This window comes from Cuculus canorus, chromosome 5, assembly GCF_017976375.1.
Source record: "Cuculus canorus isolate bCucCan1 chromosome 5, bCucCan1.pri, whole genome shotgun sequence".
NCBI classification, from domain to species: domain Eukaryota; kingdom Metazoa; phylum Chordata; class Aves; order Cuculiformes; family Cuculidae; genus Cuculus; species Cuculus canorus.
This window is the reverse complement of record NC_071405.1, coordinates 28,943,112-29,087,290: the sequence shown is the minus strand read 5'-3', so window position 1 is coordinate 29,087,290 and position 144,179 is coordinate 28,943,112. Positions and strand designations below refer to the sequence as shown.

The window sequence follows — 144,179 nt, the reverse complement described above, 5'->3', positions numbered from 1 at the left end:
CTGATGATTTCCTTTGTTTCTTACTCATATTTTTTCTCTTTGTAATCTGTGTTCTCTTTATTATTGTGGATCTCATAAGATTAACCTCTGCTGTCATCTTCATATACCACATACTGAGCAGTAACACAAACCTCCACATTTCTTAAGAAAAATGGCTTTAGATTGAGAGAACCGTAACAGAGTTGAAGCCTTGTGGCATGTCCCTAGATGACTACATTTAAGGCGTTTGGTGGTATTAACTTTTAAAGGCTGCGAGGGGTGGAGAAAGTGGGAGTGAGCCCTGATGGCTGACAGGTATCAAGACCTGAGTTAACCATGCTACACCAACGTTCTTCTCAGCATTGCTGCCATTGTTCCATTCACTGGAACAGGCTGCCCAGGGAGGTGGTCGAGTCGCCTTCCCTGGAGGTGTTTAAGAAACGGGTGGATGAAGTGCTTAGGGACATGGTTTAGGGAGTGTTAGGAATGGTTGGACTCGATGATCCAGTGGGTCCTTTCCAACCTGGTGATTCTGTGATTCTGTGATTGACTTCTCTCTGGCTTCTTTGTGGAGCAGAATCTCAACACCACATCAGGGAGGCACTTCCTGTGGGAATAAACTTGCTGCAAGATGCCTTTATGCTCTAGCACTATGCTGGCAGTAATGTGGTGTTCAGCAGGTGAAGAGGAGATGCTGTTACAAAGGTGTTTGGCTAGGGGCCGTGGGAGTCAGGTGCAAGGCTGCTGAGCTATTTCCAGTTTTTTTCACTCTCTTTAACCCTGGGTGATTCGTTGATATCTGGGTAGAATGCTTTTGCAGACTGATTCTTTGTTGCAATGTCTATATTTATGAAGCCCCATTTCCCTGAACACCATAAAAAGTAAATATTAGAGTCTCATTACTTTAATATTCTCCTCAGACAATGATCTACCCTAAAGTTCTCTTTGTTGCTTAATTTCTTTATCAAAATCATCGTATGTGCGCTCTAGTTTTCTCTGGGACTTTCCTGCCGCCTGCTGTATGTGTTCCTGTATTTTTGCCCTTTCTCATCTTTTGTGTATAGCTCCTCTGAAAAATGATCATTACCCTGAATCTGCACTTATTCCCCAAGGAAAATTGCAGTGGTTAGTTCTTTTTCTAGGCCTCTGTTTTGGGTGATGACATCCAGTGTTTCTTCTATTCCATGGGAGTGTTGTAACCAGTTTTTTACATTTAGCCTACTATTATACACTCAAAATACGACTCCTAAATTCAACCCTACTATCAGATAGCTTTGCTATTCCTGTTTATAGATGGCAGTGGTATTTGTTGTATTTATCAAGCTGCAGTTCTCCTTTTCCTCACATAAAGCTTTGCTTGTTTTTACATAGACTCTACGTTTCAGAACAGAAAATAATTGCCTGTTAAGGTCACACAGGAAAGATATTTAGTTTTGCCAGGTTTCTGGGCGAGGCTCTTGAGCCAATCACATTTAGTAATTTTAAGAAGACCCTTCAGACACTTGACCTTGACTGTTCTTTCTGCCAGTAACACCTGGCAAGAGAGCTAAATAAGTAAAATCGCAGATATATTCAAGATTTATTTTAGCTAAAGCATGTTCATAAGATGTTTGTGTGCCAAGTTCTATCTGGAGTAAACTTTTACAGGCAAACACGAAATTAGGCCAAGGAGTATGGGAAGAAGTGTAAAGGGGAGTAAAATAGAAAGGTTGACAGACTCTTAATGACAATGAAAATAGTTACAGAGAACCCTATGATATTAACTTAGATAACTGCCAGAGTCGTAAAATCCAGATTTTTGTGTCTGCAAGGCTCATGAGAGCTGCTGGAGATGAAGAAATTAAATATAATGGTTCATATATATTTCAGAATTTTGTTTCTTTACCTCATTCTCAAAAGAGTAAAAGTGACCTACTTTCTGTATATTGTAGTTTAGTGGGCTATTCCCCCAACTCCCAGTGTTAGTGTGCTTGTTCTTTTCTTAAACAGGTGCTAACTCCCATCTCTGCTTTACTACTGCTGGCATAGTGTGTACTAAATGTGTTGCAATATTCTTCTCAGTTTACAGTGAAGATGGTTGTGATCCTTCCCAGATTCCAGTTTTGTTAAGCTTCTGGGATTAATGTAGGATCTAAATTAATTTTCTGCATGTTAGTTTTCAACTACAGTAGAAGTAGTTAAATAAGAAGCACTTCTCTAAGCTTTGTGCTTTTATAGTTAAGAAAATAATAATGTTTTAAAAGAGAGAAAAAAAGGAAAAAACGTAAAGATGCCTATATAAGAATCACCATTTCTTCTTGGTTATTTATCACCATGCATGTTTGGCATGAAATGGGAAAGAATCATTAGAAATGAACCTGAAACTCAGAGGAGAGCCAGTACCAGCTCCATTGTAAGGCCAGATTTGAATGGGAAATAATTCAATCCAGAAGACTTCTTCCAACCCGTCTTTACGAAACCCAGAGAGAAGATTCTAAAAAACCTGTGACAGGAAAATGAGGAAATCGGACTTAAGGTTACAAGTTAAGCTTGTCTCCATTTACTCTATATCACTACAGAAATGCTAGAGACATTATGGAACCAGTTCTAGTTTTGATCCTCCTTTCCAAGAAAAGTCAATGTTTAGTTTGCTAGATCTTGTTCTATACAGAGAAAAAAGACAGAAATTTATTGAGTTTATGTTATTCCATTGTGGGTACTGAACTCATTGTTCTTTAAGTGGATTCTTCAAACTTTTTGGTTCTTTCACCAGTATATTTTTTCCAGAATGGATGGAGACAGATAGGAATGTGTTAATCCTCTTATTCAAATAGAAACTGCACTGACTAAAAAGAGGTGCTGTGTCTTCCAGTTACTTTTCCTAAGACGAATCACTACACAATTAGACAGTAGATGGATAAAATAAGCAAAATAAAATCATATTTCTGACTAAATAAAATATGTGCTTTAGAACTGTTTGCGGGGAAAGATTTGAAAAATAAGCATGATTCTGTTTACCAAGGTTTTATTTATTTATTTATTTATTTATTTATTTAGTTAGTTAGTTAGTTAGTTAGTTAGTTATTGAAGTAAGCAGGTACTTCCACCTATAGACAATTGACTAGCTAGCAACAGGACTTGTTCATATATTTTTGGCTTGCTTTTGTGATCCAAGTGCTGGGAGTCAGGAGTTTGAATTCAAAGGAAATGTATTTATGTATGCAGGACACGTTGTTCAAGGACCTAATACTTACAGTAAACAGAGGTTGCTTAACTGTTGAGTAATGCTACAACAGTTATTTCCAATATTTTGCAAGAAACAATGTTCATGCAATATTTTACCACTAGCAATTTGTTAGTGGTTTTAATTTAATGCCAAACAAATCTCTAAGGGCTGTAATTTCAAAAACATGGAGTACCACACATTGGGAACTATACCCTCTTTCTACTTTTGTAAGGTAAGACACATATGAAAAAGACACAATTTCTTTTCTCCCATTAATAGTACTTTAAATTCTAAATAGTGTAAAGAGAGTCTTGTGACATCACCAACAGCAAATTACACCCATCGAAGAGAGATGCATGTGTGTGCATGAAAAAGTCTTTAAATAAATGCTTAAAGGAAGTCCTTCCACAATGAGTTACTTGAGGAAGGCTGATATAGTCTGAAGGGACTTTATTTGCCTTCTGGTTGTTTTGAACAGTGATGTGCTTACATTATAATAAGGTCAAATCTGGCAGTACTACATGTCTATACCTAATTGAGAAGTACTTTTTATCTTAATCCTTTGGACAATATATTTAATTTATTGTGATGGATATATGAATGGAAACAATTTTAAAATGACTGAAAATAAATTATTTGTGAAGCATACCTGGATTTAACTCCAGCTGGATTTAACTCCATTCACCACCACACTTTTAGCCCAGCCATCGACCCAGTTTTTAACCCAGCAGAGGGTGCATCTCTCCAGGCCGATGGCAGCCAGTTTCTCAAGTAAGATACTGAGAGATACGGTGTTAAGGCTTTACTGAAATCCAGGTATACTACATCCACAGCCTTTCCCTCATCCATCAAATAGGTCACCTTGTCATAGAAGTCAATCAGGTTGGTTTTGCAGGACCTGCCACTCATAAACCCATGCTGAGTGGGTCTGATCACCCATTTTTCTTGTGTCTTCTATAAGCTAGCACTCAAGAAGATCTGCTTCCCTAGCACTGAGGTCAGACCGACAGGCCTGTAGTTTCCTGGATCCTCCTTCAGGCCCTTCTTGTAAATGGGTGTAACATCTGCCAGCCTCCAGTCATGTGGAACTTCCCTAGTCAGCCAGGACTGCTGGAAGAGGAGGAAAAGATCTATATATGGTTATAGAACATGTTCTAACTTGTCACAGTGTTACAAGGGTCAAGTCAATCACTTCACTCAGTACAAGTGGATGCATGTTCAAATAGAAATGGTGTGTGCCAGCCCACAATGCTTTGTCTGTGAAGCAGTTTTTAGCTAATAAAAACATCGTAGTGCTTGAGCGCCCATCCTATTTGCCAGACCTGGCTCTCTGCAATTTTTGCCTCTTCCCAAATATCAGGTTGGTGCTCAAAGGAACCCATTTTTTTTTTGTTGGTAGAAGTTAGGAAAGCAAAAATGATGGAGATCCTCAACATTTCAGAAAATGATCTGTAGAATTTTTTGGAATGCTGGCAATATCATATGTAGCTGCGCGTCAGCTCAGAAGGGAACTATTTTGAAGGTGATCATAGTTGATTTTCTTAATTTGTTAAGTAAAAAGTGTTACAGGCACAGTCTCATTTTTTGTGTGTGTAAAGGATCTTTGAATCGAATCTTTGAATTGAAGAGAAGTACAGACTTGAAACAGATTTAACTAAACTCCACTTTTCTTTAATCAGACTTTTGAGTCTAAAATAGTGGAAACTAAGCTTTAATGTTTTGAAAGGAAAGCAGGACTTTTCCAACTTTTCTGACATCAATTCCAGAACAGTTTCTTTGCTGGTACAATCCCATCACTATCACTTTCTTGAAAAACAACATAATTTGTGTGTATATATTTATGTGATACAATGCTGTGCTTACCTAAATACATACATAATTATTTTCATGAGCACATCTGTATTCCATTAGCTGTCATAAGTTTTTGTGCAGTTCCAAAGTGTCTGGTCTTTGCTTCATTTTGTTAAGGCAGTTTGAATAAAACTTCAGGTGGCCCTTGGGAATGTTTGCCTACAATTCAGATTTCCTATTTAAGATATGAGGCATATCAACCTGTTTATTATTTACATCAGACATACCTGATTGGTATTGCTTTGTGAAATCAACTATAGAAGTAGATCTCATCATAATTTTCGTTGTGTTCTCTAACCCTTAAAGTCATTGTTAATTAGCAGCAAAAACTGTACCAGACAGTCTCCATGGCTGCATTTGTACATTTTAATGCAAAAGCCCCAGGAACTATTTAGGTATTTGTGCTAATGTCTCTTGCTTTGTCAACTGTATGTGCCTTTAAAATACTACATGTCTAATGTTTCTTGGCGAGACTTCCATGGAAGATGGACTATCCGTGCACTTATTGAGATACATATGGTGGTATGTGGAAAAACACCAAGAATGGTTTGCCAGACTCTCCATGAAATTTTTGATGGGATGGTAGCTTGTTAGCTTAAAGGCAAAGTACGTAGCCATGTCTCACTATGTGGAGTAAGAGCACTATACGAATACAATCATATGAAGTAAAGTCTGTTCTGGAAACTTATCCTTTATCTCTAGCAAGAGAGGCAGGTAAGCTGTGATGAAGTTATCAGCAAAGACTATGCTTTGGAGTGCAAAACTGAATTTATTTAGCAAATGTTTATGAGTAGTGGATGCAGACTAGCCAAGCAGAACAGATTCTATCTACATAAGTACACATCAGGGGTGTGAGTGCTTGGAAGGATATCTCCAGCAATGCAAACCATGATTTACTCAAAGTAGATGCAGAGTGGAATATCTGTTCCTAGATGTGAAGACTGGTCCAACATCTTTCCTTTGGTTTTGTAAAAAGAGAGGCTAACTAGAAAGTAAAGAAAGATACAAAAGAAAAGAAGCTGAAATTAGTGTAAAAAGGAAAAGTGATGAAGACAGGCAGAGGAGCTGGTGAAGTTGATTGAAAGGATTAACTGATAGTGTGGAAGTGAAAGTAATACTTCTCTAGAGATGATATGTGAGAATAAAGGGAGTGTATTGAGAATACTAGAATGTAATTCCGTTACTGTGGAACTAAATAGCATGCAAGGAAACATGAGGGAAAAGCCCAGGGGATAGCATATGAGAGAAAGGTAGAATTAGGGTGACTTGTCACTGGACAATGATTTTCACACTGATTCACACACATTTTTTTCCAATGTTTCACTATCTGTTACTCTTCAGAACTGATAAGTTTCCAATGATAGGAAGTTAGACTATTTTGTTCCATAAGGGAAAAATTTGCTGATGGGATTTCATGGGACTTTGTGTGCCATTATTTGCCAATACCCATCTGTTTTTCCTGCTGCCTTTAAGAGCTAAAGTAATGCTGGTTTATACAGTACCTCCTAAAGGGACATCAATGTAAGCAAGCTACAGAAATGTTATACAAAGTTCACTAACATCAGAGGGCAGGAGCACTCAGACAGTTTTGAATGCTTGCTTCTAATTTAGGACCAACTGGAACGTGAGCCAGCAGAGTGCCCAGGTAGCCAGGAAGCCCAGTAGAATCTTAGCCTGTATCAGAAATGGCCAGCAGGAGTAGAGAAATGATTCTGCCTCTGTACTCAGCATTGGTGAGGCTGCACGTCAAATACTGTGGTCAGTTTTGGGACACTCACTACAAGAAAGACATTGAGGTCCTGGAGCGTGTCTAGAGAAGAGCGATGAAGCTGGTGAAAGGGCTGGAGAACAAGTCTTATGAAGAGTGGCTGGGGAACTGGGTTGTTAAGCCTACAGAAAAGGAGGCTGAGAGGAGACCTTATCACTCTTTACAACTACCTGAAAAAGGTTGTAGTGAGGTGGGTGTTGATCTCTTCTCCCAAGTGATAAGTGATAGGATGAGAGGGAATGGCCTCAAGATGCACCAGGGGAGATTCAGATTAGACATTGGGAAAAATTTCTTCCCTGAAATGCTTATGAGGCACTGCAACAGGCTGCCCAACAGGTTAAGTCACCATCCCTGAAGGTACTGAAGAGGTGGATGGATGAAGTGCTTAGGGATATGATTCAGTAGAGGACAGGTACGGTTGGAGTTGATCTCAAAGGTCTTTTCTAACCTAGCAATTCTATGACTCTATACCTTATCTCCACAGTTGCATTTTCTTTAGAAAAGAACATTGGTTTCTGATATAAAAAACAAACGATGATCATTAAGAGTCATCTGTGGTCCTCTCCAACCAACAGGAGCGTGAGATAATTCTCACTCAGCATTACATTAAACTTCACATCAGCTTTGCAATGCTTGGAGATTTTTTGAATGTAACAAAACAGAAATGATTCCAAGTAAAAATCATATTCTTCACTCCAGCACACGTTATCAATAGTTTTGTTGATACTGCATTCCTAGAATCCATGAACAGTAGCAATAAAGTGTCCATATCTGCATTTCTGAACACTTATGAATAACTTCTCCCTTTTGAAGAGTGGAGATGCCTTCTGTATAAGCAATAAAGCTTTTTCAATATCCACTTTGGAGATATACCCGTTATTTTTCAACAACGAACACTGCTTGGACCAGTACAGCTGGCAATATACAGAGAAAAGCTGGCTGGGAAAGAGAAAAAACTACTGAGCAGAAGTAAAAATTTTGAGGTCCAAATTCTCAAAGAGCTGCTAGGAAGTTATTTTGATTTGGATTTAGCTGCACAAGAGCTGATTAAAATTCAAATTTGGATACTGAGGATAAATATAAACACCCTACCATATGATGATAAAGCAGATTGAATTGGCATATAGACAATGGTTAGTGGTAAAAATACTTTTAAAAGAGCTAGTTTTCATGTGTCTATCTGGAAGGGAAGTACTTGATGAGCATTGCTGGTTGGATGGTTTTCCTGAGTTGTAAGTAAGGTTAAAAAAAAGTCTAACATTGCACCATTTCGATGATGAAGATGGTAAGTATCCTTTTTCTATGAATGAGATAAGCTAGAATGTCAACTTGCAGTATGTCAACTATGGCATGATGGTTGTCCGTATGTGGGCTGTTACCTAGCGGGAAATAAAAACTAAATGAAAAGTAACTTCTCCATTAAAGGTGGAAGAAGATACCTTGCATTCACAGCAGGAGAAGCCCATGTCTTATAAACTTACTGCTGTATGCAGCCCTTGCTCTCTGGAATACTATAAGAATGAAGAAAGTATGGAGAACCTTGACATTTGGAGATAATTATTCTTCCTAAGTTTTTTATGGTTTGCAGCATGGTGAGTAATGGGTTGCTGTTCTGCACAGCAGCACAGCTGTACAGCTACTGGATTTGCTTCAACAAAACATCAGCTTTTCAGAGAAAACTGGCTGCAGGAAGATAACAGATGCATAAAAGAAAATAAGAAAAGGATAACTCTTAGCATTTTTATATTTTGCTTACTAGAAATTTTTAAAGGGAGAAAAATTTTAACTGTATGGTAAATTGATATTTTTGCCCTTATAAACTAGTTTTGTCATACTCAGCTGTTCATGCTTTGGACCACAGATAAGACTGGCTAGTTCATATTCAGCCTTCCTCTTCCAAACACTTTGGCCTTGGTACTATTTAAATGGCAACAGAAGTAGGCAAGAATCTATGGCTACACCTCTTGTTCTTTTAAAGAAGGAAAAATCTCTGGTTAACTCTTCTCTTTGTTTAGTCTGTTGTTTCAATTTCTTTGCAATGACAATTGCAGACAATTTGCTGGAGAGAATTATGGTTCAGTCTCTCTGAAGCTTATTCCTGTTTGCTAACAAACTACTTTTTTTTTGGGGTTTTTTGTATTTATTGTATTATGGTAGCAGTCATGGACACTAATACCCTAACATGGGCTTGTAATTCCTTCTTAGGGTTATAGTCACAGAAACATAAAGGAAGAGGAACTAGGAGTTTTGACATGATCCCAGAACTGTTAGAGAAAAAGAGGTCATGACGCCCTTTTAAGTGAAGGTGTGACTGGAAATGTTTGGGAATTAATGTCCAAGTAAACCTCCTGTCCTCATTACTGGACCTCTTCGTGGGCACATACAACACATAACGAAAAGTTGTCTCCTGTGCTGGAAAGCTTATTGTCTAATTTACAGCTTCTTTTAGCAGCAACTATCCACAATAAATCTTAAAAAGTTGCTTTCTGTCAGCAGTGCATTACAGCTTTCACTGAAGCAAATACTGAACACCAGCAGCACTGACCTACACATAATCTCAAATGTTTACTGTAGGAGTGGCTGTGTTGCTAGCGCTACATCCTGTCTCTGACAGTGTCATAAAAGTTTGTGTCTACAGAGGCATGCAGGGAAGGAGGCAGTGATACTTCCTGAGAATATTTTCCCAGTCTTTGCAGGTCTGTGACTTCTGGAACCAGAGATAATGATGTGGTCTTGATGTGCCTTTGCCTCAGTAGATTTCTCTTCCATAAACTTGTCAAGTTTTCTGTTGTACCCATGTCAACTGCACTTGGGGCACAGTTTTTCACTGCACAATTTCATATTATAGTAAAACTGCCTCATTTTGTGTGTTTTGAGGCTGGCACCTGCTAGTTTCAAGGGTAACTCCCTGTGTTAGGACAAACAGTAATGTCTTGGGGTGGCTCCAGGTAACCTAGAAGCCCCAGTGTATGTAACGATAGGCTTCTTGTTCACAGCCTTAGGAGACAAGGCAGAAAGGAAGCAGAAAAGTTTGTTTGTTTGTGCATCACTGGACTTTTGACATCCCATATTTCAGGAATTACATCACAATGTGTTTTTGCCTTTTTTATAATGATTCACTTTTAGATAGTGTATGTCTACAACATGGTTAAAAAATAAATTACTTAAATTAACCTCCCCAGAACTGCATGATGCTTCAGCTAAACTACACAACTGAACTCTTAGTTTTTAGCAAGCAGCAGTCTATCCTCTCCACTGAGGTCTGCCAGGTAAACATATTAACTTGCAACAATAACCACAGTAGTCTTCATTTGCTACATCTTTTTTTTTTTTTTTTTTTTTGACTACTTAACAATTTGAATGAGCAATAGATCAGGAACAGAATGTGTACTTAAACATTCACATATCTTGCAAAAAAATTTTGCATGGTTTACAAACAGAAATGTGCTCTATAATTTCAAATGAATGCTTAAAATAATTATTAAACAAGTCTTTGTTTTCATGCTGGGCTGAGGTTTCCTTCCACATCTGTAGCAAATTGTCCTATGGAACATTGACTCAAAAGAACTGAATTGTCTTTTAGTAGCATGGTTAGGGTCAGCTGATGAGTCGTGAAAAAGATTACTGTTTCATTTGATCACAGGAAAAAAGCGGTTTTATGTATTATATTTCAGCAAGTGAAATACATGAATTTCTTTAACAAGATCTTCTGTTTTCGATCTTCTGGTCTTCTGCCACCATGTCAGCAAGCTATCTTCTGTGGATGAAGGGATCCTGTGAATATATAGAGTGGTATGAAATAGAGAAACAGTAGAAATATATGTGCCAAAAGAGTACCACAATTTTTCAGCAAGTGATTTGTTGTTCGAAGTATCTTTATGATGCATGTTTATGCTAGGTAATTTTTGCAGCCTGCATTTAAGTTTAATATTATCCAATATAATTTAATGAGAAAATTTGCCTTTTTCTGAATACTGGATCATGTGGGAACAGGTTTTGAAGACTTCTTTCTCCAAGTTGCGTCAGCAGTTCTTCTTCTGAATTACTGCTTTAGCTTTCTTTGAGTAGTAGAGGCTACAGTTAGCTTCCTGGGGCTTGTGAATAGCTGTGTTATACCAACAGAAATCAGGAAAACCTACATTACAGAAGAATGCTTTTTCATCAACTGTCTTGGAAGTGTGTATGGGTGGCAGGACAGTAACTTTTCTTTCTTTATCTCAAGGAAGATTGTATATATAATGAAAGTCCAGTGACAGCCCAATTTGAACAGGTAGATTGTACACTAGGATTTGAAGGAACTAGGGCTTATTAGCATAATTGAAACAGTAACCCATATGAAATAGCCTTCTTAAAAAGGGAGAAAAATACCTATTAATCTGGCATAATACTTTGTGAAAGAGAGAGGGAAATGAACCAAAAAACTGAATTAATCTTGAATTTATTCTAAAGAATAATGATAATTTAAAGAAAAATAGCTAAATATTTATGAGAGTTGTATTCTGCTTTGGTATTTTTTTACTTCCCTGATATTTCTGCACATGACCACATATAACTATGGGCAGTGAAATCAGCTCTTTGGAACCATCTGTGAAAAGAAAATGTTATGGTTCCGGCAGCATAGGTCAATTCTCATGCTAGTTCTGTGTTTCTAAATTCTGTCTTGCATAGTAAATAGACAGTATCGAATAAACACAGAGAAATAGCATAAACCTGACTTTCAGTTTTGAGTTAGACTCATAAGGAAGAAACATTTGATCTGTAATATATAGTAGTTTGAAAATCCAAGCTATAGTTATGCACATCTGATTTGGTTTTTATTGACAATCTGAGTCTGGTGTGAACTGTTTTTCTGTGAAAAACTGCTCACTTTTCTTCAAGTATTAATCTTTGTGCTATTTTACCATCTGTTGACGAATATAAATAAATATTACTATTGTAAAGATGCTCTCTAGTCTGACCTCTAACATGTGATCCAAATTAAATCTTGGCTTTCTGGTGATCTGGTGATTTTTAGTGGTTCTGAGCATGTGTGACTGAGAGTATGTCTAAAAAACACAAAACTCCAAGGTAATTTTCATTTATTTATTTATTTGTTTGCTTTGGAGATTCTACTTCTACGTTAGGAGGGAGTGCTAGGAATCTGGGTGCATGAGGTAACTACCTCTGCTTAAATGTGGAGTGAATTAGGAAAAGCTGAGAGAAAAATACTACTTTTTCCAGTGTCTACCATTATGGAAGTGGAATAAGTGTTAAGCAGCTGCCAACTTTTCATGCTGAGCAGAATATTGACAGTAAGTGTGTCATCTTTAAGTTCTTCATTTTACCAATATGTTTCTGTTTGTTCTTGATGTGGGGAAAAACTTAAGCAATCTCAAATATATTAAGAATTGAAGCACACCAAGTTAGAATTGTTTAAATGGAAAATTTAGCCACATTAATAATGCATCATCTTTTTCCTATTAAGGAAAAAATAGTGGCAAAGGTTACAGCACAAAATTTAAATACAATCAAGTTAAATAAAGACAGAGTTATCCCATGATAGGAAAAGAATTAGCCCAAGATATCTTGAGAGGAAACAAACCCATGGTAGATCTATTTTCCTGTGAATAAATTGAGAAAGAACAACTGAAAATTGACCTGAGAGGCTCTCCTTGGTTTTGGAGGAGAGAATTCACTGAAATATCAGAATAGCAACTGGGATATGTCAGGTGTAAGTGGAGAAAAAAAACCTGAATTCTTAATTTGTAATCAGAAAAATAATAAATCAGTAGTGTGCGGAAAGATGTTCTTTTGAGTTATATATAGTTGCCTACATGATATAATTCTCAATCAGTAAGGGAAAACAATAGAAGATCTTACATTTCTGTATTATTTTACAATGTGAAATTAGATAATTTTTCCAACTGTCTGTTATGTATCCAGTTTAGCAAGCCAAAAGGGTATTCTGCTGTTTCATTGAAGAGACTTATTAATATCATGTGTTTTCACTTGTGCTAAGAAATATTTTCTTCACTGAAATATGAAATGTTAGTGTGAACTGAAATAAAATCTTAAGAATATGGCAAAATCTAGGACTTAATTTTCAGTTGTAGAAAGCAAAATGAGTGCAAAACATAATCTGTGAATCACTCATAAAACTCCAATATGAATAATGAAACAAATTTCAATTATATTACTAGAGGGTGAATGAAGCAGTTCCCAGCTGCTGAAAATGAATTTGCACGATTTGAAGCATCGCTGAAGAAGGAATCAGATTTGAAACCTTGTGATCAGAGAAATATTCAGACGTTCTGATTGAGGATATTGTAATTACAGGCCTTAATCTTATCCAAACTACCCCAGAATTCTGAGGTATGTACCTTTCCTCTTGTTATGTACCATTCGGATAACTTCCCTGATTCATATTGCTGCATAATGAATACTCCTGGCTTTTATTAGGAACTCTCTCCCCTCTCCTGGATAGCAGAAACAATTTCAGCTTTATATCCTGTATACTGGCCTAAAGGTAATACTTTAATTTACTCTCTCAGTTCCAAAGTTTAACTCAAAGTGCTGAAATATAAATGTTTCTACTAAATATAAACCAGTGGTTTTCACTATTTCTTTCATGTTTTTTTATTTATTAATATTAATGAGTATTTCTCTTGACTTGGCAGGTAAGCCTGTTTATATAGGACCTGAGGATGGTTACCTTCCTTTGGTTTTGGTTTTGCAGGAGGTGATCAGAAGTTTGTAGCATCATTTTTTTTTTTTAATTCCCAGAGTTCTTTTAATTAAAGGAGAGGTGAAGAGAAACAGAAGGACCGTATTCTTGATTGAAGCTTCTTTGACAAAAACACTCTTGTCCTGATCTTCAAAAGTCCTTCCATAAAATGCATCACTCTTAAGTTCCAGTAATCTAAAATGTTAATATAAAATAGTTCTAGTTTAGAAATACAAAGCTGATGAGATTCAGTCTGGGGTTGTTTCCTGAATCATTGCTGTGATTTACAAAATAGCTAGCATTTAATGTTCCTAGTTTCAACTTTATCTGAAGCATTTTGGTGTAAGTATTATATGGGAAAAGTTCTGTTCTAGTAACACAAAACTTGACAGAACTGCTTTTGATCAACAGTAAGCAAAAATTGCTGTGGACTGAAATGCAATATGGAAAGTATTAGCACAAGCACAGTTTGTTTTAGTACTACAATTAGAACAAGTCTGCAGCCTTCATATACCCAAGCTGACATCAGACTGGAATGACTTTTCCAGAAAGAATAGTATGGCATAGAAAAGAGTAACATGTGTAGGCATCCTCAGCAGAGGCATGCTGAACAATGAAACATGTGGTTTAGTTGTTCAGTGTCTAAAAAAGAAACCGCTACAGACATGGGCGTACTTCCCTACATTCATCCAGGAGGTGGGACACTATGCAAAATTTGATAGTTTAAATATGTGGCTGGGGTCCATATTTAAGACAGTTCTGTCTTACGCCATGATGTGAAATGATCTCATGATTTGTAAGTAATTTGCCCTGATTAATTATAATCATGAAAGTCAGGAATATTTTAAATCACACTGATTATATAGATAGATTCTAGTCTTTGCGTGTATACACATGATATACATAATTAGAGAAATGAGCTTCATTCAGACCGACTGCAATCATGAAATTATTCTTGCCCATTAAACTGTACAGGAGGCTGTGATTACATCCTTTTTATTTTTAATACGAGTTCCCTGCATTTCCCAAGCTCTCAAATGTTTCAAACCAGCTGTAGCAGTAGGACTTTTAATTATACTGTTGTTTAGTGAGTGACATATAGCTGCTTCTCAGTTTGAATTAGCCCTGGACAAACACGTAGGAGTAATGTGAACTAAAAAAATAAATGCAGAACAGCTGTGAACAGAAATGAAAGCCTTGATTCAAAACACTGTTCTGGTAGGTTTTTTGTGTGCTGCTATAGTATGGTTTTATTACAGGTTTTCTAAAGTGACAGGTGTCACTTTAGTAGCTTTCCTGTGCTTTTACTTTTAATTTTGAAAACCGGGTTGTTCACTTGTAATTTGTAATTGGTGAGGCACTAGAACAGGTTGCCAGGGAAGTTGTGGATGCCCCATATCTGGAAGTGTTCAAGGCAAGGCTGGATGGGGGCCTTGAGAAGCCAATCTAGTGGCCTTGAGAAGCTAATCTAGTCTCTGGCCATGCAATTGAATGATCTTTAAGGTCCTTTCCAACTGAAACGATTCTATGACTGTATGATTCTATGGTTCTAATTTACTTCTATACAGTGAAAAAGGCAGCACACTGTTGTTCCTACAGTAACTACTCCTCATTCATGACAAAAATGCACCTGGACGTAACATTTTCTGGGAAATGGTCTGGAGTATGTTTGTTATAAATTGTGATGAGTTAGAGGTCATTAAGCAGCTTCCTGTTGTTGAAAAAATAAACATAAAATTATTTAACTAGCTGAGGCATTAATGAAGAGTGTATAGTTGATAAATTGCATTTCTCTTTTCTTTTGAATTTTAATTTGGGGAACATACAATTTTAATTTTAAGATAAATTGTGCCATTACTAACATGCCAGTTCTCTTAATTCTACATTAACCAGTTTATATACTTTTACTTAGTGTAGACAGTGTTATTGGTTGTTAGTCTTATACAAATAGATAACATGAGCCTTATTTCCATCATGGTGTAAGTTCTTCAGTGCTGTGGGAATTTTTAGAAAGTAAACAGGAAAAGTAGAACACAATTGCCAAAGCACGACTGTCTTAAAGATTGACCTTTTCAAATTACATTTTTAACTGAGCAGGTTTATCTAGCTAGTTAACTACGTGTCATCAATAGCTCAGAATTCAGCAGATCCTGGGTTTGGTGCTTCTCAGCTCAGTAGGACTTCATGTAACTATACAGCTTCTTTGAAACAAAAAACAACTCAGACAAGAATCCAAGACTGTTGCAAAAGCACTGATATTTTTTTGGTCTTGAAGTAGTCGTGTTGTTGCTGAAAATGACTTTTCATAACCGGCTCTGTTTCTAAATTCACATTCTATCTGATGTCTTTGTCAGTCTGTTATATTCAGGATCTAACTAATTGTTTAAATAAACCTTGCAAATCTCTGTCGACCTCCATAGTAAACCACTGAACATACGCTGCAATTCAAAGATTTGATATTTCTCAGGAGATATCTTTTTACCATTTAGTCAAAGCTCCTATACAATAGAAGTTACATTACTTATACCTAATAAACTCATAAACTGACCCAAATAAATTATATTTGATTAAATTTTATATTTCAGAAAGGCATCCAGTCTTGACTTAAGAATGTGAAGAGGTGAGGAATGCACGACTGAGTAGTTTGCTTTTGCAGTCAATGTCCTCTATGTCTCCATAGGCATTGCCTGAACCACTTTCTGCTTGTGCTAAGCATTCCAACACTTACTCCAGACTTGATATGATTAGTGACTTGCCTCTGCAGAGTCAGCTAACAGAAACTGTGACAGCATCAGACAGAAAACCTCAAGTTCCTTTGAATGGCAATATTTTGAATAAGGTAGATCACTTGTTTCAAATCAAATGAAGCTTGGGAGTATGTACCAAACTCTCACTGAATAGCGGAGGGTGAGAGGTACCTCCCAGAACAGTTCAGTCTAAAAATCTAATCAAGATGCATTGAGTCTGTCTTGTGCTGGAGGAACCTGTCTCTCTTAGCCACTTACAGGAGGTGTGAGAAGTAGTAGTTAACTTAGATACTTGAGTTGGGAATATATGTAAAATACCCAGAGCAGTGGATCTAAAACATTCTGAATGGTGTCTTTTTTGTCTGTGTCACAGCACACAAAATCGGAAGTACCTACACCAAGCTTATTTTCAAAGCTCTGACTTTGACTTAATACTCGAATGTGTAACACTGCTAGTGCTGATTGTATAATGCAATCTTTACACAGAGATTACCGTAAGCCTATATAGTTCACTTAGATCAAATGATATCACTACTCAGGGTTTCAAATATAGATTCTTTGGCCAGGAAAAGTTAGTGGAGTTTTCCAGCTGGCATTAATTAGTAAATGCTATATTTCACATTAGAAGAAAATGTTGTTAGTTGTCTGAAAATTCCAGTCCACACAGCATGAATTGTTCATATGAAATGTCCTGTCACCTGCAACTTCTTAGAGGTTGATATGTTTGGAGGTTTTTTTACACTGCAATACAAACATCAGGAGGCTGAACTAAGGAAAAAATGGAGAGAAGAAGGGAAACGCAGATTTAGAAATTGCATCTTAGCATAAATTGATTTGCTTCAGATTGCTTTCCTATTTTCTTCTATCCTCTCTAAGGATAAATTATTTTGGATTAAAACTAGATTGTGTAACTAAAAAAGGAAATTGTATTGTTCTTTGATTTTTGTACTGTAATTAAAGTGATGGAGTTTTCTCAAAAATCAGATGTTCAACCTGGCTACTTAGGATCTTTCAATTAAATGTACAACAGCTAATCTCTCACCACTGAGATTTAATCTTTATGTAATACTCGTGCCCAGTGCATCCAAGTGTGAGATGGGCATCTTTACAAGCTTCTAAAAGTAGGCTACGTAAATGTTGATTTGCTACCTCCGTCTGATAAAAAATGATTCCTGCATAGTACTTTCACAGTATCCCTCACCAAAGGTAGCTTTGTTCTGAAATCTGACAGCCATTTGCTTTTTTAACTGAAGCAAACCAAAGTAAATAGTGCAGAATTGTCCTGAAATTGAATGCCAACCAATAAAACCCAGCTGCTGTAAGAAGAAGGAATTGGTACTTGCTGCACCTAATGGTATAAGGTCAAATTAGAAGCTCTGAAGGGCTTTCTTAGGAGACATCCATAGAGGAGTAGGAGGATGCTAACTGCATTCCCTTAATTAGCCAGAATGACAAGGACAGCACAGCCAGATCTTGGACATGACATTTCCTCCCACTGATAAGAACTGACCTATTTTTATATCACTCAGACTGTTTTGTTAGCTATAATAGCAATAATAAAGAAGTTATTAATATAACTTCACTCTGTCTAGACAGATCTATATCTAGCTAAAAACAAAGAAAGCAAAGAGAGAAGAAACAGATTTCTTTCTGAATTCAAACATCTCTAAGTTCCCAAAGTCTCACTGAGTTCTTACCACCTGTCCTGCTGACACGACTGTGTTGACAGAACATGAAGCTTACAGTAAGTGCGCATCGTTATTTTTTGGGGTTGCACCAAACCCTCCCTGTCATATTTAGCATGCAGGGGTCAAAGGATGCTGTGGTTGGCCAGAGTTGATACTGAAAGCCAGGATGGTTCAGCTACAGAAACTGAACTGAAATTTGGTGTGAACCAAATAGTTGTCGCCCTGAACTTCTGTAGATCAGCAGAGTGCTTCTGTCCTGTCTTACGTAGAAACCCATGTCTCTGTACCTTTGCACTACAGACTGAGAATCCTCTCACATCTTTGTTTTTCTAGTGCAAACAACTGCTCAGTTCCTCCTGCAGCAGTCACAATCCCTCAACTGCTTGAGTACCACCCACTCTTCAGCACAAGCTGCAGATGCTCTTTCATAAACATGTGCCATACATGCCCTTCCACCTGCAGAGGACTCACCCCTATCCCTCCTCAGGGACAATGCAAATCTATGGAAATATTTAGTGGGTTTTACATGCTTCTGGGTGTTCTAAACTCTGCTTAGGACCATAACTTAGAACTGTTGTATTTCCATCAGTGAAGAAAAGGACCTTCAAAAAATGTGCCCACAGATATCCTTGTTGGGGTGGGAAGGAAGGATTACATTACTGGGTATCAGTGGGTGTGAGAATGTCTTACTGTGGTAAAAGCGCTATGCTATGATTGTATCCTTATTGTCAAACTGATCCCCTGCTTCCTGAACCCTAGTTCCCAGGCCCTAAAATCCCCCAAACCTGTATTCCACCAGGTATCACCTGGCCCACAATCCCTTCTCCTCTGGCCTCTTTGTTTTGGAGTGTTCCCACCCCTGAACAGTCTAGTCCAGTACTACTGCGTTTTTGCCTTGCCAAGACACACCAAGTCTTGCCAGGTTATGTCTTCAAGCTTCTCCTCCACTGTGTCGTGGATACTCATCTGTTCAAGTTGCCCATTTCTGTCTACATTGAAATACTTTCCCACCTGCACATTTATCCCATCTACATCTCTCCTCACTTCAAGTCTACACATCTGTAGGAACAATTACTGACAAGTCAATTTCTGTTTCTCAAGCTATGGATTTAGGACTCCCCCTTATGTTCACTTTCATGCCATTGAATGCTAGCACCTCCTAGCTGTCTGAACTTATCCCTTTCTTGGATCTGCCCTCAGAAGTAAACATGCTTCAGCTCTTGTTTCTGGCAGAACTCTAAGAAAAACTGGACATAGGCTGCAGTAATTAAAAATCTGCTCAGATGGCAAAGAAAAACAAGAGAATTTTGTATAGAGTCTATATAGAGCCCTCTTTTAGCTGTTGTTCTTCAGTTCTTGATTTATTTTACCCTGGTATACTTTGTTCTCGGTTCTGTAATCACTCAGGGGCAAGAAGGTCATCTCCTAAAAGCCCACTTAATTCAACATCTGTGGTTGAACTGATCAGCATTACGTAAGATGAACTTCAGCATAACATAACCAGTCCCAACTGAAAGGTATATTACTGCACAACATATGCAAAACACATGATCATATAAAGGATTAACAAATTGCTTGGCGGAGTTCTCCATTTCTATAATCTCTTCCATGTGGGAACATCCCCACACCCAGAGAGAGCCCCTGTCCCCTCCATGCAGTTCTCCGCTCTCCTGTCATGGCTCTTTCAGTGAAGCAGCAGCATTAGGGGCTGTCTTTGACATGATTTTTTCCAAAGCATTTGTTTCCGTAGGCAGTTTTGTGGTGCTTTAATGAAGTTGAGGGAGAAGAATCCTCAAGAGAAAGAGAATGGACCTGTTTTTATTTCAGAACTTGAGGTCGATAGTAGTAGTCCAGTTTCTCTAATGGAGGTGTTGCAGCCAATGAGCTCAGTATTCCTCATACTGATGAATTTTAAAGTTGGCAAGAGGCTTCTTAGAAAAAAATGAGATTGTATCTTGGAAGGGTAAGAAATATTATGTTAATATTTTTCTACTCCCCATATTTATATGTATACAGAAACCCCTCTGTTTCTTTAACTCTACTCAGATTAAATAGTGAAATCATAAATAGCTTTATGTGACCAGTTCACAAATTCTATATCCAGGGAAAATTTTATGCAGTGAGTTATGTGTGGCACATTGGAAGTTAATAATTTAGGCCATGAAAGAAAAAATAAGATAAAAAGGGATTTCTTGTTGTCAATCAGCCACATGTGTTTCAGAACACATTGTGTTTTAGAATCATTGGATGTGGGTTTTGTTATTGGGACTTGCTGGGAAGACAGAAAAATGGCAGCACAAACGACTTGTATAAAAATTTTAATTCTGTTGATATTGTCCAGAGTGGCAATTTTTTTTCATCAAGGTACTGGCATAAAGATCTATTTTGATTTTATTTGAATACAAGCCTGGAGGGGGAGATGCTTTAAGGTTCAGGTTTCTTAAACCAAAAAAAGAGTTGATACTATCTTACTTTCCCAGCTTAAGTTTGCAAAGTCTATTGAAAGAAGGCAGTATTTGTTTATTGTAGACTCCTCTTCAAATTTTTGAAAACTTTCATTAGAACTACTGAAGGAAGATAAAATGTTTTGTACATTTAACATTGTGTATTCTGTTGTAGCTCCATATTCAACCCCAATATATTTGCTTTGCATTTGTGCTTTGAGTTGGTTTTGCTGATGAAGACATAATAAATTATACATAAAAGAGCGTGATCTTCTAAGATGATGTTCATTACGGGGTTCTAATTTGTGATGCATCAGAAACCATATGGTTTGTGCATTGGTTTACAGCTGCAAAACAGACTTGAAATTACCAAATGAAGGCTTGGTGCCAGTTCCCAGTGAAGTCAGTGGCAAGACTCCATTTGTTTCAGTGGTTTTCATGAAGCATGTAACAATCACAACTACAAATTAAGAGTTTTTGATTTAGAGCAAAAACACCCTTTTTGCTCTAGACGTTTGCAATGCTCATTATGAAGGTGAAGCCCCCTCCCCCCGTTTATTAATGTTTGAAGATATAAAAAAATGTACTCTGTTTTTGAGTCATTCTTGTCCTTTCTGTTTTCACAAAGCTTATTAACCCTGGGAAATCAGGTTATAAGGAAAAAGGATGCTGGAGAGTCCAGTGTTTCTGGTCACCCCACAAATGATCTAGAGAGTAGCATGGCTTTGTGAGTGCCTTTAACCTCTTACTGAACTGGAGGGACAGGTCCTGTCCATTGGCACCCATAATGTTGCCATTGATACTGAACTACTGCTGATTCTGTTCATAGACTGATGCTGAGCTCAGGTAGCAAAAGGGTAGACCAATTTTGCTTGTTGGAAGAAGCCTGTCTGAGCTGCAAAGGAGGCATTTTGGGAAATGTGCCCACTCTTTGTTAAAAATCTAAGTAATTTATTATTATTATTGTTCAACATTATATGGTGATGTCTATACTCTGCACAAAACTAAAATATGTAACATGCCTCCAAATCAATGATGGAAGACTTCCGAACTATTGAAGGCATCTCAGAATATACATTGCCTTGAAAGAACAATGGTTGAGTGGAGTCCCTTTCACGCTTCTCTTATTTGCTTCTTGAAGTGTTTTTCCATCTTTTAAAAGATTTCTGCCCCTTTTATCTTGGTAAAAGAAACTAGACTTGTAGCTTGTAGACTGAAAGCATTGACTGTGTAAGCAAGCCTGAGCCTCTTAGCAGGGAGTCCGTAGTGGACTTAAAGCAAAAAACCTTTCCCTAATCTTGGAACCTTCATGGAGAGGAGAATGTTAGAGTCATTAACAGCTGCCTGGCATTGTTGCTGAGGGACAAATTGGATTCGCTGGTCTGCCAGGCTTGTCAACACCTTCGAAAACTGCTGCCTATCCTGGTTCCCAAAAGGACTCCTTGGAGAGAGTGATGGAGCCAAACTGACAGCCAAAGACAGTCCACTTATGTGCCCTGTTTTCTTCCTTTGTCTTTATTTCTTTTCTGTTTTTATAATTGCTTTTCTTTTTGCTTGTTTTTATCCCAGCACTAATGCTGTAATATTGGTAAGTGGTTTAATTAGAAGATTTATTAACTTGTGTTTTCAATCTTTTTCCTGAGAAAAAGTACCAAAAACTTAACATCAAAATAAAAGCTATTACCCAATCCACTAGTTGGGTGCAGCCTGTACCCTTTGAATTCCATGGCTAAACTCCCATTGGCGTTCATGGGAGCTGATTAAGGAACAGGCTTTTGTTATTTTGTAATATGCATGCCACATGAGGTCTCAATTTAATCACTTAAGTAAAGGCACCTAAACAAGTGGCCTATTTCTTTGGTGATTTGAATGACTCAAGTGGATAAATGGGACTACGTGTACATCTACGCTGAATGTGGTAACCATAGTCCAGTATCATAACTTTATTTACACGGATTGGCATTTATCAGTCACTCTGGGAATAGCTTGTCTATGTGGGTATCAAAAACACTTCTGTTGGGTGTATCCCATAAATCCAAAATAAAAACAGATAAGAAAGGAGCCAAGTAAATATGAGACACAAATCTGGGATTAGATTGACAACAGTAATTAATGCCTTTCTGAGGCTTTGCTTCATTATAATAATTAATCACCTCTTTTCAATTTATTTCTAATATTACAGATTAATGCTTTGAAAATATAAAGCAGTTTAAACTGTCATCAGAGCTGGAATAGTGTTTTTCTGGAGCAGCACTCTGCACAGAGTTTGGTGAAGATCCAAGAACTGGTAAATTTAGAGCAGAAAGTGTTTAATGCACTTTGTTATTAAACACCAAACTATAAACAAGTGCTTCAATATTTGGAAGACCATGACCTCCAGCATAGTATCATTTAAAAAAATGTGGTTTACAAGTTTCAGTAATGAAAACTAAGACTCTTAGGATTTTCAAAGCTATTGTTTGCTCTTTTCATAGGATGAATATTAGAATTTGTTTTGTCAGTTTAAGGATTAAGGCCAGATCTGATTTTTGCTTACATCATTGTCAGAAGAATTGCAAGTTCCATCAGTAGAGATTTTTCTTTTTTATTTTGAAATATGTTCAGAAAGTGTGGTCTATGTAAGAAAAGATGGACAAGATTGTATCCTGGCTTTAAGTGATAATCAACCTATACCTATGCATTCATACAGGGGGCATATATAAACCCTATCACTCAGGACCAAGTATTTTATTACTTCAGCACCTGTAATGTGAGAGCTCTGTTTCGCACAGGTATATACAATGTGATGTGCCTCATATTATTCCCTTTCTCAATGACACAATTGCACTGGAGTTATTTACTTTGTAACATCTCTCAACAGTGTTGTACCTTGAGCTAGACTTCCTTTGATAAACCCTGAACAGTTATTTCTTTCATTGCCTTTGGGGAGTTTTGTATAGCTTCTACGTGTTTGTCTCAATTCTCTGTTTTTCATTTGAGCCGTCCCAAGAAGGTGACTGGATTCCTTCTAGCTTCCACTTACTGGTGGGCAAGATGCTTTTATTGTTTAGAAGAAAGGCATATTCTAAACTATTCTAAATTGTCCACATTTAAAGCTTCATGCTTACAGGAGGGGAGAACCTAAACTTCTGAAATTTCCTCTCCAGTGACCCTGCTTTGACTTTGTTTGGGTTTTCAGAAGCCACATGTGCTAGGTCAGATTGTACCATTCTACTTCAGCAATAATGAAGATCTCATGCACCAAAATTTGCAAGTACTTTAGAAGATGTTCCTGTGCCCTGAAAATCTTTCTTACACTCTTCCTTGTTTTTGGGGGCTATTAAACCTAGAATCCGGGTGCCCCTTAAATCTGCCAGAAAAAGAAGTCCAAATAAAAATTGATATTTCTGTCTTCTATGCCTTTATTCCAGCAGATCTCCAGCTTCCAAAGGGGGTAGCTCTGTCATTCTTGTCATAGTAGCAAGTCTACTGTAACATGATCTTCATCCATAGTGCTAAGTGGTTGGAAGCAGTCTGTGAAAGTCTTGTTGATTACCATTCTTGTCGGGATCTCTTGGGTGTCATGGTTGCTGGGACATGACATAAACCCAGAACCCTTCACCCTCAGCCCTTCTGGCATCTATCTCCAGGACTAGCTTTGTGAAGCTGAGGTGTTGGAAGCACATTTCCCTCATTAGCTGTGAGATCCAAAGCAAGATTTCAGTACCAGAAGTTTCTTTGTTTCTCTTCTTTGAATAAAATATACATTTTATGAGAGGGAATAAATGCAAATAACCATAGGCAGGCAGAAAGTCTGTTGGAAGATCCTGCTTCTGTTGGAAGATCCTGCTTCTGTTGGAAGATCCTGCTTCAAATCTGCTCATTCTTCAGCAGAGACAACACTTTTCTGGGTTGCTGCTGGGCCTTTTTATAAGCTTCAGAGAGAGCACAATGAAAGGAGTCCTCAGTCTTTAGTGATAGCTGTCTAGTATCCATTTCTAGAAGTGTGTAGAGACTCTCAGAATAAGATACTCCTTCCGTATATCAGTGTTGGCTTGTTCTGCTTCTGTGGCTGCTTTGTTATCATGCTCAAGGAACAGAGCAAACCCCAAATGTTACTGAAAACACTAGTGGGCCGTTTAATATTTGATCAATTGAGTCGCTGTATTTATTTTTTTTTTTAATCTGTTGGGCTATGGTAAGGAGGAATCTGTTTATAAAATGAGCAATGTCCTATTTCTTGCAGGTGGACTTCTGGATTCTGGTCCTCAAATTTCTGAAAGGGTTGATAATTTTTTCCATTTGTGAAGGACTCTTCTGCTCTATGAGACTTGAAACTGGTGCTAATGATCCTTACTTGCATCCTTCCTGGGAATCTGCAGTAACTTCATCACTAGTATATCTGCCAAAGAAGACGTGTTTCTTATCAAATATTGCCTTCTCCTGGAGGGTAAAACAGTCTTTTTCTCAATATTATACCCATTCTTCATGGGGTGTTTCTTTTGAGACACATTTTTCTGGCTCAATTCCATCTCAGTGATAAACTTAAATTTTAAATTTTATCCTGTCTTCATGTCTTTCCTCCACACTCTGAATGCCAGTAAGGCTCTACCTTATTTTTTATTTCCCTTACTTCTGATTTCTGACAGGATCAGGAACTCCAGGTATTTTCTGAGGCTCTTTCTGTCAACAGTTGACTCATCTGGTGATATTGTTATCTTTGTGTGCAGACTGTTCATGTAGACAAGAGGCTGTCATGGCCTGTTTTGAGACTGTAGTCAAGACTCCATCCGTGACTGAATGCCACTAGCTCTTCAGCTAAGTTGGTGATAATGCTGAGAAATTTCACCTTTCCTGTCATCTGCTGAGCATTCACATGGAGCTTTTTTCAATTTCATAAGACTGTGGGCGATCTCAGAAGTATCCAGGAATGATGCTGCACTTGGCAGTGTTCTTACAACCTTTATTGGTATGAAGAATTTCCATTACTTCTCTGTGGTAAATATGCAGCTTCCTCTGTGCTCATGTTGTGTCAATATGCATGTGGGAAATCACTGTAGGATAGAATAGCTTATTTAAAAGTAAGAAAGGTTCTTAAAAATATACATACAGATTTTCTTCCTTGTGGTGGACGTTAAGGAAGATAGAGAACAATTTTTTCCTAGAGAAAGGAAGGGAAACTATTGCAGAAGGAAAAATTAATGGTCAGGAAGCAGATATTTCCCCTTGCCTTCTTCCATTTCATGAATGTATTTGTGCACTACATATATGAAAACAGCCCCATTTGCTGGTAAGTCATGTCTCTTCCTTTCCAAAATCTGCACATGGATAATCCTAATAGAATTGAGTATTAGCACACTGAATGGGCGCATTGTATTGCTTTCGAAAAAGCATTAACCATGGATACTAAACTCAATTTTCTTGCTTTGTGAGTCTGCAACATGAATAAATATCAGCAATCATCACTGTTTGTCATTAGCAAGTAACCAGTTGCAACTACTGGGGTCTAGAGGCAATTTTTTTTTCTTAATTTCTTTCATCCTGTCATTACCTTAATTGGTGGCAATACGGCAGCTATGTTTGCTACTGGGGTGAGAAAAATCTGACACCTGCTCCACATGGATATAAATATTCCATAAAGATCCTATCTACACAACTGGTACCCAGAAGATCAGGATTTGACTCATAGAGTGAGGAAGTTATTGTGGCCTGCTGTGCTAATTGCCCTGCTGTTGCATTCTAATGCCCTTGGGAGACTTACTTCACTTTACTCCAGCTATGGGGCTAGCTCCCTTTTTTCAGCATGGATAAGAAAGGTTTTATGATGCTTTTCTGTGCTGTGTTCAGGAGATTAAGTTCAGGACTTGGAATTTCTCAGCTAAATTCAAAGTTACTCAGGACATCCCAGTATCTGTCCCCCAGTAAGAACAGAAAAAGGAAGCCATTGCAGTGGTTGGAGGGCAGAGTTATACAAAAACATACTAAACATTATTGCTTGTGCTTGTTGACTTCCAGCTGCCCTGCCACCCACTTTCTTGCTCAGCCAGAAGCAAATTTAAAAAAGAAACCGCTGTGCATCACTTCCCTAGCAGAACATGTTGCAGACAAAAGGAATCGAAACCACAAGTAGAGAATTGGATTTCCCTTTCTTTCTCCAAAATAAATATTTGTTTGTGAGAAAAGTAGCCGGAAGAATGAGGCATGTACCCCTGACACTAAAGGTTTGTGTATCTGTGCCAGCTGCGGTAGAGATATGATAGTCCAAAGAGTTTTACCTAAGGTCAGGCTGAGTTCCATCATCCTAGCTTTTGAAGTGATGTCTCCCAGTATTTGCACAAAGCAGAGAGTGAAGAAAGGCTCAGGGAGTCCAGCAAGGATCTGTAGCAAATGAAACCTGCCTGTGGGATCTGCACTCTACACTGGTCTTTCTGAACAGTAGCATCATTTTTCATGAAGCCATTGCGGAGAAGAGGAGGAAATGCCACACAAAGACCTCTGGGTAGCATCATTTGCTGATTGTCTGCAGGGATGAGCTCCAAAGAGGTGACTTCAGTACAAAGGTATCTGCACCTAAAACAGGTGCCCAAGCTCAGCAGAGACCTCACAGCCAGTGTCTGGGGAGGAGATAAACACCTCCAGAAGGTGGTTTACATAAAGGGTAAGGGAATTAAGGTGAACTCCCATTGCTCCCTGTAGTACAGGGGCTGTGTTCTCTCTGGATGCTGGCCTTTTGAGGATCCATGCCTTGCTGAGCATCTTTAAATAAAACAGCACTACAGATCTGTGCTTTGTATAGTAGCTAAGCAATTAGAAGCGTTGACTAGAAAGTAGATGGTATTGGTTACAGCCTTCTTCTACTCACAGTTTGTGTGGGTTTACACTCTAGTTTTCCATTTTCTGGAAGGTGGCCCAAAAGAGTATATTCCTTTTCTGAGTGGCTTGGAAGGCAACAGATAGGGAGTGAAGGAAATAAGAGCACTGTTGCTAGCTCTGGTGGTCAGCTGGGAAAACCTTTTCTGATCCTTTTTTCCTAGACTCCCAAGTGAGTGCTGTTCAGCAGGCAGGCGAGCAGACTTATGGTGAGGTTCTGGATGTGGCAGATATGCTTGCTCTTTGGAAATCAAGTGCACCATCACTTGTTTTTATCTTTTTTCTTCCACCATCTGCTTCACTTAACTGTGTTCTGTTTTCCTGCAGAAGAGCAATAAAAGATAATATAATCTGTACTAGGCCACCAGGCACAGAGATTGTCTTTAAAGAGTCAATTTTTATAAGCAGTTACCACATGAAATTATCTGGAGCACCACAATTATGGCCTTTCGCAAGCTTAGGGAAATGTTGTGGTGTCTCATATGGCACCATTTGGTAGCACTTAGCCAGCAGAGATTTTTATGGTCAGCATGCACTCTAAATTCATAACCTTTAACTTCAATTTTTTTTGCTCTCACCCACTGTTCTAGTCTTCATTTTCAGCTATTACCTGGCACAAATTTGCATAAAACCACCTCCCCTGTCATCAGAAAGCCAGAAAAATCCATTGAGATTAGGAGATGGAAGGAGATTTAGAAAGAGAGTCTCTTTTGGATCATGCTTGTGCCTTCACAAAAGCTGTATTTTTATTATGCCCTTACATAACCTATCCGCTGTTTCAAATACAGCTTGAAAAAAAACCCTTCCTTCGTACGAGAACATGACCAGCTGAGTAAATAGAAAAAACGTTGAACTTGTGGATAGTACTTACTGAGGCCCTAACTATTTTCATACATGTGCCTGCATAGCAATACATTTTGGAGAGAAATAGTGTTATTGAGACACATGAAAATAGTTAGTAAAAGCTACAAGTTAAGCTGAAAGCATATTCCTGGTAACAGAGTTAAAGGGGAGGGAGAGGTGCTCAAAGGTAAATTCAGGTCAGCTGGCGTCTTAAAAAACAAGACTTAGGCAAATTATAAAACAAAGTCATGCACAAAGAAGGATCAAGTCACAGAAACACCAAATTTGCCAGTGTCATGAGAGGGGAAAGGAAAAAAAATGACAAAAAGAACCCAGCAGTAAAATGAATATATTCATGTAGTGTCAGTCTCTCCAGACGAGAAATGGTGCCAAGCAGAACCGCACCAGCGTGTGGCCATTTCTTGCACTGACACTAAAAACATCTGTTGAGGTACAGTGTTTATACCAACTGCCAAATAAGAATCTTTTAATCTTAAAACATATGTTGGAAATAGGAAAATCTGTAGACAACAAAAAGAAAATAGAGGGGTGGGTGGCCAATAAATTAAAAGTGCGAAATGGGGGAGGACGGATTGGAGACTATGTTTTCCAAATAGTGCATCAGACTTAATTCAGGTCATTTCAGGTCACCAAAGGAAGGGAAGCTCATGAAGGAATTCACAGCTCATTCTAAGAAGCTAAAGAAAACCAAAGGATATTCTTCATGCCAGAGACTTCATCATTCAGTCACTGGATTTTGAATGGTTAATCATAAAACTCAGCATTCAGCAAGAGTTTGGGGATACATCTAGTACACAAGAACCGATGCTCATGCTGACAGCAATACTCCTATTTTTACAGACAGGCATTTTTTTACATTTTTGCGGGAAAGGATACAGTTAAGCACTTGTGTGGGCCAGGGCACAATATTGGTTCTGCAGAATTGATGCCTCCATGCTACTTCGCTAAACACTTATTCAAATATTTTTTTAAAGATATACAGTGAGTAATTTATTTAAAGATTCCCCACCTTCACATTTAGTCCTCTGGTTAAAGTAACTACAATATAGAATTCACAAACAATTAACAGATCTGACCAAATAAATTATTCGACTATTCCAAGGATATTTTTTCAGTAAAGTACCTAAGTGTTCCCTAAAATAAAATCCTCCTAGAGAGGGTAAACTAATTTCATTTCTGAAATAAAATATCGTGTGCAAGGACATTATTCAGTGAAGTCATCTATGTGATCAGTTTCCTGTATATCATGAACATGTATAGATTTTGTATCAATGACTCTTTGAAGTAAAAAAAGTCTTTCACTCAAATCAGTCTCTCTTTGCTACCCTCTCAGGTCTACAGCATGCAATGTGTGTTTAAAGACAGAAACAGAAAACAAACGCACTTTAATGTAATTTGTCTATTCAATTGATTCCATGTGAATTGTGCTTTCAGAAGAGAAAATGTGCCTAGAGTAAAATCCAGGCCCCTAAATATCAAAGAGGAAGCACCCACTCTGTTCAACAAAGTTGAGATTTCACCTCTATTATACTTGACTTTCATGTGCAAAATATTTATGCTTAGTGAATACTGGCTGGGATGTGGTCAATTGCACGTGTATTGTCAAAAGCTGGATCACATTAATTGTGTGAAATCCTTCAAGGTTTGCTTCAATTTAATTCTGTTCCATTTATTAAATGTTATATTTTAAAAATCAACAGTTGAAATGAGCTAAAGGATGGATTATAAGCACCATAGCTAACAGGAGTTTTTGGTGCTTCTTTTGTGTCCAGTGGGAAAACTTCAAACTTTGGATTCTGGTAGAGTGCATCGGCTGGGGACAACTTATTTGTAGAGTATATAAAAATGCTGAGCAACCTGAAAATCAGATTCTGGAATGAGGCAATGGGGCCAAATGGGAGATGTTTCCGAAGGACATCACTCACAGCTACATAATTTTATGCCTTCTGTAATGGAGTTCTGTAGGTATGTAGCTGAGTTTTATTGGACATTTTTGTAAAATAACAGATCTTCTGTGCACACATAACAGTATTTCCAATGGATTTTGTTTCTTCCTGATTCCTAAGAGAACATTTTTGTGTGATCATCAAAAAACAAAAGGCAATCTAAGCCTTTGCATGTCACTCCTTTGGCTTCAATGCACCACAGCTGGAAGAGGTGGAATTAGCAAATTTTCAAATCAGATAATTTCTATTAAAGTTTGAGATCATTTTGGGGTTTCACAGCTTCTTCACTACCACCCAGTGGGACACTCTGCAGTGATCTGCAAAAAGTGGCAATGCAGATCATGTAGAAATAAACTTGCTTCCTGCGATATCCTTCTTCCAATGAATGTTAAGTTTGGTGTGACACCCAAGTTTTGGCTGAATCTTTGGTGATTTTGAACATGTCCTCACTTTCAGGACTGTGAACTAAATTTGCAAATTATTTCCCCTTTGATTTGCATTCTTACTTCTCAAAGAAAGCTGACTAACCCTTCCTTCCCTGCTCAACACATTTATTTTCTTCAGTGAGAATCTACAGACTGTTATTGCAATATGGAAGCCTGAGTTGTAAGTGAAATTTTGGTAGCTAGTAACCTATTTCTTGACTTCCATGTTCAGAACAATTTTGTTTGAAGTGAATGCAAAACATACATATATTAGTGTGATAGTGTGATAAAGAAATTAATCCACTGTTACTTGTCTGGGCTTAATTGACCATAATTAATAACTAATTTCGATCTTTGAACCTTTAAAGAATAATAACAAAAAACCTGGTAGCATTTAGAGTTTTTCAAAACTTTAGACAACATAAAGAAAAACAGTTTAAAGTTTCACAAAACTGTTGAGTTTTGCAAAACATTTCCCCCCTTAATTTGAACCATCATTTTCTCAAAGAAAATTAAATTAAAAACCAACAAACATGTTTTTGGAATTAAACAGAATACTGAGCTATGCAAACAATAAAGATCCTTGTTTGAAATTAATTCTTGTCCTGCTTCTGAGGATTACCAGGGGAATAAAATTATAGCAAAACAAAACAGAAAAACCTGCTACAGCCTAGAACTTGCGTTTTACCAGAAGCAAAAGGAAATTTAGGCTCAATAGTTTGGAGTTCTATTCTGCCTCAAAAAACCCATGATTTTAGAGTTTGTTCTAAATTTGACAAAATGAAAAATCTCATCACTCCTGTCATCTGAAGCGAAAGTTGTACCTCTGGTATTTTTTTTCCTTTATGGCTTACTAATTTACTTTTTCCTCTTCTGTACCTAAGGGTCATTTTGAAATTGTTCTCAAGAATGTGAGAACAAGAACAGCACATTAGTCAATATATGTTCATTGTCTAAACTTTAGAAGAAAAGATCCCTCCTAGGGCAGGAAGCCTGCTTGGAGGTGGGAAAATCCCACAGAAGGAACTGAACACTTTTAGGTTTACTGTCTGCTTCTTTTATATTTATGTGAAAATAATAATACCCCCTGCCCCCAAGACAACATCTGGCCTGTGAAACTATTTTTTAGAAACACAGAAACTGGGCTTTTAGAAACAGGTCAGATACCTTTTAAGAAAACTACTTGTCCATTTATATACTGAGACATTCAAATTGGCCACAGAAATTTGTCTCGTAGGATGTCATGGTATTAAACATATCAGTTTGGGGGTCTCTGTCTTCTGAGGGTGCTTGCCTGAGTGTGCCTGCCTGCTTTAACTGCCCATCAGTCTTTTGCTCTGTTGAAATCTTACCATCTGTTTTGTGTTGAGCCATTTGAATAAATTATTGCTCCCCTTATTCTCTGTGTACAGAGCTGCCTTCTGGAACACAATGTTTAGTCAAGCTCCTTGGCCCACAAATTTCTTCTTCTTATCCAGTTGTCCTGCCCCAAGTGCCCCAGTTGTGCTTGGGTTCTCAGAGGTCCAAAGTCAACATTGTAGAGGCACGGGCATGCTGAGTTTGTGGTTGAGGGCACATCCAAATATTGCTACATCCCAGATTTGGTTCAAATACTTAGACTAGCCCATTTATTCTAATTAAATAAATGACATTTCTGCAATGGAAAGAAGAATGGGGAGTGAAAAGGAGCAGAGATCAACTGCTGAAGTCTTCCCTGTGTTCAAAAAACATGAGCATTCTTGTAACATTACACTAACTCTGTCACCAGGGACCCAGAGGCCCAGTTTCAAGTTTTTGCACAGTGCTCCAAGAGTCCCAAGCCACAGAGCTATGCCCATGACTTAATATTGCCAGCATTAAACAGATTTTCCGGGGAATTTTTTTTTCAAGTGCTTTTTTATTTTTTTTATATCTTGTTTTCTTCAAGTTGAACAGTCCTATTGCCTCCCTGAGGGCCAGAGGCTAACACGTGGAATAGATACCAATGAATTGTTTTCATCTTGCAAGCTAATGATCATGTCAAAATTCCTTCAGTCTCTTCCTTCTCTCTGTAGGACTTCCAAAAATATCACTTTCTTTGCTATGCAACCTATCAGCTAAATATTTTGTTGCACATTTTGACACCGTTTATGTAAATATATTATGCACATTAAAAATGCTAAAAAAATTGACCTAAAATATGAAAAATGATGCACTTACCCCTGTTTCTTATAAAGATTTTTTATGGCAAAAGGAACTATTTTTGAAAATGTTAATTTATCTTGTACGTTTTTAATAGCTTATTCCAACTTCCATTGCTTCAGTCTGGCATTCAATGGTATAAAGCCTCAGTGAATGTGTAAGCCTATTTTATATCCTTTTCAGATAGGGTATTTTGCTGTATCACTCACTACATAATAAAATAAGTGGAGGAAAACTTCACAGAGTGCAGACTGCCAATTTATCCTAGAATGTCTTGGCTTGTACTGGCGCACAGCCTGACCACTGTAGCAACACGGTGTGCTCCTGGCCGTACATAGGCCAGCAGCTCCCCAGCTCCTGTGCTGCTCTGTCACTGACTTGCTGGGTGGCCATATACAAATGAACCAAACATTTTACAGCTCTGTTTTCCTTGTTTGTAGGGATGGCAGTGCTCATCTCCAGCTCTTGGAGACTGTGAAGACTGAATCCAATGGCAGCAAGGTACCAAAGCTTTGATCTTTCAGCTGAGGATGGGGCAGGCTGCTGGCTTCCCAGCCAAGGTGTCTGTGCAAGCAAGGTCCAAGGCAGGATGGGCACCACAGGATTTACTCCAGGAAACCTCTTGCCAAAGCCTAGGACTGGGTTCCCTGACTCCATTGAGCTGTTCCTTAGTGCTTCATAAGCTAAATGAGCCCCTGTAAATTAACTTTTCATGATACTGTGAATGTATAACGTGGTCTAAAAATACAATAGGAAAGCTCCCTCTGTGATTATTGTTAATGATTTAGTTTGCATCAATGGTTTCCACTGATTCTAGTATTTAACACTACTTTCAAATAGATATACAGAATATCCAAAATGATTATATCTATGTTATAATATTAACAATATTAGGATCCAAAACATAGTCCAATCCCTCTTATTGCTTTTGCAAAATGCAAACATACATTTGCCCCATGTTGTACATTTAAGATCAAAAGCATTGCTCTTTTTTTAATGGAGGAAAGGATTTTTCTCCTCTCCTCTCCTCTCCTCTCCTCTCCTCTCCTCTCCTCTCCTCTCCTCTCCTCTCCTCTCCTCTCCTCTCCTCTCCTCTCCTCTCCTCTCCTCTCCTCTCCTCTCTTTTCCCTTTCCCTTTCCCTTTCCCTTTCCCTTTCCCTTTCCCTTTCCCTTTCCCTTTCCCTTTCCCTTCTTTTTGTTCCTAATTTTTTCTTCCTTTTTCTTCTTATTTTTTAGTTTTTCTTCTTACTTATCCTTTTTTTTCCAGAAATTATTATTTTATGAACGGAGGGAAAGAAGTTTCTTAAATCAATGGTTTGCTTGCTCATTAAAAAAAGATAAACCAATAATGCTTTTGCCTTTTTCCACCCCAAGAAAAAAATAATGTTATAGCTGAGCATCTGCTGCAATAGGTTTTATGTTTTAAAATATTTTGTCTGTAGTGATGAGTTAATATTTCCAGGGATGGGTATCACAATACTAGCTAAAATGTATCTTTCTTATAAATATGAGTTCAGATTGTTGAAAATTAAGTTTGAATACTAAGGCAGATAATTAATTTGGCTCTCAAAGGCACTAAGTAACAGTTCCTTCTAAACAATCTCCGTTAAGTGGATGAGAATCTTGGAAATAATCTGACATACATCATAATAGCTCATTGCAAACATGGATCTGGAGATTTGCTCCTGCCAGTAACTGAAGATGCTCATGGCTTATTCTTTGTTGGTTAAAAAAGTGGCTGGATGGCCAAGCCCAGAGAGTTATGGTGAATGGAGTTAAATCCAGTTGCTGGCCACAAATGTTGTCCTATAGGACATTATTTTGTGTCCAGTCTTGTTCAATATCTTTTTCAACGATCTGGATGAAGGCATTGAGTGCTCCCTCAGTCAGTTTGCAAATGACACCAAATTGGGTGAGAGTGTTGATCGGCCTGAGGGTAGGCAACACTCACATCACAGTGGCTGTAAAGCTGTCTGGCAGTAAAGGACCTTGGGGTGTTGGTTGACAGCCGGCTGACCAAGAGCCAGCAGTGTGCCCAGGTGGCCAAGAAGGCCAACAGCATCCTGGCTTGTATCAGAAATGGTGTGGCCACCAGGAGTAGGGAAGTGATTGCCCCCCTATACTTGGTGTTGGTGTTCACCTTGAACTCTATGTTCACTTTTAGGCCCCTCAGTACAAGAAGGAAGTTAAGGTGTGGGAGTGTGTCCACAGAAGGGCAACAAAGCTGGTGAAGGGACTGGAGCACCAGTCTTATGAGGAGCAGCTGAGGGAACTGAGGCTCTTTAGTCTGGAGAAGAGGAGGCTGAGGGAAGACTTTATTGCTCTCTGCAACTACCTGAAAGGAGGCTGTAGTGAGGCTGGTTTTGGTCTCTTCTCCTAAGTAATTAGAGACAGGACAAGAGGAAATGACCTCAAGTTGTGCCAGGAGAGGTTTAGATTGGACATTTGGAAAAAAATTCTTTACTGAACAAGTGGTCAGCACTGGAACAGATTTCTCAGGGAATTAGTGAATTCACCATCCCCAGATGTATTTAAAAGATGGTAGATGTGGCACTTCAGGATATGGTTTAGCAGGCATGGTGGTGTTCAGCAGACAGTTGGACTTGATTCTCTCGAAGGTCTTTTCATACCTTAATGATTCAATGATTCTATGAACGTATTAATTTACACAGTCTTTGCTTAGACGGTCTTGCCTAATTTACTCGATAAAGAACACATATCTGAGTGTGTTGGTAAGATTAACTCTTTACTGTTGCTTGACTTCAATATCAGAGTAAAACGACTTCAGTATCACTGATGGGCAAAGGAGCAGAATAGAGAAGGAGCCATTGGAGAGACCTGAGGTGCAACCAAGTTCTAGAGGAAATATGCACTATTATGGTTAATTGTAATTTAGATTAATACAAGAGAAGCCCAAGAAAGAAGTATATTTGGAATCACATCCACAGCAGTCATTTGTATTTGAGCAGGATGGAAAGTTTTTTACTAACATTGCCCTCTTGTTATAATTATTATCTCAAATAGCTGTTGCAGCAATACTGAAATTTCTGAAAAAAACCCAACCTTCATGTATGGGTTCTATGGAGAACTGTCAAAGATCAGTAACACCTGTTAAAAATGTTAAGTATCATCACAGATTATTATATTTTTTAATGGCAACCTGGGGAAATTCAAAGAGAAATCTTACATTGTGTGTGCAAAGGGCACACACAAGGTCCTACCCTCTTTTTTTTTTTTGTTTGCATGTCTGCTATTTTAATATGTCTAATGCAACTTTTGGAATGGTTTTTATGACAAAATAAAAAAATGTGGATTCTTAAGTGTCAAGGAACTATGAGCTAATTTGTAAACTCATGGATATTTTTTTTCCTCAAATACTGCCTGCAATTCCTTTGTGTTTAGGAAAAGAATTGGACCCATATGCTGTTACCAGTAGAAGGAAGACAAATGGAGCAGTTTTCCAACTATTGAAAACCATCTCTAGATATACAGATCAGGATAGACTAGAACTAAAACTACAACAGCGATATCAGCATTAACATCACCGTCATTTGTTGGGCAACAAACAGGAGGAGTTGGAAACTTTCGTGCTGCTAGAGAGCTATGACCTCATTGCTATTACTGATACTTGGTGGGACAAATACCATGACGGGAGTGTGGCTATCGGTGGTTACAGGCTGTTCAGAAGAGACACGCTGGGAAGGAGGGGTGGAGGCCTTGCTCTCTCTATCAGGAGAAGAGTTGCCCCTGAAGAATAGCCACAAACAGGTCAAAAGCTTATGGGTGAGAATAAAAGACTGAGGCAACAGAGGGCAACTTGTAGCTGGTGTCTACTATAGGCAACCTGATCAAGGGGAGCCTACTGATTAAGTCTTCTTCCTGCAGCTACAGGAGGCTTCACACTCACAAGCTCTCATCCTACTGGGGGAATTCAACCACCCTGACATATGCTTGAAAAGTAGCACAGCAAGGTGTAGGCAATCCAGAGACTCCTAGAGTGCATAAAAAATAACTTCTTAGGTCAGGTAATAGACTCCCCTACCCAAGGGGCTGCAGTGCTGGACCTGATTGTCAACAGTGCAGGTAACCTCATCAGTGATGTCAAGATTGAAGGCAGCCTGGGCTGCAGTGATCACGCTCTGGTGGAATTCAAGCACCTGAGGGATATGGGACAGGATAAGATTGTAGTCAGAATCCCAAATTTTAGGAAAGCAAAATTCCATCTCTTCAAGGAGTTAGTCAGTAGGAGACCCTAGGATATGGTCTTCATGGATGAGGGAGCAGAACAGAGCTGGCAAATATTTAAGGATGATTTCCATAAAGTGCAAGAGCGCTCAGTCCCCATATGGTGGAAATCATTCAGGGAAGGGAAGAGATCAATGTGGCTGAGTCTAGACCCGCTGGTCTAACTGAAGAGAAAGAGGAAACTACACAGGCAGTGCAAGCAGGGACAGAGAACCTGAGAAGAGTATAGGGATGCCGCCTGGTTATGTAGGAATGGGATCAGGAAGTCCAAGGTGCAGCTGGAGCTGAACTAGGCAAGGGAAGCAAAGAATAACAAGAAGGGCTTCTATAGGTATGTTAACCAGAAAAGGAAAGTTAAAGAAAGTATATCCCAACTGATGAACAAAAAAGGTGACCTTCTATCAGCAGATGAGGAGAAGACTGAAGTAGTCAACTTTTTTTGCCTCAGTCTTCACTGGCAACCACTTTCCTTACGCCTCCTAGGTCAAAAGACAAGAAGATGGACACCCGGGGGGTAAAACCCTTCCCACTGTAGGGGAATATCATGTTCTATGATTCTGTGATCACAGTCTTCCAATCCTTTGACTGGTACTTATCTGACCAATAATGGCCAAAAGCCATCTATCATTGCTTAAAGTACATGATGAAAAAAACAGAGTCTGGAAAATGTCGTTACTTGATCTACTTGGTAAACTTTCAAATATTTCTTTCAGAAGATTTGCCAGACAAACAGCATAGTATAAAATTTAGTTTTATTTAATTTGTGTTTTATTGCTTTTGAATTTAACTTACAAAAAAAAAAAAAAAGACATGATTAAAGAGCTACAGCTGAGTGAAGTTACAAAGCTTCTGTTGTAGAAAGCTGAGTAAGTCTGAGTCTGTCAATCATGGACTTGTAGGTGCATTTTAGTCCAGAAAATTGTGCTACAAGGGTGCTCAGTGGGTTTAGACCTGTGTCTGAAAAGAGCTGGACAGGATAAATGCAATATCACACTTGACTGTTTTGACTTGACTCACACTTGACTGCTGTTGCTTGTGTCAAGGCCAAAATATAGTACGTCCAGATAGGTAGACTATCTTTTCCTTATTTCAAAGGGATATCAAATTATTCATTCTTCAGTGGCCAAAATAAAAGAAAAGGTTGAACCACCAAAACAGTAGTTTGCAGAAACACCAAATAACTAAATTTTTAATTGAGCTTTTTTTTCCCCACGATTGAATTCAACCAAAAGAAATCCAGTCTTTAAGTGCAACCTATCCACAAAGCTCCTGCTCTCAAAGAAACAGCACCTTCTCTTGGATCATCTTGCAAATCTGAAATAGGAAATAATCCATTTGTCTTCATTTTAGATTTCTTCTGTTCAAAAAGAGGTAAAAAGAAAAAGTTTATTAACCCAGATCTTTAATTTTGTATGCATGAGTCGGGTAAAGAACATGTCTGGACACTTTTCATTAATGGCTTTGTAAACAGCACATGTTTGCTACTGCTGAATGTTGCTCTGTTTATTGCAGAGTTTTGATGAATAGTATGCAGGTTTGGGATGTGCAAGTTGCCAGTGCTGTCTGATCTGCTAATGGAGCTGCAGCAGATGAAGCTTCCTGACTGAACGGGAGGTACTGCAAAGAAGATTTTCTCTGAGCTTTAGGCAGGACAAGGTGAGGCTTTGAAGAAGGAGGAAAAAAAAACTGGAGTGGAAACCCATCAGCTCCAATACAGAGATAACTACTTGAAAATTGTATTTCTTTCATATTTGGTAAAATAGAGGGAAAAAACCAAGTACTGGCAGTGATTAATGCAAATATGACAGCATTTGCTTCTTAAGGGGAGATTTGATAAGTGACTGAAGCTACAGCCTCTTTGCTAAAGGTGTGTATACTGGATAAAGAGCGTGTGATAATAGGCAAGTATCGGGGCATATATTCACAACATACATAGCATATAGAGCAGAAAAGCTTTTCAGAATAAGCAAAAACTGAAACATGAATATGTACTTCTCTCTTTTATTTGCTCAAGAAGTTATTTTTTAAGTACCAGGAGAAAGCACAATAATTGTCACAAAATTTACTGTAGCTAAAATAAAAAAGTTTTTGAATCACTCGAAATGAAATTTTAACAGGAATTCCAGCATAGCTGCTAAGAAAAAAGCAGTTAGAAATTTCTTTCTAAGAAATGGGAAAACATAGAAAAATATGACTGTTATAAAAGCAGAAATGCATACATCTTGTCATTTCAACATTTCAACTTAAAACAGTTTTGTTTTCTGAAATTCTCTCACAGAAAAAGAATACATCTTTGTAAGAGAAAAGCTGCATGTAGTCAACAATGTAATAACTTTTTTCAAACATAAAGACAATGACTAAGTGGAAAAGGCATGTTATTCTCTGTGCTCACTAATGCCTCAACCCGCATAAATATAAAAATATGCCAATGATTGTTATTAGACAGTTGAAAGAGGAAGAATCAGTTGTCTGGATAATAAGTTTCAAGATGAAAAAGAAACTACAGGAGAATTATGGTAGTACAAAAAGGGTGCTGCAGTCAATTGTTAGAACTCTGACAACACAAGCTTTTGCATAAAGGTAGAATATCAGTCTTGGATACAATAAAGTGTAGGACAGTGCAATAATTGAAGGTTAACTTAATGACAAATTCTTTGCCCACAAATATAAATGTAAAGTACAGGAGTGTCATGGTAAACTAGAAAGGGATTTCATCCAGTAGCATATCCAAGTTCACAAGTATTTGACTTCATGTTTTGATTCTCACCACTGTCTCTAGGAGAAAAAAAAGGACCTCTCTGGAAATCATAAGGATAACTGAAAAACTGAAACATCAAAAAATTTGAACACAGCTTATCTGTATGACGAACGGTGTGTAGAAACATTCACTAGCACATTTGGATGCTTCTAGAGTATTACAATGTAAGTATTTGAACGTTCTACTTTCCAGTTGTAGTGTTTCCAGTTATTAAAACTGTTGGAGTTCTTAATCCCCCTTCTTACCTCAACGCTGTAATCAAAAGGATATTCTTCAGTGGACAGACATGCCAGCAGAAGTTATTTGATATTGATTCTGATGTGGCTTAGCTACAGATTAAAATTAATTTAAGCCATACACAACACAGAGTTTAATGAATTGATTTAAAACAATTGTGTACGGAAATTATAAAAACCCATAAGCATAATTTCAGAAGTAAATTCAAGTTTCTAGTAATTTAATTATGTTTGAAGGTGTTTGAAACAAATGATAGAAGAAAAAGTTATCTACTAACAAAACCAGTGCATCCTCTAAAGTACTGCCTTCTGGTTTTTTGCATGGTTGTTACGTATTCCCATTCGAGGAAGACAGCCATGCTGTTTCAGTAATACTCTGTAGTTAGAAGGGACTTGTATCCATACAGATCCTTTCCAAGATGGGACTTTATTTCATAACTGTAACAAAAGAGTAAAGACATGAAACAGGCACAGTTAGTGAAACAACAACATTGACAATACACAGAAGCGATTAAAGCCTCTGCAGATGCATTTAGAGATTGATAAATAGCTCAGAAAGCAAAGATATTTAATGCAGAACAATGGGTAATAAACCACTCTGGGCATTAGAAATAAAATATCAGCTCACAGAGTGGCCAGGCAGAGCACTAGGAACTTGGATAACTATCACTAAAGTGTCTTCCAGCAAGTTGATTGAGAAACAACTTCTGAACTGTCAAGCAACATGAAAATGGACAAAAGTGATTTGCAGAATGAAAAAGTAGTAGAAGTAGCTCCAAAGTAGTGGCAGCTATGAATCACCTTTGGTTTACACTGTTGCCTCTAGTAAGGATTTTTAGATTCTGTTAATTTCTTTTAATGAGCTAAAGTATTTTAAAAAATGCTTTGGGAAAACACGAGGATACAGTAACTATTTCTCACTTATTTCCCACTGAAGTCAATGGAAAAAATCTGATTGATTTCAACAGGTTAGACCAACTTTATGCCTAAAGCAAACAAAATATTTGATAAGTTTTCATGTGTCATGAGATAAAAATTTTCCATGTGTATTTGATCTAGTGTTTGCACCTCTCTGTATGTGACAAAAGGGGTTTTTTTTGCCTCAAAATACCAGTACTAGACTCTTATATTAAACCTGGAACAGTTCACACAAGTTGCTGTAAATGTCCCTCTTCTCTCCTCTGCATGTTGGCCAGCATTTGGCACACTGAAAATTATTTGTGGAGAAGAGAAGCATGCCCTGACAGTCTCCCACGCTCACTGAGAACACAAAGCTCCACTGAAACATCCTTTTGTGTTTGTTCTCAGAATTAAAGAAATATTAATCAAAGTTATCTTCTCTAATAATAAAAGAACACATCATTTGGCTAAAAATAAACACTGGAAACAAAACATAAAAACTGCAGGTTTTAATTAGAAACACAGAAGACTGAACATGTCTGATTCAAACCTTTGGCTTGGATTCCTGCCTTGAAAATAGTGGAGCAAATCTTGGCTAAATGCTGGGTTTGTTCTGGGCAAGCATCAGGAGTACCCAGGCTCCTCAGTACTGCTCAGCCCCCAGCCTGGGGCAGCGCGGAGGAACCCTTTGCCCAGGCTCTCCTCTTCCACACGCAGGAGGCAAAGCTGCTTGTTTGGGTCAATCCACCCCAGACATGAAACCGAGGTTCCTGTCTCCTCTGTCAGCTAGAAAGGAAGATTACAAGATTTGCCTACTCTTAAGTTGGCTCTTTTAAGGTACTTTTGAAGTAAGGAGACTGGCTCTCATCCTTTCTTCAACCAGTTTTTTGTGTGCTTGAGGAGAGCAAGTGAGGCAAAAACCTGCTATAATTAGGAAGCTACTGACCTTTTTAATCAGAATTCCAGGAATTTTATCTCAGCAGTCGTTGCAGGGCAATCTTTAAAATACCCCTGTAGTGACAGAGATCAGAACTTCCTGTTCTAGGAGGCAAAACTTAATAAATCTTTCCCTCTGACTGTACCTTGCTGAAGATCAGACAGGTGATATGTCTTTCCAAGATATTTGAAATTCCTATGCATTTAATTGCACTAGAGTATTAGAAGTGATAGAGACACACTGCTATCAAAATGCAAATTTTGTGGGGCTGGGTCTGCCTTGTGCTTTTTGTGTAGTTCCAAACATGAGACACTGATCACTGAACACAGGGGCTGCTAAAGCACTACCATAATAGAAATCAACTGTAATTGAAAAATCATCCTTTCCTTTCCATTTATATTTTTTCCCTTTATCATGGGCATCTAGTTACATTGCAATACAAAGAAATGTAGACAAAACCCCATGGCAATTTAAAATGATAAAATATCTGTATTAGATTCTTTTTCTAAGTTCTTTTGATATCTTTAGAATTAATTTGATTTTTTTTCCCTTACGGCCTTGATTTACCAAGCATTTTAAAGGCAGTGCTCTTGTACTTATTTGTTGTTAGGATTGGAATCTAAATCACTTCTTCTTTGAAGTGTCTTGCATCTCTTATACATATATAGAAGGATAGTACATAGAATTGATAAGCATGTACCTTTTATGTAACCTTCATAAACAATAATCTTTTCATAGAATGCCATTGAATTGGTAAAAAGGGATGCAGTTATTTTCCAAAGTACTTATGAACAATTGTGTGCTATAAACTTTTGTGGAGCCACATAATGGTTGGCATCTGCTAACACTCAAACTATTATGTTATTAAATTCTATTTTAAATTTATGTCTTCTTTTCACCTTTCTGATTAGGTAGGTTTTGTTCTGTAACATGATGATCTAGAGAAGAAAAGTTTTGAAATAATCATAGGACCCAGCTGTTTGCTGGTGACCCAGTACAGCAGTGCTGAAACTTAAATATGAACAAAAATATTTTGAGATGTTGGCAAATAGATGGTTCTGGCAGTGAGTGTGGTAGCCTGGATTAGCCAAAACTGTGTGCCAGCCATGTTCCCCAGACATAAAAGTCCGCCCTTACTTCTCGCAAAGTGAGCTCAGATTCTTATAGGCATGCACACATACTTCATACATGTGTAAGAACAAACAATAAAACTCTCTTCCTGCTCTCTGAAATCAATAATAAAAACTCCAATTAATCTAACAGGCCTTAAAAAAATTTTGGTGGTTTCAAAGAAAAATAAAACAGGAAATACTTTCCAAAACTGAGGTGAGAGATACATGAAAAGACAAAACTGAATGTATTAACAGCACTTTTAGGATCAGAAAGTCAGAAAGGAATTAGTTGTAAAGTAGGAATAAAAAATATCAATAAGAATGAATGTAGAAAATGGTATAAATTTGTAGGAATAAAAGGAGCAATAACAAAGGTGAATTATTAATTTTAAAAAGAAGGACATAAAAAGTATCAAGAAAATCTAAATAAGTGATTTAAAACAAGATGATAGAGGAAAATTTGATGGAAGGTTGAGATCAAGATAAACATCAGGCTAAGGAAGAAATACATGACCTGTGTGTTCAAATTGGCAGAGACCAGTAAAATTCATCACAAAGTATTCAAAGCTCTGACAAAAGCAATCTATGAAAGATTAGGAATTGTTCTGAGAATTTATGGGGAATAGAAACTCAAAAGGACAAAGATACTCTCTGTCTTTCTTGCTGCTTTGGTTAAGATTGCCTCTTAGAAACTCTCAGGACATATTATTAGATAACCAATACATATGACAGGGCTCATCTTTTCAGAGCTAGATCAAAGATCCATTGAGCTCTCTATCTTTTCCCCTGCAATGGCCAAAATGGTATGGCACCTCAGGAAGAGGGTAAAAACTGAGAATATATAAAATAATATTCTTCCAGCATTCTCTTCCAGTCTTCAGCAATTTGTGGCTTAGTTATTTCTTTGCGTTTAGGAGCCCCCAGTGGATTTATCTCTCATTATGGTGTCTGGTTTCCTCTTGGGTACCTGTAGGCTTTTAGCATGCACACAATCCTGCAGCAAGGAGTTCCATATCTGAAGCAGAGGTTCTGTCAGGAACCATGTGAGATTAAGGGAAAAAAACCAAACCAGAATGCCTTACATGGACTGACAAGAAAAGAATGTCAGAAAGCTAGTCCTGTTTCCTTTGCTGATACAACTATTCCAGTGACTAAGCAAAAAGTAGATGAGATGATATACTGTGATTTTAGTAAGTGCTGGATGTTGCCCATGTGACTGTTCCATAAACAAAGTAAGGAAATAAACTATGTATAAGCACAGCTGAAAAAATAACTGTACTTTGCTTGCTAACAAAACAGGGAGGGAGTTCTGATAGGAGCCTGTAAGGCTACTGGATCTATATGACATTTTTATGGAAATGAATGATATTACAAATATTGGAGGATTAAATATCGCTTTGCAAAAGTTGCTTGTGACATGAAAGGAGAAGTAATTGCAAGTGCCAGTGAGTGTGTTGATTTAAAAAAAAATGTGAAAAATAGTTTCATAAAGCTACAATCAAAATTAAGGTCTCAACAAGGACTTCAGAACAGCATTTCCACGATATTGCAAACAGTCCTAATTCTCAGATCAGTTTCCAATGCAACAACTCACTTACCTCAGAAAAGGATGTGTGATTGTGGGTTTTAATCCTAAACTGGTGTATGACAGTGTAACTACAATGTTGTCAATGGAATATGGCCAAAGTCCACCACTAGCTGAAGGTCTTTTGCCTGTGTTTGTTTTGTTTTGAGAAAAAAAAATAAAGAAATGAGACATAAGAGAAAGTTTAAGAAAAAGACATGTGTGATCAGGTTGTTGGGTGAAATATTTTAAAGAGTGTTTTGAGATATGAGAATTACTGAAATACAGTGGATTCAAATCCAGTGCTCAGTTTTGTTAGTGTTAAGATGTTGATTATACGTGAAACGAATGTATCTGTGTAATAAAGCCAGAACTAGCTGAATGCCAAGTGATTCCAGAAACCATTTAGGCTGAAAGTTCAGGGTGCTTTTTGGTCAATGAGCAGCAATATGAAACCTCACTCCCTTCCTCTCCCAAGATCCAAATTGGATCCTGAAGGCTAGACTTACAAAGATATTTAGGTCCACAGTTTATTTTTAGGAAACCGAAGTTAGATGCTTGCATAGGGTTTGAGAGCCTGACTATCTTGGATATCTTGCGTGTATACTCAGCATTTTCTATAGGCTTGTGCACAAATTGCAGCCACAAAGGAACACCTGAGGAGGGAGAAAAGGGAACTGATCTCAAGGCTTCATATGTTTTTTTATTACTAAGTAACTCTTTCCATGCGGTGTATATGTACAAAATGGTTGCTGCACTTGGAGTCTGGCTTCCAGGGAGGCCAGCTTACATCACAGAGCTGGGAATAAACAGCCAAAATTTCAGTACTATTTAGTAAAACCCAGACCAAGCTACATAATCTTCAGGCATAGAAAATACATCTTTTGTGCTGTTGTGGAGTACTTTATGAGCTGTCAGTAGATACGGCATAACTTGCATTTCAGTTTCCCATGGCTCCAGTGTATTGCCAGAAATATCTTTGTGACTCTCTTATATGCTCTGCATTGGTAGATGGGGTGCAGGACAAAGTTGAAATGTCATGAAATTAATCTGAAATGGTATTCTGGATTTCTTCCACATTGTGGGATCCAGCCCATCCTGCAGGTGGTGGTCCTATAAAACAGTTGTTTTTCACAAATCATTCTGCCTGTTCATTAATTTCATGAAGCAGAAGGTCATTTCCCTGTAGTCTCTTTTAAGAAAGGGCTCTCCAGACGTATAAGTCTGTTCTCCACAATCTGCAGAGTTACACCTCACTTGTCAATTTGTATGTGAAGGCACATTGGGTGTTTTGGAACTGCAAGCTGAAAAGGGAAATGAGATCTTTAAGAAGTATGAAAAATCTAAGCCATTTCTCATGTGAAAGTTAAGATTCTTCACTTTTAATTACTGAAAGTACAGAATTTGCTTTTAAAGTTTAACTAAACAGGCAGGAAAAAAAGCAGATCAGCAATAATTGACATTGTCTACAGACCTCACCTGTTGGGCAGCCTTTGATTCATTCTATGATTCATGAAATAGGCACAATTTTACAGGTCAGTGTTTTCAAACAAGGTTCTAAACTGAGGGCTCCAGACAGGGCTTGCTAAAACACAGCTAGTCCCTTTTTCGTGAAACATTTAGAGGTTCCAACACTTATTTTGTCTGAACTCAGAGCAAAAATGATAACATCCCATTTCTATTTGAGGAAATGATTTAGAGAGAAGGTGCTATGCAAGAAGGCTCACTAGAGAAACAGTTAGATCTTGGACCTGAGAGTTCTAGGTAAGTGCCTTCCTTATCCATTTAATTGCTAAATAAGTCTTTCTCACAATCTCTCCTCTGCAGCGTTTAGTGTTTGTGTAAACAATTCAGTGTTGATTGAACAAATAAAAAAAGGAAGTAGACATTCAGTCTAGATACATCTAGGAAGTGCGAGAGCTGTTTAGAGCCCTTGTTCAAACCATTCAGACCACTAGTTCCTGGATAGTACAGGGCAACTGTTCTTTCACTCCTCTTCAAATTGCAGTCTAGCTTTGGGATGGTATCAAATTCAAACTAGTGTCTTTCTGTGGGTCATGCTGCACATAATTTGCTGCATTAGCAGCTTCAGCGCTCCTCCAAAGGACTCTACCAGAGCACATTTCATTCGACATTCTCCAGTGGTGCAGACCATGTGCCTGCTAACAGTCCCCAATGCCTCTTCTCACTGGCAGGGAGTCAGAACAACTTTTGACCCCAAGCGTCCTTGAAGGCATGAGTTGAATGATTATTTTTGATTCCTACTTTCCTTACAAACAAGGGCTAACCAACAGCTTATAAATTCAGATAATTCAGTGGGGAGCAGATACTTGGAAAGAAGGAATGATAGATGAGATGGAATATGGAGAATCTCATGTACAGTAAGGTAGATAAAACTGTGTTTGCTCCTGAGTGACTTTGTGTTGTAAGGTAACCACTTCAGTGCCAAGCAACAATACTGGCACTTAGATAAGACAGCATTAGGGGTATGGCTGCAATCTAAAGTTTGGAAGGGGTGGACAAAACATTGAGGAAGGAAAGGGATTGTTTGAGCACAGATGAGAAAGAGTACTGTAAGCAACCTAAGGAAACAAAAGTATTTTAAAAAAGTTGGCTGACAATGAGTATAAGCTGGCTATTTAAGAGACTTGAGCTCACTTTTGCTTGTGCCAGATATAAAATGTCACCTCTGGTGCAGGGAATAAGTCTACGGTGTCGCATGATGAGAACTCAGTGTAGCTTGGAGAAGTTGGAAGACTTACATACAACATAATTGTACTCATTTAAGACTGGAGTAAAATCAGTAAAATTCAGCCTTTCTCTGCAAGGTAGTTTAGTCCTCAGGAAGGACTACCCTAAAAGAAGACTGTCGCCTCTTTTCCTTTCTTCTGCCATCCTATCCATCCCCATTCCTCTGCAAGTACAAGCCTTTGTGCAGCTAGTCAGTGAAGATCATTGGGAAATGAATCAGTTTAAAAATAAACCTTCTGCTGGGTTAGCTTTAGCCTGGATTGGTTTCCTGATCTGGTTCATAATGCAGCCAACATGGCTAATGGTGTGCGTATCTCACTTTACAGTTGTAGTTGCTGCCTTCTGTGATTTGCATTAGCCTTGCAGCTTGCTGCACGTGTGTGTCGTAGGACTCTCAGACCTAGCTAAGGAACACTGTGCTATGGAAAAAAAGGGCCAGGTCTTCCATGCGGGGAAAATATTTTACTGGAAATGTGTCTGTTGCCTTCATTCAGACTCAGCTTACGCAAAATAACTTGAAGACTAAAAAATGCATGTCATAAAAATATATGTGCTAATTTCAGACTTCTAAGTGATTTCATGCCTACTATAAATCTGCATATTCTCATATAGCATTGCTTTTTAACAAGCTTTTTAATCCTGTTCTGGAACTACCACGAAATATCTACTCTGCCCTGAAGGATGCCCTTTCTAATATAGGCCTTTCTAACTCTAAGAGGAGAAGTTTGAAATTAAGGAGTATGAAGACCATCATTTTTACTGCCTATAAAAAGCATATTATGCTCACCACATTACCACACAAGTTTTAACTTTTTCAGTTCTGCCATCAGTCTAGCTGCACTACTTCAAATTTAATTGAACCCTGACCCTACGGGTCTACCCATTTCCTCATCACCTGTAAGTCCCTACTTAATCGCTCTTCCTTTTCTCTTGACAGAAAGCTTTCTTTCTCTCTCTCTCTCTCTCTCTTTCTTTCTTTCTTTCTTCTCTCTCTCTCCTGTTTTTTTTTTTTTTTTTCTTTTTTAACACGTGGCACAGCCTTCCTCTTCCTGTTAGTTTGTGACTCTTCCCCTGTTCTACAGATTTATTCTTCTCCTTGGTCACAGAAACAGACATGTTTCGTGTGTTCTTTTCTGTTCCCTTTTTGTGCTTGACTCCTCTTACCCTTTGTCTTCTTTTCTCTTCATCTCCTGTATGCCCAGTCTCCTCCCATCCCTCACTCCTGCCCTGAACCTCTTGATCTCCTCTGGTTTGTTGTTTTCACTGTTTCTGGTTTGTCCTGCTCATTATACCATATGTTAAATCTCTCACATCATAAATAAAGCACTGTGACTCCTTCTTTCATCTCTAGCTACTGGCCCCTTTGCAGTCCCTCTTTCGTCTCTAAACTTTCTGAATGTGTTCTTTATACGTTTTCTTCCTAGAGTTCTTTCAATCTGGCTTCCCTCCTCTGCCCTTAAATTAAACTGTTCTTTCCACAACATCTAATGGCATGTCCTTTGCCAGATCTCAAGCTCACTGCTCTAACCATAACTTCTCTTGGCCTCTCTGCTTCTTGTCTCCTTGAAATCCCTTTGGGATTCCTTAGGTCTGTCTTTCCTTTGCTGCTTCTCTTACTTCTTTAATAATTTCTGTCACACATCTTCTGGAGGATCCTCCGGCTCTTGGTAAGGAAATAGAAGGTTTCTAATTTGATGTAATAGCACCTACTACCAAAGATTTTCTTGTCATCTCTTCACTGAAGATTCACAGATCTACCAGCATATTTCTCTACTGTCTCCTTTTGTCCTAAATAAACTTTTAATAGGACACTTTTGTGAATGACTTACTGACTGTTGAAACTTAATTTGGACTTAACTTAAACTTAAATATACTTCTCAATAACTGTGGACTTCAGCATGGTTGAAGTCCCTAATCTGATTATCATATAAATCCTCACATCAAAGCATTGTCTAAATTTAACAAACATAGCATCTCCATTACACAGTACTTCCTAGCCATGCAGGTTGCTGAAACTCTTATCATAGAATCATAAAATAGTTTGGGTTGGAAGGGATTTTTAAAGCCTACCTAATGCAATCCACTGCCATGCACACGTATGTCTTCAACTAGGTAAGGTTGCTTAGAGCCTGGTCCAATCTGGTTGTCAGAATTGGGATATCCACCACCTCTCTGGGAAATCTGTTCCGGTGTTTCACCACCCTAATTGTAAAAAATTTCTTCCTTATACTTAGTCAGTATCTACATTCTTAGTTTAAAACCATTACCCTTTGTTCTATTGCAACAGGCCCTACTAAAAAGTCTGTCCCTTCCTCAGATATTTTTTTGTCCCCTGAAACTTAAAGTGTACAGTATCCTTTTCTCAGTCCTTATAAAGGCATTTCTGCTCCCCATAATCTTCATTCAGGAAACAACAGCAACATAATCTCTCTCTTTCATAGTTTAGGGATATTGCATATATCTCTTCATTTATCTCCACCTTCATTCCTTTCTGCTGCATCCTTCTTTATTTCCTTCCTTATTTCCTCTGCTTTCAGAGTCAAAGCTCTTTACTCCTGCTTCCATATGCCACATAGTATAAGATCCTACTATCCCCTGTCAACTTCCCAGTCAAAGATTTGTGTTTTGCGTGGCTGAATTTAGAGAGAACTTACTGTAAAGTATCTGTAAAACTGTCTTATCGCTTTGCTTCAAATCTCTCTAAAACCACCTTTCCTTTGGGAAGGACTGTTAAGCAGCCTAAAGCAACGATAATAAAGTCTAGGGTTTTCCCTCTCCTTTTTTTTTTTTTTTGTTTTATTCAATTGCTTACCCTAAACAAGAAGTGTTAATTTTCTTTCATAGTCTCACCTTTTTTGTTCCATCTGTATTCACTACATTCTGATTATAACTGGAACATCTGTGAAAAACACAGATAATAATAAAGCTGTCACCATTGCACAGTAGTTAATTTTGATGATTCTGAAACTGCCTGAAGATTTTTCGTGTATATATGATTGTGGCTAGCAACATGAGACTGTAATGACGAATGTTCCATAGCTTTCTACCTGAAGCTATTTTAAAAGACATAAATTTAATGAATGACAGCATGAAAATTATTGTGTAGCTGCTGTCAGTGTCTGGATTTTGTTTTTCTCAAAATGAAAACCTGATATTATATGTGTTTGTGTTTGTACATTTGTGTATGTATATATATATGTGTCTGGATATATATATTGCTTACTGGTTAATCTGCTTAGCTGGTAGTATGTGTTGAACTTTCAATGTACTCTCTGAAAGGTGGAAAAATACTTAAAGTCGTTAAAGTGGTGTTCTTAGTAAAAGGAGATAGTCTTGTATTCTGCCAAGTGGAGTTATCCTTTCTGTGGGGCAGGCATTTTGAACCATATTTTTTTTTCACTTGGTGTGTGGTCATCCTGAAATGCTTTAAGAATGTCTCGTTTTCTTCTTGTAAAGCAGATTTGTTTTTCTTTCCTTCCTTTTTTCTTATTTTCCATTTTGCTGGATAGTTAATTTTCCTGGTATGGAGCTGTTGTCTTGCGGATTATAAGTGTTTAAAAGTATTATGTGTTTGAGTAGGAAAGGTACACATCCTCAGCTGTTATAAATTGGCAAGGCTATTTTGAATATGAGGCTATTTGCTATGATATTTATTTCATATAAATTAAAAACTGAGAATAATTTATTATTTAAATTCTTAAATAATATTTCTTAAATAATATTTGAAGAATGATTAGGTGTTTGTGATTCCACTAATATTCACAAATTCTCATCAGAAATTCATGTAGTTCCAGTTACACTTATGATCAAACTATATGTTAAAGGAAAATTTTCAGAATATGACATATATTAAACTGCACATACAAAAAAAAATCTGTACCACTTTTTTTTCAGATGAATATTCTTTTTTAAAGTATAGATGTCTAGTCTGAACTTGAGGGTTGGACCTTTGCTACAGAATAGTCATGCCAAATTGCAAGATTTGTATTTCATTTCTTGTTTTTATTTATAATTCATTTGCCTTGCCATCACACCCAAGAGCACCGTGATACATGTTTTGCACAGACTGGTGCAAACTGGAAGACTCTTTCCTAAAATTCTAAATGAATAATTATGGGGTTCATTGTTGCAACATATTATTCACCAATGGTTTCTTTTTCATGAGCATAAAGTAAATCTGTCATTGCAGGAAAATACTGCAGTTTTGAAAACTCCATTCGGAGTGGAAGATACACAGAAAAGGCCTATTAGGTTGATTAGAATACTGGAGAGCCCAGTGTATGTGAAGACCAAGATTGGTATGTTTATCTTAGTAAGACAGAAGCTGAGGGACGAATCTAATATCTCTCTGTTAGTGCTCACGGGAAGGTATTCTAGACTTTCTTAACACAAGGAAATATGAGTATATGCCGGTTGTGACAATATTTCATCTGGGATCTACAAGAAATTACTGGTGAGCAGAGCTTTCATATGTCAGTAGTGGGAAGCAAAAGATCACAACCCATGTCCAAGCCCTATTTAGTTTCATGATGGAAATTGTTATAGTCCTGAAAAAGATGGTATGTCTAACTTGCTTCTGCAGCAGTTATGGGGATTTGATGTTCCAAAATACCTTTCCCATCCTCCATCCTTATAATCATGGAATCATAGATGGTTCAAGTTAGAAGAGACCTTAAAGATCACCTAGTTCAAACCTCCCTGCCATGGGGAGGGACACTTCCCACTAGATCAGGTTGCTCAAGGCCACATTCAACCTAGTCTTGAACAACTCCAGGGACGGGTCATCCACAACATCTCTGGGCAACCTGTTCCAGTGCCTCATCACCCTCACAGTAAAAAAAATTCTTCCTAATATCTAATCTAAATTTCCTCTCTTTCAGCTAAAAACATTACCCCTTATCTATTGCTGCAGTCCCTGACAAAGAGCCCCTTCCCAGCTTTCCTGTAGACCACCTTTACATACTTATAATAAGTTATGACGTGTGAAGAAGTAGATCTATATTTTAAAATAAAGATTTCATAGTATTCATGTCCTTTTTACTTTCTAGGTATAAGGCAGTTTTACATGGCAGTCTAGTAAACCTTCTAATGTTGGCAGCTCATGGCTGGGTCAATGACAATGCAGAACAATGGTGGCAACCTCAGAAATGATTAGGAGAGTTATTACTAAAAATTTAATCTCGACACAAGTCTAAGAAATAAGTGCAAACTTACTCTAAAAATTAGAGGACAACTTTGTGAATACCGCTGCAAATAACACTGGCAAGAGTCATGTCTCTAAGCTGTCTTCAGAATCCAGAATAAATAAATAAAATATCTCAGAGAGAAGAGGGTTGTATATGTTGGCAGCATTGCTTGACTTTGTGTATAAAACCAAGCACGATTCGAACTTCCACTAGGTAAAGACACCAACACAAGAAACTCATTTAAACTGGTCAACCTCTAACAAACATTTTCTGTGAAATTTTGGTGAGCTAGAGTTTGCCAGAAGTTTTTCCAGGAATTAACAACCTCCAAAGACTGCAAACACTTTTTCTTCTGAACATCTCTGTCCAGAATCTTTCTCCAAAACTCATAAAGCAAGAACTTGAGAAAACCTGCCTGAAAAGCAGCCTGCTTTGTAAGAATATAGTAAGAACTTGCCAATCTTTGAAGCCAGGGAGAACCTAAATAGAGGCAGTGAAGACTTTGCCCTCACTCTGATTCCTAAGTACTATGGTAGAAAATGAAAAAGTTTTAAACTTACTACTGGGGCACTTGACCTTTTTCTATCCTCCCTCTTCTACTTCCAACCTTCTGATTTCTCTACAGACAAGTCATATGAAATTGCTTTTCTCAGCTCATCTCTATTATAACATACTCCTTTGGGCCTTTCTCCCTATTCCCTCTCCCCACTCTTACTTCTTCATAATCAAATCTTGGCTTACACATGTTCGAACTCACCCCCAAAAAGCAAACAAACAAAACACGCACATTCAGAATGAGATCACTTTACTCAGTGATCTCAGTTCTAGTATTATCTTGCACTTTCAGCTGGTCAATTATCTCTTTGGAGCACACTGAAATATTCTATTGACCCATTGACTAAGTGGCATGATATTTGCTTAGTTCTAGCAAGCCTAATGGACAAATGGTACAGAACACATGTTCTTGGAAGAGATGCACCTGCCAAGATTTTAGATTTCTGTTGAGAATCAGCTCTGTACCAAAGTTAGAGTTAAAAGATTTTTTTTTTAACAAATAAATGTTTTTTTAAAAACTCAAAAAAGATTTTGACTTTAGACACTGCCTGTGCACAGCCCCAATGAAGACAAGGACCGTGAGAAATGTGATGACATTCGGTTGCATAATTTTAAATTGAATGAGATTTACATATATTTTTAATAAAAACAAAGCAAGAAGCATGCATTCTTGGCGGAGATTCATTTGCCAGAAGTTCAAAAATTTGGCGAGCACAACTACATTAAATCTGCAGTCAAAATTTTTGAGGAGCAGTTATGTAAGATAAGATCATCATTTGCGCCTATGTAGTCACTCACATTCTCTTGACTTTGTAGGACCTAAAGCTTTTCCATCATCCCACAACACTTGACCTTTGGGATGCTTTGATCATACTTTTCGATGGCTTACCAAAGAGTGGTTAATTGTGTGGTGCATGAAATTTGCAAAATATTTCTTTTTTCTTAATGGAGCACATTTTTACTATTTTGCAAGCCATCTGCATGTTATTACTTCGTGTTTGGTTTTAAAATACTGTTTGGAAAATCAAAACAAGTCTTGATTGCAAATTAATCATGCAGTGAAATAGATTAAAATACAAAATAAAATAAAGTAGCTTCTCAAGGGAAATCTTTAATCAGTTTCAAGTGTTCCAAAGCTGCATCATTTCTCATTGCTATGAGAAATGATGCAGCACCTTTACAGAAAGTCTCAAATAAGTTAACAATTTTGTAGACTGTAGCTGAATACGTAGTTAGAGTTAATTTAAACCAGCTTTACAAGTACTACAGCAAGACAGGTTTTGGCGTAGCATGGTTGAATAGACAAAAGATTGGGTTTGCTTCTTTTCTTTCCTTCTTTTCCTGTAATACCTATTGTTTGTATCTAAGGCAGATCTGTCATCAAATCATGCATGACAGAAGTCTTGGCCCCTTGGTTACAAACAAGTCTTTGATATTTCTCAAGGCCACAGAAAAATCAGAAGTAAAACTTAACAACTAGAGCCACTTGACCAAAAGAGAAACAATATGCCTTCCGTACCATTATTTCGTGTTACTGCTGGCCCTGTTCTGCCTTCAGATTAGAACCACAGAATCTGTCCTTAGAAGAGTTTCCCAATTCAAGCCAGCACACAGGCATACCATCCACTTCAGAATGTGTTCTATGTTGTGTTTACCTTAAGCTCAGACCTAAGTGCTGCCATGATTAGGAAAGAATGATGTTCATGATCCAGAATTATGTATGTTGAGACCTCTGTATCATCTTGATGTGGCAATTACAAATCACTTAGGCATAACCTCACCCTCAGCTAGGTGCATGATTTCATTGCACCTAACAAGCACCTTAGTCTATTTGTTCATGTATAACTGAATCCTGTGTCAAACTTTATAGATCCATCAACAGAGATGGTCTTCTTTCTTACTCATTTGTACAATATCAAGTACAATGTGATTTTGATCCCCTTAAATCGTAGTTATAGAATCAATGGGCGGACATGGGATGCTTCTTCATTTTCTACTGAAGTCAAGAATCACAGATTTACATCTTTTTCATCCTCAAGTATTTCCTCCATTATTAGTCTAAGAACTATGTACTTCATCTGTACAATCATGTAGCAATGGCTCCAAGTTGCTACCATGAAGCAGATGATCTACAGTCTAACCAGGAGGAGGTACAACACTCAAGGACGTTTTGGAACAACAAACCTGTAAGGTCACTGCACACTGCCAGAGTTAACATCCCTTATGATCTGAATTCTGCACCAAAACCCACTTCAAAGATAAGAAACAAGTACCAGTTCCAAAAAAAATTTCTCAAAATTCCCAGAAAATGTGATATCCCTTTGGCCTCCCATCACTCTTCTATTCTATAGCAGATAACAAATAGAAGTTTGTTCTTGCCTTGTCTTTATCAAGAACAGAGCTATATAAACTCCAGTCAAGACTTTTTCCCACATTCCTTCATTTCCAAGAACAATTTCTGGAAGCTATTCCCAAAAACTTTCACTAATTTCCAATTAATTAAAGACTGCTAAATACCAGCCACTGAAATATAAAGACTGTGTATATGTATATAGTAGACTTGGAAGTGCTCTATGTATTTCAATGGTACCTTATCTATGACAGATATATGTTGAATATCTGAGTAGCAAATACCGGTAGAAAAGAAACAACTCATATTTCCCTTTATTCTGTGCATATTGTTTAAATATATTGTTTCTATAATTTAGTTCTGATGAAGTTCTTTCACTTAACTGCCTTTGTGGTAAATATTTACAAAAAAACCCCAAAATTTTGTCAAAAAGAGAACCTTGAAATAGCAGCTAAAGTTTGGTACAGGTTCCAGCACATATCTTCTAAACGAAGTTAAGCATACAGCGTTCCCTCAAGTGAAATCAATTCTAAGGCCAATTCAACCAATTCAACTAATAGGTTTTTCTGAACCTATGTGGGACTGTGGGACTCATGAGAGTTTGATCAACAGCTGTACTGGGGAGCTTAGTCCCAGAACACATCAAAATGGACACATGTTTCGTCATCTTTTAGATCAAAGGAAAACATTCACTTATTTGACATAGCTTTCCCACAATAATTTACTTTTCCCATTCTACAGAAAAGCAAATCAAAGCATCTGATGCTTTAACTAAACACACACAATCAAAGGACTGAACAAATGACCCAAAATGCTTTTCCACCTCAAATCCTTTTGCTTTCCTCCTTTGCTCTTTTACTCCTCCAAAATGCCTTGGAACACAACTACTATTACATATTAAAATGATTCAAGAAAATTTTTCACCTAACACAGAATAAATTATAAAGACCCACAGTGAGAATGCCTATTTTATTTCATTCTGTGTGATGGCATGCACTATGGCCAAACATCCCGGTTACCTTTCAGAACTGTAAACTCGAACAAAATTGATGTCTACATCTCTCTGACTGTCTCACCTCTCTTTGACTCTCTCCCTCATCTTTAAATTTATTTGAATTATTGCAGCTTATTCAGCCTATGGATCTAGCTGGAGTTTTTGTAGAGCTGCTTTACATAGCCACATACATAGTACTCTAGGTTAATGGCTGATTGACCATTATGCTACATCCCCCAAGGATTCTCTGCCTGAAGAGTTAAGAGCTTTGGCATTGTCTGTAGCGCAGAGGAAAGGCTAGCCATTGATTCCAACATTGCTTTTTATTATGTTGCAGCTGTACTGCACTCAATTCTACTTGGACAAATTCCTGAACAAGAATCTATTTCCCTCACTTCACTTTTGGAATATGTACTGTTTTGGTTTTTGGCTCAGCTTTGAAGTAATGTTCTCTTTCTCAGTATTGAAGGAATGAAGGGTATATTTAAAGAATAAACTGTTGCGGTGTGTTTGGTGATTTTTATTTAGGATGTAGGAATAAGATTCTCAAGGAATGGAAAATTTGAATTCTAAAAATAATGTCCATCTAAAGTTTGGTAGGAGTATTATTATTGCATTCACTCATACAGTCCTTGCTTGATTTACATCTCTATTTAGGAATGGGGCATTTGTTTACAATGCAGCAATGCTTATACCAGTTACAACCTCTTCTAGCGGTTATTTAAATAACATTAATAAAATTCAAATATAATACAATATATTAGTTTTCATACCTAGAAAACACATTCACTAGAGTTTAGCTTGCCACAGTTCTTATATACTGATGCAAAGCTACTTGGTCACTTGGATGAAAAGCCCATATAAATTAAGAGACAACCAGCATGGCTTCACCATGGGCAAGTCCTGCCTGACTAACCAAATGGCCTTCTATAATGGAGTGACTACAATAATAGATAACCCCTGAGGAGAACGGCTTTGTTCATTGTTCATCTGTTCAGTGTTCACTTTGTCCATTGCCTGCAGGCATTTACACATTTAATGCTTTTTTTTTCACTGCTGTATAAAGGTAATCTATATAGCAGAAAAAAGCTTTCAAAAAGTTGGCCAAGACTAGCTTTTTATTTGTACTGTGGCTTGCTATTATGAGGTTAGAAAGCAGAAGTTTTGACAAAATGACAAAAAAAAAAGCTGCCTCTAAAACAGAAAAATCAAAAAACCCCAAAGCTTATTCTCCCACAGGGTGAAGTAGGGATCAGTCTTGCCTGTAATGGGGAGAGAAATTATTTCGGATTTCCTGTGGAATGGTCAGCTTTCAGAATTAAATCATCTTTTGGTCAAGGCTAGTAACTGAACAGATGAAGTCTTTACCAGAAAGTGAAAATTTCTACAACTGGAGAAAGGGAATCAGGCTTTTCACGAGAGGCTCCAGGATTTTCACATCTCTGCGTAAGAACAAGTAGTTATTGACCAGTAAATTCTGCTGGTGTGTGTTCAAAAGTAAACTTTGGGCAGTCGCCTAATAGTAGGCCAAGCAACAACTCACTTCACACAGCCTGGCCCTTCGCATTGTAACACCTGTACAAATTATGATGTGTTCCCTGCAGTGAGCCGCACAATGTCAATCCCTTAACCGCATTTATTTAAAAACCAAATATTTGTGTCTGCAACCACAGTTGGACAGTTTCAGAAATCCCTTTTCTTCATTTTGTCTAAAGCTATTAATTTGTATTCACTTAATTATGTTGTTGCTTTTCCAGGAAAACAGAACATTTTCTCTTTTACAAAATCAGGAGAATAAGAATTTGTTATCCCTAATCTGACCAGTGCTGCTAAATTGGTCAATTTGTGTACCTTCTTGCTCTCTTAAGCACAATTTCTCTCCAGAAATGAGACTTTTATACAAAAATAACATGAAGTAAATTCCACTTTCCCACTTGATAAGATTTTGGATTGAGTACATTCAAAATACTCTTGCATTGCATTTATTATTGTAACGATCAAAGAGATACAGGTGTGTTTGTCATCTGTTACAGAACTAGAGGCAATACAGTGAAAAGAAGGCTCCCCAACGCACTTCACATGAGGGCATTTCCATGAAGCTATGTATTCTCAGCTAGTTTACAGCCCAGGGGCCCTGATCTGGGAAAAGCGACATACTTGTACACTCAAATTCATGACCACAAACAGTAAGAGGAGCTTCTCAAGGTCTGCTCTCCAGGTGCCAAGGTAAGCATACATTTTAGACTTTGAAGTCCTGAAAAATTCACTGAGACTTGTCTGAGTGTCCTGACTCCTGAATTGAATATAAAGTTCAGCAAATGGTTTGCCACTTGTAACACACCTGTGGATGGCACATACAGCAAATAATGGAATATATGCACTGGGAGGATGGCATAAGAAAGCCTGAGGGAAGCAGCACCTCCTTCTGTGAAGGGGTGAAAGACAGTGTTTATGCAGACTTGAAGAGCAAGTGATTCACCTAACTGTAGGATGGCAAATTTTGAAATTCTTTCCCCTTCTTGTATGACGATAGGAACTAAGGACTTAATTAAGAGTCTGAGCAACACTTTGACCACTTGGGCTACTTTTGGGTAACCCTTCTACTTGCTTGTCTTTATTCAGGTTCTGCTTTAACTCCATAGCTGTAATGCAAACAGAGTTTGATGTTGAAGAAGTACATCTATTTGATTTACTGTCTATGTCACGATGTTGGTACAAGAACATTTTAAAAACCACGGCACACTCATTGGGTCCTGGGGCTCTAGGCATGTTTTTGAATATATTTAAAGAGTTGTTCATCACACAAGATATAATACATGCCCCAAGCTGCTTAAGAGTAGGAAAATTAGAATATTTTGCATCTGGATAAGGAGCCAAATTCACAGTATGAGACAGCTATCATATGTAAAATTCCAGAGGGACCAAAATATCTACCCACATACTTATTTTCACAGCATGGTTATGAAATATAAGCCATCTTCAATACCCTTTTTTGATGTTGCAGTGTGTGCATGTCTATTATAAATTTCTAACCTATTTTTTCATAGAGAAAAGAAGAGTGTTTTTAAAGGACAGATATGTTTCCTGTTTTGTTCATTTCAGAAAAAAAGTACATCTTCAAAATTATATTGGCCTCATTATTTGAAACAGCTAAGAAACCTTAAAGACCTTGAGAAATTCTGTTTAGAAGCTGCCAATAAAATGAGTTTAATAACTAATAACACATCAGTTTTTATACAAATGAAGTTATTGAAAATCGTACAGGTCATTCATTCTGCAGTTCAAATGCAGATCATTGTAGGGATGACATCTCCCTACACTGACATCTGGAATGTAGCAACAAAATGCTGCTGGCTTGGAGAAACAGGAGCAACATGCAATATTCATTGCCAAATGTCACTTAGCAACATAATGTGTACAGTGGAGGAAAATTTACATCAGCCATACCCTACTCTTCCAAACAAACAAAAGTTCCTTGTTAGACATATTTTGAAGTTAATGCAAATCATGGCATTATTCTACCTAGGAAAATCTTCTGTTAAAAATGTAAGGAAAGGAAAATGAGCAGAAGAGAAGTTCTGTTTCATTCCACCTGAGGATGGATACAGGATACTGTTAGCCTTTGCATTGTAATGCCAGCTGCATTCCCTTGAAAGCAGGGTAACCTGATTATGAGTGTAGCTACAAAAACTCTTCTGGCATGTTATTGTTGTTTGACTTGAGTCACTTACATAGTTCCAGAATTAAGTGGTAAACTTAAGAGGTAAGTATGTGTCCTCTGCAGGTGTAAAGAGCCTTAAGTTCAGAATGCACCCCTGTGTCACTGTGGCAAAGTACAGTACAGCAGTATTTGGAGGAATTTCTTTAGTTTTTGAAAGTCACATAGTTGCATCATTGTGCTTCTCAACCCAAGAAGATACACTATTTTGATTTGTCTTTGGACCTGAATGGTAACAAACACAAGAAGGTATAAAACACAACTTAAGTTTACCCAAGGAAGGTATGCTGAACTAGCCTAATAGTTCAGTGAATTGTCTGTCGGATTTATTTCTTCTATATCTCTTCTGTATTGTCATGAGGCTAAACATTTTTACGGTAACTGTAGGGCAAGTAAATCGTACTCTTGCACAGGGACAACAATATGTACATGTGAAGGATTAACCATCAAATTGGCAAGAGTTACAAACAGAGAACTATTAACAACAATTTGGGGTTTTATTTTGTTTGTTTGTGGATTTATTTTGTTTAAAGTGTCAGTTTGGTTCGCCATTTGAACAAATATTAGGTTTACGCTAAAAAAGAATACAAACTATCCAAAGCTGAAGCATTACCAATATAGTACTATATCACATTGAAGAACAAGAGGACCTTTAGGACCAGCAGAGATGGAATGAAGTTGAATAACATAAAGAAACAGTAATCATAACATCTGGTAGCAACTAGGAGCTTAACAGTTAGAAATGTTGAGAAAAAACTAACAATACTTGTCCAGTACAAGGGGACTACGTGCTGTTGATGCAAAACAGTTACTAAAAAGACAAATGTACAGCGATGTATAGGGAATTTGCAAAAAGTTAGAGAAGAATCAAGGTGATTGACAAAACATCTGTGGAAACCTTAGTTTGAGTGCTATATTCAATTTGGACGATTTTGTTCAAGAAAGATGAACAATGAACAAAAGGATTGCTAGGGGTAACTGAAAGAACACCCCCCCTGTTTTATAGCTATCACCATTTAACTCCAGCCAGCCACTAAGCAACACACAGCTGCTCACTCACTCCTCCAATTCAATTAAAAAATTATAAATTATAAACTTAGGATTGAAATTACAAAAGAAGTCTCTCAGAACCAGAGGAATGAAGTTTTGCAGTAGTATAATTATGACAAAAATCTTAATTGATGGTAAGATATATCTTGATCTCTTTCTGAAATGCGAGCTTTGATAAGAGCACAAGACTTTCTTTTTGGTTATTGGAACCATGCTTGAAACTCTTGCAAGTCACCTCACTTATACCACTAAACCCACTGGAGAGGGAAATTTGTTTCTCCATGTTTCAGTACGGAGTAGATGCCAGATACTCTCAATTGCAAATTATACAACAGCCTTTCTAATTATGAAAGTTGTTAATTTTGGCAATCACAACAGAGTAAGTCATTTATTACACTTGGGCAAGAATCCACATTTCCCATTTTATGACAATTTTCAAATGATTGTTTTGTTGTTGTCAACATGAATCAGGTCAAAAAGTGGAAGGAAAAACTGGATGGTATCAGGACCCTGACATCTTATTTACTGAAAACACAGCATTCCTACTGTAGGGCTTTTATTTTTATTAATTGGGCATTTCCTGACAGAACAAAGTCCATCAGAAGCACCAGTAAGTTTTTGTCCATATCATACATACATATCAAGTGAAATTTATTGAAAATAACACTTAGATAACTTAAGATCTTAAATACAGGGACAACATAAAAACACTGGCCCTAAGAAATGTTTTGGTTTGGGTGAAAAAGGGACCCGTCTGCAATATAAACTATTTGTGCTTAAGGTATATATTTTCAGACCTGTTCTAAAGCCTGGAGGAAACATCTATAGGGGAAACTCTTGCATAATTTCCTCAATCAGAGGGACAAATTGCAGTCTTTCTTAATTTTCTCAAGGACTGAAAACATGATTGTTCATAGTGTTTGCTCAAGTACAGTTAATGTGCTTGGCCTTTATGTTCCATTAAATAAATCTTTGGGATATTCGGATTATCCCAGCTGAGTATCATAGAGTTCTTTGGTAATATCTCTTGGCACGTAACAAACATAAACCCCATTATTTCTGCCCTCCCTTACTCCTCCAAAATGTAAATGTTCTTCCAAGCAGTAAAAAGAAAGAAAAAAATTCTCATGGGATAGTCCAAACATAGAAGCAAACAAATGCAAACGGATAAAATATTCAGGGAACCTCAACAAACACAGCCTGATTTTGCAACACTAATAAATACATTAACACAGTGATCAAAATTTCTGGTGTGAAAAAATGTAAAATTAAAGTTAACTTTTCCTTTGGAATGGTTTTAATCTTTACAACATTAATATAAATTTTGAAATTGGTCATATAGCAACTTAAACATCAGTCCTGGAAGTCTGTTACTCTCTGAGACTCTTTCAAATTTAATTTCTGATTAGAAAGGACTTATTCTGATGAGAATAATGAAAACAATTCAAAATGTGAGATAAGGACCTACAGAGTTCTTTAAAGGTTCTACAAGGGCTGATCATGACTTGAAATAGGCTTGTATACACTTATTCTTCAATTTAGTAAGGACGTGTTTAGTGTGGCTAGCACCACAAAAGACAACATAAAGTGTTCCCTTCAGGTGCATGTTTGGTGTGATAAGGATCAAGCAACATTTTTGGAAATAGTATGGGAAGGTCTAGATAAATATCTGGATGCATTTTGATACTCACTAGAAAAATATTTGGGGATCACCAAATACTCTAAAGAATACAAACTTGAGTCATTAATTATAAAAGCAGTCATAGTCATGAATTGAAGGCTTTGTTAAGACAGAAGAGGGAATCAATGTACAGCATAGAACAACAGCACTCCCACATGTTAGTCAGCTCCATGGAAGAACTCACCTCCCATCACAACTTCAAATCAGCTGTAGAAGTCTAAGGAATATTTAACTTTGCCTTTGGAAATATTTTAGGAAGAAATATGGGCCTCCAGGTATGATTTCTGTTTAATTCTTCTCACTTCATATTTTTTTATTTTCTCATCTCCAGCTTTCCCTCATCTTTTCCCTGACAGATGGATGATGTCTCTCCCAATGATAACTTAATAGGTTAATTTTAAAATGTAACATGCTCCATCCCTCCATTCAGGTATATTAACACTATGTGGTAAGTAACTGAGCATACCACTGAGCATAATGATCTCTTTTTTAATGTTTTTGCTGTGTTGGGGTATTTGTTGTGAGTGGTTAGAATTAAATACAGTCTTATCTAAGGGCAGAACACCTGAAAAGTCTTTGCAATCTCCTTTAAGGAGAGGCCATAACTTCTGTGTTGTAGCAATGCAGTGTCCTACAGATGTTGTTGCACACCCATCATGAGAGTGATGATGCAAAGAACAGTGGCGTACTTGAAGGGTCTGGCACTGTAATGAAGGAAGAAAAACCTGTGGAAAGAGGGAGAGTAAAAGCCTTGCTCCACTAAGGGACAGGGCAAAAGCTCCCGCTGACTTAAGAGGAACTAGTTTTTCTTTCTATTTTTCTTTAAGGAGTAAAGCTTTGTGACTTAACAGATTTTACTTCAATAAATCCAAATGTTACTTTAGCTTGTTTCCCTAACATTGTGGTGGATGATCGGCACAGAGCAGCACAACCAGTCCCTGATATTACTGACTAACTATCTTAAACTGGAAATGAGTCAGCTCCAAAAATATTCGATGTTCTCTTCAGATATGCCTCCAAAAGATCAGTAAGGGATAGAGTATGACCAGAGCATCTCTATTATTCTTTTCCCCACTCAAACCTTCTATAATCCAGATTCCATTTAATTTTTCCTTTGAAAAGGCAAGAAAAGAAGAGCGAACTTTAGAGTTTTCTGTTTCCTTCTTTAACCAGTAGAACAATGAAAGCATTATGTAAATTTCAAGGGTTTGTTAGTGTTCATTATCGTTCCTGTCAACAGAGTTTGCTTTATGAATTTTCTGCTTCTTGCTTGATAGGTGAATATGTCAGATTTGGTTCCAGTCCAATTCTTTTATTTTTCTCTTCTCTTCTCTTCTCTTCTCTTCTCTTCTCTTCTCTTCTCTTCTCTTCTCTTCTCTTCTCTTCTCTTCTCTTCTCTTCTCTTCTCTTCTCTTCTCTTCTCTTCTCTTCTCTTCTCTTCTCTTCTCCTCGCTTTGCTTTGCTTCATTTTAACTTATTTTCCTGCTCTTCCACTTTCTTCTGAGCAAAGATCAGCATATTTGACATATGCTTATAATTACTGCAATGTTTTCAGCCTAAATAAATGCTTGGGCTTTACCACTGCATTACAGTTCACTTAATCAGGAAATTAAAAACTTCTACAAAACTTTATGATTAAATGTTAAATGTGGGGTCAGACTCATAACAAGCCATCATCATTGAGATGATCTATTATAAATTAAAACATGCCCAGGGAAGTTGTGGCTGCCCCCTCCCTGGACATGTTCAATGACAGGTTGGACGGGGCCTTGAGCAGCCTGATCTAGTGGGAGGTGTCCCTGCCCATGGCAGGAGGGTTGGAATTAGATGATCTTTAAGGTCCCTCCCAACTCAAACGGTTCTATGATTGTACGATTCTATGATTCTATCATAATATGCCCATCTTGCAGTTCAGAATGTCTGTGTTTATGAAATTTTTATTTATTGCATGCTAATTCAAATGCCTTTGTACACAGAATGGATAATAAACTCTTGCTTTTACATGCAAGCAGAATATGTCTGCTAGTCAAACAAGCGGTGAAAACCACAAAACCAGGACACAACTATGTTTCATCCGGCTCATTGATATTCTTGCTCAACATGTGCTTTCAGCTTTGCTTTGCTCACAGCATCTGTGATATAACTTCACATTTTTCTTACTGTGCCTAGTAAATAACATCTTTTAAGGAATTTAACTGAAAACAAAAAATAAAAAATACCATTATTACTAAATTTAAAGTTGGCGCTGCATAAAAGACACTTTTTTCCTTTCATTTGCATTAGTCCAAATTTAAAGTAAGTGAAGAGAAAAAAGCTGAATTTTGTCCTGGTTTATCCACAATGTGATCTTACAAATAATTTTCCCGACTGATTTTTTTTTTTCTCTCAACACTTAAAAAAAGCCTTAAAAATATTTTAGCAGAAGAAAATAGAACCTAACCATCTGATTCAGTGGTTTGAAACTTTCTGTCTGGAATGTTTACTGAGTCCTTGTCTACCTCATTTTCCCCACCTTTTCAACATACTATATTCTCTTTTATTTGCTTGACATTGTCTTTCATGAATGATGCATGATTTACAAAACCTGAAACTGTAGCATATATAGCATTGTGTCTTGGTTGACAGTTGACTGAATGTGAGCCAGCAGTGTGCCCAGGTGGCCAAGAAGGCCAATGGCATCTTGGCTTGTATCAGAAACGGCGTGACCAGCAGGTCCAGGGAGGTTATTTTCCCCCTGTACTCGGCACTGGTGAGGCCGCATCTCGAATCCTGTTTTCAGTTCTGGGCCCCTCACCACAAGAAGGATTTTGAGGCTCTGGAGCATGTCCAGAGAAGAGCAATGAAGCTGGTGAGGGGGCTGGAGAACAAGTCATATGAGGAGCGGCTGAGAGAGCTGGGGTTGTTTAGCCTGGAGAAGAGGAGGCTGAGGGAAGACCTCATTGCTCTCTACAACTACCTGAAAGGAGGTTATAGAGAGGAGGGAGTTGGCCTCTACTCCCAAGTGACAGGGGACAGGACAAGGGGGAATGGCCTCAAGCTCCAGCAGAGGAGGTTCAGGCTGCACATCAGGAAAAAAATTTTCATGGAAAGGGTCATTGGGCACTGGAACAGGCTGCCCAGGGAGGTGGTTGAGTCACATTTCCTGGAGGTGTTTAAGGGATGGGTGGATGAGTTGCTGAGGGGTATGGTTTAGGGAGTGTTAGGAATGGTTGAACTTGATGACCCAGTGGGTGCCTTCCAACCTAGTGATTCTATGATTCTGTAATTCTATGATTATTGTCAGTCCTGCTATTTAGTATACATCAGAGAATTTCCAAAAAGCAAATGTTAATATTAGAATTGGCTTCTTAGTATATAGTAGGATAATTCAGTTTGAAAGACACCTCAGGACCTCTAGTCCAACCTATGCTTAAAAAGTGTCAACACTGATTTCACACTGGGTTGCTGAGGGCTTTATCCAGTCTTGAAAATATCCAAGTATGGGTGTCCCTTTCAGGGACAGAACTGTCATAGCCTCTACACACACAACTTTGTGTTTTGTCTTACTGAATATCATTCTTTTCCTTAAAAATTCTTAATTGCTCTGCCCAAACATGTTTTCAGTTGCCAAATACATCCAGCATATTTACATGGCGGTTTTGACTGATCTAAAATTGTGGATTGTTCTTTTGCTAGGGATGTTGTGCACACTTTAGAAATTTCACATGAATCATAGAATCACTAGGTTGGAAAAGACCTTTGAGATCATCAAGTCCAATCGTACCTGTCCATTACTAAATCATATCGCTAAGAACTTCATCTAGCCGTCTTTTAAATATCTACAGGGATGGTGACTCAACCACCTCCATGGGCAGACTATCCCAGTGCTTGATAGCCTTTTCAGTGAAGAATTTTTTTATAACGTCCAATATGAATCTTCCCTGGCACAACTCGAGGCCATTCCCTCTCATCCTATCACCTATCACTTGGGCGAAGACACCAGCACCCACCTCTCCACAATCTCCTTTCAGGTAGTTGTAGACAGTGATAAGGTCTCCCTCAGCCACTCCTCATAAGACTTGTTCTCCAGCCCCTTCGCCAGCTTCATTGCTCTTCTCTGGACAGGATCTCAATGTATTTCTTATAGGGAGGGGCCCAAAACTGAACACAGGATTCAAGGTGTCGTCTCACCAGTGCTGAGTGCAGGGGCCACATCACTTCCCTGGTCCTGCTGGCTGTACTGATTCTGATACAAACCAAGATGCTTAGGTATCCATACATGTCTCCTATGGTTATCTCAAAGATAGGTTTGTACTTCCTGGACCATATTTAAAATCACTGGTGTCTTTAAATCTCAAAAAGTTCCACCCATTCTTGTGCAGAATACATCATTAACTTAAAATGCTATCAAAGATTTTTACCAATCTGATCATATGCTTACTGAATAATACATATTTTCAAGCCCCTGCATTCGAGTCATAACTGTTAGCCCACTGTTTTGTGTTATAAGATCTAATTTCTCATCTCTTGCTATTACCAAGGCTCTTCTATTTTGTTGTCCAAGTTGCTTGCATTCGTTATGTCAATTTTTTTATTTTTTTTTTTTAATTCCTATACATAGATCCCGAGGCAGACTACATACTTGCATAGTAATTCTCATCAATATGAATGATCTTTTTCTGCTGGAAATCTTCTGTCATCTCATAGTTTCTTACCAATTGCCATTGCCTTCTTTTCGAGTTTTTCCTGTACACTGAAAACAAGTGAATAAATCACATGAGCTTGTCCCATTTATCTTCATTCACATTTTGTGTACATTCTCTGCAAAGCAATAAAACTCCACTACAGATGACCTGAGCCTTATTTCTTTCACTATCTTGCTCAATTTTGTGGGATTCTCCCTTGTGTCTATTAGCCTTATATTCACATGTTGGACCTTGGGCCCTCCCACTCCCTCTGAATCTCTTCTAGCCTGTCTTTGTGCAAGCCTGTCTGGGTGCAGGCTAGTCTTTCCCTTCTGTCTCTCCTCTTTGTCTCTACCCAACTTTGTCTCTACTCTTGTAATCTCTTGTAAATCGTCTGTGCTCCCCATTGGCCTCAGGCTCTGTCTCTTCCCCATTTCTTCCTTTCTTCTTGTGGGTCTAGCTGCTCTATTCTCCCTGTTTTCTCCTGTTTCATGAGGAGGCCTTGAGCAGCCACTGGGTCACAGATGTGAACAGCACTCATGGGTACCATATACTCACTGGTGGCCCTGACATCCTCAGCACAAGACACCCACATTGCTAATGTCTATATTGGCCTTCACAGCACAGCCGGGGGCACTCTCTTGTTTTCTTAACATGCTGGACCTCGTCCAGGACATTGCGAGAGTGAAAGTGGCACTGTTTGATATTAAAGACTCTCACTCATGTCTGTCATATGATGCAAAGTTTGTTTCATATTAGACAGAATTTAAATGCATTTATTTGAAAAACACAAACTTTGCAACAAAGTTATGAAAAAAACGAGAAATAAGGTTGTATTCCAGATGCTTTTAAACTGTTTTCTTTTCTAAGACTGCTTGTGAAGTTAACTAAATAGCCTCTGCAGCTTACCCAAGGCCAAGATGAAGGTAATATCTTCCTCCTGGTGCAGATGACTGTCAAAACCATGTAGAAAGCCTGCTCTGGGCAACCTGTTCTTTTCCAACCCAGTAATATATACTGACCTTTTACCTCCGTTTTCTTATTTATCAAAAGCACATATCATTTGATAGAGTGCTGGGAAATCACATCTTCTTTTCAGAGTTAAGTTATTTATTTTTACCTTCCTCATTATGATCTCTTTACTAACATTTCTCCTTATACCATAGTTAATATGTTCTGGCTTTGGAATTCTTCGTACTGTTATATTTTTCTGAATATACAATGGTAAATACTAAAATTTAAATAAGTAAAGCACAGAGTTTTAACTAGCTTCAGGACTGTTTATTGCCTCCAAGCACTGTTTTAAAGTAAAACATGTTATAAGATATAATGAAATTGGGAAGAGGGCACTCAGAGAAAGACACACACCCACATGCAAGCTTACTTCTAAAAGATATCTCCTTCTTCCAAGTTGCTAGGTATTTAGATAAAGATCTAGGCCACAAATGTAATGCAGTTGTCATAGGCAGATTTTTTTTTCTTTTTAAAAATCACTGTATAGTTTTTGTTTCCCTCTTTATTTTCAATCTCAGTTTATTCATATCTTGAAAGAACTTCAGAATCACAGGACGAGCAAATATAATTACAGCAAAAAGTGCAATTTCCACATTATAAGTGTTTCTTTATAAAGTAACCACCAATATCTTATGAAATTTATAGTTTTGTTCAATGTTGTGTTGTATTTTTTTTAACTACATAAAAATGCCTTATATGCCTCTGAACTGGGATTCTTTTAAAATGTTAGTTGAGGGAGACAGATACTGGCTGCAGAAGATGGATATGTTGAATTTTGTTGCTCATAAATTACTGGCAATAGAAATTTTAAAATAATTTGTTGATTAAGGTTACCAATTTGTCTTTGAATTCAGTATATAAATATTGCACTGACTCTCTTTGGAACAAGAATACCATATTCTGGACCAGCATCCTAGACGTTTTGCTGGGATCAACAAACTCACTGCTTAGGGTTGTAGTAGGAACTACTGAAATTGTGCGATTCAACAGCATCAGACTTTCAAATTTCCACATCTCTCTTCATGACCTTTCTGTGATTAGTCTGGGTTTGTGTTAGGGGAGGCTTTGCAAGTACATAGCATTGTCAAGTCACTGCCAGCCAGTACGGAGGAAACCCTGCATTACAGAAAGCTGCTGACATTTGTAAATACACAGAGACCATAGCATGCCTGTGTGAGATTTACAGCTTTATCTTGGAAGCCATCTGCTGCAGTGCCAAGCAGATTTGGCTTCAGACAGAGCAGAATGAAGGAAATAAACAAAAAACCAGCTACTTGTGTATTAACTTTTCCTCAAATGGCCTTATTCAGTACAGAGTCGTTTCTGGTCCCAGCAAATTAGCACTGTTCAATAGAATTACTTCTGCAAAGACTACCACTAAAGATTTTCATATACATTTTTTTTGTGAATTAGATATTGGACACAATGGAGTTACACAGTAATTTGTCCAGAAGGGTAGTTTCTTTATAAAACCCTGAAGTAGTATGTACCGTCATACATGATTTTCCCTCTTTCACACTTCTTACACCAGTGTAAACATGGATATTTCTTTAGAATGCACAAATACACTCTCAATGCTGTGTTCTGAGTGCATTTCCTTTGCAAATTGTGAAAACTGGGTTTCAGTGCTTCATTTTTGTCCCAGCTGAGAGAGAAATTTTATTTCCATGTTGTTGCAATGCCTTTTAGGCCTATAAACTGTGGGCATTACCTAGCCACGTCCTGAAGGAAACCCACTATGTAAATGAGTGGAATGTAAAACTTGGGTGTGTACGGAACGAAGGCTTGGGCTCTAGTTGTCAGACCTTCTTTATTTGAGACATGAAAGAACTCCCTGATGGGGGACAGCGAACGTCATAATATGTGATTTTATTAAAACCACTCAAAGGGCATCGGACAAATGGAATAAAGAAGCAAATATAACAATTAGCAACAGATTTACAGAAGTTATGTAAATGGACATAAATGCCACAAAGAACAAAATCTCCAATAAGTGTAGTACACTTTAAAGTGTTGGAAACATTTTTCTGGAAAGATGACCAAAGAATGTTGCAGGCCTGGATGTTGGTGGGCATACCACACTGGCGCAGATCATGCAATTCAGCAGTAATTTTCTCATGACCCTGGAATTGTGCTACTTGCTGGTGCAGTGTTAAATCTCCACTTATCACTAACTACACTTCTCAGGGAATCTTGGAGGTTTGTCTTTGGAGAATCTACTATATTGTTGGGAAGGCTGGCTGGAGAAGGCAGTTGTTTTTGGACTAGCAGCAGCTCACTGTGTCACACAACCTTCTCTTGCTCTACCTTGTTGTCTGACTTGCCCCAGGAGCAGGAAAGTAGCTTTGACTACACATGTTCCTATTCCACTTCTGCATGCTTGCCCACGTTTCAGATGCATTTCTACTTCCCTGAGGTTTACATAATAGTCTTTCTAATTTTTTTTAAGTTTTGGTTTCCTTCTGTCATCAATCCCTCAAATGAAAAAGGTAAAATAGTGCTAGTCCTTGTGAAATAGCAGTAATTGCTATCACTGGACCTTTCTAAGATTTATCTAGTCCCAATGACAACAGGAAGACAACCTTTGGGACAGCAAGGGTGATTTTTGAGATTCATAAAGTTGGAAAATCAGACATTAGGAAGCTATGAAAATGTAGCCTAACAGTTTTTCATCTAGGGTGGATATACAACTGGCTAACAGAATCCGTCCCCAAGTTTATCAGTGGTCCATATCAGAGCACAAAATAAAATGCAGGACCAGACTAGAGATAGCATGGATGTCATTCCTTGCAAATTTTTAAGAATAGGTTATGCAAATGTACCTGAGAAATCAACCACGTATAACTCATCCTGCTCCAGAAATGGAGAAGTGACCTCAGTAGTCTTCAGACAGACAGTCTGCCTCTACGTGTTAGTATGAAATCTAACATCTAACAGTACAATGCTACAAGATTCAGAATATTTGGTATTATCATGTAAATGTGAAATTCTAAACTTTTGGTAGTTTCCATCACTAATTTTTGATCTTCTTCAGTTCCACAGCCTCCCAGTTTCTTGCTATGAATTAAAGGAACTCCTCTAAGGCAAAATTGCTCAACTATGACTCACTCTAATGAGATTGCACACTAATGAAACCTTCACAAAGTTTTGGTCTTTTCTTCTTAACCAATATTCCCTCAGTCATGCTGTCATCTCATCTAAGAATTTTGTACTGTTATTTTTCACTTTTTTACCTTTCTCCACTTTATCTAGCTTTCCGCATAAGGAAATCTTTCTTTTTAACAGATCTGTGCAACCATTTAGAGCTAGTGTCTGTTTCACTGTGCTTACCCAAGACAAAGGAAAGTTTAAAGGATTTGACATTTCCATTTACTCGTTTCACGAAGAAATGCTGGTATGTTTGAAAACAATGTCAAAGATGGGAAGTTGAGTAACCATTTCAAACAATACAATATGGACAAGAACTCTTTACCAACATTACTTCTTTTAAGTCTCTCCATGGACCTTATCTAGAGGTAGACTATACAGTATTCTATTTGTATTGAATGAAGTAAAGCTGCACATGTCTGAAGAAAATGGAAAAGGTTTCTGGAAGAACATTCAGATGTCTGAAAGTGAGATGGCATTATAGTACTTTTCCTAGCAGGTCTACTTCAATACAGCAAGAGGAGGCATTTCAACAGCTCATTATCTTCCTAGCTGAAGTTAGTGCTTCAAAACCAGATCTACTTGTGCTCTATAAAATGCTTTTTTTCATTATCTCTCTGAATTTCCAGAGTCCACACTACTGTCAAGCAGTGAGCAAATGTCATTTCTATAGCTAGCTTTTCCCTTTCTCCCAGCAGTGGTGAGCAAAGAGGTCCATCCTTTTTTTGGGTCATGTTCTTTTGCAGAAAAGCATCAGCTTACTCTGGCTGTGATTTGAGCCACTGTCAGTGCTGATGCATATGCTAGAGCTCTGGTCCAAAAGCTGTAAAGTCAGAGTAGCATGGTACTGATATCAAATTAATATGTACTGTTGGGGTGGTTTTGCTCTGTGGAAAGTTATGTAAGTATTATCTTCCAAAACTGAAGCTATTAACAAAACCAGTATTATTGAGGATCTTTCACAGACTCCATAGCCTGTTTGAAGAATCCTAGCACAATACAAAGTTTTCACCTTTTCAATATTTTTAGTGCAATACAGTGGATCAAGATGGAAATTCATGGCAATGTTGCATTGTTATTGCCAGTAGCTATCAGAAAATAAGTCTCTGAGTTGATCAAACTTAAAGTTAGCTTTAGAGTATGCACAAGGACAAAAAGTGGAAATCTATTTACAAAGCTTTTAAAATTCACATTTAGGGGCAATTTAGATATGCAACACAAACATGGGTTAGAAAATTTTTCTCCAGACTGAACAACCCCCTTTCCCTCAGCTGCTCCTCATAAGACTTGTTCTCTAGACACTTCACCAGCTTTGTTGCTTTTCCTTGGACCCACTCCAGCAACTCCATTTCTTTCTTGCAGAGAGGGGCCCAAATCTGAACACAGTACTTAAGGCATGGCGTCACCAATGCCAAGTGCAGGGGGAGAATCACTTCCCTGGTCCTGCTGGCCACTCTATTTCTGATAGAAGCTAGGATGCTGTTGGCCTTCTTGGACACCTGGGCACACTGTTGGCTCATATTCAGTCAGCTGTCAACCAATACCTCCAGGTCCTTCTCTGCCAGGTAGCTTTCCAGCCGTTCTTCCACAGGCCTGTAGTGTTGTTTGGGGTAGTTGTGGCCCAAATGGAAGACCCAAAGCTTAGCCTTGTAGAACCCCATACAGGTGGCCTTGGTCCATTGATCCAGCCTGTCCAGATCCCTCTGTAGTGCCTTCCTTCCCTCAAGCAGCGTGACACTCTTGCCCTACTTGGTGACATCTGCAAACTTAGTGAAGGTGCACTCAACCGCTTCATCCAAATAATTGATAAAGATATTAAGCAGAACGGGCCCCAACACTAAGTCTTGAGGAACAACAGTTGTGATTGACTGCCAAGTGGATTGAACTCCATTCAACACTACTCTTTGGGCTCAGCGATCCGGCCTGTTTTTTACCCAGTGAAGAGTATGCTCATCCAAGCCATAAGCAACCAGTTTTTCCAGGAAAATGCTGTGGGAAATGGCATCAAAAGCTTTACTAAAATCTAGGTAGACAACACTTAGAGCTTTTTTCTCATCCAGTAGGCACACATACAACCCAAAATATAAAGATTGTTGACTCCGGTTGCATGAAAAGATGAAGGGTGCAGAGAGGCCACAGCTCTTGCTGTAAAGATTGTGGACATGCAATGGAAAAAAATGTGCTGAGTCCTCAAAAGAGCAATGGAGCTACCCTGTACCACTGCAGTGTTCCTATTAACGAATTTCTTACCACTAAGTACCCAAATTAAGAAGTTTCCTTGGCTCCTCCAAAAACCACCAGAGAGAAAAAAATGCCTTTTCAAAAGTGGTTCAGAACACATCCTGCTTTGAATTCCTCTTAAGGAATCAATTTGTTTGTATGACTCTGTGTGTGGAGGCTATGGAGGTCAGCTTCCTAATGCAGATCTGTGCACTATGGGTGGATACCTATACCTTCTGGCAGCCTAAAAACTTGGAGAGTTTATGGGGCCTGTTGCTTCTTCTGTATCACAGTTCCTCTAAGTACAACTAGTGTAATCTGCCCTTTAAATATAAATATTCTGGGCACAGGAAACTGCTTTTTCTAGAATGTTGTATAAGGTACACAACATGTAAGATAAAACAAAACAATCACTAATAACAATAGCAACAGCAGCATACTGGTTACATTGTAGACTAGAACACTAGATACCATGGTTATGAAAAAAAAAAAAGGAAGAAGATCTATTTAACTCTCAATTAGAACATTTAATTGAAAATGAAAAAAAAAGTTGACAGGGTATGAAAAATTTAAGTGCAATGGCAATCCTTTGTGATGTGTTGGATGTTTTTAGGCATGTAAGAAGAGTAGAGTAAACTGAGAATTTTCTTTACTATAAGGCAATGGATCAGAAAAAACCTCATATAACAGTATGTCTGAAATTCAGAGAAAGTAGTGAAAGTTTGAATTCCATAATGCTTTGATCTTAGTTAAACCTGCTTCAGTAATTGTGTATCCATATCACCTGAGCCATACGGCAGGACCCAAGAAAGTGGCAGGAAATAAAATAATAATAATCCTTTCATCACGCTCAACTGAAAAGTGGAAGTAGACTGAAATCTTTTATTTTTAATTGCCTTTTGATATTTAAATTGATTATTTGATCAAAAGATTCTTGGTTGACTCTAATAGTGTCATAACTTGGCTTTAAAACTTCTGTGTAGTGATGAGAGTACTAAAAGAAAATATCACAGATAAGAGTGCATACAATATAAGAAGCTAGCTCTAATACAGACATGGAGTGATTATTACAAAACAAATTTATAAATTAATTTACTGTGCATGAACATGATTGTTTTATTGCCATTGAATTGAAGAAATATCTTCATTGCGAAAATTTGGTCGGACTTTCTGTTTGGTGTAATCACGCCACTCAGCCCCAGGGACAGAAGTTTTTGTTTGCTGAACTGACTGCAGTGAACTTCGTATAAATGTAAAATTGATGTAGCTGCAAAAGCAGGCACTTTATTATTCAGTCAACTGCACCCGCAGGAGCAATGGGATTGAAAGATTGATTCACTGTTAAAAGGAAAAAAAGAGGAAGAAAAAACCCACCTACAGCTGGTCAGTGTTTTGTGAAGGCTGCTTCCTCTTTGGAAAGTTCTGCTTTCAGTTTGGTTTCCCTGGGAACAATATGCAGGAAATAGCCTCTGTTGTGCTGTGCTGTCTAGAGGCTTGCCTTATTTACCGAAATACCTATAGCATTCCCGTGAGGCACAAATACGTTCATGCCCAGAGATAGCTGATATTCATTGGCTTGGCTCATAGAAAGGCTTAATTTAGCACAAAACCAGCTGATCATGTTGCTCAGATGGTTTTGGTTTTCTACTTAGTTTGTGATACAAAGTTATAATAGAAGGGTCCCAAAATCCTGTTTTCAAGATTAACCACTTCAGGAAGTGGCTTTTTTCTCCCAAACCCAGAAGGCTTTTTTAAAAAAATCCTATGTGTATTTTAGTTTCTCTTGCTAAATGAAAAAGATCAACAACCCCTAAAAATCATAGCTGATAGACTATCCTGTTCTAGCTTGAGTAAATATGTTTAATGTCAAAAAACCCTAGAGAATTGATTGCCTGTCATTGAAACCTTGTTAGACTATCTATGGAGAGTGTTCTAAAGGGCTGGAGGAAACTGCTCTATTAAAAAATACAGTAACTTCTGATGCCATTTCTCTTTCAAGAAACCATTATCGTTATAAAGCCTAACTCTTCATGTTCATTGGGTTGATGTAACACCACTGATTCCCAGTCCTTATTTGCATCAGTGAACATTATGCTTTAATCAGGCAATGCTACAAACAAACTGAGCTGCAATTGCATCCCTGAACTTACTAGAGTTCAAAGTTCTCCAAGCAGAGCTGCCAGAAGAATCACTGACATGATGAATGATGCTCATTCTCACTGAATCTGTCACCAAAATGGAAATCTACTTGGAACAAGAGTGTTGATTTTTGTGTGGAAGGGATGTCTGAACTGAAATGGCAAAACCTACCATTTCTAGATATTGAGCATCCCGAGGCCCACAGAAGTCCCTAGAAGTTCTGAGTGATAAATACTTTATGCAAGTCATTGAAAAAAGGTTATTGTAAAACCTATTGAAGTATAAAGACTATAATTGATTCCAGCAGGCATCAGATCAAGCCCAGTGTGAATGAGTATTAGAGTATGTCTACATAGTCTTTTGCAGGCAGAATATAAGTTTCTCTGCCCAAGACTTGAGCCAGTTGGATGTATGACAGCCCTGAACTGGAAGCTATGTTACTGCATTTACAGTGCAGAGCCCAAGATAAAGCCCCTGCTGAAAGACAGAAAATATCAATTTGTGCTCAGCAGCGTGCTCCCTCCAAGGATGCGTAAAGTGAATGCACATATGCTCAGAGTGCAAACAGAATGATTTCATGTTTGCTTGCAAAAGACCACGTAGAAAAATGTCTTGAAAGAGGAAGAACCTCTAAACTCTGACGTCAACACTTAAATATTTACTCCCCTGGACTCAGGAAAACTGAGGAAAACAAACGAATGGGCTCTTTCCCTGCAGTATTTTTCCTAGTTTGTTTCTTTTCAGATGGAGAGACAAGAGATAGCAAGAGAGGCCTGCAGATTAAAAGAAAAAAATATTAATTGAACTAAATTCCAAAGCCACAAAATGATTGACTTTCACTGGCATGAGATTTGCAAGCCCCAAAACAATACTTTAAAGTGTTTGATTTTTTTCACATCAATTTTAATTAAGCTCTCATTAGGCTCTTGTGCCCCTAGAATTTGGCGTACAAAAGAAGCTGGCTTGCCCAGCGAGTTTCCCAAGCTTGCACATCTCTATTCCTAAGGAGATTTATCGCATTTTTTTTTCCTCTCTTGAAAGAACCTTACATGAACCAATTCAAATGAAAAACACATGGACTAAAAAAGACTTCATCATGCCAGATACCTTTTTATATCCAAAGCAGTGAACTTGTAGTCAGTTTGTCCTTTCATGTGTTGTTTTTTCTGGCTTTGGGACCCAAGAATGATTTTTTACTACGTGCAGTAGTAAAACAACATATTATGCAACTCTATTTTTCAGGAAGAACACTATGTAATTCATACGCTTTTCAATGCCACATTTTCTGTTCAACAAATACATAAAGTGACTTTTCTTCCCCTTGTGGGTAGACATCTAGAAATTTATGTTCAGCAAATGGTATTCTGAGATACCTAACTTGGGGGGTTAGGCCTTAACTATTTCAAAAGTGACTGCATAACAATGAGCAGCTTTCCAAACTGTATTTTTATCCCTGTCATTCAAGAACTTGGCACATAATATGAATAATATATTTTACCCTGAGACTTACAGTCAAAGAATACAGGTGAAAACACAACATACCGTGAGCACCTCACAGCATATCTGATTAAAGCTGATCTTTCCATAAAATGTACGTGATGAATTAGCAGCTCAGTTAAAATAACTTGTTGAAAATGTACTCACTGGGATAATTTTGAAGATTACGTCATATTGCTAAGAAAGCTTTCATAACTCTTTCATGTTTCTTGAAGCCAATCTCCAAAAGAGGGGTTAGCTCAATTATTAAGAACACTTTTAAAATAGATGCTTTCATTTTGTTGCTTGAAACAGCTGTAATTAAAGAAGACCAGCCCTCTAACCTTCCTATGGATTTATTTGGTGCCTAACACCTTTTCTGCATGCAAGGGTCATTAACTTTCTAGATGTGTGCTCACATGATGGATGATTACCTATTGATTTTCCCAAATCAAAGCCCACAGCTCGAAAATTATCTCTAATATGTAACTGGGAAAATTTCCTAAAGAATTTGCTCACCTAGAATTTAGAAGTGTGCTGTCAAGGAAGATGTGATTATGTTTAAGTATGTCTTCTTCTCATACTTAGCAGTGGTGCTAAGAAAAAGCCAAGTACAGGTGAGTCTTCCCCAAGTCATGAAAATGCATTTGCAAGCCTTCTAGAAAAGTTCATGGGAGATTAATCCATCTATTGCTATACAGTGATTCTACATCAGGATCAGAAAGCTCCTGGGCAGCAACTTGCTGAAGCATGGACAAATATTCTTGATAGTGTTGCTGTATGCTTGTTCTATTATGCACATGTAGTAGGACACGTCTGATTTTAGATGCTGGCTCTTCTGTTTAAAGTATATGTGGCTTTTAAAGGGAGGCTCGAGACACTAGAAAGAGCTGGTGTAACCCTAGCCAGAAAAAGTCCAGAACTTCTGCAGGCTGGTCAGTATAGACAAGCAATCAGCAGTGGTTTCTGAGGTGTTCACAGAAAAAATGTCCATGCCTTCCCACGGAAATAAAAATAGTACTGCAGACCTTCCCTCCAGCTCTGCCTCTGGATACCCCAGCTCAGCCCTGCTGACCCCCAGTTCATCCCAGCTAGCAGCCAGGAAAGGCATCAGTGGCAGAAAGATAGCTACAGAGATAATATACTAGGCTGGGTTGTAAAGTGTGCGAACAAGGGATTACCCATGATGTGCTGCCAGATTCAGCCACCAAGCCAAAACTCCAAATGCAGTTGACCTGGGCTGCTGAGAAGGCAGTGATTGAGTCAAGGTTTTCCCAGATTCCCCAGGGAGTGATGATCTAGGATCTACTTGTATTTGTCTACTGGGACAACAGTATTTTCTTCAAATGCAGTTCTGAAGAACCTGATGGTTTTAAAAACCATGAAAAGGGTATGAAAAACAAAAGTATCACAATTCTTGAAATTGCCAGTTGTTTACTGAAAGCAGGAAGGCCAGCACAAGTCTTTAGTGAAAACTACTGATATTGATACTATAGCATTGCTAAGATACAGATGTGCATGTTCTGAGGCTTTGCAGTCATTTTGGAACAGCAAATAACTGAAAGGGAAACAAAGTGTAGTGTGAAATGATGGGAGCAGAAGAGCTCATTCTTATGTCCTGGTACTACATGCTGTCTCTCATACACACAGTTCATCTCAGCTCATATCTGCACCCACTGAGGGCATGACTGTGCTGAATGTTATAGGAGAAATCCACAGTGATGCAGGTTAGTAGGAAGCCCATGTTATTACAAAACACATGTGGAATCTTTAAGTGTAATTCTGGAGAGACTATATGCTGTCATGCAGATCTGGAGAGCCTGCATGCTGTCATGCAGATCTGATGCTTCTATAACTCCGGAGATGCTAGTGGAATTAAAATGCTCTAGAGTGAATCTGCTGGATCTTGTAGCAATTTGTGCCTTATACACAGACACAGCACAGAGCTATCGAGCAAGCCAGGGCAGGGCTGTGCCGAGGCACAAGTAGGAGGGAGTGCTAAGCACACTTCACCATGTGGCCTGTCTTGTGCCTGCTTCTTTACTTAAAATAATACCCTTAAGAAAAAAGAAGATAAAGCATAAGAGGAGATATTGTGTGAGACTGAAAAGATGCACTTTACTTTGTGTTATCTTTAGTCCTCGTTGTTACCAGGAAGGACAAATCTGGCTGGCCAGAGTGCCAGCAAGAACATGGGATGTGATGAGAAAGAATAATTTTCCCAGAGGACTAAGGGGTCTTTCACCTCCTATACAGTCCCTCTATTCATGAAATCAGGTTCTTTTAGCTTTTTTCTCTATTCCTTCCATTTCAGATGGGATCTGTAACTTCTCTTGCAAGAAGACCTTCCTTTCTGAGGGTTCCCTCCTTGAGGGATATTGCTTTATGCCTTGAGTTTCCAGTTGGAGCTCTGTCATCTTCCCCATCAGTACCCAGCCCCATGGACACCAGTGACACAAATGCCAGTGGCATTTAGTAATGAGGTAAGTGTACTGACTGTATTGTCCAAGTGAAGTGAATGACTTAAAATGTCACATTAAGATGCTATAAGGAAAAGCTGGTTTAATGGCATTCTATACCACACATACACGAGGCAGGATGACTCCTGGCATTATATGAGACTTCAATTAGTTGCTACACTTTAAACCATTTGATAAATGCAACTGCTTAAGACATTGTCACTCAGCCTTTGTACTGTGAGCATCATCTGCTACTCTTTAGATTGGAGAGGAAACTGCCAGAGCTCAGTTGGCTTTCAGCGTGAAACCATGCCAGACCAAGCAGAATCCGAAATGATGGCAAAGGCACAGAGGACTTAGTACCACCTTACCTCCCCTCTGTGCTATTACAGACCTTTGTAGCTCTAACAATGGAAAATTTCATATTTTTGCTTTAAATCTGTATGTTACGTCCTTTCCAGTGTGTTGCATGCCTGTGATACTGGGAGTACCGGCAGACTCGGAGGATCTTTCGAAGCAAGTCATTTACTCAGTGACATTTCTATGTTTTTGTGTTGTAAAGATTTCCATAGTCTTTCAGATGATTTGGAAAATTAATCTGACTAACAAACCAAAATGACTTGTGCTTGACCTCTAAATCTTCTGTACACTATTTGTTTTGAACTCTGGTAATTTGTAACTGATCCAATATTTTGCCTAGACGCGTGCTACAGTTCCTTTTCCCTGAATAGCTGAGCACAATTTCTTGGATCAGACTGCTGCTGTGAAGTCTCTGTGTTAATTTCAAATTCACTTTCTGGAAATATTTAGCTATATTTAATTAAAATTTACAGTGAATATCCCTTCTTGCAAGCCAAACTACAAGAATGCTTTGTGGGTGAAACTGTGTGGAAACAGACCAAATCATTTCATTTGGTTAACCAGGAAGATTTTCATGGAAAGTTTGCTGCCTACCTCTACTTCACCATAATGTACGTATGATATTACTGTAAGATGCTCAATATGTCAGTTAGCATTTCAAGTATATAGAACACTACACTGTGAATTGAACATTATTTTTTCTACTTTTTGTTGTTTGCTGGAACCTGATGAAAGATGAAATTTCTAGTCACATTCTAAAGAAATTAAAAGGGATATACTGTCCCTTTTTGCAACCTTTTGTTTGAGGCTCAGTGGAAAAATAATGGAAGTGAAAAAGTACATTAGAGATATGACATGACTTGGGCACAGATTCCTGCTGCATCTCCCACCGTGATGAGGCTCAGCGGGTCACTTCTCCAATGCTCTCAGCCTAAAATGTGCGGGCGGTTTTCGTAGTCATCCAGCAGCTGCACCAAGAGGGTGGCTGGAATAAATGTAGAGCAAGCAGATTCAGGGACTGCCACGTAAAGGAGATGGTAAACTTTTTCCACCAACATGTATTGAAAACCTTGCAGATAAAAGAGATGGTTTTTATTTGCCTGATATATCTTGTACAAGCTGTGTTTGTTCTGAACCAGCTGACCGCTTCATGTGGCTAGAGAGAATCATTTAACTGTGCAAATTCCTTGTTAAAGCATTGCAGTTAAATTTTGTGTGAAATAATAGGACATCTGTGTTTAATTTTACAGGTTTGCCATACATCATAACCTCAGAAGAACCCCATAACATCAGGCAAATTAAAAGCAAGCATTCAGATGATTTGCATACATGTTTTTCTAGGTTAGACATTACATTGGAATGCATTGGCAATGAGTGGCTGTGACTAATGTAACAGAGCCTTAAATATAACATACTGCATTATACAGTTTTATGCACAGTAATGTAGTAATTAGTTTGTCAGGATATCACACTCAGTTCAAATTTAGTGTTGCTCTCTGCTGGCTAGCCTTGTGAACTACACATTTGTTTAATATGAAAACTGCCCATTAAATTGTACTCTGAGATAAGACTACAGTTCCCATTCCACCAGCTGTTATCCAAGCAGAGAGACTGTGAGAAACAAGGAAGTGCATGCAACAACTAATTATTTTCATCACATTCACTCTTTCCTCTGGCAGATGTTATCCAAAACAACCCTTAGCCCTTATTCTATGGAACTGCTACCTGGCTTCTCATTAACCTATCCTGATTTTGCACATTTGATTGTTCTTTATGTTCTTTCCTATTCCCTCTTCCTCCTAGCTTTCCCAACACTTAAATAAATGTTCTGAAGGGCATACTGAAGGATAATTCTCTCAGCCTTACAAGAAAGTAGTAGCCAGAACTGCATTTTATGAAGAAACAGAATGAGTCAGCACACTAGGAGTATTCCAATTATACCATTTGGACTGAACTTTTTGGAGGACTTTTCCTTTCCCCACCAAAGCCTGACTGAGATCTCGAAAGCTCGAGTATAGTGTCAAGGTATTCAGCATCTTCACAGAGGCAATCTTATGTGCTGGGAGAATTGTAAAGTTCAGGCAAATGTGAGATTTCTTAGCAGCAAAGAGGGGTTTTAATTTGCACTTGGTCATCTAAGTTACCTTTAATCACCAGCTGACTAACTTCTGGCGTCTTGTCTTATCTCATAAACAGGTGAGAAGGAGTCTGGAGAGCAGACAACATAATGAGACTGTGCAAACCATTCTGTAGTACAGTACAGAGAGTGATTATCTTTTTCTCTGACTCTCTACTGTAGCCACAGCACAAGACGACAAGTAACAATAATTGAAGTTTGTCAATAATTCTCGATGTTATTCACACTGACTAGAATGTTTAATTTTGTAATCTTGTAAGTTTTGCTGATTCTACCCCTTACAAGCTCTGAGAAGTATCACCTTTAATCTTTTTACATCCCATTTAGCTAGGGCACAAGTCATAACTGACTTTCATATACATAACATTCTTCCATTAACTATATGAAACAAATACCATAGAAAATTATTAGCTAGAGAGAGATAAAGCAAAGTTTTCAGTATAATTATTGGATAACTTATATAGGTAAGTGGGATTTTTAAATAAATCTTGAATTTACAGTAAATTCTGTTTTTTAATTCAATTCTATATTTTAAATACCATTCAAGTTGTATGAACTGTAGACTAAGTCTTTCCTCTGCTTATGTTTCCAAGTAACCAGAACATTAAGATCCAGATCCTTCATATCTGATCCTACTTAGGTCACCAGCAAAAGCTCCTTGCTGTGTTTACTTCATCACAGATGTGCGTTGTATGGATTTGCAGAGATCTTCAAATACCTCTTGGTCTATTTTTTTTTTCCAAACAGACAGTCTCTGCAAGCTTTCTGATTTTAATTTTAATTATGTTCTTCAGCTGCTGCCATAAAACAAGTTAGTCTAGGCCCTGATGTCATGGATTGTCAGGAAACATCTTATATGGAGAGAAAATGTACAATGAGTATATGATATAACTTGTGAAAAAGTTGTGCTCCTGCTGTTTTTACTCAGGCATTATTTCCAATTATTAAAGACTTTGTTGCCAGTCTTTTCCAATATGGCAAAATCATGACTCAAGAAGAAAACATAATGAGTGATGGACAATATGTACTCATAGCAGACTGAGGATTTATTTTGGGCTGTAAAACAGCGAGACCTTGGCAAAAACTCAGTACATAATGTTATGCGATAAATCTCAAATCAGGACAGAAAGTATGCCACATAATTTTACTTTAATACCATTGAACTGCAAATTTAGAGGAATGTTGGAAGAGAAAGGGTTGTCTCAGAAAAGACTGCAAGGACACGAGATGTTTTCCTCCTTTGCAGCAACCAAAGAGTATGTACAGGTGATTTGTCTTAGGTAAACATAGCTAACTCCCCTATTCCAAGTAAAAAGAATTACATATATCTTTTTGATTATTTCAACAGAGATAACTTACAACAGTCATTTCACCTGGATTCCTGACTAACTTACACCAATCACTGGTGCACTGTGGCTCTTCCTGCTCGCTAGCTACTATCTAAGGGCAGCGGTGATTCTGTGTACTCATCATCTGCTTTTGAATCTTTTATGCATCTTTATCCATTTTAAAGGCAGCTGGAGCCAGGTCAATGCAATGCAAATGAATGAAAGTATAGAGCAGCAGTTGAATCTTTATGCCCCAAACTGAAAAAAATCTACCTCTTTATTATACAATGGTAGCCTCTGTCTTTAAGCAGACAGATATTTGTTTCTGAAAAAAAAGGTGTTCTTCTTGAAGTCCTTCTTATTATAGATAATTAGGTTTTATCCACATTTAAAAAAAAAAAAAATCCAAAGAAAGGACACTGCAAAATGACCGTGATATGCTCTCATGTAAGTCTGTTGAAGTGGATTATAGGAAAGAAAAATGCAACACAATAGCATTTTCTTTTTAAAAATGTAGCTACATTGCTGTGAGAAAACTAGTTAAAAGGAAGATTAAAAGGAGCAGCTAGAAGGACAACTTTTTATAGCTTGGTGGTCAATGCTTAAAACAACCACATCACAGGATTGCATTTAATGAACAGTGCTAATTAAACAGAACCATTCATTGAAAAGCTAACTGTAAAAACAAAAGGATACAGCTTTGTGAAACAGCCCAATGAAAGAGTGAAGTAGTTATAAAAAAGACACCCTACTAAAAAAATGGAAGTCATATCCAGGTAGGGGGGAATTGAAAAGGGCAAAAAGTCAGCAAAGAAAGAGCAAAGAATAAAAAAAGGTAGCCAAAAGCAAAGACTTGGGAGGAACTTGGTGAAAATTGTAGAATTATTTGAAGTTGTGCAGAAGGAATCTGCCAGAGAATTTATCTGGTTTACAAATAATCAAGATGCAACAGGAACTCTTAAGGAGGATGAAGGCATAGGAGAAAAGTAATCTGAAATCATCGTATTGGCTGTCATGACAGAAGAACTGCTTTGGAAAATTGTTGAGACCAGATCAGATATCAGTATGCTGCTTAGAATGTTGCATATCTTCTATACAGTGTGAAGTTCTGGTCATTCCCTACAGTAGAAGTAGAATTATTGTAGATAAAGTAGACCTAGGAAAGGTATAGAGAGGAACAAGAATAATCAGATGTGTGGAACTATTTTCACACAGAGAAAGAATAAAAAAAAAAAGGACTTTTCAGCTCAGAGAGGAAAGATCTATAAAATCATGAACACTGAAGTAATAAGTAGTAAAACTTGTAAGGTTTTCATTCTGTATAGGAGCATGGAGACACAGAAGTTTCAAAGCAATGAAAATAAGTAGTTTTTAGAAGTACCTTCCACAAACTTAAATATTTATATTAAACAAGTCATTGGCAAATAATTTTGCAGAGGCAAAAAGTCCATATAGGTTCAAAACCAACTAACCAAATTTAGCAAATAAATAAACAAATTCACGGGGCATATACTAATTAAACATGTTGGTCTGGATCAAAACATCAGTTCAGGAAGTCCATAAACTTGAAGAAAAAGGTTAAGTAAAATGGGAAATACAGTAAGCAAAGTATGCTAACAATTGAAATAATCTAGAAACTCTTCTTCATATGATCCTGTATCAAATCATGCACTTCTTTATCATTAACATCAGCAGGACTGTCAGTGATCAACATGGCTGTTTTCCTGTACATTTGTTTCTCAATATGCACACCAGAAAAATTTTGATGACTATGTAGATTTTTTGGTGTTTTGGATGTTGCCAAGTTTAGAGTGTTTGATACAGAGCTAAATATTGTTAGTGTTTCTGTCCTTAACTCCCTCCTTTGTCCTTGTCTTCCCCCATGTTTTGCCATAAAGACAAAGATTTCATTCAGTAAGTGCCAATGATGTAACTCTCAGGATTTGTCTTGTCCTTTGCTTTCTTCTACACTCTGTGACTTAAAAGGGCATTTTGCCTTAAATTTCTGTTTCCTGCCTTAATCACTTTGTTTCCCTGCCTAGAAAGCTTCTTCTGGTATCTAGCTGAGGTAGCTTCTAACAGTCTCTTCCAACAGGCCATCACCTGTATATTGTGGTCAATATTAATAGATCTAGTATCACTTCAACTCAGGTCTTGTGCACCGGCATGTTTCCTGTTGTTAATCTACAAGAGCAGATGGAACAGTTCTGCATCTCAAAAAAGTGCCCTTGTGCTCATAAAACAATAGATACTAACTTTTAGTTCTTGGGAGTCCTCACTGCCTAGCCGACACCATTTTGGACTTCAGACCACTGAAGGGCATTTCTCAGGGTCACGGATACCAACTCATTGCTATAGATGAAGTTTTTAGATCAGTTTTATAGAGTGCCCACTGGTACTGTATAAACACTGCTTTTTATTTTTTTATGTATTAGAACGTGTACTTTCCCCTCAGGCTTAAAAATTCCCCCATCCCCTCCCACCCCCTGCTCCTCTTCCCTCCTTGTCATCTGCTTTGATGGGGTTTGTATCCTGAGTTTCATACATTGCTTGATAGTCACCATTGCATTTTCAGGTCTAGCATTGCATCTTTAGGCACTTATGACTTTGGGCCATTTTGTGCGGACAACCTGATGTAAACTGGGCTCCTCCACATGGAAACAACCCTCAGGAGAGCAAGTTCTGTCCAACTGGCTTCATATTTTGTTTACTGAAGCAGTTTGATTGTCTCTGTGTTATGCTCACATATCTTGTAATTTTTCAGTACTGCTTCTATTACTTTTGGTAATTTCAAAGTTTTGGGCCAGGTTATGTGCTCATCTGCCAACAATCATCCTTTGATTTCTCTTCTTATTCATACCATAAAACCATTTATATTATAGCATGTCCTCTAGGACATTTACAAATGAACAACATTCAGTTAGCCTTCATTCTACCACACAGAATTGCAGTTTCTTTGTGCTGCTTATTTAGGATTTTTAACACATTCTACAGGAACACTTTGCTTTCCTGAGTGAAATTTTAAGATCTTTTGCAAGTCCTCTAAATTATTACCACAGAAAATGGGGCTGGTATAAAGCTTGTCCTGGTGCACCCTTCCGCCCCAAGACAAGAGGAGTTCTACTAGATTGAGCTGTTGTTTTTCCAAGACCGTAACAAACTGAGTAGGAGGAAGTTTTATACTGCTATTGATTAGAAGATTTTCTTTATCTGAAAATCTAGTCTGGAAGAATAGGGAGATCACTGCTTGCGTAAATTGCTGCCAGCCCTTATTTACTTCATTGTCTATGTTAAGTCTTCCTAAAAAAAATAAGTGCTGTTATGATTATTACTTCCCCACCCACACCAATTTTGAAATGGGATCAGTCAGCTACAGCCCAGAACCGATGTACAACTGCAACTGAACCGATGTACAAAAGCTGCCTTCTCCTTTTTCTTACCTGTAGAAAAAAGGTTGCTACTCTGAATCCCAACAGGTTAATAGTATCTACAATAGAATCCTAATTCTGGTGTCTTTCAGACACTGCTCTGGGCCTGGTGCTTCAGAGTGACTCCCTCTTGACAGCTCCCTTCTGCTTTTCCAGGAAGGCTAAGTTTGGGTTTCTCGTTAGGAAGGCAGATATAGCTGAGCAAGAAGCTCTGATGCCCTGATGGGCCAGCACCTAACTTTTTCAAGTCACTGCCCAATTTGGGTGCCTGTAACAGTTGCAAAAAGACAGGCTTAAGGCTTTAAGAACTTCTACTCTCTGTGCTGTTGCAAGCAGACTCTATATTGGACAAGATAATTTTTGTATGTTCTTTGGCCTTGGCTTTTTCAGCTTGCCTCTTAGTTATTCCGAGAGGCTTTAACCAAGGTTTTTATGTCTGGTATCACAGAGCTCAAGGGAGATGACATATTTTGGATCTGGTTTAGGCTTGGCTTCTCAAGGAAACGTTTACTGTTATGGTTTTACTTTGTAACTTAATATCACTTTTACTTTCATCTCTGAACTCTGCAAATGTTAAGGAGCAAAGCTTTTCCTGTTCCCCGAGAGGTGCAGCATTAGCAACACTTCACGTACAGTGGAGTTAGAAGATAAATTACTGAAAGAACTTGGTGACATAGTCCATCCTATCCTGGACTCTCCCTGATGATTTAATCACTAGAAAAAGCCCACTTTTGCACTCTGTAAGTACCTTCCAATCATCTAAAAAAATTCAGGTCCTGGAAGTGGTGATGCTAACGAGTTATGCATACTGCATGAGAGAGGAAAGTAGATGTACTGCAAAATCTCTGTGGTCTGGATAGAAAAGCCCTTCCCTTCTTAACAGTGCAGACAAAGACTTTCTGTTCTGTACTGTACTGCTTCTCACTGCTGCATATGGAGTACAAATGCTGTAGTCAATATGAGTTAAATAATATGTCCAGATCCTGATCTAGCTGTGTTGGAATTGCTTGCCTTATGTGCCACTTCGTAGTCTCATTTTTAAGGTTTATCATTATTGAAAAAACAAAGTCCCTAAAGGAGTGATGCTAGTTTTACATATCACCTTCATCAATGACCTGGGGAAGAAAATTCCCAGGGAAACTGTCAAGTCTGAAGCTGATATTATTTTTTTTCTAATCACCATTTGCCTCACTGGTAGTGAAAAGCCCCAGACAAACCTCACCAAACTGAGTGAGGGTGTAGGTAGGAGGTGGCAGTTTTCAACTCAGCAACATCAACACTTGAAAACATCAAGTTAGGTATCAAAGGATTAACAATATAAACCACATTTGCATGATGCTGAGCTCTGAACAGGTAGCTACAATTCTGAAGGGAGTTTTTGGAATCATCATTAAAAATCCTCCACAACCACCAGCTCAATGCTTAGAAGTCTGAAAAAAACAGCAAAATGTTAAGCATCACCAAGAAGAGGAACTGAGAACAAGGCAGACTGTAATATTTCATCACCTGTTGAGTATTGTGTACAGTTCTGTACTCTGTATCTCATGAAGGACATAGTGGAGTTAGAGAAGGCACAGAGAAGAGCAAGTAAAATTGCTGGGTGGATGGAGAAGCTGCTGTATGGATGGAGAGTCTTCAATGTAAAGAGGAGAAAGTTGAGGAGGGAAATAGTAGAATACAGAAAAAAACTCTGAAAGGGTCTCTGCCAGGGACTGTGTGAACCTGCCTGTGGCCACTGCTCCATGAACGATTTTCAAACCTTTGCATTCAGTTTGTCCTGAAGATGATTCCATCCTTCATGGATTTTTCTTGCTCCTTTCTGGAGCCCTGCTGAACTGAGTGATGGAAGGACAGTTTCTCCTGGGCCTATATCAGTTACTGACAAGCTCTGAGGGATACTCTGACAATCTTCTAGTGTGACCCTACCTAGACTTTCTTCCTGTGATGCTGCAGCACAAGAGATAGAATTCCAGTCCACACCAAGGCTTGATTTATACTTTCCTTACATATCCTGTCATGTCCACAGTGTGCAATTTTACCATTATCATTCATTGCTGTAGGAGAATGGACAGGTGTTGCATATACTGGTTGATTCATCTTCCCTTACAAATATTATTTATAGCCCCAAGTACAGTCAAGTTCTATGCAGTGTACAACGTAGCATAAAAATAGACCAGAAAAGACTAAATTTCAGAATATTTACAAACTGTTTGAGGAATACCAGACAAAAGATGAGAAGTGTTGTTATGACCAGAAAGAGGTAGATTAAAAATACAACAGTTATTTACCTTTTTTTGCCAGACAGGCAGCAGTAAAATCATCATCAGACAGAGACTGTCAATAGTTATTGTTGTTTATAATGACAGTCAACCTACTATTTCCTTGGCCTTCGGATTCTAATAAATTTTACCTTGCGTATAAATTTGAATGAGTTGCCAGATGATGTCAATATAATGTTTTCTGTCTCTAGCATGTCATTTATTTCTCTTGTAAATAATGTGCTTTCCTTTTCCATCCCACCTGTATGAGATCAAGTGAGTGCATTTTATGTGACTTTTTCCTTGGATGGCAATCAGACACTTTGAAGAATTCATGTAGGTCATTGCAAAGCTAATTAATCCTGCTTTTCAGGCTGAAAATAATTTTCAAGGCAATATGTTCTAAACCACTTGTCCAAAGGTTTCTAAGTAGGTTCTAATAAGAAGAGCATTTAGTGCATTACCAGTATTTCTAGAGAGTAAAATTGATGGCAAAGATGAGGGTGATAATTCCAGATATCTATTTCCTAAGCAAAGTTAGGGAAATTGCAAAGCAAATCAGTTTCTGAATGAGCAGTGTAAAAGAAAACCAGTAATACAAGGGCACCGTGAAAGATATCTGGGTAGGTATTTTCTTCCAAGAGAGTAGCAATTGAATTTAGAACCTTAAAGTTATGTAAATGCAGTACCCTTGCCAGGGTGAATATAGGTGTTTCTTTGTCTGTCAAATGCTTTTCTTGGTAAATTGTCATCTGAATTTAAATTGCAAGGGTTTATGGATTCATAAAGGTAGAAAGTCTGTGTTGGGTTATCACCATTTCTTCATTTTATTTTTCAATGGATAGATATATTTTTTTCCTCAGAGCTTTGGGAAGGTTGGCAAGAAAGAATTAAATCTATGCACTTCCTCACATGATTCTTATAACTCTCTCCCTCTGTCCTCCAAGCAGGCAATGGCAGCCTTGCCAAAGTTCAGAGTTTACCCAGTGTTGACTGTGGTTATCTGTGGAGCTACAAGTCAACTCATAGCCAAATTTCGTGTGTGCAACAGCAACAAGCTTCTTATCTGGTACAATCAGCTGTGCTCTTTTTTTTAGCAAAATGCATCAGGAAAACCAGACAAATGATCAAAGAATCAAATTTATGATGAATGAACCAAGATACCATGAAATCTGCATCCAACACAGTATCTCCAACAGTTCTTTTCAGTTGTGTTTCTCAAAGTGTGCTCCATGCATCACTGGTAGAGTTTAATACATTGGCCTGTGAAATTAGAAAGAAACCACACATATTCCATATTTCCGAGAAAACAGACTTCCTTTCATTTTGTAATAAATGAACATTCAAACTTTAGCCTAATTTTTAGTTGCTTGTAAATGACGACAATTGTGGGAACACTGTAGAGTTGGTCTGTGGGAGTTTTTTTTCCTAAGAACATCCTTATGATCATTCAATTATATGAAATTAAGAAACACTGGCCTACAGAGTGGATCTTTAGAATCAGGGTGCCAAGATAAATTACAACACCTAGAACTAAAAGCTGTATGTTTTTATGTCTGACTGTCTAAGACATTCGTTTTATAGAGTCTAAAAATATTTCTGTATAAAACATTATATTATATTATTGTATATTTCCCATTGCCTGACAGTGACTACATTGGCTCAAAAAAATTGTTTGGGATTATTTTACAAACTTACAGGTAAATATAGTAGTCCATCTGTCTTGCCTGTACCTCCTCTTCTACAGCATTATTCTGAACCCATTCATTCATTCCTTTTGTCTGAAGAAGGAAGGAAAAATTCAGGGCTATTTCAAGCATCTGGCATTCACAATACAACTCAAAGTTTAATCACGTTTTCCTTGAACTTTAAATTTTACCATTTGACCGTTGCTTCCCAATCACCATTACTGAGTTCCCAGTTCTCCTTTTCCAGAGCGTGTCCCTATTGGAGTTGTCCATCTTGTCACTCCCTCCCAGGTGCTGTGGTCATTGCTCCATCTTCACATGCAGCTCTGACAAGAGTGACACTCCTGACGAAGGTGCAACTACATAAGATAGTTCCTTTATGTTCTCTGGTCTCCTTAGATTGAATGTTTTCATGTCTGCCTATAGTCCTAAAAACTAGGTTTGTGAATCAAAGTTTCATTCATCCTATGCTTACAGTTAGAGACCTAACCCTATGAGACAAGCAGGATTCGAGACATCGCTACAGAATTCCTTACATTTTCCAGACAGGCTGTTTTATGCAGCCTGACAGTTCATATACTGGCATTGCACCTCTCCCGTTCACTCACTGTTTTGGGTGCTTCGGAGCCTCAGATTTGAAATGGTGCAAATCTCAGCATCATCAAGCCTAAGTTTCTTCTTAGATTGGGGTCCAGGTGTCACAGGTGGTCTGAACACTGGATCTACAATTTATAGGAGACTTCACTAATTGCAAGAAGTGTTGTTAGCACTAATAAGCGTTTCAGCATTGCTAATTTGCACAGATGGTTTAACTGGAGGGAATATGCAGACTGAAAAGATAGATTCTGAACATACTTTTGAAAAAAAAAAATTCACCCAAATATAAATAAATTTGGGAAGCAGCCAAATAGTAAAGATTGCTGAGGCAGCAGTGTAGATGCCAGGTTCAGGCAATAAACAATAGGGTGCCATTGCCATGGAAACACACTTATAAGAAAGGCAACACAGGAATTTTAAAGAAAGAAACAAGAAATGGAGTTTTTTAACTCCCATGTCTACCTTCTAGTGTGCTCCTCACTCAGCATCACCTTGGATCCATTTTCTAATGTGCTACTTTACAAACAGATGCTAGTGGTGAGCACTCTGTATTCTCATAAGAAGAGCAGAGAACATAAGCCACCTCTTAACCTAAAACATATACAGTCCCTCGAAAAGCACATGTAGTTTTGAAGGGTTACAAATCTGACTGTTGAAGTAAGTGACAGCCAGGCATGACAAGGGTCTTAACTCTTTAAATTACATTAAAAATAGATCAATCTTGATTTTTTCCTCTCTCATGAGATTGGTGAAAGGAATTTGATAAGGCACATGTGTAAAATGATTGCAAAAAGATTTTTTTTGTCAACAGTAAACATATATTTACTAATACTAATTAGAAATAAGACTGAAACGGACTTCCTAGTTTTAGGTACTAGTCCTTTGTTAGCCCAAATAACCATGTCTTAAGTGCTGCCAAAAGCTAGTCTAGCTGCATCTAGAAACTGGTTTGGGACATTTTTCTCTTTTGTGCCTCCCTGAAAGAATTAGAACATGCAAATCAATTATACAAAACCATTTCTAATTAAAAGTCATTTTAGGCTGTCTCTGGTGGTTACTTATTTAGAAGTTTATTGGCTCTGTTGAGGAAGTCATAGACCTATTTCTGCTAAGGCCTAACAAACAGGACGAGTAAACTTTTCACTAAGATACAGAGTTCTCAATTTGTAATAACAAAGTAACTGCAGTTTGAGGTTGCTGTGTTACTAAAAGATTAGTAGCCGTTCATATAACTTTAATGTTGGTATATGGCTTAAAATTCCAGTGTCAATACTCTTCGTTATACATGGGTGGATGTGCAAACACAAAAAGTCTTCTAACTGCATTGCAAATAATGTGATTCATGCATTGAGCTTTTTAATCATATGAATTAGTTGTAAGTATAAGCGTTCTAAAGCGTATGCCAGCATAATTCCATTGTGATTGCGGTGAGGAAAGTCAGCTTTTTTTAAGAGCAGTAGCCAGACTTTCACTGTCCTAACTAAACCAGTCTTTCCCTTAATACCAAATATTATTTAGTTACATCCTGTTAATTGTTTATTACCTATTCAGTGGGAATGTTTTGTTTAGCAGGACACACAAGAATGTAGTTGCACGCTTTGGTAGCTCAGCTTTCTTGAGTGCTTTTGATGTGTCCCTGGAGCACAGACCTGGAAAGCCTGGGTCAGATACCACATTGTGTGAATGAGCTCTTAGTCTAGGAACGGCTCTGACATTTTGCACTTCTTTAGAATGACATTTCAAACATATTCTAAATGGGTACTGAAATTGAGAATGGGAGTTTATTGAGTAGGCAGGGGAAAAACGAGAATTACAATTATGCTGAATGCGAAAGGAGATTGTGGTGAAGGCAGAAGCCAGGCAGTTTCTGTGAGTGGCTACTTCTGTTTTTCCTTTCCTACCTAGTGAGAAGCTGGACCATATCTCAGTTATAGACCATCTCTTTTCTCCTTCAAAGTGACATAAAATGTTTGTAAGTCATGGAAATAGTTGTAGTTATACATTTGAAGTCTTTTTTAACTGCAGGTGATACTATTAACAGGTAGAAGGAGGAGTGAAAAGCCACAAATCAAAGCCAGGCATTCCATGAGCTATTCTAGCAACTCTATTGCAATAAATAATTTCAGAAATTGAAGTGTTTGCAGAAACATTTCTTTTTTAAGTAGATATTAGAGCATGTCCATGGAAAATGAGTCAGAAGAGTCATCATGTTGACCATGGAAACCCCCCTCAGAATTAGTTTCAGATTTCTGAGAGTAGAAAAAGACCTTGTAACCTAGTCATCCTACCAAAAAAATACTGGATTTTAAATACTGATATTATTCATTGAACTGCTAATGAGCATTCTCTAAAACAAAATAGATCTGGGAATGCTTGCAGGCACAGCAATTCAACCCACACTCTTCATTCTCTCCATCTCTTTTATTCCTTTATTGCATTATATTAAACTGAATGGGTAATTTAAGCAATTAAAAGGCAAAATAATTTTCCTGGTCTACGAAATTACGTTGATTTCTGTAGATTTGTTAAGATTTGTATCAAAATTCAGCATTTTGATATGGTGTAATGTAGGAAGGGTTACATGGATTAGAAAGTCTAGCATAAAATCTCCAAAGATTAATATTTACTGCTTGACCAAAGGCATACATAATTAAGCTGGCACCTCCTTACTACAAGTGCATGTTTGAAAGTTTAGATGTGGAAAGGTTTTAAAGGATTAATTTTATTAAAATATTTCAGGTTGCTAGAAATAGATCGCATGGTAGACAAACAGTAAACCCACACAAGGTCACATACTTCCTACCTGCTGAATAAAGAAAAGCATGCCAGACTTCATTGCCAGAAATCCCCTTTTGTGCCTTTGTTCTAAATAAACCCAAGGCAGCTCATTTCAAGGGTCCTTCTGCTTCCTGCACCCCCTCTGGCTTAAGATTCCATTTCTAGAAGCAACAGATAATTGGGGACCTTTTGATATCAAGTACTTATGTTTTCTATTTTTAGTCACATTAATAATGATGAACTGAAATTCTTTCCAGAATTTTACCTCTCCAGCTTAGGAACGAGTAGTCAAAATTTGTAATAACTCCTTGGTTTGTGTTTTATGTTAATGGCTGAAGTGCCTAAACAGCCTTGGGAAAGGAACAGCTTGCTAGTCTTAATTGAAGCTGGCAATACTTCCACGTCTTGTTTCAGCTGTTAGGCACTGTAGAAACCAAGGTCATGTAAGAAAGTTTCAGCATATGGTAACAGCTGTGTCTGTGATTGCAATATTTTCTGCAGATGGTTTATTCATCATTAGATAGCAGTCATGATTATTGAGGGACTAATTGGACATTCAAACACTTCATCTTAAACGGTGAAGGAATTGTAAGAGAAAAGTTTAGTGTAGCTTAGGGGATCTCTATATTCAGCTCCTTGCCAGCTCTCAAGGTTTTCTTTAGTGTAAGAAAAGATTTCCTTTTTTTTTTCCTTCTGCCATACCATTTTATATCCTGCTAGAGATGCAGTCTCCCTCTTTTGGGTCTTCTAAATACTAATGTCATCTTTCTGCCATGCATCTTGCTACCAATAAAGATCTGTGTTGCTCATGACATCAGAGTGAGCTTATCCTTACTCAGGACAGCCTTGTATACGTTCGTATAAGGTCAAGGAGACCAGCTATAGTAAGTTATATCAGGGTACAGGCAAATTGACAGTTGTTCTTTACTTTTGATCATCATCAGGTCATTTTCTGCTTCTCCAAAACACTAAACAAGTTCCTGTCCCAAGAAAGTGGAAAAAAAAAGAGTTATGAGACTCATGCAAATTGTAAGGATCACAGAGTTACTACTAGCATTTACAGCAGTGCTGTGATACATCTTACTCTGTGAGTGTGCTGTGTATGTATGAGAAATCGGATGCAGAAGTAGCACAGAATTGTTCTGATCACACAGGCAGAAGTCCTTGTTGGAAGATGGCAAATCAAACTAGCTAGTTTAAGCTACTTTTCTGGATTTTGCCACATCAGAACCACATGACTCTTCCAATGATTTTAGAAGAAATATTTGGAGACTAAAGTACTACACAGGAGTGTAGATGACAGTATCTATCTCTTAGAGGGTGTGTCTTGGAAGATACAGCTAATTTTTTTTCTTTGTACCCTTAGAAACTTGGGGCATTTTGTCTAATTACAGCAAAACAGACTGTTAGAGGTTTCTGTAAAGATTTGGAGTACTCAATAACACCTTACTGTTTAGCAGTTCACCAATATTTAAATATAAAAACTTAAAATCTTTCAGCCCGTGATCATTCCTGGACATAGGATATTAGCTACAAAAAGTCATGCACAACTCTTCAGTAACTAAAAAAAAAAAAACCCAAGAAGTACCATTTAGTCTTGCTTGATTTCTACATTAGAATCTGCTTTTACTTCCTTTCTCTGGAAATATGTATTCCTTTGTTTCAGCTCAGCCACAAAAAAGACTAGACTAAAAGAATACTAATGTCTTACATAATAAATTTTTTTTACTATCTGATCTTTATTCTTTCTAGGCTGGTTTTGCAAGTTATTTAAGGACACCTTAAAGTCACAGTACTCTAGGGCATTATTGCAATGGCCATAGTTCTAATGTTATGCTTGGGATATCTGTGTAATCTTAGTAAATAATACAGGGTATGGCTACTGGACCACTTTGGAATATGTTATGATTAACATAATATGTTCCCTCACTTTACGTACCTAAGGTTTTGTTCTCATAATAATACTGAATGGTGGTTGTGCTATGGCAAGTTTAAAGACATTATGGGCTGAAATCCAGTGTGGAAAGACAAGGTGATTTTCCATCCTCCAATCCCCTTTTAATGACAGCAAAGCATTTCCAGGTGTTTGTCTTCTTGAGTCTCTCTAATGCAGACATGCAACAGAGTGGCAGACATGCTCATGAAGGGAATAAAATAGTATTAAGAAACACTGTCTGTGAGGAAAGACACAAGAAGAAAAAATTAATCGTAACTGGCAGATGAAAAGCATGACATCTGTACCTTGACAGAAAGTGAAGAACAAAAAGGAACAGGGGCTTACATATAACCAAACAATATGTTTAGGCTGGAATGTAGCCCTTACACACCCATTGGAGTACAGCAGTATGGTCTGACTAATTTGGACTCCCACTATAGATGAGGAGAATGATTACCCTAGGTAGATGCACTTATGAAGGTATACCAATTCTTAGCCTGAACTGCAGTTGTAAGAAATCAGGTCTGCAGCAGAGCAGATCTGAAAGCAAAGACATCACTTCATGACGGCACATCTGACAGGCTGTATTTCCTCTCTTTATTAAACAAGTGAAGAACAGTGCACTAAAAGGACCAACAGAAATGACAGTGAAAGGTCTACAAGAGCTCTTTGAACAGCTTCTGAACCCCACCTGAAGGGACACTCTGCTCCAGGCTGGCAAAAAGACAGCACTTCTTAGTATCGCATTGTTCAAATGTGGCACTGTTGAACAAAATGTAAAGACAATTATTATTCATACAAAAACTATGAAAGAAAAGAGGACTGGAATGGTTTATTTAGGAAATGCCCATAAATGTCAGAAGGACTTTATAGAAACATCTTTTTATATTAAAAAGCATACACTTCCTTGCCAAATGTTCTCCTTTTAAGCCTAGATCTTTAAAATTTATGAGTTAATATCACATGTCATTTGAAACATTCATTTAAGACAAATAAATGAGGATATGAAAGGAAATGATTAGCACAAAGGATAAAATTAAGAACTGAGGGTTGTATTCTACAGTTACCTTAAGCAGATTATTGAAACCCTGTTTCTTAATTTACTGATGTTCTACAATGAGGATAATCTTTATCCACAGGATTTTGTGAATGGAATTTGTAAAGTGCTTTAAGGGCTTCTCCTTGAAAGTCCTTAATCTTGAATTGCAAAGCTTTATTAAAAGGCATTAATGTGTCTAAGAAGCAGGTAAATCAAACATAAAGGCTGCAAAATTATGATTTAAAACATTTATGCCCCCTCATCGATATACTGAAGCAGTAATTATAATGTAAGCCTAGTGTACATGAATGGGTATAAGAACTGCAGAAAGTCATAACAAGCACTAGCACTCAACAACATAAAACTTTCTGTTTTTTAATACATGCATTGGAAAATGTACTAAAACGCAATGTCCTCTACAGTGTACACTGAATCTCTTCTGATGTTTAATATCTCAATTCCATTTTGCTTCTAGTACAGTATCATCATACTTAGCACTATCATCCTTTAAATTATTCTGAAAGACAGAAAAATCCTAAGGGTCTTTAAGAAAATCTGTTGTTTAAAGAATCCATGTTATTTACTCTGCAAAATTTTGAATTTACAGAATAAGGTACTACCAGTTTATTAGCTTTTATTGTTTAGTTTCTATTCTACAATTTAAGTCATAACCTTTGGGAATTCTTTGTATACCATGTGTATTAGTTGCATGTTAGCTACATTGGTGAAAAGCCAAATTGATCTATGCTTTGCACAAGTCTCTTCTTTGAATCTTAGTACAAGCATATTCTGTGACCAGTAAAGAAGATATGGTCTCCCTTTAACCAGATATCTGACCTTTGTGTGAAGAATTAAAGGTAATGAAACACATCGCAACACTACAAACGTTGTTTCAAAGGTTATTTCATTTACAAAAAAAGAAAACACATCCCTGTGAGTTCAGCTGGCTTCATTTTACACCTGACTTTTTCTGTCAGCTTAAAGCCTTCCTTACTGCCAACCACCTAGTGAAATTACTATATCAAGCATGACTGTGCCACCAAATCTTCTGAGATATGCCTTTCTTCCCAGAATTCAATATTTGCCTACCCTACCATGTGAATGTAAGGCAGGTTTTGAAGTCTTGTATACATGGTAGTCGCTAGTAATGTGGGAAAATAAGCCCTTCTGGAGGGCAGGATGTATTCACATGGATCAAACTAACTTATCCACCTTACTTGCTTACTTCAGCATCTTACCAACTTGCCCAGCAGCAAGTGTGAATCAACTTTTACCTGTTTAATTGTGAAAGAGGATGAAAGGCTTCCCTCTTCTGGGTATACATGCTCTACTTCTACAGGTCTTATATCTGGATAAGTCCAGGGACTTTTATGTTAATTTTAGTGAGGAACAGGATTGATGCAGAAAAATATTTCATCCTATCTTTAAGAAGGGTAAGAAAGAGGTCTCAGGAAACCACAGGCTGTTCATCCTCACCTCAGTCACCAGGAAGGTGATGGAGCAGCTAATCCTGGAAACCACTTCCAGGCACATGAATGTCAAGAAAATCATCAGGAGTAGTAAGCATGGATTCACCAGGAGAAAGTCATGCTTGACCAACTTGATAAACTTCTATAATGAAATTACTGCCCTGGGAGATGATGCCCTTTGACACTGTGTCCCATAAGGTCCTCACAAACAACAATTGGCATGTGGGCTGGATGAGCAGATGATGAAGGGTCTTGAAAACTGGCAGAGTTGCTGGTCCTGGAGGGTGGTGATCCATAATGCAAAGTCTAGCTGGAGGCCAGTAACTAGTGGTGCACTGCAAGGGACAATACAAGGTCTGACCTTGTCTTCCATCTTCATTGATTATTTAGATAATGGGGAAAAGCCTACTCTCAGCAAGTTTGTGAGGACACAAAACTGGGTGGTTGATAGACAAGAGGGTTGTGCTTCCATCCAGAGGGACCTCATCAGGATGGAAAAATGAACTGATAGGAACCTTATGAAGTTCAACAAGGGGAAATGAAAAGTCTTGCGACTAGGGAACAACCCCAGGCATCAACATACATTAGGGATCACCCAGCTGGAAAGCAGCTTTGCAGGAAAGGACCTGGAGATCCTGGTGGACACCAAGTTGAATGTGAGCCAGTAATGTGCCCTTTCTGCAAAGCAGACTAATGAGATCCTGATCTGTATTAGGCGAAGCATTGCTAGCTGCTTGAGCAAACTGATCCTTCCCCTCTCCTGAGCACTGGTGAGGCCACACCCAGAACACCATGTGTGGTTTTGGGCTCCTCAGTACAAGAGAGGCATGGACGTGCTTTTGTGAGTCCAACAAAGGGGCACAAAGATGATTATTAAGTTTAAAGCATCTCTGTTATAAGGAAAGTCTGAGAGAGCTGGGACTGTTTAAGCTAGAGAAGTGAAAGTTCAAAGGTGATCTTACGAATGAATATAAATATCTGAAGAGAGTATTGCAAAGGAGACAGAGCCAGGCTCTTCTCAGTGGTGCCAAGTGACAAGATTAGAAGCAATGAGCATGGACTGAAACACAGGGGGTTCCTCTTGAACGTTAGAAAACACTTTTTTACTGCGATCAAGCACTAGTACAGGTTGACCAGGGAAGTTATGGCATCTCCCACCTTGAAGACATAAAAAGTGGACATGGTCCTGAGCAACTGGCTTTTGGTAGCCCTGCTTGAGCAGGGGGTGTTGGACCAGATGACCTGCAGAGGTTCCATCCAACCTCAGCCATTCTGTGATCTAATCAGATTTCTTGGCACAGACAAGAATTTGTCTGCAAGTTTTTGAAGAGCATTAGAGGGGACATGTGAAGGTCTAAATGTTTATTGTTGTGGAATATAATCAATTGTGTACCTAAGAACTCTTCCAAATCAATGCACACTTAAGCTAAGAACTGGCCTAAACTGCAGCTGGGAGAAGGCAGGAAAGAAACTTCACAAACAATGAACTCTGCTCAAGTTAATGAGGGAAACACAGGTTTACCAAAGCTCAGCTGAGTATTTTGGTGACCTCCTTCAATAGCCTCTTCTACTGCTACTAAATCAGATTTTAAATGAAAAAGGAATAGAAATCCCTCATAATGCTCATTCCAAAATTAGAAACAAGGCTTGAGAACATGTTTCCACATCTAGAACATAGCCAGAGTGTTTCATTATATCAATCACAAAGCATTTGAAAAGAGATTCATTTAGGCCAGTTTTGAGCTGGTGGAGAGGGAGTGCAGGATCTAGGAAATGCTTGCTATTTCTGCTGCTAATATTAGAGGATATTGGCACACTTTCAGGCCACAGACCCATTTGTATCTTTGTCAGATGTCCAAGTGCCTAAAGTTGTAGTGATATAAAAGCAGTAAGAGTGAGAGAAGAACCTATCCTTAAAAGGAGAGATGGATAAAAGACACAGTATTGAAATTGTTATCAAAACTTCTCAGAGAAAGTCTCGAGCTTAGCTGTGGAAAAGAGGCAGGTAAAACAATTTTCTGTCAAAATGAGCTGAAATTTCAGTAAGATAGGTGATTCTGTGAGGATAGTTGATGTTGCCTCAAAATATTGATGATAATAATTAATTTATCTAGGTAAATATTTCATTTACCCAAAATAGTTTGTTTGGTTTTTTTTTTTTTTTTTTTTTAATTTTCCCCTGTCTGCCTTCAAAAATGTTTAATTCCAATAAAGTGCTATACTTAATTTCCTTCTTTCTCAATGACCCTGTAAAGGCTGCAAGTCCTGTTTCCATTTCTGTCATATTAATCAAGTGCTTCAGTATGCTATCTTTACTGAAATGCAGCTGGGTCTTTCTGTCTAGGCTTCTCCGTTCCTGTATTTGTTTCACGTTAGAGGATTTTACCCTTTGGACATAAAATGATCTTCTGAGCCATGTGGCACAATGTGGGAACCACATGGGTGGAGACTCATCCTGTGAAATCCAGGCACTGGGTCACAGACCTTTGAGCCAACAAAGTAATTTGAAAACCAAAATTTGTTGTTTAAATGAATCTAAATGAGCAGTACCCTAAAGTAAATACAAATGAACATTTCCAAATGTATTTTCCAAAGTATATTTTTATCTCATCTTTTCCAATTAGGTCTAGAACAATTTCCAGTGGAGCAAGACTTCCAAATATTTCTCAGTTCCATTTGGATACAGGTGTCCCTGGAAAAATAAATTAAAATATTATAAATTTTGGGATGCTTTTTTCCCTGCTTCAATTCTAGAGCATGCACAGTTAGCACAGGAGTGTGTCAGTGCATGGGAATATGCTGAAACTGCCTCTTGATTAGTTCACACTAACACATAAGATGGTCTGTTTTCACTGAGCTGCAGGATACCTCAGGCTTAACACAACGCTCAGTTTTCTTTGCATTTACAGTTTTATGTGTGGCTCAGTCTGCAGCCCCAAACTGAGCCATGTGATAGAAAGTCTTTTTTGTAGAGTAGGAGCTCTGAGCCCATCCACCTGCATTTGCTGCAGCTACTCCTTTTGAATGAAAATCTTTTTGAGGTAACAAGTAGTAGTGCAAGGGAAAGTAGCAGCAAGCTATACCCCAAGACAAAAAGGAAAAGTCTGCATGCCAGGCCTATGTTTCCTGTGGTTTCTCAACAGGAGGGGAAAATAATCTCCCACAGACCACCCCAAATCATCAAACCAGTATGAACTATACTTGCTATGCCAAGAACCAGGCATCAAAGCTCAAATGCTTACATATTCTATTAAGTGGTTTAATATTAGAGCAGGAAGACCAAGAAAACTGCAACCTTTTGGTTCCCTGAGGTCTCCTAAAGAAGGCCACGAGGGAAAAAACACTGTATTTTTTCTGTTCTCTCTATAATATTAAACCACTTAATAGAATATGTAAGCTATTGACCTTTGATGCTTAGTTCTTGGTATGCCAGAGGCTTTGTTACATGTTTTCACAGTAACTGAAAGAAATATCCAACTGTAGCAATTTTATTTTCTAGTGCTGAACAGATTCTTGGGAAGTAGGAGCTGCAAACATATGAAACAGAATAAAATATTTTCTATGAATCTGAATTCTTTTAGTTCTGCTTTTGAGGAAAAAATCACAAAGCAGTGTTATAGGGGAGTCCTGGAGTCAGTGCTAGCACATTCAGAGTCTTGGTTCAAATAATGCTGCATGCAGCCACCCCCAGGGATGCTTAGAAACCTAACATATTGTGTGAGCAGATAAGGCTTGCTTTTTGCCTCCAGACTCTGTGTGAAATAGAGTAGCTCTTACTATCGAGCTCAGATTTGTTTCCTAAGTGACAATTGTCTGTTAATCAAATCTGATCCACCTTGTAAAGATCTTCCTACTTTCTTACCCTTTGCTCTTTTATGATTTGTTTATATGCTTTTGGGATGCTGATTTGTCTCCTGCTCTGTTTCTGCACAGTGTGTTGCAATGAGACCCTGATCTTGGTTTAGTAGTACAGCTAATGCTATATTACAATTAAGCAGCAATATTCAGAGAACAACTATTCAGAAATCAAGTAAAAATGGAAAAAAGGGGAAATACCACAAGAAGAGGTGACCTTGTGTCTTCGAGGAATAGAATAAAAGTCAAATGGAACCAAGACAGAACCTACAGAAATATATAAAGCCAGAACTTTGGCAAGGTGCTAAACAGGAATTTTTCTTTGAATAGCGGAGAATTTTCCACAGTGAGGTTTGTTAAGGCCTTTGAGAGCTCAGAATTTTACAGCTTCAGCAGATGGACTTCGCCCAGGTAATGTTATTTTTTTGGAATGTAAGAAGTGTGGTTAGCAGCACCCCACCAACATCTTTCATTTCTGAAGCTGTCACTGTTGTGGGGATTGGCAACCAATTGCCTATGATGTGTGCTTACAGCACTGTGAGATTCTGATGCAGAAAATCTCACTACTCGAGAGTGCTCCACAAACACTAATTCCAATCCCAAGGCACAACACTCCAAGAAAGTAAGGTTGATGCATCATTTTACCTTCCTGCTGAAAATCAGCAGGGATTTATTTCTGTTTGCCCTACACTATTCTCATCTGAAATGTGTACCTACAGAGAATAATTGCAGTGAGACTTCTCTGTTTCTATCAGATATTAGACTGACCTCATTTATACATTGAGCTGGGTCCTCAAGGTAGCTAAGCACCTCAGGGCAAAGAGAGGTGCTGTAAGACCATTCTGTTTGTGAGACGTGAGACTTTAATTCACATTATGAACATCAAAAGCCTTTGACTTGACAGCTGCCTCCAGAGAGCAGAACCAGAACATCTTTGATAGACAGCGATGATCCCAGCAGTGAAACGTCAATTCAGAGCATGTTGTTCTGTGCAGCTCCTCATGCTTTGTTTTTTATTGGCATATTCAAATGCTGGCACGTTCCATGGAGCTGACATCCAGCCTGTGGTAGTCAATGCCACCAGAAAAATGATGCCTTTGCTTATTATTTCACTGCAAAGCAGGACCATGCCCACAATCAGAGCTTTAAGACAGGTGTATCTAGATTTTTTACCTATATTCTGCACCTCCACAATGACGGAACAAAAAAAAAAGAAAAAAAAACCTTTTAATCCGGGCAAGTTAGGTTTTTAACATCTCATCTTCAGACACACAGAAATCTAGTTTTCTAGTTTTGGAAACAAACTATTTTCCAGGCTTAGTTTCCATCAATTAAAAACCTGCACAGCCCTCTGTTATCCTGAGCGTGTCTTTCTTTGGCCATGAAGGTATGGCTACTTTCTCCTCACTGCCTTCTTCATAGTCTGTTTGCAAGGCAAGACTTTGGCTACTCATTGCAACTATCCCTGCCTGCTGCCTTGCCTTGCCCTTTTTTCCCCAAGCCTCTGCAGCTGCTCTGCCCTCCAGGAAAGGCACAAACTCTCCACAACCACCTGAAGGTGTTGTTTGACCCAGTGCCTCTCCTCGCAGGACACAACATAAAGAGAAAATGGGCATATTAATCACTTCATGTTACATGTGGCTTATAGCCAAGTGTCAGCACTGACTGAAAAAAGATTTCAGAATAGCTGTAAGTGTTCTGGCAAGAGGAAAAAAAAAAAAGGAATGTAAACTTTGATAAAAATTATGGAGGCCACTAAGCTGCAGCTAAAAATGGAACTAGATATGAGATAAACACCAGCTGTTTTATAAATCCTTCTGAAGCAGTGTACGAGGTGAATCTCAGGTATTTAAGAAGATATGTGCAATGTTCTTGGAAGACACATTGCCATAATGGAATATTAGAGGAAGGAGGAATATATGGTTGTTTTTGACCACGGTAAGTCATTATTAGTTTGCAATGGATGCCCAGATAGCAGGCACCAGAGCAGTGCGAGGGTTTGGCCTTAAAAAGCCTCTAGACACCAACCTTTTTCATGTAGCGAGATGTAAAAGGTCCAGTTTCTGTGTTTTGCATTAGTAGGGGGGAAGTGAATAGAGAAAGCTGACAGCTGCCAGATGGCACAAATAGCTCCACATTACCAAGTAAATTTCTAGTCTAAGTCTCTGACAGAAGATTTGCAGTTTTGCAAGAGCTCAGCCTTCAGAAGTTACACCTAGAATTTCTTATTGTACAAATTTGAGTGACTGAATAAGGTTTCCAGACCTCCCCTGGAATATTGCTCGTCTTTGGAGTTTCTGGCCACCAGCTTCAGTCCCTTGCTTCAGTGAATTCTGAATGCTACATTACTCTCCAGTCCCTTCTCACAGCTCCTGCATTCCTTCTTACAGCAACTCTTCAGAAAGTGTTGGTGTTGCTTAGAATGTAACTTGGCTGCTGTTTCTCCACCTATCATGGTGGAAAGCATGAATCCTGAAAATCACCTAAGGCAGGCCTGGCAAGAAGGATGCTGGTCTGCAAACACCGCAGAAAAGAGCCAGGTAGGGTCACAGGAAAGGATATATATTTTATCTTTCTATGAGTTTAGGCTCGTTCTATGCCCAGACGCATTCAAGAGACAAATAGGAATATTTAAACTTGAACTCTGACAAACTTACATTCAGCTGGTCTTAAATAGAGAGCGAGAGAGCAAAGGCTGAAGACTGCTATAAGGGAACAGCTATAACTGAAGATCCACTACTGTAAAAGTGAAAGGTAGCTCATCTGCGTGCATCTTCCTTTCTGGGGGTTTCTGCATATAGTTCTGGTCACTTGGCCCGCTACAGGATAAAATTGTGGAACAGAACAGAAGCAAATACACCCTATATACTATACTGATTGGTAGAAAGATGGAACCAGAAAACTTGATATATAAAATCATTATATGTACTCTTTTGAAATAAAGTCTGCAGCCTGGAGACTTGTACAAGATACCCTTTTTGCTCTGGCTAAGTTTGTTTCTCTTGTTCACCTGGTATGTACTAATAGGAGAAGAGGTTCAGCTCTGAGTTAGTTTTGATGTTTCAACAACACAAACAGGAAAATCTGTTCTGTGTCATCAGTATTAGGCACTCAACTCATATGTCTGCAGTAACTGCCAAGGGTTCTTGCCCGAGCTTTGTTGTGATTCTGATGTTTGGTAAAAGTCAGTGAAATCAGATAACTGCCCCTTTCCTAAATAACGTCTGTCCTCTCCCTCTGTCCAGGGAGGGGATGGACACATTGCCAGAGAGTTTTAAATAGAATGAGAGATGAGGAGCGCTGAAACATCCGTGTGTACTTCAAATTCTTCTTATACGAGCGGTTTTCATTAGCATAGATTATTTTTGTTCATTGCATATGTACACTTTCTAAATACAATTCCCAGTGTGTTGTTGCCCCTTTCTTACAAAACACCAGGAACTCAAGCTCAAAGTAATATCTAAAGAAAATTTTCAGCTCTTGAGAAAGGAAAATAAATTATTCTGTGGGAACACTGCCAATCTGAGACTTACTGCAAATTAAAAAAAAAAAAAAAGGACACAACAAATCACTTTCTTTGGATCAGTGACATCAGTTTTCAGGTAGACTCAGTGTAACTTGTATATCTGCAGATATACATACAGATGAAGCTGTTATCTACAGAAGGGTGCACAATCCTTTGGAAACCATCTTGTAAAAGAGCAGACCTTAAAACCTCAGAAGATGCTTTTAGGAAGCTTCCAGATGCTTCAGTCATCAGCCAAATATCTGGTCCACAAGAGGAAAATGGAGATCTGAAAGTCAGGTTGTGCTTTTAATTTTCTTCTGCAATATTTCTTGCACTTGGCACTAAAAGAAAACAGAATAACCCTGGAAATCAAAATTAGTCTGAGTTCAAAGGAAACATTCATTTCAGTTTATGGATGTCCAAACTGGCATCCTCTCCTTACAGGTGGTAAATGCAACTGATGTCTCTCATGACCTTTTCTATAACACCAGCACAAATATTTGCACTACCAGGTCCAAAAACATTAAGTGTATGTAGTTGATATTCCATTCTCATGTGAGATATCATTAGTGACCTTCCTTTCTTTTTAGCATTGTTAAAAACTTCACTTGTTTGTAAAATAAATATTTTTGTGTGTAATTTTAAAGACTTATTCTAGAAGGAAAAAACACTAACATCGTATTTGATCCTAAAGAAAGCACTAAAATGAAGAGTGGACTAAAGAAGGGTGCAGAACTGAGTTCTGATTCTGCAGTGTTTGTGTGAACATCCAAACATTCAGTAGTATTTCTATGGAACTTGCATCCATTTACTATTCAGTACCATGTCATGTTTTCATATAGATGCTGTGTTTGAGTTCACCTCCCCTTTTCTTCTCCCAAAAACCTTCTGAAAAGCTGTTAAGCAATGAAGAGTCCTTTTTCTTCAGAAGTGTTCTGTTCCACCAACATTTGCTGCTTCCACATAGTGAGAAATACACTTTCCTCCCAGCTTGCACAATTTAAGTCTTATCAAGTAGGTAAAGGCAGTCTACTGGCAGTCAAAACAGACGTCTTACTTTGCATTTTTCATGATACCAGTACCTGTGAACAGATTTCTTCACAGATTTTCAGATTTAATTACTACTGGCTTAGTTTTCTTTAAATGATAAAGTTGTGGAAAAAGAGAAGAGGGCAACTGAATGTGAACATGAGAAAGAACTGAGATTATTTTGCTGGCCTTTCACTGGTTCTCCCTTAGATTGAGTAGGGCAGTTTTCCAAATGGGATTTTCAAGGAAGCCCAGTAACTCAGAAGCCCTAGGTGAGCCAGGCTCTGTAAACCTGCAGTATCTGGTGGAGCCAGGGAATGCTGGTGCTGACTGCATGGGCTCTGGAAGCGGAATTAACACAGCACTACCAGTGCGCTGCTGCCCTGACCTAAAAACCCAGCTAGAAAAAGAGTTCAAAGTCTCAGGGCAATGTTAGGATGACACAGCCACCTTGCTCTCCCAATCCAGCTGAATGCTCAGCCTGGCACTGCACGGTGGATTTTATTTTTTCTCTGCACTCTGAGACTACGGGGCTTCAGCGCTACGTAGGATTTAACACATACTGCAAGGCGCTAGAACAAAGGGCCATGACCAGAAAAGTAATGAACACATGCTGTCATAACATGACTGTTAAAGTAACCTCCCTGCCCCTACGAAACCTTCTGTTTCTTCAGCCTCCTCAGCGCATATGCTTTACCAACTCAAAGTTACTCCTGCACTGGTAAATAAGTATCATCAACTACCCTTTGACTACTTTATGCTAACAGAGTCCATATCCCTGCTGGAAAACATAATGCCATTTCTTTATGTTTAGTGAGTTTAAAGAGGGTTTTCTCAGCTGCAAGCAATGCTGTGGGTTGTTGCACAGTGTATTTTACCATCTGACCACAGACACAAAATTAGTACACAAAAGGGAAAAACAGGAATTATACTTCTGAAATTTATTTTCAAATCTTTGTTCTGGGACAAATATCTTTAAGAAGCACTGAATAAAACAGCAGTTTCAAGGCAGTATACTGAAAGAGATCAAGACTGACTTTTTTTCCATAGAGGAAATTACCATATTAATCATGGAGCAAAACAAGCCCATGGAAAAGACATGTCCCAAGGCTGAGGAGCTAATTGTCTTGGGGGCTTGATGACAGAAATTAGAGCCAGAACGCAGGACCCTAGCAAGGCATCAGTTCTTAATTCTGAGGAAGAGAAAAATACTTACCTGCCACAGGACTACCAAAAGAATGAGGTGACATTTGTTAATCTAAGCACTTATTCTGAAAGTATTTTAGTGTTACTGATTAAAAAGAAACTCAGGCCAGAATTCAGAATGACTGTCAGAACCAATGCACACTACCGTGTGGTTTATATAAGTGAGTCTCCTGCTTAGACTGAACATGTTTCTATTTGCTACAAGTGAAAATAGTATTTACATCTGCATCTTTCATATGAAAAAAAGAGTTCAAAAGCTAAACTCATCCTATCATCCAGTCTTTGCAGTCACTTTGGTGATAAACCCTTCTGAAATATTTGCACTCAAGAAGAAACCTTCAGTCCTCCTCCCTCACTGTCAACTTTCAATGACTTAGCTGTTCTGGAGAGGATCTGAAATGATAAAATGCAGCAAGACTAAACTTTTGTGAATGCTATTTTATTTTTTTCTAAATCAGTTCAGTTACATTTTTCCATATGAACAAAGGAGTGTAATTCACAGCTCCTTCTTTGTTGTCTCATGACAAGATGCTGTCTTACAAGTAGAAACTGATTCTGCAGAGTGCACTTGTTGAAAAAAAACTGACAAATTGGATAGAATGAAAGAATTGCTGGAGTCTTGCTCCAGCCGAACCTTTCAAGCTGCACCGGCAATTCTGTGCCAAGGCAAAGCAAGTTTGCCATATGTGTGAAGCACGCTGCTTTGTTGAAGTACTTGCATATCCCAGCAATCATATGATATTCTCACTGAGCTTTGAGAAGAATGCAGAATGAGAGTGCCACCTTAAAGTCTTCTGTGGATCCAGTTTCAGTTCTAATTTCAAACTAGGATCTTTATCCCAAAATCTATATTCAGGCACACACATGCAAAATCTAATCAAACGGCAAGTGGATTTTCTTCTCACTTGCCCTTTTCATGATCTGGGATTTCAAACAGACTTTGAATAAACATCAAGAAGATTTTCAGTCCAACAGTCTTAAAATGCCCACCTCTGTCACTGGAAGGAATTCAGAGTAAGGATCACAGGTACATCACACTCCAGTCAGAGAGACCTACATGTTCCTGCAGGATAACAGATCACCATGGCCAGCTGCATCTTGTAATCATCTTCAACCCTCAGCTCACAGCAAATGCAAGGCATCAAGAGTTCACTGAAACCAAAAGAAAAAACAACTTAAATTACTTTTTTATTTGCTCCAGAATGGGAAGCTTCATGCATCCTGTAACCAGAGCCAGTTAAGGCACAGTAACTTGTTATCTGTGAGAGAATATATTAATATTTCAGCCGGAAGCTCTAAGAATTTGGAAAGGTTGATCTCTGACCTCCAAGAGATGTACTTCTACTTTTAAAAGGCTTGACATTTATCTGGATCAGTTGTTTCTGGTAAACGTGGCATTTACTCCCCTCACAGTTGTTGTTTTAACTATTGCATTAATAACTAGAAATTCACAGCACCCTAATAAAACCCATTTTAAAAGGACTTGACGTTTGTACGAGGAGCCCTCAGAATAGTACTGTTATGCTTCAAGATGACTGTCAGATTATTAGTTCTAAATAACAAGCAGAAGAGATAATCTCTTCTCATTCTTGGAAGCCAAGTTGTTTTTTAGCTGAGACTTAAAACAACATTAGCCTGAGCCAGACGCTGAGCATGGGAAACCTGAATGTAGATGATTTGTATTAGGCTATTGCAGCCCGAGCAGAGGCTCCTAGAAAGAGGACTGTCAGACAAGTTTCATTACAGGCAGACTTATTTACAATATAATTACAACCTAGGCAATACAAATAATAGTGAACAACTTTTACTGGCTGAAATACTGTGGTGTGCTGTGGGTGGGGGATTTTTTGTTTTTTTTCTTTCTTAGGGGAGGTAATGTTCATTTACTATTCTGGCCTCAGACCTTAAAACTCAGAGTTCCCACTTATCCCATGACTGAAATATCTTTCCCCAAAGATGAAGACAGGTATGCACACAATAGTGACTACACAAATACCTGTGTGAGTAGCAGCTATGACCACTCTATTTGTAGTTTCTATGTACCACATGGCAAGCGCACCATCTAGTCATATCATTGCTCACTGCCACAGCCATGGTCTGCTAAAGCACTTTGTGAACATTCAAGCACACACTGTCCATGTTCAAACTACTCTTTTTTATCTAGGCAAAATTTGGGGATTTGGAGGCAGCAGGAGGCAGGTATTATATACAATTGCTTGGATTCATTGGAACTTTATGAAAAATATGGAACTGCATGAATATTGGTTGGGCAGAGCTTTGTGGGCAGACTTACCTGGAACTTTTCCAATGGAAAATCACTCATTTGTAAATTCAGCACTGCCCACAAGTGACAGAACATGTGTAAGTGTTTGTTATGCGATCCACTGGAAGTAGTTTAATGATACAACATTTGTAACACAGGCTTTAATAAAATCTTGTCTCTTCTGCATCAAGTTCTTCCAAAGACTGGAGGGAAGAATGAATTGTAATGAATCCTCTTAAACTACAACTTTTTTTATGCCCCTACCCAGTGGGACAACATTGGTTTTACCTAGCTATAGGGGTCAGCAGGCTCCAGAAAGCCCACAAACATCCTATATATGTAGGCTTGTCTTTGTTCAATAAGTACGAGCTGTCATCAGCCTCCTCACTTCCTACCTGTGTTTGAATTGTGAGATGAGCTATAGACACACGTCCATAAGAGGATGGCAAATTCCCTCATCATCTTGTAGTGGTCACGCATACCTCGGTGCCTGTAAGAAATCGGGTAGAGTATTACAAATCTAACCAGCCCATCTTAGGAGGAGCAGAAGAAAAGAAAAAAGCCCAAATTCCCTTCTTCTAGCTACGCCACCTACTTGGATTTCCTTCCCTACCACAAGTGAGTCATGCCTGCTAGACTGAGAAGGCCTTTGAGGTTAATTGTTTCCAGGTTAACTTTGTTCCTCTTCTGTCTTGGAGCTATGTGGACACCATCCCACCACACTGTTTTACTTCACATCCTCAAAGAAAATGCTTGACTGACCATTCCAGTCTCTTTAAAATAGGCTATTTTTCCTTTTCCTTCTACTTTTTGTGTGCCTCTGCAAAGTGGGACACATGAAGGCCTTTACTAAAGTTTTTACCAGATTATGTCTGTGCTGATCTGGGCATGATCTTCCATTCCTAAGTGCTCTTCTACCACTCTATCTGCTTTTATTCATGCTTAATATACATTGACATGTAGTTAGGTTCAAAGATAGATGAACCCGAGACAGTGATAGGTATAGTGTAAAACAAGTTCCTTTACTCCTAATGTTATATTTCTGCGATTGGTATCAGTGGACGCAATGACCCAAGATGTCCCTACTTAGAAACTGGAGTCAGCTACTGGAAAGCCATTTGCATGTCACAATTACATAACTTGGCCAACAGAACTAACCGTATTTACCCTTTCTTGCTAGCTTCTCTGGAGAAGAAAGTCTTGAGGCTGGGGAACAGCCAAAATTTTTCACACCCTTTTTCATTGATAAGTACTTCCTTTTGCTGAAGATCATGACTGAAGAATTAAAAAAATTTAAAACTCCAGTCAAGACCAAAGCAGAATCTGGATACTAATGAGAAAACTATGAGAAGGACTGATACTCAAAAGGAAGATGAAACCTGTAGCTAATGGTGTCTAAGTGAAAGTATTGGACAATTCCAGTCCAATTTTTTTTTTTGGGGGGGTGTGAGAACAGGACTGTGCTTGCAGGCAGCAGTAGAGAGCAAACCTGGTAAAGCTGCAACTTCTCCTCCTTAGCTCCCTCAACCTCATGTAAAGTACAAACTAAGATCTCCCCTGATCAGCTCATCTGTTAGCAACGTAACAATACTGCAGTTGTCTAAAGAATAACTCCCTCAGACAGGGGGCCACATCAGACTTTGTTCCCTCTCTGATCACTATACCCATAAACGATCTCTGACTTCCATGGAATGTTTGCTCTCCTTCAGTAAGGGACCATCACTAACTCTTTTAGGGCTCAACACTGCAAGGACTGTTCCAACATTCCCTGAAAACAGGCTGCCTCTCATATCTCTCAGCAATCCAGGCTCCAAAACATCAGATCAGTCAGATCTCCTTAGTCCTCCAAGTCCCAATTTTTAGGAAGAAAACAAGGCACAGGTGAGAGCTGAGGCTTAAATCCCTTAAAAACTTAGACTTGCCCTATGTTATGATGCAGCATTTTTGAAATATTTCCAGTAATTTGAACACTGGAAGACAGAATGGAATAACCCAAATGAACTCCACATTTACTTAGTCTGTCAAAATATTAACCATTCTTTGCTGGAAATGTTGTAGACACACAAATCCCAGCAAGTTTGGAGATGCCTGTGACTGCTCTGAAAAACTGAGTTAAGTTCTGGCCATGAATCTAGTACAAAAAAAGGTTTTTTTAAAATTAAAACGTGTATATTCACCCTTCAAACTTGAACACCTTTGAAAGTCAGTAAGAAGGAGGCAGGCAAATGAAAACTTCATGACATGGTGTGAGGAGCAGGAGAATGAATATAAGATTACTGGCGAACTTGCTATGCATGCTTTTTTGGGTTCAGAAAAATACACAAGTAAAATGTGAGAGGCTAGGAGTATCTAGCGTACCAAAAAGTTGTCATTTACCTGAATTTGTATAAAATATTTTCTTGTTTTTCCTTTCATTGTTCATTTCCTTTCATTGTTTCCTACTGTCTGTGTTTGGTTTACCAAAACTATGTAGAAATTCAAAGAAAGGATAAATTTTGAATACCAAAAGTAATGCACCGAAGTCCAGCATTACTTATGAATATGTAGATGTGCTTATGTTCATGTATGGTGGTAGAAGTCTGGAGATGTCAGGTCTCTACTTTCCAGTTTAATTCCAAAGAGGAATTCTAAACAGTAATTCTATTGGGATAAAACTGCTGGATTTCTCTACTGATGTAAATATGGGTTTGGTTTTGCTGCAGCTCACCAGGTCATGAGTAGTAGTTACCTACAGATGAAGAACCATGTGTATGTTCTAGTTCTTCTTTTTGCATTTTTTCCTGTAAAAAGTATTTGAGATGGGTTACAAACTTCCCGATGCAAAATGCAAAGGAATAGTTTGAAGATATTTTGAAGAGCTTCTGTGTTCAAATGCTGCCATCAAGTGGATATATATAGTAGAAGGCTGGAATCAATAGCAAGGATATCATTTTGAAAGAGGAAATTTGATGGAGAGAGGAAGAATAAAACAATATTTTTGTTCAAAGTTTCATATGATAAAACATTAGAAGAACATTTTTCGTCCGATAAAAACTTCCAGTTAAGCCTGTCTTCTTTTTATTATGCCACCTTCATGTTTTAGCATCTTTAAAGTTCCTCAGGCTTATCTTTGAGAAAACAGGAACAGACTTCTCTGTGCTGGCAAAATTTGTTTGGATTGCTAAGGATAATGACTAGATGTTGTATTGTGTTCCCATGAGTTTGCCTGAGACCCTTACCCAGATACGAGCTTCAGGAAATGTCTTCCATCTCAAGGATCCGTAGAGGAGTGAGACAAAAGAAAAAGTCTCTTTTTGAGCATTAGAGTTTATTACTAAAATTAATTAGTTCAATGGTTTTCTTCAAATCCCAGAGCAACAGTTTAGTTTGTATTTGAGACTGAAATATTTCCCTTTATATAAAAAGTCTGGTTCCCCCTCTTGCAAAGTCTTAAAAGACGAAAAATTTCATTTCCTTCAAGAAATACAATAAGGTTGTTAAAAATACTACTTGATGTTATAAGAGAAAAATCTAATACACAGTACATTTTCTGGGTTGATTTCATTTAATGGCCACAGAGATCCAGCAAATTTGGCCTGTCTTTATGGGCCTCAAATGCTGGCTTCAGTATGGGCTGAGCAACTACAAAAGTCTTCTCTCAAGAATCTTCTTTCACCTAAGCCAGAAAGGACTGGATATTTTCCTAGGTTGCGTGACATCCAGGAACACAAGATTTGTCCATGGCTCATTCACAAGATATGCATAGCAAACAAGATGTGTTTTGGAAAATCAGCAGTGCACACATAATACGTGTGCAATAATTTAGTGTGCTCTGGATGCATATAGTTCTGCCAGGAAAGCCCTGGATTAAAAAAATAAAATAAAATAAAATAAAATAAAATAAAATAAAATAAAATAAAAGTCCTATAACTGTAGCAAGTTGTTTTGCCCATAAGGATGTGATGGTAAATAAATTTTGCCAAGGCACAGGCAGATTTGAGAACCTGGGGAGGGAAGGACATAGTTATGAAAAGTATTGTACTCAGGCAGTGCAATCTGGACCATTATCTTTGGTGATGGTTTGTATATATTTCTGCAGCCAGGTCTTTAATACTGTTTCACCCTCAAAAACTTAAGGTCTGGTTTAGGTAGGAACACCACGGTTCATCTGGACCTAAATACTTATTTTATTATAAAACAGAATGGTTTTATTTTGTATTTCTGTTATAAAACAGAGCTCAGTACATTTGCCCAGAAGAGCACATCAGCTGGACTGTTACGGATATACTATCAGCAGATGGGTTAGCACTTTCAAACAGAGTTCTTATTAATCAAAAGCAAGACATACGCTATTGGTTTATGGACAGATATCAAGAACAGCAGTAAAAAGAAAAGCCACGCACGTATTCTGAATTCAGACATCCTTTGTCAAGAATTTGGTGATTACTATTGCTCATATGTTCTACTTTTACAGCAACCAGACCTCTGTCTCCCTCATGGCTATGCAAAAAATCCAAAACAAAAAAAACTCCAGAGAAATAGTCACACCCTGTCTCTAAAAACCTGGTCTTTGTGGAACATCTATGGGTCTTTTTTTGCTAACATAGCAGGAAGAGAGGCTAATACAGCTCAAAGGGAGATGATTAAAATAAAAATAACTTTTCATGTATTCTCCTGTAGCTTGGGGACAAGAAAATGCTACTGTTCTTAACAAACTGTTCCAACGCATCCCTCAGTCTGGTTGTCCATATTTATTTATTAATTTTTTTTATACAGACAATAAGGCAGAGGCAGTTTCTGAGGCTTAGAGAAACCATTGCTTGACTAAGGAAGAGCATTCAGAAATCAAAAAGGTGAGAAATGGCAGTATAGTTTAGTACCTGTGGCAATGGGTATCAGAGATATGTTGTTCCCTGTCCATTGATAAAAATAGTATGTAGGATAAACATGTAACTGAAGTGGTGTCAATGCTCTTTCTCCTCCTTGGTCTTATGTCAGTGTTTCTGCATAACGTTTGTTTTCAACTTTGGAGACCTGTTGCAGGCTATTGATTCAGACACTGCAGCTTCCTTAAACACAAGCCTTTTTTTTTCATCACTGTTTTCTGTCACTTATGTTGTGATCAGGCTTCAGAGCTATTCACTGCACTAATAGCACAGATATGAGAAACTCTGATACATGTCTTCAATTTTTTTCTGAAACAGAGAAGCTAAAGACAGCTATTATTATTTTTTCCAGCCTTTTGTGTTAAAGATAAGACTTTTTTCCCTTTAGACTTTATAGTACAAAACTAGCAGCCTCCTATACTTCTTCAATGACACCATCAATGACAGGAGTATTACTGCAACCTGAAATCTGTGGGTTTCTTTCACAGGACTGGAGCCTCTGCTCAAAGGGAGAGGGAGGGTGCACAGCTGAGTCTCGAATTTAATCAGTGATTCCTAGTGGATATCTACAGTTGCAACTGGTTTTGAATCAAAGCTGCACTGTTGGAATTACACAATGGAATGATTATCTCCAAACTGGTCCTAACTTATTTTTAATCACAAAATAAATCACATTAAAGTGTACAGTGCTGAATTACAGTTTTAAATATATTGTTTCAAAAGAAATGTGTAAACTCTTGTGGCCTGTGTTTCATGGCTTCAACTTTAACACTGCTTACCGGGTTTTACACTCATCTGGATTTCTAAATTAGTCATCTTTGCTAAGACTGTTTGAAAAGTTGCTGGTTTTGATGAGTATTTGTCTTCTCAACACGAGTTTTGAGAGGAAGCATCTGATTGCTTTAAAATTTCCATGCTGCTATCCAGAAGTCAACACTTTCCACAGTAGTATCTCAACACAGTTTTTCTTATTATCCTTAGCCTTTGCACTACATTGTAATGCTATGATATGTGTGAATATTATCAGCAGTACAGAAAACTTTCTGTATACTTAAAGCAATTAAGAGAGATGTCAATTTTTTTCTTTTAATTTGAGCAACCCTTAATGTATTTGAGAATAGCATAACAGACAGCTTAGGAAAAGCTACTAGATGTCCCCATCTTGGCTGGCTGGGGAACTAAATTGTTACTTACAGCAGTTAAAGACAAGCTTAAGCACTAGATTTTCAGGGGGACTAGCCAGAGTCAGGCTGCCAAGCAAGGAAGCGAAGCTGGAAGACACAGGAGGATCATGTCCCATGGCGAGACGTGCCCTCACCAACAGAACAAACCTCACAGAGACTAAAGACATCACCACAGCTAGTGGTGGCAATGAGGTCCATGGACAGTCTCAGACATAGCCAATAATGAACCATGCCCAGGTGGCATCTATGGGCTGCAGTTAGCAGCTAAAGGAGACACGGCCAGAGGCAGGGCTGGAGCACGTGTCCAAAGGGACCACCCAACAGATGGACTATCTAAAATACAGGTCTGAGGTCCAGCCAGCAGGCAGAGGTGGAGGTGGAGACCAGCACTCCTTCAGCATAGTTCAGAACAGGACCAGCACCTCTGGGCTGACCTGAAATATACCTTTGGGCAGGGGCTGCGTGAGGGCCCCAGGTGAAGCTCTTCAGAAACTCTACCAATCAGCCCCGAAAAATTCCATTTGCTTTCATGAGCCTTTGCCTGTTTGCCAGCGCTGCTTCTGATTCTTGAAAATCTTGTTCTCTCCTCGAAATATCTCAAAGAAAAATGGAGAGTTAAAAGTAACTGTTCTCTTTCAGGTGACACACATAATCTTTTCATTTCTCCCCATAACACAGTTGTGAAGGATACTATTCTCAGCAGAGTTCCTTGAAGAATATTTATAGAAAAGTCAGAATCAGACCCTTTACATTTCTACCAGGTCTCTATACAGAAAGTATGGCCAAAGACATTGAACAGTTTTTTAACATTCTGGTAGGTAAATAGAACAACTTACACGAGCATCATCAAAAGCAACAGAGACCTTTATCCCTAAATTAATATCACAAAAGGCCTATTAGATTCTATAGGAGGAGTAATCTATCACATAAGCACGTAAAAAATAAGCAAAACTGACTGAAAAAGTGAGATATCGGCGTGAATGTACTCCTATTGATCACACTCTCTAAAGTCCTGACAACAGATAGCAGAAGAATTAGGCACAGGCACGCTGTGGACTTTGCTGTAACGTAACAATTACACCAGTATAGCCCTTAATTGCTGTTTATTAAAAAAACATTACTAAATAATTCATAAGTACTGCATTTTTCAAATAAACTATGCACAGACAAGAAAGCTACAAGAGAGTTTTGGTGGTAAATTATCTTTTATTTAAAAAAAAAATAGCTGCCTTGAAAAGAAATTAAATTAACATTTCCTGCTCTTTAATAGTTTTTTTAAAACTTTTATTCTGGGGAATGAAAAAATCCTCAGCAATACAGATACATTATATTTCATTATTATGACTCAACACAAGCTACAGCAAATGTACCAACAAATATTGAGGCCAATCACAGGCAAGAAGTTCAATCTGTTTTATATATTGCTATGCAAAGTTACAAGTTGTTGCTCAGCTTTCAAGGGCCTAGATGGCAGTGTAGTTCTTGGTATAATTAGTCAATTTAATCTTCTCTGGGAAGATAATATTAACTGAGAGGTTTTCCCCATCACTAGATTTCAGAAAAAAGTTCTTTTTCTTGCGTAGGAGATGACTGTATTTGGCATTAGCAAGCCACATTTCACATTTTGAGAAAAACACAATACCAGTTGTACCCAAGACCACAAGACACGTAAGCAAGCCCAGTACAACAAAACATATCACTTGGCTTCTACTGAGCAAGGGATCTGCACTTTGGATTGTTTCTTTCATTGTTATTTTCAGGATTTCTTGTTGATGATGAACTGATCTGTGATGAGCTTTTGGGGGTGGCTTGTAATTCCGCATATGTTTTGTCTCCTTACTCACTCCAGAGAGGCTTGTGTTTTTGCTGGGATGTTTGCAGGTTGCACCAACAAATTCTGGTTTACAGATGCATTCAAATCCTCCCTGCGGGTTTTCATTGCATGTCCCTCCATTCTCACATGGGCCACTTGCACAGAATATCACACGGCTGCTGCAGAGTTTTCCTGTATAGTCATGGGGACAAAAACAGCTGAAACCCACACCAATATCTGTACATGTTCCTCCATTTTCACACGGGTTGGATTCACAGTCATCCCCATCTATTTCACAGAAGTTGCCAGCAAAACCTGAAGGGCACAGACAGGAAGCATGTGGTGCAAAACCACTGTCATCAATGCATGTTCCTCCATTCTGGCAGGGAGAGCTAGAATAAATAACAAACACATAGACAGACTTAAATTAAAGTACAATGAAAGAAGCTATTAGGAAACACTTTATATAATAAAAGAAGCTGGTTTCCTTTAGGAGAGCAAATTCCAAACGCAAATCATCTGAAGTCAATGAAGTTGAATCAAGGATGAGTTTGTTCAATGGTTTTGTCAATATGGATTATAGTATCTTCTGCTGACCCTTTGGGCAGGATTAATACATCAGTATGTAAATTTAACCTGAAGAGCTGTGAAGGAATTTTAAGGTATTTCAAACATTTATTCAAATTAAGCTTCCCAGTGTTTTCATATACTTAGAGCTATTTAGCTGAGCAATTATTCAGACAAGACTGAACAAAGACACTGGCAGCATGGCTTTCTTCTCCACTTGATTATTCATCAGACAGTCTAAGTATTGCACCGACAAAGCAAAATGCTCCGCCATAGCTGCTAGAAGTAAAGCTGATTATTTTTATTCTGCCTCTCTAGTGCTCCATGATGTACAAAAAATTTATCTAAATATATATTTAGATAAAATTTTTATAAATATAATAAAATATATAAATAATATAGTTTCATCCTTGGCAAAGGCACATGTAAGGTGAGGACAGGACCACAGGAAATTAGGAATTTCTGCAAATCCTTTAAGAACCTAATAATTAATAGACTAGTACTACGTTTTAAGTGATATGAATTCACCGAGACACCTTTTTTTTTTAACCTTTGCAATGTAACTGTGCCTTACTGAGTGTAAGCCCAAAAGACGGGGTAACTTATTGACAGAAAGGGACAAATGTTCTAATTCAGTGGAGCTACGCAATGTGGACTTGGTCCTTCAACTGGCCCTGTTGGCAGAAAAGGGGTCCTGGGTCACAGGTTTACAAATAAATCTCAAACCCCACTTTCATGGCAGTTCATCATATCCGAACAAAGCTTTTAAAACTTACCTTCTCAAAATAACCAACACTTGGTAAAACTTATAACAAGCCTCTCTGACAACAAGAATTTTCCTAATACTTTGAAATCACTGAAGACATACAGTGTAGTACCAGGACACAGTTGAAAAGCCCGAGCTGTTATTTAAGTGTTATATTTCCAGGGGAAAGTCCTGGGATAATCACAGCTTCCTGAATGTTGGCATTTTACATATGCAGTGGTCAGCAGCAATTGACCATTATGGATTCATGAGCTCCTCAAATGCCCAGCTGTTGCTCTGGGAGTAGCTATGACAGAGACTATCCCAAGCACCTTTGAATTTACTGAGGACTGAAACACCTGGTGGCCATTCATCAGAGAGCCTGAATATTGTGGTAGAGGAATAATTTGCCTGTTTTTCCTCTTCTTCCACATAAACCGCTCTGTCCTCTTGTAACACCATCTACTGTAGATGTTGTCTGGAGAAAAAGGCTATCGAAAGAAAAAACTAGAAGTCTGGAAGCAGCATTAGGAAAGTAAAAAGTGGTGTCTCTGGACTTTGACATACCAGTTATCAGTTGTTGGTGAGAACTTGAGGTGATCATGCAAACAGGGCATTTTGCCACAATCAGTAGCCACTGTGTCTGCTATGAGCAAAACACAGCAGCTGTAACTGTAAAGTCCTTTAGTAAATGTGTGGTTACAGCCTGTCTTTGAGAGTCTAAAACTCTCTCTTGGCTTTATAATTCCCACGGAAAATTGGACAAACTGTTTGGGATATGGCAATGTGTAGAAGTCTGAACCCTCAAGGGTGGATCAAATTACAGTATTTTGTAGGGAAATGTGAAGAACTGTTGAAGAATGTAAGTGTAAAGTATTTTCTGAACCTTTTAGAAGTGTAAAGACTTTAAATAAAAAACAGTTAAAGGGAAATATGCAGAATTTTGAAAATGTATTCTTTATTTATTACTGAGTGGCATTTGCGTATTTTTTATAAGTTTAAATAAATAAGCTATTAAAATTTACCTCCTTCAATAGATTCAGTTACTGTGCATTCTTGGCATTAAACACATGGTCAGCAAAGTGCAGGACATGAAAGCTAGTTGGGGAAATACAGGCACGCACCTTCTTTGCTTTCCAAATGCAAACTTCTTCAAAGCAAAACTACAAAACATTACAGACGTCACCAATGCAGATACATTTGCCTGAATCTGTAAATAGACCAGACAACCACTTTGATTTGTGAATTATCTTGGTTCCATCTCTGAAAATTAACTAAGGAGCCAGTGGTGATGCTTAGTAATATCAACATTGTTAGCATTACCATTGAAGTAGAGAGGAAGTGAAATGTGTCTGAGATGACATCATGGGATGAGGTCTCTTTCCATGATGTAAGGTGCAGTCTCTGGTGGACTGTGAAGTATTAGCATACTGAGAACAGCTGACTTTTTGGACTAAATACAGTTTTGCAGAGCTTGCTGCTCATTTTCCTGAAGAAGACAGCTTCCTAGAGAAAAGGAATTGCTGTCTCCAGACTACTTAATGTGTATTCCATTATACACAAAGCACTGTCACAAAAATGTTTCAGCAAAAAAAAATATTTGAGGATTTTATTGAAGTACATGGAATTAAAGTATGTTATTTTGTTGATACCGTAGCTCATCTGTTCTTTGGGGTAGTTAATATACATCCACACTGAATTACTGAAATATTTGCTCTACAGAGCAAAAGTGGAGAAAGAAAGCTATTCACATTCTTTATGTTAGGCAAGTAGCTTAGACTTCATATGTCATTCAAGGCACTTGAGAGGAACTTAAATTTCCTCATCGTCAATGAAGAGAAACAGGCAAATCAGAGCAGTTACCTTACCTACTGAAAGTAAACCCAAACCGAACTGTATGACTACCCCCAATTAAAAACAAGGCCAAAAAAATTCCCCTGGCATAAAGTTGTATGAATGGTAATTCTTGCCAGAGACAGTGAGCTTGGGATAATGATCTTGCCCAAATTTGGGACAGTCTTGCAAGAAGAGACAGTCACTGAAGTCACATTTCACTTCCTCTCTACCTCAATGGTAATGCTAACAATGTTGATATTACTAAGCATCACCACTGGCTCCTTAGTTAATTTTCAGAGATGGAACCCATGAGTCACCATGAAGTTTGACTTGAGCAACCTTATCTTGTAAGACAGTTGGATTGGGTGGTGGTCTAATGCTCCCTTCACAGGCAAAAAGGGTCACCTTTTTGGTAAGAGCTACACCTCCAGCTTTCTCAGATGTTCCCCAGGAAAATAACTAGTAACTTGAGGTGCAATTGTTAGATCATTGTTCAACAGTTGCAATCCTCTAGTGCTAAAGCAGCAAGTGAAGTTATCAGTGGCAATTCCAAACATGTTTTTATCTGTCACTTTAAATAAATTACCCATTCTTTCACTGAATTTTCATTCCAGTGAAAATGTCTCAGTGAGAATCCTTGGCAGGGCTCTGACAACCATTGAGAAACTGTTTAACTGTGCCTGTGATGGCCCATTTGGCTCTCTGGTAGCGAGTATTCTGTCAGCTGAAAAGCCTGTGAGGCGCTCTGACAGCAGACCTGTGGGTGCCAGCCCATGAGAGGACTAATGTGACACTAACTGAGTGGTGGCTAATTCACATATCACATAGTCCTTTAAACATGACCATTGAATAAGTCTGGGACTAAGGCTCAATTCAGCTGCATCTAGGGTCACCTCTGAGGAGAAGCTTAGAAAGCAAGGGGTCTGTTCCAAACCTCATGACTGAACAGAAGTACCTACCTCAGCCATGTATCAGAGCTGTATCTATTTAATGTGACAGTGAGAGGTGTTGATGTTCTTTAAACAACGGTGTAAAACAGGAAGATTTAGTCATAAAGTAGATCTGCATATTCATAATTATCTAGCACTGAGCAAAACCAGAACCAGAGTGTACTAATATAGAGCTAGAGAGAAAGAAGGCAATCTCCAATGAGGAAACTGTGATTTTAAGGTGATAGTTTTACCAACCTTGTATCTACCAGAAAGGCATTCTCTATGCTATGGGATAAGATCCTTAATGAGCTGGAAGACAGTAGATGCTTCTAGATTTCAACAAAAAAACCCAATCTTTTTCTTTTTTTAACTTTGAAAGGTCATAATTTTTCCAAGCAGTTCTACCAGTGACGCTGCTCAAAGTTTTTCAGTCTGTGCCCATTGCCTCTCGCCCTTTTACTGGTCACCTCTAAGAAAAGTCTGGCTCCATCTTCTTTGCCTCTCCCCATCAGGTATTTATACACATGGGTAAGTTCTCCTCGAACCTGCTCTTCTCCAGGTTAAATAATCCAGGTCTAAGTCTCTCCTTACAGGAGAGACGGTCCCACCCCTTAATCTTCTTCATGGCCCTTCACTGTACTCACTCCAGTATGTCCATGTCCTTTTCATACTGCGGAGCCAGCATACTTTTCATACTGGACCCAGCACTCCAGACGTGTGTCACCAGGACTGAGCATAGGGAAGGATCGCCTCCTTCAGCCTGTTCCCACTGCTGTTCCTAACGTCTCATTTCTCTTAGAGACTGGAGAGCCATGGCCTCCCACACCCCATTCTGGTGGAATTGAGGTTATCAACTATGGACATAGCATTATATGTCAGTTAAGAAAAATGACAGGCTGGTGGACTAGATGTTTTTGTGCATATAGTTTGTGTTGCTATTACTGTATACGGTTTGCATACGCAATTTTCTCTCACTGGATGTGAGAACACGGGATGGGAGGTTACTTCAAGTTTGTTTACTAAAATCATGGGAAGGCATGAATTCACCACAACAAAATGTGAAAATATCACTTTCAGGACTCAAATTATGCACACAAACTCATGCTGATAATCTGTAAAACTTTACAATATGAACAAATTGGATTTGTATAGTTTGATAAAATTACCAGCAACTAGCAGAAACATTACGTATTTTAGAACAGAGAAATTTCCACTTATTCAGAAAGAATTCTGAATGACATTCAGCAGGAGTGCAAATTTTAAACTCATGCCAGAAATCAATATTTACCCATTAATAATGCAGGGTCCTTTTTTGAGGTGGCAGTTTTTCCCTGTAAATCCCTGGGCACACAGACAAATGTATCCTCCATCTCCAGATTCGATGCATGTTGCGTTATTGGCGCATGGCTTTGTAGAACATGGGTGGATATCTGTTTAAAAAAAAACAGGACTCAATGAATTTAATGAAAAACAGTCAGTAAATAATAAACAGTACTTCAAATCTACAGCTTTAATGGTTCTTCATCCTGCATTTTATGTCCTGATTTACTCCTCCCACTGTTAAAATGGAGTTTGGATTGTTCAGCTACTGCAAGCACTTCCAGCTTGTTTCTCTTCCTATCTCCCAATTGTAAAATACATTTGAATTGTTCCAGTCTATAAATAAAGAGTATTATCACCAAAACATTAGTAGGGAAGACAGAAGTTCTCCATAGTCTATTCATCCTTTCACAACCTTGGCTTCTCCATGAGCCGAATTCTGATAAAGCAATTAGGAACTGGGAATTCTCCTCACTGCTGCCAGAGAGCCTATCATTATGTGCTTATGGAAAACATTTCATAATCACAGAGATCAGCAAGCTACAAAAATCTCTTGGAATTTCATCTTTTGGCTGGGCTGCATCCAGCCCTTACATAACTGTACCAGAATAGAGAGCTGTAATGACATCCGGACCCAAAGTCACATATCTCATTTTCTTTACAATTTCCCTGCCGAGCCACTTCCCACTCAAATGATTACTGATTTTTAAGAATAATTAAAAATAAATAAACAAACAAGCGCATATTTTAGCTAACTAATGGAGTAGCTGCAGAGAAGTGCTGACTGCAAGTTATCCGATGCCTCACACACTCATGCACACATACACTTTCTAAGATGAAAAGGGATTTAATGGCATTTGTATTTTACTTCCTACAACATAACATGAAAGTTAAGTGATATCATGAGATACTGCAAAGTTTTAGCCAGAGCAAAACATTTCTACAGCCTTAGCTTTCAAATACAATCTTTCCTAGGCTCTATTTTCTAAAGTATTAAACTGCTCACATTGCAAGACAATCACTTGGCATGCACTTTGAGTGTAAACTCCAACTTTCACTAGGGCCAAAGTAACCTTGAATGTTTTTTTCAGCAGTGCTGTTTGCTACTATATTCACAGGCTTTAATGGTAGCTAATAAAACATGAACTCTGATGAAGAAACAAGGAAACCCCCTGAAATGCATATGGATAAGTATGTGTGTGTATATGTATACACATACAAATACATTATTGTCAGTAATTTGTGTCAAAGATTTAATTCCAAAATACAACTTAAAAACTTGTATGAATATATCCTTTTAAAACATAAATACACAAACACTCCAGAATAGCCCATTTTCTCTATTTTGACTAGTTTACCCTTCAAAAGGCCAGAAACAAATTGATATACTTGCTCCAAGTGATAACTGAGTCTGAGACAGTTGCAAAAGCAAAACATTCCAAAGATGTATTAGTGCTTAGAAATTTGTCTCCTAGAACTATGCTCAGCTTGAAAAACTTAGTATTAATTTACAGGAATCTTTAAAATCCTGTAAAAATACCTGTAGTACCTGTAAAAATTATGTCCTTTGAGGTAATTGACAAGCAATAGAAATGAGCCTCCTAAAGTGGCAGTGGGGGGTTGTACTGTCCAGTTTTAGAAATCTATTATTGTAGCTCACAGACAACAGAGGTACCCATTTCTCCTCACTAATTATAATGAGAATCTAGGTGGCTTTCTCAGGTATATACACATCTGTGAGAGGCATCCAGAACAACTTCTCTGAGATTTTTAAGTCACATCTGTACCACTGCTACCGCAACTCCTGCAAACATAACAGGACTAATTTTAAACTAAAAAGCCTGTCTCTGCTTATGTGCTCAGCTGGTGAGTATGGGCTGCAAAACCTGATGAGAAGGTAAATGAGTACCTGAGTACAATGCACCAAGGTCCATGTCAGTGTAAGCATGTGAACTACCTGAAATAATCCAAATCTTTTAGTCATCTTGAAAATTTTATCCAGTTCAAACTGTGTCATCGTTAATTACTGCTTTGGGTATTCAGTGACAGAACATAGGCATGCTCTATAAATTATAAGCAGCGTGACAACAAAAGCCTGAAAGACATGGAAAGAAAATGGGGCTCTGGACACCTGTCCTCTTTCAGCTGGGGCTGAATAGGCTCATGCGCCTGAATGCTCATGTGGTTTTGGCACTGTTAGATCTCTTTGGCTGAACATTTGCTTGTGTCAGACCTTTAAGATCATTGAGTCCAACCATAAATCTAACAATGTCAAGTCCACCACTAAACTAAGTCCCTAAGGGCCACATCTGCACATCTTTTAAATACCTCCAGGGATGGTGACTCAACCACTTCCCTGGGCAGCCTGTTCCAACGCTTCACAACCCTTTCAGTGAAGTAATATTTCCCAATATCTAGTTTAAATCTCCCCTAATGCAACTTGAGGTGATTTTTCTCTCATGCTATCACTTGTTACCTGGGAGAGGAGACAAACACCCACCTCCCTACAACCTTCTTTCAGGTTGTATTTTTAAATAAAGGGCTTATATGGCAACAAGGGAGCAGTTATTTGTCATCTACTATAATCAATGTTTACAATAGAATTATGAGTTTACGCTTTGCTTGCATATATGCCCAATTTCAAATGACACTGCATGCTTCTGCCTAAATTGTTATGGCAGTGCCACTGTCCAGAATTCCCTTGTTATCTGGCACTGACATTCAATCTTCTAAAATCAATTATCCAGAAGAACTTTTGCATGTCTCCAGCACCAGATGGGGCTGTTTTACCTCACTTGCTCAAGGACAGGAAAGGATGTGCAAACCTATGTCACAGAGGCTGCCAACCCAGCCCTCCTCACAGATGCACTGCCAGGGCTTGGCACAGCTGCCATGCAGACACCCAGGGAAGGGAACACACTGATTACAAAGAGCACCCTGCCAACCAGGCTGACACCTGAAAGAGATAAAAACACAAGATAAAGGCATAGTTTATTTTTAATAAACATAATTACAAAGATGTTCCCCTTTCCAAGGCTCACTAAATAAACTTTCAGATACAAAATTGGACTATGCAGAACATTTGAACAAAAAGATACCATCAATTTGGGGATACTAGAAGAAATTTATGTCAAGAAAACTGTTCCATTCAGTGAGAAAAAAATAAATTAATCCTAATCAATGTAAAGACTTTTCTTTACTGGAAAAAATAAACTAAAAAGGCACCTAGATGTCTATGCATTCTGATTCCACTTACTGTACCCTAATAGAGTCATGCTTCATTACAGCTCCATATTGTCAGAGTGCAAATATTTTCAGCTATTCATATTCAGCTATGATTTCAGTCAGTTTTACAAGGACTATGAATTCTTGAAGCCGTCCATTTCTGTGCTAATAGTCCTATCTGACAGATCTTTTTACCTGCATTCACCGGGAAATTCACAAAAGCCATTCTCCGGGTGGCAGCCAGTTTTACACTTCACGCCTGGAAGAAGAGATGTGTAATACCAAACCAGAAAAATCAGCATTCAGAAAATAAAAACACAGCATGTCCTATATAACACATGACTGTTTTAAAATAATTCAGACTGCATAATATTGATTTTTTTTCCAAATACCTGTTTTTGCAATATAAAATTTTAAATTAACTTAGAATCATAGAATAGTTTGGGTTGGAAGGGACCTTAAAGCTCATCCAGTTCCAACCCTTCTGCCATGGGCAGGGACACCGCCCACTAGATCAGGCTGCCCTGTTGTATTTCGATATGGTAAGTGAAATGACAAAAATTAACCATGAAAGATTACAAACTATGTCACTTCCACATATGCAAAGTGCATGTAATGTCACTATATGCTACTTTAAAAGAGAAATTTCAGAAGAGATGTCATTTCACAACATGCCACTCCAACCACGCTGCTTTAGAAATACTTCAAACACTGAGGGACCTTTAGTCAGAAAGGAAAAAAAAAAATCCACTTAAAACAAGCTACAGTAGAAGTTGTTGAATGAATTCAATTAATTTTTTTGGATGAGAAACAAATCACCATGTTCATTAATAAGGTAAGCTAAGGAGAAGAGGTCTCAGTCACATTATGATAGAATCATAGCATCACAGAACCATAGAATGGTTTGGGTTGGAAGGGACCTTAAAGATCATCCAGTTCCAACCTCCCTGACATGGGCAGGGACACCTCCCACTGGATCAGGTCCCATCCAACCTGTTCTTGAACACCTCCAGGGATGGGGCAGCCACAACTTTCCTGGGTGACCTGCTCCAGTGCCTCACCGCTCTCATGGTGAAGAAATTCCTCCTTATGTCTAGCCTAAACCTGCCCCTCTCCAGTTTACACCCGTTGCCCCTGGTCCTACCACTCCAAGCCTTCGTCACCAGTCCCTCCCCAGGGACGCTGCATCTGCATCCAGGTCACCAGGCGATGCTCCCCTGAAACATCCCCGCTACCCACTGGCACCAGGCGCAAAAATCCCAGGGATGCGCTCAGCCGAGGAAAAGCTTCCCGCAGGGAGACCGGCGCTTGCGCTGCAGAAGGCTCTGCCCCCGCGGGACTGCAGGACCGCAGGCAAACTCCGAAAACTTTCGCAAGTCGCCCAGGCTCCCCGCGGCCAACGCCGGGCTGCCGGCTGCGCTCCTCCCGCCCTCCCTCCGTCGCTGCGGGCCGCCTTACCTGGGGCTGCGGGCAGGACGAGGGGCAGCAGGCAGCAGCAGCCCAGGAGCCCCGCGGCGCGCAGCCCCATCGCGGGCGGCTCAGCGCACGCTGCGCGGTGCCCACGCCCCGCAGCCGGGCTCCGGTGCGGCGGGAGGGAGGGCTGCCCGCCTCCTCCAGACCCTCGACCCGCGGGCAGGGGAGATGCCAGACCCTCTCTGGCTCTCGTGTTGGGGCCAGAGGGAGGAGCCGAGCGCCTGGCGCTCCGCGGCTGGCGCGGTGGCGGGCGAGGGGGGGGAATCGGGAAAGGCGTGAGAGAAGGGAGGTCTGGTGGGGGTGTCTTAAGCACGCCTCTTATCTCATTAAAACTTACTCCGGCTGTCTGCAAAGAGCTACTTTCGAGCTTGTCTTCAGAAATCTGAAGACTTCTCTCGTTAAGTCATTCACAGCAGAGATCCAGATTTTTCTAAGAAAGACCCCAACAAAGGCAAGGAAGGTAAAACGTTTTCTGTTTCGGAGGCTAAAGAGTTAAAAAAAAGAAACACTGCAAACGCTACCTTTAGTAGTCTTTTATGCACTGAGCAGATCAAGAAGACATATCCACCACAAGGCAATTTAAATACTGCAGATTAAACACCGTGACTGTTCTTTCCTCTGTTCTGTCTTTCCATGCATACTTTGAGCTGTCCCTTACGGAAATAGGGCTATTTCTTACTTTTTGTGTTCTTTCTTGTCATTTGTTTCCTTCTTTTAAGGAAAGTATGTCTGCCTTGTATGATTCCTGAGAGACCGGTTTTCTTCTGCTCACTGATGTAGAGCTTTCTTCCACTAGACCTCATTTACCACTTTGTCTGCATTTATGTGAAGCAACTAGAAATCCCTATAATATGGTAAAAAAAAACTCTAAAGCCACCTGCTATTTTTGGTAGAATTACAATGGGCTAATTCAAGTTTACCTGCCTGAAAATTTACACACTGGGAAGCACACATTAGCCATTTATTGGTACTCAAAGACAATGATGTCACTTGGGCTGAAAAAGTTTCCTACTATTAATGCTGATTTTTACTTTTAACCGGGAATGAGGGAAGTGAAGGACAGAAAAACAGAGGAGCAGAGAATGAGGGGTGATTTAAAAGAGAGCACTTATGAGTAAGATGAGTAAGTTATTTGTTTACACTCAGGCTGTCCTAAGTCCAAGGTTGCTTATTCTTCCCTTAGGTCATAAGTCCTCTGCTTCGTAATGTAGAAGCCTTTTTATGTTAGATTTTTGTTTGTATTTTTTTAACCAAGTGATAACTGGGGTAGTTAACAAGACTGTAAATGTACCGTCATTTCAGATACTCCTGTAGCAGTTTGACCAAGTGGTCAAAGGACAGCTTTAATCTTTCTGCCTTCTATCCTAGACAGCTGGTGGAAATTTCTTCTATCATTTTTTTTCTTCAGACCGTAAGAGTTTGTAGGATTTGTATGTTTTATCTGTACACTCATCACAGCCAAATTATCTGATCTAATTTGCATTGTAAATATATACTCTGACATATGATGACATGTTTCATCTATTTTCTGAGTTGACTACTGAACATCAGTCATGTTGTCCAAGACTGATATTTTAAGAAAAAAATCATTAGGAAAATCTTGTTCTCACAGCCGTATATATGATATGTTGTAGTCACCATTGCAAACTTCAAGTTTTGTACCCTCTTTTTCTTGCTGTTTTTCAGGCTTTTTACATTTCTTTGCATAGATACAATGCTAGGGAAAAATAATCTATTTTTTACAACAACTCTACTTTTTACTCTTATGTGTCTCAGGAGTACCTCTTCATTTGCTGGAATTAGAACAAAGCTCCATTTTCCCATCTTTTCTACTTACTTCAAGAGTCATCTGAACAAAGCCTGCTAATTTTATTTCCGAGAGGTCACAGTCCTTTTTGTTATCATGGGGTCTCTCCAACATAAACAGAATCTTTTGGAACAAAATCTGCCCAGATACTAATCCAAAAATAATTTCAAAACAGAAACCCTAGCATTCTGTAAATCCAGACTAATTCTCTTCTCTCCTCTCCTTCCACCTGGGCAAAACAAATTGCAAATAATTTCTACTTAGCTCACTTGCTGCCAAAACCACTCTGATCCAAAACTCCGTAGTCTTTACAATAGTCCTTGAAAACTACAATGGCTGTGTTCTGGCAGATCTTAGTGATTTCTACGGAGAATAATTTATGTGGGTTTTTTAGGTCTTTGCATCAGAAATTGGAACATAAAGAACCTCGTGTAAACATTGTGTATGGAGATCATTGAAGGTATTATTAATAGTACTCCTTCACCTAAAAATACTTGAGTGGTGAGCACTGATTGAGGAGTGTTGGTCTAGTGAACTCCTAACAGCCTGTCATTCTTGGGAAACACATAGTTTCATGGAAACCTTACGACCGTGGTTGATTTTCTTTGGAACTTATTGCAGGGCAGGCATCCGGTGCATCAGGTGAAGAAGACACTGATTGCAGCAAGTGAATCTAGAGAAAAGTCTTCTTGGATTCACAAGTGAATCTACAGAAAAGTCTTCTTGGATTCTTACCCAGAAACTGAGATATGGTTGTTTCATTTTTCCCCAAGAAAATGGCACACCTCAGCTCCTGCATTCTTAGACAGGAATATTGGACGTGTTGAAGGACTGTGCTAATGGAAGAAGCAGACCGAGACTGAGAATTTAAGCTTGCTGAGAACTCTCTTTTGTACATTGAACATAGAAATAGAATGCTTCAACCTTCTGGTCGGCAGTGTGCAAGCAATTTTGCAAAGTCTGAAAAGCCAGGAGCAGCAAGGAGTCCTTGAAGTTGTGTGCTGGCTTGTAGTACTTGTACTCTCAAGTGCCTGTTTGCTTGCTAATATAACACCTTTTGCCTGGAGAGAAGTTCCATCAAATTTTTATTTCATTGTTGCAAGAATCTGGAAATGGAGAAACTGCATTAGTGACAAGAAACACGAAGCAAGTCATTAATATAACGGCTCCTAAAGGTCCCCCTAAACTCCTGGTAGCTAAAATCTGGGGCTAACAGCAGAGTAACATACAAACCATATATCAAACTCCACATGAAAGGGAGAAATACCGGTCGTTAATTTGTATATATTGCAGAGAGAAATTAAAAAATACCAAATACAGGGCAGTGCCATCTCCTTGGCAAAACAGCAATACTTTGTGAATGAGAATATCAGAAACTCTAACATTATCAGTGGAGAGGTTTATCCTTCATCTCTTGCAGGGATCTCATCAGCCATGTATACACACAGGCAAAGTTCTAGGATTTGTTAGATGGATTTACAAGTTTTTACTCTTTACTGTACATTGTGAGTAGTGTTTTCCATTAGAAAAAAGCTCATCAGATGCAGCTGGAGCCTGAAGGAACTATTTTGCACTCTTTACATTAGGCTGTCTCATCCTCGTGTATGACTGGGCATGATGGCTGTGCCAGCCTGCAAGCTTGATGGGGTTGTGCAGAGCATCCTCTCTGTCCTTTTGTCCTGTCCTCCTTGCCATGTCCCAGCTGCCTAGTTGAATTTCTTCCCTCATGCCAGCTTTACTTCTGTTTGCTTCTCTTACCTCTGTGATTCAATACACTGTGCTTGTAGATGACTGACAAGAGAAATATGAAATTATTTCTGTTTATTGTCATTTAGCTCACTTTAAGAATGTCTCTACCCTCACAAAAAATAACAGGTGAATGTCCACAGGCTTCAGTGGGGAGACAGGCATCTTGTCCAGCACTTTCTGTATCAGGGTCAATAAACCACAAAATTTTTCTGCACAGAACAGATTTCACTTCACATGGAAATAGCAGCTATCAACAGTTAGGTAGAGACTCCCAAAGTATTTTTTCCCATTGAAACAGTAGCTAGAGTGCGTAGAGTTAAAATATATAGCAATAATTTACCGGAGTTAAAGCCAAACCCATTTCCTTGCCTAGCACTGAAAATCCTCATAATCTCCCTCTCTAACTATTGACAAAGCACTAGCTTGGTGCTCTCTGTCACCCAATTACTATAGCACTGAGAATTCTGCCAGCTGCTTTAGAAAATACATTACATGGCATCTTGGTTTCTCTGAAGACTGAGGCAAAACTCTGATGGCTAGGGCAGCTTTCCACTGACTGTAGCAGTCTTGATCAAAAAATGAATGCAACTTTCCCCTTTCTGTATGATAAGAAAGTCAGAGATTCTGCCACCCCTGAGTTCAAGTCTAGTACTTCTTTGATATTGTAAAGAAAAAGCTCTAAATGTAAGAAATTTGAAATATTCAGCCAGACTCTACATGCAAAGTTATTCCACTGATAGATGCATGCATCTAGTGATTAAAATACAGGGTTGAGAAACCACTGCCTAAAAAGGAAATCAAGACAACAACAGAAAACCTAGTTCTTCTAGTAGATTTGTTTTCTGTCCTGATATTCACAGCACAAAAGATGAGAAACGAGGAGAAATAAATGTAGCATAAACATAAAGTAAAATAAAATATACCCAGGAGATATGATTCTGTCACTAATGCAAACAAAAACGAGGTTTTATCTGAAGATATTACAAAAAGAGTACATATAGATTTAAAGAAATCTAAGCAAAGACATTTTTCAAAGACCTAGGAAGCAATCAGTATCATTTGATAGAGTACTGGGCTCTCTGTACTTAAAGTACAGAATAATGTAGATACGTTCATTGAAAGACAGTGTGAGAATTGTGGAAGGACTTTTTTGGTCTAAAGAGAGAGAAATGCTAGAAGATATAAACCTCATAATGTATGAAACTGGGAAAGGCAGAAATGCAAAAATTTTTAGCAGGTAGAAGCAATGGCCAGGACTTTAACTGGAAGAAGGATGAATTTAGCCTGGACTTACAGACATTAACACTGAGGTTGATCAGACAGTATGACAGTTTGCAACCTGGGTACAAGCAAAATAATTAGATGCCTTTAAGGAAAAATTAGGTACACTTATGAGAAGTCTAATATAAAGCCATCATTGCTTGAAGCAGGTGTTTGGATTAGATTAACGAAGGTGTCCCTTTCAAAGCCATCCTTTACGATCTTGCAATATCCTTTAGTCAGGAAAATATTCCTTTGCAAACTGATGTTAAAAAAGCCTGAATCCTAGGAATTGTTAAAAGCTGCCTGACAGTCTGACAGATGTTATTTGCAACTAGGAAGTTTGTATCGTAGCATGTCCAACATATCCAGCAGGCTTTACTCGCTTGGAGATGAAGATAATGTTCAGTTTCTAATTCACACTACCTTGTTATGTTTTATTTTCCTGCAGTGTGAAAGATTCAGTGGAGTGAATATGCACCTAGATTCTTAATAGTCAGCCAGTAAACAGAACATTTTTGTTAAAGTGTTAGTGGTATTACATTTAAAATATATTTTTAAGTACTTTCCTGAGGCTAGTAAAGTAATTTTACTTCCTGTATAAAACATAACTAGATCTGAGACTTCATTTCAGGACAGGGGCTGCCTCTGTGTAAACAGGAGAGAAAACAAGAGAGCAAGAAACAGTCTCTCTATTAAGGCCCTATGTTCTTATGGTTTTTTGAATTGACAGAACAAACCATTCTGTCCTTTGGCTGAAAGAGATTTTTATAAAGAAGAATGGACAGTTTGCTGTGAGGCAGAGATATATCAAAATGAACAGCTTAGTTTCAACCACATGGAGTTTGAAATGATGGTGAGTTATTGAAGATTGCGTCTGAGAGAGGGGAAATTCAAAACTGAACCACTGTTCAAGTTTTTTTTTAAATTATCCATGTATGGATAACCCAGAAAGAGAAAGCATTGCCACGTATTTCTTTGTGTGTAGAATCTGCTTTTTTATGATCATAATAATATATCTCTATATATGGGTAGTGAAGAGGAAAACAGACAGATACAGAAGTATATAATATAAAAATTAATACACACAGAAATATTTTTCAAAAAAATATCGTTTATCGATACAAAAGCGAGGTATTCCAACAACTTATAAAACTTTACGCTCTGAAACCTCTATTGTCTTACACCAACAGTTTCAGCCTGAACTCTGATATTTAGAGGTTCCTGCTGTGTTTAGAGCTTTGAACTAGCCATGATGGAGACTTTAGGTGCTCGCAGTAGCCCAAGGAGAAGTTTTTTGACAAAAAATAAAAACAATCCACATGCCTTTCTAGACTCATTACAGCCGTCAGAACTCTGGCTGCTATTCAGTCTTTGATTTTGTCTTGATCTCAGCTGGATTTTTTTTGCAAACTACGGAAGCAAGCTGTTATTTTCACACTTAGTGTTTCTCTGGTTTTGTGTGATTTTGAAGGAAAGATGCTGCTTTTACTTCCGTTGTATACAACTTCTGATGGTTCCATTGTTGTTATTTATACACACTCACATATGGTTATTTATTGTCTGCTGTTTCCTGTTGCACACAAGAAGATAAAGAAACCAGAACTTTCCTCTGCTCAGTTTGTGGTGTTTATTTATTTGGTTGATTGGTTTTCATTTAGTGTGTTCCAATATATATGTTTATTTACTCAAATTCCATTTTTTCTGTATACCGCTATGAACACCAGAAATCAGGTTAGCCTAAATGTCGTAGTCCCAATTCACAGTTTCTTTTTTGTTTCCCTCCCTTTTGTATTATAAACATCTCTATGCCATACAATTATTTCCTTTTCCATAGTTTTCCAATTAGTTTCTCTGCTGCTATTTTTTTTATGGGGTATCTTATCATTCTGCTTTTCGTTGCTCTCTTTAATGATAATGTTAAACTATAAAATAGAACCTAAACTAAGTTCTATTTGCATTAATATGTTTACCTTGCATTTTGTCTAGGTCTATTTACTCTTCATTTTGTTACAGGGTATTGTATAACCATCAGCTAAAAATGATTAGTTTTGATGACATTTCTGTCGCTCTCTATTAATACATCTTTACCTTTTGGGTAAGGGACACGTGAAGAAAAATCCTCAGGAGTATTGTATCAGTTTCAAATGTGAGAAAATTATTTTATAACGATTGGTGCCATAAAAAGAATTAGTTAAGAAATAAAAAGAACCCAAACTAGAAGGAATATCTCATGAGAATAATAAAGCAGCATATGCCAGAAGCAGTCCTGTTTGCCATAGCCAGAAGCTCTTTTCCTCAGTCTAGCACCAGGGACAAGAAGAATAAGGACTGGCAAAATATTAACCCTTTATACACATGTAATATTAAAAAATCATTTTCACAGGGATATGCAACCTGTTTCCCTTGGTGTAGTTTATGCCTAAGCTCAGCAATTCCCAGGAAATCTTTCTTGTTTCTAGCCTTATCATTAAGTGAAAAAATTTACAAGTGAATGAAGAATGTTTAATAATGGTACCACAATAAAATATTTCAAATTGTTAATGCTGGTAAAAACTTGCAGTTAGGAATCCTGAATTCTCACATAACCAAAGACAAAACTTTTTGTATTTCCTGTGTCAGTCTTAAGATATTCTGTAACTTTGGAAAGACAATTTTCAGTGAAAGATTTCCAATGAAATATATTGACTACTTCAGTAAGACGATACAGTACTTAATACATAATGTTGAATGGTCAGAGATAGGAATGATTTTATAAAACATGGTGTGAAATTAAAATTAGGAATTAATTAAGCAGGAATGTCGTTGTTGTTGTTGTGCCTGAAACACCTCCATTCCCTAGCGGTGAAGATTAAGGAGGTGATCAAGGCAAGGCTGAATTAGTTGTGATTTTTTTTCCCAGAATCAGATCCAACTGATAAAATTTTTGCAAATCTAATAAAGACAAATAATTTCATATGCAAGAGTGAGGTTTTCTACTCACTGCAGAGTATCCTGAGATCCTGCTTTTTCACTAGTTTGTCGTTGGCTCCATTTCACAGAGAGAATAGCTGAGGCACAGAGAAGCAAAGTAACTAGTTCAAACTCACACTCGTGGCAAAGTCACAACCATGCATGGACAGGTGTCCTTCATCCCTGTTTCTTCTTCTTACTACATCACCCCTTTCGGAGTGAACCACTAGACTTGGAAAGAGCAAGAATGAAATTAGAGAGGGAAAAAAGAAAATTATGTATTCAGTACAGGTCATGTTAAAAACCGGAACTGAAAACAGAGTTCCCTTGCATTCTGAATTTCCAATCCTGATGGATATTGGCAAGGGAAATACCAGTTCTTTGTGTCAGAAGTGGGCAGATTTTCAGTTCCTCAAACTACTATGGACCGTAAATCTTCTGCTGGAAAATTTCTGTGCTTATGTTCTTGAAAAAGTCATTTTTCATGATTCTTTTTATCATCTTTTTCACTGCTCTTATGAATTTGCTAAAGATAAATTGTTCACACTTGCAGGTCTTTTATAAACTAATGCATTGTTTAATCTACATATTGTTTGTGAATGTTGAACACATGCACAAATATGATATTTTTCCTCCCAGAGCAATAATTGTTGGGCGGTTTGTTCAAAAGTAGGATTTTCCCATTATTCCCCTCCCATCTTCAAACAGAAATGTGTTATAAATATTTTGAGTCCTTCTCTCTTTCATAATGTAATATTTTGAGTATTGAATAACTTGACCTCACCTGGAATCCTGTGTTCAGTTCTGGAGTCCTGAGCACAGGAGGGTCATGGATCTGTTAGAGCAAGTCCAGAGGAAGGCCGTAAAGATGATCAGAGGGCTGGAGCACCTCCCATGTGAGAACAGGCTGAGAGAATTGGGCTTGTGTAGCCTAGAGAAAATAAAGCTTTGAGGAGACCTTATATCAGCCTTCCAATGCTTGCAGGGAGTCTACAGGAAAGCTGAGGAGAGGCTTGTCGTCAGGGAGTGCAGTGATAGGATGAGGGGTACTATTTTTAAGCTGAAAGGGTAGATTTATATTAGATATCAGGAAGAATTTTTTTCCTTTGAGGGTGATGAGGCACTGGAACAGGTTGCCCAGAGAAGTGGTGAATACCCCATTCCTGGAGGTGTTCCAGGCCAGGTTGGATGGGGCTTGGAGCAACTTGATCTAGTGGAAAGTGTCCCTGCCTACAATGAGGGAGTAGAACTGGATGATTTTTAAGGTCCCTTCCAACCCAAACTATTCTATGATTCTTTTATTTTATGAACTTATTTTTCTGGTTTAGTAATATTCACCATTACTATCATATAGATTTGAATTTATTCGCCCTTTTTGTTTTACCTTACAAAATTAATTTTTTAGATGGTGATACACAGCAGACACAACAGGGCTTTGGGAACTGGAAACAGAGCAAAGAAGCTATCATATATTACAATATCACTGTCTTACATTTTGCTTAATGTAGGTAAAAGCCTCTGGTGACATGGAGGAGAATAAAAAGCTATCCCTTTTTCTGTAGCTCTGGAAAGCAAGGGCAAGCAGGTCTGGCATGAAAAAAATGATTATGCTTCTAAGTATGTTTGCATAAATGCAGAAGACTACTTTATTTTTTTATGATATGACCATTGTATTTTATTATTATTTCATCTGCTTCTGTCTCTTTTATGTGCCTGTGTCTTATTGATATGGTTGTGTATCATTTTAAATTTATAAATTCTTAAGTCAAAGACTGCCTTTTTGTATTGCTTTTCTAAAATACCAATCTCTGTGATGGGGTCATAGTCATTTTGATAATAGCAGGATGATTTAATATTTGTATTGCATTAAACATCTCAGAACTGGTATCAGGATTGTAATTTAACTGCAAAGAGTGCTGTAAAAATGTATAGAAAGGTACACTCTTATTCAGAAAGAATGTGAAAGAACACAAAATTGAAAGCAGAACAACAGACTAGGCTATAAGCACACCCAAAACTCACGACTGCCATTATCTACAAAAGAGTATGCTTCCCCTGTGGCTCTGAAAGATTGGGATTTTCATATTGTTCCAATGTTTGTCTGTTGTAGAAAGTATGAGTATGTACAAAACATGTGCAATGTTATCTCATTATATTATTTTTAAGGCTTAAAATTCATGGCCAGAACAGATAGAATATGCAAGAATTAGTATCTCTACACAAACTTAATTTAGCTTTGTGCGAATAAGTTTTCTAATTCCATCTGCAGTCTCATCATTACAGAATCACAGAATCACAGAATCACTAGGTTGATCCTCCAGGATCAAGTCCAACCATTCCTATCAACGACTAAACCATGCCCCTGAGCATCTCATCCACCCGTCTTTTAAATACCTCCAGGGATGGTGACTTCACCACCTCCCTGGGCAGCCTCTGCCAGTGCCCAATGACCCATTCTGTGAAACTTTTTTTTCTGATGTCCAGCCTGAACCTCCCCTGGCGGAGCTTCAGGCCATTCCCCCTTGTCCTGTCCTCTGTCACTTGGGAGAAGAGGCCAGCTCCCTCCTCTCTACAACCAGCTTCAGGTAGTTGTAGAGAGCAATAAGGTCTCCCCTCAGCCTCCTCTTCTCCAGGCTAAACAACCCCAGCTCTCTCAGCCGCTCCTTGTAAGACTTGTTCTCCAGCCCCCTCACCGGCTTAATTGCTGTTCTCTGGACACACTCCAGAGCCTCAACATCCTTCTTGTGGTGAGGGGCCCAGAACTGAACACAGTACTCAAGATGCGGTCTCACCAGTGCCAAGTACAGAGGGAGAATAACCTCCCTGGACCTGCTGGTCACACCGTATCTGATACAAGCCAAGATGCCATTGGCCTTCTTGGCCACCTGGGCACACTGCTGGCTCATATTGAATCGGCTTTCAACCAGCACCCCCAAGTCCTTCTCCTCCGTGCAGCTTTCCAGCCACTCTTCCCCCAGTCTGTAGCACTGCATAGGGTTGTTGTGCCCCAAGTGCAGGACCCGGCATTTGGCCTTGTTAAACCTCATGCCATTGGCCTCAGACCAGCAGTCCAGCCTGTTAGGATCCCTTTGCAGAGCCTCCCTACCCTCCAGCAGATCCACGCTTCCACCCAGCTCAGTGTCATCCGCAAACTTGCTAAGGATACACTCAATGCCTTCATGCAGGTCATTGATAAAGACATTGAACAGGGCTGAACCCAGTACGGAGCCCCCGGGGACACCACTTGTGACCGGCCCCCAGCTGGAGTTAACTCCATTGACCACCACTCTCTGGGCCTGGCCATCCAACCAGTTTTTCACCCAGGAGTGTGTGCGCCTGTCCAGGCCAGAGGCTGACAGTTTTGTAAGCAGAATGCTGTGAGAATCTGTGTCAAAGGCTTTACAGAAGTCCAAGAAGACTCCATCCACAGCCTTTCCCCCATCCAGTAGTCGAGTCACTTTGTCATAGAAGGCGATCAGGTTAGTTTGGCAAGATCTGCCTTTCATGAACCTGTGTTGACTGGGCCTGATCACCCAGTTTTCTTGCATGTGCTTCATGATAGCACTCAAGATCACCTGTTCCGTGACTGTCCCCAGCACTGAGGTCAGACTGACAGGTCTGTAGTTTCCTGGGTCCTCCCTCTGGCCCTTCTTGTATATGGGTGTAACATCAGCCAGCCTCCAGTCCAGTGGAACTTCCCCAGTCAGCCAGGACTGCTGGAAGATGATGGAAAAGGGGTTTGGCAAGCACGTCTGCCAGCACCCTCAATACTCTTGGATGGATCCCATCCAGCCCCATAGACTTGTGAGTGTCTAATTGGGCAAGTAAGTCTCTAACCACTTCCTCTTGGAACATGGGAGCTTTGTTCTGCTCCTCTAACTCCTGGGTATGTACACACAGGGAACAACTTTCCTTACTGCCAAAGGCTGAGGCAAAGAAGGCATTAAGTACCTCAGCCTTGTCCTCATCCTTTGTCACAATTGTTCCCTTTCATCCAATAAGGACTGAATATTCTCCCTGGTCCTCCTTTTATTGTTAATGTATTTATAGAAAGATTTTTTTATTATCTTTCACTGACTTGGCCAATCTGAGCTCTAGTTGGGCTTTAGCCCTCCTGATTTTTCCTCTGCATGATCTTATTTCCTCCCTGTAGTCCACCCAAGATGCCTGTCCCTTCTTCCAAAAGTTCATAGACATTCCTCTTCTTTTTGATGTCCACCCGTATCTCCCTAGTCAACGAAGCTGGTTTTTTAACCTGCTGGTTCATTTTCCGGAACATGGGGATGGCTTGCTCCTGAGCTGCTAGGATTTCCTTCCTGAAGAGTACCCAGCCCTTGGGGCTCGCTTGCCCTTAAGGACTGTCTTCCATGGGACTTGTATGAACCAGACGTCTGAACAGTCTAATGTCTGCCTTCCAGAAGTTTAATGTGGCTGTTCTGCAAACCCCCCTCTTCACCTCACCTAGAACTGAGAATTCTATCATCTCATGATTGTTTTGCCCCAGGCGTCCTCCAACTGTCACTTCCGCAACAATGCCTTCTCTGTTCATAAACAGTAGGCCCAGGAGGGCACCTTCACTTGTTGGCTCTTTCACTAGTTGTGTGGGGAATTTATCTTCCATGCACTCCAGGAACCTCCTGGACTGCTTCCTCTCTGCTGTACTTCCAGCAGACATCCGGAAAATTGAAATCTCCCACAAGTACAAGAGCTGGCAAGCTTGAGTTGTTTATAGAAGAGCCCATCAGCTTCTTCTTCTTGGCTGGGTGGTCTATAACAGACTCCCATCACAATATCTGCCTTCTTGTGGACTCCTCTGATTTTTACCCACAGGTGATCCTGTCACCACCATAATCCAGCTCGAGGGTATCAAAGCACTCTCTAACACAGAGGGCTACCCCACCACCTCTCTTACGTTTCCTGTCCCACCTGAAGAGTTTATATCCCACCATAGCAGCACTCCAGTTATACGAGTCATCCCACCACGTTTCTGTGATGGCAACTACGTTGTAGTCTCCTTGTCCTACAACAGCTTCCAGTTCCTCCTGCTTATTGCCCATGCTGGATGCATTGGTGTAAATGCACTTCAGCTGGGCTGATAATCCCTCAGCTCTCATAAAGGGAACAGTGTTCATTCCCAAATGACTGGTACTTGGATTGTCTAACCCATCAGTGCCAGTTATATCCTTTCCCTCACCAGATGTACTTGCCCCGACTCGCTCTGTATTGATATACTGGAGGTCCTCGCCAGCACACTGTCTCTTGGGCACTGGAGTTCCACTTCCAAGCTCACTCCTGACTAGCTTGATTTTGTCCCCCTCTCCCTTCACATCTAGTTTAAAGCTCTATCTATGAGCCCTGCTAGATTTTCGGTGAGGATTTTTGTACCCCCAGGAGACAAGCATGCCCCATCCCTGGTAAAGAAACCTGGAGGTGCATGGGCCAGTCCATGATCAAAATAAACAAAGCTTTGCTCCTCCCACCAGGTTTGGAGACAGGTATTAATCAACTGATTCTTCTTGATCTCTCCCTCATTGTTCCTATTGTTGGAATGGAGGTAAACACTACTTGTGCCCCAGAGCCCTGAAGTCCCTCTGAATCGCCCTCAGCTTCCTGCTCTGTATGTCGTTGTTGCCTATTAGGAACACTAGCAGAGGGTAATAATCTGTGGGTTTCACCAGGGAAGGAAGTTTTCTAGTGATGTCTTTCACTGAGGCCCCAGGCAGGCAGCAGACCTCCCTGTGCAGTGGGTCCAGTCTGCACATTCATTATGTATTGGTTTTTTTCAAGACACATCTGCCCTATTGAGTACTCATCTTTTAAATAGCTTTTCAGTATTTTGTTTACTCATGTGTCTCCTGTGCCTTATCTGCTGCACTTCTGAAAACCTGTTTTAAAGATAGAGTTATTGAACTTTCTCTGAGACTTTTTGTGCTGTTCGTATTAACATCCACAGCGACACAAATAGAGATAAATATATTTTCAGAACATCTCTGTAAATTAAGGCAGTAATCATACATCCATTTTATATCTGGAGGACTGGGGAACAAAAGAAATTAAAATAAACAGTTCTTGCTTGTTCTTAGTTGCCAATGGAAGACCTTTTTTCCAGTGCATTTAGCACATTAGACATTCAAAATACAACTCTCAAAGACATGAAAGGCAATGGTGAAAGCACAATACCTTATAAATTCAGACTCAAATGAGACCCCAGATAATGATTAAAACATAATTACCACACATGAATAATTTGGCTTTAGTGGCTTGTCTAGCATTGTATACAACATCATGGAGAGAGGCTGGGCAGAAGATAATTCTGCAGAAATTTCAATGCAGAGAACAGACTTTCTCCTCCTGCTTCCCTCTGTACACACTTTCCAACCTGTGGGCATGTGGACTGTACACCTTTCACAGCACAGCTGTAGCTCATTTTCACAACACGCTGTTCCATAAAACTGAGTCCCGATTATGCTTGTATAAAAGCACGTGCCTTTTAAGTAAACATTCCACCATAATGAAGTTGATGAGCAGGTTGAGAAAAAATTACAGAGAAGTGCTTTTCCAATGCTTTGTGATCTGCATGTTGTTTTAAAAGCAGTGTGCAGGTACTATTCTCTTTTTTTATGGTTTATTTGTTTTCGAATCAGAAACAAGAGCAGAATATCACCATTGTCTTGTTGTCACAGTTCGCCTGTGTGTTGGCAACATCTAGAGCCACTGCACAGAACTCTGCAGCTTAAAGTAGTGAAGTAGCTGCTGGCCCTGGCAGGTTGTACTTCTCGGTGGGGCAATGAGACCCTTTGCTGAGGAATTTCAAACAAATTTGCTGACAGCAGATGTATGGTGAGATGCATGAATTTTTAATTCCATTACAGGCATGGTTAATGACGTTTCTACATAAGATCAATCCCTTCTGCCATGTTTCCAGCATTTCCTCATTAGAGTATTATATAGCTCTTGGTCCTGTCTCAGCCTCTGTCACCCTTTCATGGATTTCTTACACCAGTCTTCTTTTGCAATCAGTCCCACTTTCTTCTTTCCTAGTTCTCATGCAATCTGTTCTGCTCCTTCTATTCCTCCTGCTTGCATCAGTGCTCTCTGGAGAGATCATAGAATCATAGAATCACCCGGTTGGAAAGGACCCACCGGATCGAGTCCAACCATTCCTAACACTCCTGAAAACGTGCCCCTAAGCACTTCATCCACCCGTTCTTAAACACCTCCAGGGGAGGTGACTCGACCACCTCCCTGGGCAGCCCATTCCAGTGCCTGATGACTCTGTGTGAAAAATTTTTTTCTGATGTCCAGTTGGACAATTGGTTACCTTTAGATTAAGTGTAAGGAAGAAATTCTTTACTGTGAGGGTGATGAGGCACTGAAACACGTTGCCCAGAGAAGCTGTGGAGGCACCATCCCTGGAATTGTTCAAGGCCAGGTTGGATGGGCCTTTGAGCCACCTGATCAGACACAGATGTCATCTGTGATGACACCAAGCTGAGTGGTGCAGTTGCCACACTGGAAGGATGGGATGTAATTCAGAGAGACCTGGACAGGCTGGAGAAGTGGGCCAGTGAGAACCTCATGAGGTTCAACAAGGCCAGTTGCAAGGTCCTACACCTGGGTCAGGGCAATCCTCAATTTCAATGCAGAATGGGGGATGATGTGATTGAGAGAAGCCCTGAAGAGAAGGGCTTGGGGATGTTGGTCGATGAGAAGCTCAACATGAGTCGGCAATGTGCGCTCGCGGCCCAGAAGGCTCACCATGTCCT

General features: G+C 38.5%; 1 protein-coding gene and 1 long non-coding RNA gene across 2 annotated transcripts; one reads left to right on the top strand and one right to left on the bottom strand.

Moving 5' to 3' along the window:
• Positions 1 to 29,878: 29,878 nt before the first annotated feature.
• LOC128852348 (uncharacterized) lies at positions 29,879 to 82,203 on the top strand. The gene is made up of 9 exons (XR_008450145.1): positions 29,879 to 30,063; positions 33,091 to 33,151; positions 38,408 to 38,551; positions 39,675 to 39,817; positions 58,272 to 58,464; positions 63,019 to 63,135; positions 79,662 to 79,830; positions 80,640 to 80,777; positions 81,417 to 82,203. It is a non-coding gene; the product is annotated as an uncharacterized LOC128852348 (long non-coding RNA).
• Positions 82,204 to 114,629: 32,426 nt separating this feature from the next.
• DLK1 (delta like non-canonical Notch ligand 1) lies at positions 114,630 to 128,888 on the bottom strand. The gene is made up of 5 exons (XM_054069068.1): positions 128,631 to 128,888; positions 127,368 to 127,431; positions 126,773 to 126,903; positions 123,916 to 124,057; positions 114,630 to 118,939 (listed from the first exon to the last, which is right to left on the bottom strand). The coding sequence occupies exons 1-5, from the start codon at positions 128,698 to 128,700 to the stop codon at positions 118,198 to 118,200; spliced, it is 1,149 nt and encodes a 382-aa protein (XP_053925043.1). The 5' UTR covers positions 128,701 to 128,888; the 3' UTR covers positions 114,630 to 118,197.
• Positions 128,889 to 144,179: the final 15,291 nt, after the last annotated feature.

What these genes read in the sequence shown, in the direction of transcription:
- DLK1 (XM_054069068.1), bottom strand. Translation starts at nt 128,700, where the DNA reads ATGGGGCTGCGCGCCGCGGGGCTCCTGGGCTGCTGCTGCCTGCTGCCC. An exon ending in CGTCCTGCCCGCAGCCCCAG is followed by an intron (nt 127,432 to 128,630) that starts GTAAGGCGGCCC and finishes CTCTTCTTCCAG; the next exon opens with GCGTGAAGTGTAAAACTGGC. An exon ending in TGGCAGCCTCTGTGACATAG is followed by an intron (nt 124,058 to 126,772) that starts GTTTGCACATCC and finishes TTTTTTAAACAG; the next exon opens with ATATCCACCCATGTTCTACA.